At 46.6% G+C, this 140,736-nt stretch overlaps 9 protein-coding genes and 8 pseudogenes across 25 annotated transcripts; 14 read left to right on the plus strand and 3 right to left on the minus strand.

The window, feature by feature from the left end:
• Window positions 1–3,987: 3,987 nt before the first annotated feature.
• LOC136493303 (large ribosomal subunit protein eL14z-like) lies at window positions 3,988–7,472 on the plus strand. Its single transcript, XM_066489371.1, has 5 exons — window positions 3,988–4,115; window positions 4,223–4,324; window positions 6,819–6,948; window positions 7,026–7,138; window positions 7,220–7,472. The coding sequence occupies exons 1-5, from the start codon at window positions 4,113–4,115 to the stop codon at window positions 7,277–7,279; spliced, it is 408 nt and encodes a 135-aa protein (XP_066345468.1). The 5' UTR covers window positions 3,988–4,112; the 3' UTR covers window positions 7,280–7,472.
• A 2,267-nt stretch (window positions 7,473–9,739) lies between these two features.
• LOC136492106 (cysteine-rich receptor-like protein kinase 6) lies at window positions 9,740–11,302 on the minus strand (annotated as a pseudogene).
• A 298-nt stretch (window positions 11,303–11,600) lies between these two features.
• Window positions 11,601–13,833, plus strand: LOC136494290 (putative pentatricopeptide repeat-containing protein At3g23330). The gene has a single exon (XM_066490461.1). The coding sequence runs from the start codon at window positions 11,639–11,641 to the stop codon at window positions 13,568–13,570; it is 1,932 nt and encodes a 643-aa protein (XP_066346558.1). The 5' UTR covers window positions 11,601–11,638; the 3' UTR covers window positions 13,571–13,833.
• Window positions 13,834–15,448: 1,615 nt separating this feature from the next.
• On the plus strand, window positions 15,449–20,136 carry LOC136491084 (casein kinase 1-like). Of its 2 annotated transcripts, none has more exons than XM_066487294.1 (14): window positions 15,449–16,013; window positions 16,132–16,172; window positions 16,934–17,003; window positions 17,087–17,235; window positions 17,318–17,413; window positions 17,648–17,718; window positions 18,371–18,432; window positions 18,631–18,694; window positions 18,776–18,860; window positions 18,991–19,117; window positions 19,200–19,273; window positions 19,370–19,430; window positions 19,531–19,628; window positions 19,714–20,136. In XM_066487294.1, exons 1-14 carry the CDS (start codon window positions 15,938–15,940, stop codon window positions 20,005–20,007), a joined length of 1,368 nt encoding a protein of 455 aa, XP_066343391.1. In that variant the 5' UTR covers window positions 15,449–15,937; the 3' UTR covers window positions 20,008–20,136. The 2 variants fall into 2 exon arrangements, with proteins under 2 accessions (XP_066343391.1, XP_066343392.1); XM_066487295.1 differs by having other exon boundaries at window positions 15,450–16,013; window positions 19,531–19,625.
• Window positions 20,137–20,281: 145 nt separating this feature from the next.
• On the plus strand, window positions 20,282–23,865 carry LOC136491083 (disease resistance protein RPS2-like; annotated as a pseudogene).
• A 2,558-nt stretch (window positions 23,866–26,423) lies between these two features.
• LOC136491082 (disease resistance protein RPS2-like) lies at window positions 26,424–30,812 on the plus strand (annotated as a pseudogene).
• Window positions 30,813–32,327: 1,515 nt separating this feature from the next.
• Window positions 32,328–43,286, plus strand: LOC136491092 (pentatricopeptide repeat-containing protein At3g09040, mitochondrial-like). The gene is given in 7 exon segments (XM_066487312.1): window positions 32,328–33,180; window positions 33,183–33,545; window positions 37,187–39,193; window positions 39,480–39,611; window positions 40,057–41,686; window positions 41,846–41,895; window positions 42,171–43,286. Coding segments are annotated over 3 exon segments (3,045 nt in total). The 5' UTR covers window positions 32,328–32,426; the 3' UTR covers window positions 39,115–39,193; window positions 39,480–39,611; window positions 40,057–41,686; window positions 41,846–41,895; window positions 42,171–43,286.
• Window positions 41,705–48,187, minus strand: LOC136491091 (protein disulfide isomerase pTAC5, chloroplastic-like; annotated as a pseudogene).
• A 1,018-nt stretch (window positions 48,188–49,205) lies between these two features.
• Window positions 49,206–53,868, plus strand: LOC136491090 (beta-glucosidase 16-like). Its single transcript, XM_066487311.1, has 10 exons — window positions 49,206–49,337; window positions 50,105–50,166; window positions 50,264–50,339; window positions 50,454–50,528; window positions 50,725–50,812; window positions 50,923–51,291; window positions 51,385–51,637; window positions 51,799–51,901; window positions 53,101–53,203; window positions 53,446–53,868. Exons 2-10 carry the CDS (start codon window positions 50,116–50,118, stop codon window positions 53,657–53,659), a joined length of 1,332 nt encoding a protein of 443 aa, XP_066343408.1. The 5' UTR covers window positions 49,206–49,337; window positions 50,105–50,115; the 3' UTR covers window positions 53,660–53,868.
• A 2,161-nt stretch (window positions 53,869–56,029) lies between these two features.
• On the plus strand, window positions 56,030–57,682 carry LOC136494804 (probable small nuclear ribonucleoprotein F; annotated as a pseudogene).
• Window positions 57,683–59,118: 1,436 nt separating this feature from the next.
• LOC136491354 (uncharacterized) lies at window positions 59,119–60,448 on the plus strand. Its single transcript, XM_066487628.1, has 4 exons — window positions 59,119–59,221; window positions 59,291–59,392; window positions 59,593–59,908; window positions 59,996–60,448. The coding sequence occupies exons 1-4, from the start codon at window positions 59,171–59,173 to the stop codon at window positions 60,187–60,189; spliced, it is 663 nt and encodes a 220-aa protein (XP_066343725.1). The 5' UTR covers window positions 59,119–59,170; the 3' UTR covers window positions 60,190–60,448.
• Window positions 60,449–68,890: 8,442 nt separating this feature from the next.
• LOC136491085 (beta-glucosidase 18-like) lies at window positions 68,891–103,016 on the plus strand (annotated as a pseudogene).
• LOC136491086 (uncharacterized) lies at window positions 70,066–76,337 on the plus strand. 13 transcript variants are annotated; one of them, XM_066487303.1, is made up of 12 exons: window positions 70,066–70,135; window positions 70,265–70,323; window positions 70,554–70,625; window positions 70,821–73,529; window positions 74,226–74,268; window positions 74,472–74,566; window positions 74,719–74,794; window positions 74,862–75,007; window positions 75,092–75,178; window positions 75,261–75,344; window positions 75,423–75,643; window positions 75,750–76,337. In XM_066487303.1, exons 4-12 carry the CDS (start codon window positions 73,363–73,365, stop codon window positions 75,755–75,757), a joined length of 927 nt encoding a protein of 308 aa, XP_066343400.1. In that variant the 5' UTR covers window positions 70,066–70,135; window positions 70,265–70,323; window positions 70,554–70,625; window positions 70,821–73,362; the 3' UTR covers window positions 75,758–76,337. The 13 variants fall into 13 exon arrangements, with proteins under 13 accessions (XP_066343400.1, XP_066343395.1, XP_066343406.1 ...); XM_066487298.1 differs by having other exon boundaries at window positions 75,423–75,639; XM_066487309.1 differs by having other exon boundaries at window positions 75,540–75,639.
• Window positions 103,017–108,632: 5,616 nt separating the features above from the next.
• On the minus strand, window positions 108,633–111,385 carry LOC136492107 (uncharacterized; annotated as a pseudogene).
• A 1,450-nt stretch (window positions 111,386–112,835) lies between these two features.
• LOC136491088 (beta-glucosidase 16-like) lies at window positions 112,836–118,244 on the plus strand. Of its 2 annotated transcripts, none has more exons than XR_010767942.1 (11): window positions 112,836–113,098; window positions 113,278–113,344; window positions 114,544–114,605; window positions 114,703–114,778; window positions 114,893–114,967; window positions 115,159–115,246; window positions 115,357–115,725; window positions 115,819–116,071; window positions 116,233–117,478; window positions 117,532–117,634; window positions 117,877–117,911. XR_010767942.1 is itself a non-coding variant. In XM_066487310.1 (11 exons), exons 1-11 carry the CDS (start codon window positions 112,955–112,957, stop codon window positions 118,088–118,090), a joined length of 1,554 nt encoding a protein of 517 aa, XP_066343407.1. In that variant the 5' UTR covers window positions 112,836–112,954; the 3' UTR covers window positions 118,091–118,244. The 2 variants fall into 2 exon arrangements, 1 of the variants encoding a protein (XP_066343407.1); XM_066487310.1 differs by having other exon boundaries at window positions 116,233–116,335; window positions 117,877–118,244.
• Window positions 118,245–120,540: 2,296 nt separating this feature from the next.
• On the plus strand, window positions 120,541–121,925 carry LOC136494377 (probable small nuclear ribonucleoprotein F; annotated as a pseudogene).
• Window positions 121,926–133,289: 11,364 nt separating this feature from the next.
• LOC136491093 (probable inactive beta-glucosidase 14) lies at window positions 133,290–139,630 on the plus strand. Of its 3 annotated transcripts, none has more exons than XM_066487313.1 (12): window positions 133,290–133,567; window positions 134,409–134,475; window positions 134,605–134,663; window positions 134,860–134,935; window positions 135,045–135,119; window positions 135,916–136,003; window positions 136,082–136,334; window positions 136,473–136,588; window positions 136,698–136,953; window positions 137,225–137,327; window positions 138,876–138,984; window positions 139,096–139,630. In XM_066487313.1, exons 1-12 carry the CDS (start codon window positions 133,430–133,432, stop codon window positions 139,316–139,318), a joined length of 1,563 nt encoding a protein of 520 aa, XP_066343410.1. In that variant the 5' UTR covers window positions 133,290–133,429; the 3' UTR covers window positions 139,319–139,630. The 3 variants fall into 3 exon arrangements, with proteins under 3 accessions (XP_066343410.1, XP_066343411.1, XP_066343412.1); XM_066487314.1 differs by lacking the exon at window positions 135,916–136,003 and having other exon boundaries at window positions 133,291–133,567; window positions 136,082–136,106; window positions 136,184–136,334; XM_066487315.1 differs by lacking the exon at window positions 133,290–133,567 and having other exon boundaries at window positions 134,406–134,475; window positions 134,864–134,935.
• The last annotated feature ends 1,106 nt before the right edge of the window (window positions 139,631–140,736 follow it).

The following is a 140,736-nucleotide window of genomic DNA, read 5'->3' on the forward strand; positions in this document are numbered from 1 at the left end:
TTAGAGATGATCGAGTGCGTGTTCCTTGCTTGAATGCTCTGAAGTTCTTATAATGGAGGGTGCAAGAATGGTGAAACAGATGGAAGGACCTATGCTAGGCGAAGGGCTGCCCGAAGAGAAGCTATAGGAGCCCTACTACAATGGTGAAAGCTAGAGGATTCAGAATGTCTAGAGAGGGTGCCATGGCTGCCCTTATATAGAGTTCGGGGCTAAGGCACATACAAAGCAGGAGGTTCTCCTGACCGAAGGGTCAAGAACCTGAGGGAGGTCCTAGCTAACTTGGCTTGCAAGCTACGTCGTCTTTTGGTGCACGTCCGGTCATGGCTATCGTCATGGTCTTCTGGCCACGTTGTGGCAGGGTGTGACGTGGCAGTACTATGACAGTCGTGGTGGCACTATAGCCTCGATGGTGGTTCATCAATCGTCCTGTGCAACATGGTGTTTGTCGTGACCTTCGTCATCATCTCCTGGTTCCCAGGGGCATCGTACCCAAAGTAGGTAGCCGCCCCAGGTCGTTGTTCGCTTGGTTGTTTTGCGGGGCCAAGGGACTTGACCCTAATCTTTAGGGTCGGGCATTATGCCGGTCTAGATGGTCTTTTCATCGAGTCCCTTGTCATGGATCCTATCCCGTAGTGGATGGGATCTTACAAGCATCTAGTCAGTCTGTATTTGGACGGTGGGTATCGTACCCATTGCCACCGTGGTGCGGTGTTGTCTCGTTGGTGCGGTAGGGCACTAGGATGGTGTCTAACCAGACCAAGGTGACTGTTGTCCCCTCGGTTCTTATGGGATCAGTGCAACACGCTTGCTCTTGTCAGAATAGGCGCGCCTAGCTACGCTCGACCTCCCCCTATCCCTTCCGGGGGTCGTGACGGGGAGAGGTCGAGCGTCTTGCGAGTGCCATGTGGCCAAGGCAGGTGGAAGGGGTCGGGGACAACCCCGGCCTTGGCGCCTTGCCTGCTCCGCTCAACTCTCGTTGGGCCTTGGTCGTTCGGGCCTTTGTTAGCCATTGTGTTGCGAGCCGCGCGACCTGCTAACTAATCTGTACCTTAAGACACCCTAGGGTTACAACCCCGATAGCTCGGGTGCTCCGTTTCCCATAGGCATGGCTTGTAGTAGCATGGGGCCCACACAAGATGCATGCAGGCAGAGGTAGAGGCATGGGCGCAGAGACGGTGGAGGCGGGCGCGACTGCCATCGTCCATCTCCCTGAGCTCTGTTAGGTGCAGAGGTAGGCGTTGCGGAGAGGGTCGAGCGCGGGTGCGTTGAATGTAGAGGCGGAGGTGGCTGGAGAGGGAGCATCTCCCTGAGCTCCAGCCAAGATCCAACGATGATTCAGCTATAAGGGAGGGCCCACGAGTGACAATGGCTCAGTGACATGGGGGGACGTGAGCGCTCCGATAGTAGCCATAGAGGTGGGCGCGCAGTCGTCGGAGAGGGATGGCGTGGTGAGCTATAGATGCCAGGGAGAAGAAGACATTTCTAAGACAAGCTTAGCTAGCCAATAGAACCAAACAATAGTTGGTTGCATTGCTCAAACTAGGCTTCAGCTAATCTGGGTTAAAATTTAAGCCACGCTAGGCTAACCTATACAGCCAAATACACCCATATGCTCTAGCAGTGAGTCGACGCAAAGAGCGACTGGAGCGGCCCATGGCGACATGCTCACGTGGCCCTCCGCCGAGCCCCACGATGGCGGCAACTAGCTCTGCCTGCTTGGCCTACAACCAAGCCGCTCCTCCACGACTACTCCACCTACCTAACACTGGAACAAAGAGAATAAAATGTAAGTTCGAGAGGTTTTTGCTTAAACCAGTATGGACTCTTGAATCGAAATTGTACGCTCAAGATGGAGGGAAGTTCACGTCGTGACTTATCGTAGGAAAGTGATTGAATCAATCATTTGTGAACTCCGAATTTCAGGAGGGGCTCTTAAGGAGACACCACAAAAGTTATGCTGCCTATGTGCATTTTTTTAGTTTTAGAGCCAAGCTCTGGTCTTTTAACTTCACAAATGGCATACCATTCGAACCAGTTTAGCACCATAGTCTCCACACAACCTCAAAAACAACATAGACCCTTGACCAAGTAAAACAACAACCCTTGAGAAAGATTACACCAGGCCAAACTGACTATTTGCATTTGGTGCCAAAATTGCGATAAGGCATGTTCCACTTATTCATATTTCAAGATATGCCAAAGATTAACTCGACACATATTGTCGGTGCAGAAAGTGACCAACACATAAATATTTATAGTTTTGCCCTACGTTGTGATCTGATGTGGCCTAGCACTCAATGACATATGGTTTATACTGGTTCAGGCAACGTGTCCTACGTCCAGTTTGAGTCGATCGGTGACTTTATTTTCTAAGCCTAGGTGCTCAAAATTTACTGTGGGGTTACAAATGAGAGGGAGAAAGATGGAGGGTATAAGAGGTCTGGTCGGACTTCGGACCGAAGGGCTAAGAGTGACGAGAGCTCCTATGTGCGCTAAGTATTCGAGCGTGTGCTCTGTGTAGCTTTAGAGTGTCTAAAGCTAGCAGAGGGTGAATCAATCGTTAGTTGTTCGAATTATTCGAGTCCTCCCTTGGAGAGTTGTCGATGGATCGATTTTGGGGAGTTGTCCACTGATCCTCCTCGTTGGGAGAGAGCGCATCCCCTTTTATAGATAAAGGGGATGACCTTACAAGCGAGAGAGAGAGAGTACATATGCTACTATATCTTGTTGCCCACGCTGTCGGGTACGAGATGATGATAGACACCCACAATACTGTTTATGTCAGGTGCATGTGGGAGGTTTTTACCGCATTCACCATGTATGGCAAATGACGGTGCCCATAACACTGTTGATGCCCAGAGGCATGTGGGGGGTCTTATCGTGTTTGCCTAGTATGGAGATTGATGGCGCCCATAACACTGTAGGGCAAAACGTTGGCGCCCACAACACTGCTTGGGTTCTGACATGCCTGGAAAGTTGTAGGGCACCCTTCTAACATGTCCTGTCGGTACTGCAGGTGTACAGGGTACGGTCGTTGGTATTTGCGGTTGACTTGAGCGCCCTGCCTTACTTGCTCCGTCTGTTTCCTGGGTCCTTACCGAGCGGGCGTCCTCGGTCGGTTGGTCCCAGTCGGCTCCGACTGTTCCAGTTGGAAAAGAGTTGTAAGCAGAGGTTCGGTGCATCCCCGGTCGGAGAGACGGGTTAGAGTCGGAAGCGGCGTTTAGCCAGGCCTTCCAGTTGGAGAGGCGGGTCGAAGTCGGAAGCGAGCGACGTTCCTCCTTGGCCAGGCCTTCCGGTTAGAGAGGCAGGCCGGAGTCGAAAGCGAGCGCTGTTCCTTCTCGGTCAGGCCTTCCGGTCGGAGAGGCGGGCTAGAGCCAGAAAGCGGGTGTCGTTCCTCTTGGCCAGGCCTTCCGGTCGGACATTGGATCGCCCTTCTGGCCTGTCGTTAGGTATTTGGACCGGCCCAGGAGTTGCGCGTCATTCGCAACGTCGTCTGCTAGGCCGAGTTTTTGCTGGGAAGCTGGTCCATGAGGAACCCCGGGTTTATGAACCCAACACATATTTTATGAGCAAACCAAACATGCCATTCCAAGTCTTAACTGAATTATTAAGGCCTTAGGTCTTGTTTGGCTACGTATAAATTCACCCTAATCCACATGGTTTGGTTGGCATTGAGGTCACACAAATCCATCATAATCCACATGGTTTGTGAGGGATTGAGGTCTAATTTAGTTTAAGTTCCACCTCAATCCCTTCTAAACCACGTGGATTAGGGTGGATTTGTGTGCAGCCAAACAAAGCCTTAAAAGAAAAATGCTGACTCAACCGAAAATAGGAGATAAAGTTCAATCACAGGCCAGCCCGGCCCACACAATGAAGCCCAACAATGTTTACAAGTACTATCCAAAGCCAGCCCAAAATCATCAGCCTCAAAAGCCTCTAACTCATCTAACCTAGATCGGACGGCTACAATCCGTCTTCCCAAGATCCATCGTCTCACCCACATCCATTCCTCTCTATATACGTCTGCGGCATCAACAAAACCCCTCTTCCCCAGCCGCCCACCCCGCGCCGCCGCCCCGCCGCCGCTACCGTCTCCGCCCGCAGCCAAAATGGTAAGATGTCCTCGCGATATCTTCCCACGTCGAGGATTTTTGCTGCTTTTTTTCGTTGGTGTTGTTGGCTAATTTATGCGCACCTTGTTGATGTCGTGGTTCTGCAGCCGTTCAAGAGGTTCGTGGAGATCGGGCGAGTGGCCCTTGTGAACTACGGCAAGGAGTATGGCCGCCTCGTCGTCATCGTCGACGTCGTCGACCAGAACAGGGTGAGTCGGATCACCTCTCTCTCGTGGTCTCCATTGGTTTGCTTGGGCTGAGGTGTGGATACAGGCCAGGTGTTCGATGGTACTGTGGTTTTATGAACTTTTTTTTTTCTGTTGCGCGCGTTAGGTCGTTGATCATTACTGTTCCGGTGGTCGTGCGTCTCTGCATTAGAGAAGTAGCCTGCACAGTTGAATTGATCATTTTGATGTTCTGACTGTTATGCTTTGATCTGTGTAGAACAAGTTAGCAACGTCATTTATATCACAGTTGGTACAGTAAACTCTGGTTCTGTGGACTGTTATGCTTTGATCTGTGTAGTACAAGTTAGCAACATCACTAATATCACAGTTGGTATAGTAAACTCTGGTCACTAGTTGATGCTAATAATAGTCTCTTATGAAAATGGTCGATCCACCTTTTACCAGTTAATTCTGAATGTTTAGACAGCGAATTTCTTGGGAAATGCCCTTGCTTCACATATGGAACACCTTTGTTAGACCATTGCAATCGTTTTACTGAAATTAATTGCAATGTTCTGTCTATTTTGTATATATGCCCTTTGTAGTTAAAGTTGGCAAGCGAAGCACTTCTCTGGTTACAAAAACATGTTGTTTAGGGGTTAGGACACTATTTGGTCAAACTTTAATAAAAATGAGAAACATAAAAAAACTGTTACATTATTTAGTTTGAAAACATGTAAATTATATGTGTACTTTTGTATTTAAAATCTTTGCAAAATCTCTTTGAAGACACAATGAAGACCTTCTAAAGCCATGTGTCTGGTATTTTTTTACCAGACAAAGCATATATCACTGTATATAGCTGCTGAGTTTTTTGTGAGTGCACCTACAGAAATTTGTCTGCAATGTTGGTTCACTCGGTTTTATGTGGCATTATCATGTTCTATATATGATACAGCGATGCAGTTAGTGGTTTTTGAATTTGTTGACTGCAATGTGACCTGCTATGTTTTTTTTGCCCTTTTAGAAATGACATACTGACATGCTTACATTAAGCAAGGTACTGTATTGATCTGATGATCTCAATATATGGCATCAGTGTTATTAAGGCGTCGCTTAAGCGACGCTTAAGCGTCAGGGCGCTCCATGCTCGCTATAGGGGTAAGGCGGCGCCTTGTCGCCTTATGCGCATGGTGATGCCCCCCTCGATTCCGCCGTCTCCTCATCGGTTCTGATGCTGGGCCTCTCTATTCCGCCGTCTCCTCGTCGATTCTGCCATCTGCTCGATTCCGCCTTCTCCTCGCCGCTGTCTGCTCGATCTGGAAGGGGACGGCGGCGGCTGTAGATCTGGAAGGGGAGCAGCGATGGAGGGGAGCAGCGAGGGAGGGGAGCAGAGCAGCGCATCCGGAGAGGGGAGGAGCTGCGGAGGGAAGCGGACCGACGGAGAGACGAGCGGAGGCGGAATGAGTGGTAGAGAACGAGAGAGGAGCAGCGCTGGAGGGGATTGGGATAAGCCACGCCAGGAGGGGGAGGGGCACATGGGCCGCCAGGTGGGCTGGGCCAGCCCACTTCTTACTCCTCCTTTCTTTTTCTTTTTTTTCTTTTCTTTTTTCTTCATCATATACTACTCTAAGCTGTTGTTTTAAGTTTTTCTTAAATTCGTAAGGCGTCGCCTCGCCTCACGCCTTAGTCGCCTAAGCGTAAGGCGGTAGTCACTCGCCACGGCTCGCCTTACCGCCTTAATAACCATGTATGGCATTATTGAATTTTGATCGACAAATATGGACTAATCATTTCCTTGTAAATTTGGATTAGTCATTTCCTTGTAAATGAAATCAACTCCTGTCTATTCAAGTCTATTGATTTTCCGTGATTACAAAGATAATCCATTCATTAAATCATCATGTGAAATATGGGAAGTTCATGTGTACCTTGAGTATTAAAACATTTTCTACTGGTTTAAAGTTTATATTTGTGAAGGGCGGGCCTGGTGCAAGCGGTAGAGTCTTACCGCCTGTGACCGGAAGGTCCCAGGTTCGAGTCGCGGTCTCCTCGCATTGCACGGGCGAGGGTAAGGCTTGCCACTGACACCCTTCCCCAGACCCCGCACAGAGCGGGAGCTCTCTGCACTGGGTACGCCCTTTTTTAAAGTCTATATTTGTCTGCTATGGCAATTCTTTATTAGTTTTCTGATAATCATTAGGTAGGTCATTTGGGGAAGTTTGCCTACATGGCTGAACCCGTTGTGATCAGAGGCGCAGTCACTTAATATCGTTTCTATGCATTGCTGTGTGATTGAACATAGCGCTTGTAATTTCATTGCTTCTTGGTAATGAATTTTGGCTTTGCTGTTGTGTATAAAAAAATGACAATTCTTTATTATTTCTTGATAATTATATCAATGGGTTCTGCTTGGCCAATCAGCCCACTATGTACGAAATTGAAATTACTTACTAATAGCTATTTGATCGATGATAATCATCATTGATTTGCTTTCTGGTGATGATTGAAGTTTTAAGTGTCTGTCTGGTATTAGGCCCTTGTGGATGCCCCCGACATGGTCCGTTGCCAAATGAACTTCAAGCGGCTTTCCCTGACTGACATCAAAATTGACATTAAACGTGTCCCAAAGAAGACTACATTGATTAAGGCAATGGAGGAAGCTGGTGATTAACTGTCCCTGGAGTTAATTCTTTGATATCTACCTGATGTCTATAAACCACTGATTCTATCCTAATTGCAGATGTGAAAAGCAAGTGGGAGAATAGCTCATGGGGCAAGAAGCTGATTGTCCAGAAGAGGAGAGCATCGCTCAATGACTTTGACAGGTTCAAGGTCATGTTGGCGAAGATCAAGGTTTGACACATTCTCTGAGTAGTTTTATTGTATCTATTCTGCTTATGCCCTAATATACTGATATGGTTGTCATTTGAACAGAGGGGTGGTGCCATCAGGCAAGAGCTTGCTAAGCTTAAAAAGGTGGCTGCTGCTGCTTAGATTGCTTTGGTGGTTTTGATTTTGATCCTCTATGCTTTGATGTCTTGAAAATGTAATGCGCGAATCACTTCCAGTTAGCTTGTCAAGATGTCAATTTTAAACTGCCTTGTTTAGATATTTTGTCTAAAATGCTATTCTGAATCTGAGATAGTGTTATATTCTGATATCTATCAATTGTTGCATTCTTGTTCCATTCAATGTTGTTGCTGGCTGGCTTTCAGTTTCATGTAACCAATATTTGCCGTTTAGAATTTGAATGCCCTCTGAAGGGGATAAAGAGGTTGTGTTCAAATGATGAATTGGGTATTTACCCATCCAGTGTCTTAACTCTAAACCATATAAACGTAGTACTTCAAAAAAAAAAGGTAGTACTCTCTGCAATATAACAGATGTCAAATCATTACGAGTTTAGAGCAGATAATCCCATTCATGTGGGATAGTTTAGTTTGGGGGAGCTAGAACGCTCAAGGTTAACCTGGATATGCTACGTTTGGAAATTGGAGTAGACAATAGGACTATCTAAAAACAGGTATCTTCCACCTAAAACTTGTCCACCTAAAACATGTACCTGTCTTAATCGATTTATTGAGGCTGTCTTTGTTAATCGTTTTATTGAGGCGGATGGACTGACCGTCTTTGTAAATGGCGATTAACAGTGACGATTGGTTAGAGATGGACTGACTTGCACGTCTTTAAAAAGAAGAACGCTGTCTCTGAAAATTCTCCCTGTGGGTTCACTACGGTGAACCTCGACTGCTAGACAAATTTATATCCTACATGAGTGTACAACTATACTTATATGACACAAATAAATTGTAATAAATTGGACAATCATCGTGCATTGAGACTATATACGAGTACCACAGTGTTCACCCATGAATCACAGCTAGAGGCCTTAGCAGTTGCTAGCATAACTTACCACGAAACAACTAGTGTTTACCATATAGGATCTGTCTGGTCTGTGGCCTTTATCAAGATGTGAGGAAGCCATGCATTTTGGGGGATATAGGGTGGACTATTTAGACTCTTGGCTTGGCTAGAGCACCGGCCGCTCCCGCGTCTGGCTTCCTGGGAACACAGCGGCAGGGCATTCCCCGCTAGCCAGGCTTGGCTAACGCTCGCGCGCTCGCCCACTCACCTTCTCGTCCACTCACCACGACTGTCGCCGAGCCCTTGTCAGCGAGCTCCTCCGCCCTTGCGCGAGCATCGTCGGCCACCTTCCTCCACGCGAGCTTCGCCCCCGCCCCTCCCTGCACGCCGCCAGCCACCACGTGAGCTTCGTCGGGACCTCGTGTGCGCGTTGCTGCTCCCGCGCGAGGACAACGATGCTAGGAAGACGAAGACTTGTTGGCCGGCCAGGAAGAGGAAGGCAAGGCCGGGAAGGAGGTAGACTTGTCCGACGAATTTGAGGTCCAGGGGTGCCTCCGCGATGTGCTTCTCTGATTGTGGGCCACGACTCCAACCCCACCGTGCTCGCGCGCGATCGTGGGGCACAGCTCCACCCCCACTGGTCCACTTCTCCACCCACGTTGGACATGGACACAAGCTCGACGCAGCTACAGGTGATGCTCACCAAGTGTTCGATAGAATGTGCGATAGGGTAAACATACCGTGACAAAGATGAGATGATTTTATACAAGCCAAGCTATGCAATTGTACCCTTAAACGGTCCATGCAACCAAACAATTGCATTTTGCATAGCACTAGCAAGACTTTGACTACCCTATCTTAAAAAACTAGACAGACTAGAAATAGAACTAAACAGCCTAATAATTTTTGAAATAAAAGGAGTCCATAAATAAGAACAAATCCATTTGCAGGTACCAGCTAGACCAGGCCCGATGTCTTGCAGTCGTGATCGGCTGATGGCTGGTTCTTCTCCCGGCTATCCGTCGCACGTTCAAAATGTTATTCTAAACGGTAAACCGTCAGTCACTTACCGTTTAGCCATTATTTGGTCTAAATGGGCACTTAAGCGGGCAAAACGGCCGTTTAAAAACGGGCTAAGCAACTGATTAAATGAAAACAGTATACCACTGTGTAGTGTTTATACAGTGTGTAAACAGGCTAAACGACTGTTTAGACGAACAATGGGTATTTATAGACAGGTAATAATGATATAATTTCTGAAATAAAATGGAGTATTTTGTAGGGAGAATTGGTTTCACAGCACTGAAAGAACGCGAGATTCAGAAAATACCATAGAAAGTTTATCGTACCGTAAAATATCATTGAAAGTGAATATCCATTATGCAATCTAGCACTCCGTTACTTTCGCTGTTAACGTCGTTTGTTGGCATCCGTCCGTGGACTCCGCTTCACTAAAAAAACGACGTGTACGTCGCGTCAACCTGAGCAGGCCGCCTGCAATGGTGAGCCTCGTCCCACGGACGTCGGAGCTCAAGCCCGGCGCCTGTGCTTGCCTCGAACGCTACCGCCGAGCACTCCAGCGCCAACGCCCTACGTTGCCGGAACCGCGCTCACCCCGGCGTTGGCCCTACCGATGATCATGCACTCCCGGGTCCATGTACCCATTGTGGCGGCGAGCACCGTGGTGTGCGAGCCCCGGCCGTGGTCGACCAGCCTCGCCAGCCCGAAGTCGCCGAGCTTGGCGTGGAAGCAGGCGTCCAGCATCACGTTGCTGGGCTTGATGTCCCTGTGCACCACGCACTGCTCCCACTCCTCGTGCAGGTAGAGCAGCGCCGACCCCAGCCCCAGCACGATCTCGTGCGGGACTGGCCATGGAAGCAGAGCGTCGTCGCTGGCTCTGTACAGGTGTGTGTCGAGGCTGCCGTTGGGCATGAGCTCGTAGACGAGGAGCAGCTCGCTGCCGCCGTGGCACCAGCCGATGAGCCGCACTAGGTTGCGGTGCCTCAGCCGGCTGATGATCCTGACCTCAGCGGCGTACTCCTTCCTCCCCTGCTTCGAGCCCTTCGATACCCTCTTGACGGCGACGTGAAGGTCCATGTCCTTGAGGAATCCTCTATACACGGACCCAAACCCACCTTCTCCAAGCTTCTGCTTGTCCGAGAAGTTGTCGGTGGCAGTGGCGAGCTCGCCGTAGCGAAACCGCTTTGGCCCGGTCCCTTTCTCGAACTCGTCCTCCATCTCCAGCTCGTCGCCGCCCTCTTCCAGCTCCCGCTCCATCGTCTGCCGGGCGCGCTTCCGCCGTTGGTGCAGGAGGAACCAGATTCACAAGCATAGAACTATCAAGAAAGAGGCAGCACCGGCGGCAGACAAACCGACCACTAAACCCGTGGAGACCGACGGAGAATCCGTCGGCGGCGGTGGCGCCGTCCGGCGTGGCGGCAGGGTGACGTCGAAGGCGCCGATGATGTACCTGACGTAGCAGCTGTACCCTTGAGCGCGCCGCCGGTGTTGTTCGGGAACCTCCCCAGCAGCAGAGCGATATACGTGTTGAGGCACCAGCTGCATTCGATGCCCGTCAGGTCCCGCGTGCACTGAGCGAGCCCGTACACCGAGTCCGACGAGCCAGCGAGCGGAGCGCTCTCGTTCGCGACTAACAGCAGCGAGCCGGGGCCGTCCTGGCGAGCCGGTTCATCAGGCTGGAGCGCGCGTCCTCGAGCCTTGCCTGGTTGACGGTGCTGGGCCAGATGACGTAGAAGTAGTAGGCCTCGTCGCGGCTGGCCACGGAGAAGAAGTCGGTGTCCGAGTAGCGGAGCACGCACGCGTCGTACGCCGCGCTCACATTCCGGCTGCCCGGGCATAGCGAGGCACTCTAGGCACTGCGTCGCGTTGCGGTCGGCGTAGCACATGATGAGGCCGAACACCTGGTCACCCCCCGTCCCGGCGGTGTCGTTGTAGAACCACCCGTTGTCGCGCGGCCGCTGTGGGGAGCGCAGCCAGGAGCTGGTCCAGGTTCTTCTTGTACTGGCTGCCGTCGGTGTAGTTGCCGCTTGTCGAGCAGGAAGGCGCCAACGGCAGCACCGTCTTGACGCCCTGCCCAGCTACCGCGACGAATACCAAGGCCAAGGTGGCGAGGAGGAGAAGGCGGGGGGCCATAGCCGCTAGCCGGCCGGCAGCTCCATCGCCCAGGACCAGCTGTGCTAGACGGAGAGCCACTGGATTGGGAAAGAAAGGTTCCTGGACGGAGGGATTCACGGCGACAGCAGACAGCGTGACAGAATGCTATTAGACGGTAACGGACCATCCTTTCAGCGGTATTTTCTGTGATATTTTCCAAATGTCGTGATTTTTGATGCTATGGAACCAATTTTCCATATTTTGTAATAGATACTGCAATCAAACAGGGCCACTTCCCCGCCTCCCCACCCCCAGGCCCCAGCAGTGTGGGCTGTGGCAGCCACCACCTCCGCAGCCACAGCATCTTTCGCCGTCATGTCCGTTTCCGAGGTCGCCTATACACCATGGCCGCCCCCGCCCTCATGGGCGCACCAGATCCGCATGGCCGCCGCCCAGGGCCACTTCCGCGACGCTATCTCCCTCTTCCTCCGGATGCGCGCGTCCGCCGCGCCACGCTCGTCTGTCCCGGCCTCCCTCCCGGCCGCGCTCAAGTCCTGTGCCGTCCTAGGCCTCAGCGCCCTCGGCGCCTCCCTCCACGCGCTGGCCATCCGCTCCGGTGCATTCGCCGACCGCTTTACCGCCAACGCCCTCCTCAACCTCTACTGCAAGCTCTCGGATTCGTTTCTCCACTCCACTGGTGTGACCAGCGTTGGTGGCACCGGATCATCAGCCGCATTGGAGAGCGTGCGGAAGGTGTTCGACGAAATGCTCGAGAGGGACGTGGTGTCCTGGAACACTTTGGTGCTGGGCTGCGCGGAGGAAGGGAGGCATCATGAAGCGCTGGGCTTGGTCAGGAAGATGTGGAGGGAAGGGTTTAGGCCTGACTCGTTCACCTTATCCAGTGTGCTTCCAATCTTCGCAGAGTGTGCCAATGTCAAGAGAGGATTGGAGGTGCATGGTTTTGCAGTCAGGAATGGGTTTGGCAGCGATGTGTTTGTTGGCAGTAGCCTGATTGATATGTATGCGAATTGCACAAGGACGGATTACTCTGTCAAAGTGTTTGACAACCTCCCGGTACGAGACCCAATTCTGTGGAACTCCATGCTTGCAGGCTGTGCACAAAATGGTTCAGTTGAGGAGGCTCTTGGAATATTCCGTCGGATGCTGCAGGCTGGAGTTAGACCTGTGCCTGTGACTTTCTCGAGCCTCATACCTGTCTGTGGCAATTTGGCATCATTGCGCTTTGGGAAGCAGCTGCATGCCTATGTGATCTGTGGTGAGTTTGAAGATAATCTGTTTATATCTAGCTCCCTGATTGACATGTACTGCAAATGTGGGGAGATTAGCATTGCTCGTCGCATCTTTGACAGGATGTGTTCACCAGACGTTGTATCATGGACTGCGATGATCATGGGTTATGCATTGCATGGTCCAGCAAGAGAGGCACTTGTGCTGTTTGAGAGAATGGCAGGAAATGCAAAGCCTAATCATATCACCTTTCTTGCGGTTCTGACTGCATGTAGTCATGCTGGATTAGTGGATAAAGGCTGGAAATATTTCAAGAGTATGTCAGATCATTATGGAATTGTTCCTACTCTAGAGCATTGTGCAGCGCTTGCTGATATCCTTGGTCGTGCAGGAGAGTTAGATGAAGCATACAATTTTATATTGAAGATGCAAATAAAACCAACTGCGAGTGTCTGGTCCACATTGTTAAGGGCTTGCAGGGTCCATAAAAATACCATTTTAGCTGAGGAAGTAGCCAAGAAAATTATGGAGCTTGAACCTAGGAGCATTGGATCTCATGTAGTTTTGTCAAATATGTATTCAGCTTCTGGGAGATGGAATGAAGCAGCACACCTACGAAAATCTATGAGAAAAAAGGGTATGAAGAAGGATCCAGCTTGCAGTTGGATTGAAGTGAAGAACAAACTGCATGTCTTTGTAGCTCATGATAGGTCCCACCCTTGGTATGACAGGATTATTGATGCACTGAATGTTTTCTCAGAGCAGATGGCACGCGAAGGGCATGTACCCAATACAGAGGATGTTTTCCAGGATATTGAAGAAGAGCAGAAGGCATATGTGTTATGTGGTCACAGTGAGAAACTTGCTATAGTGTTTGGTATTATAAGCACACCTGCTGGAACAAGAATTGGTGTGATGAAGAATCTCCGAGTCTGTATTGATTGCCACACAGTAACTAAATTTATTTCAAAGTTAGCTGATAGGGAGATTGTTGTGCGTGATGCAAACCGTTTCCACCACTTTAAGGATGGAAATTGTTCCTGCGGGGACTTTTGGTGATTAGGTAACCGTTTGGGATTATCATGTGCTGAAATATAAAGCGAATTGTCTGCCTTCCCCATCAGCTTAAGCTTTTGAGTTGAACTAATCAATGCATGCAACTCAATATGGTATCGTACTAGAGGTCTCGAGTTCGAATCATGACTAACACAATTAAATAAAAAATAATTGTTGCGCGCTGTTATTCCACATCTGAGGCGCGAGTGGGAGTGTTGAGATATAAAGTGAACTGACCACCTCCACTATCAGCTAAAGGTTTTGAGTTGAACTGGTTAGTGCATACAACTCAATAATATGTTTGTGAAGGGAGTTTCTACTGCATGCGGTAGTAGCTCAATTATATGGCTATTTAGAACCATGATTTTAAAAAGTAGTAACATCATTGTACTCATTTCCCGTTTTGGGTTGAACTAGTTAGTACATGCAACTCAATAATATGTCTGTGAAGGAAGTTTCTACTGTATGTGGTAGTAACTCAATTATATGCAGCCTGTTCGCTTGCTCGTATCTGGCTTATCAGCCATGGCTTATCAGCCAATAAACATTATTTTTCTCTCACACCAAACCAACTAACAGTACTTTCAGCCATGGCTTATAAGCCAAACCAGCCCAAACAAAGAGGGCGATGGCTATTTAGAAGCATGTTCTTAAAAAGTAGTAACATGATTGTACTCATTTCCCTTTCATGCTTGCAGGGTACACCAAATGAGCAGCTCGTGGTGGATGCCCCATGATTCCAGGCAAGTGCAGCACACTCTGGATTGTGGAGACGGCCATTATTTTTCTTCAGCATGGAACCACCACAGCAATGTACTTGGTATACATTGGTTAACATGGCGGATAACAGGTATGATCCGCAGTGTAAATCTTGTGGCATCAGAGTCAGGTCTGAAAGGCATGCATAGATATTGGAACTACTGCGGTAATAATCCAAGGATCAGAAGTTGGAGCGCGACGCGTGTGTGAATTAGCATTCTTCCGGAGTACGTATGCTGTAGCCTGTAGCTGTACTCAGCACGACCATGTCATGAATGAGTTCATTGATTCCTTCATAAATCTGGGACCATCCAGCCAGCCACATACCCAGCCGGGACTACAGCTGGAGCTCGCATTAGTCCAAGATCCAGCTGAACAGGACTGCAGCTGAATGATGCGCCACAGCCTCTTTTTTTTGGCCCTAAAGTGTGAAATAGAATAGTACTAGAAGCCAAGGTTCATCAAATTTTTAGCTTGATCCCTTAATCATTTTCCTTGACGATGATGCTCCTTGATGCTACTTAAATAGTACTAGCACGTACCAGAAATGAGTGTGGTGGTGGTTTTGCACAGAGAAGCGGATACGGTAAAAGGGGTTGAGCTATACGTATGGCAGGAGTTCCGTGTTCATTTCTACTTACAGTACTCGCTACACCGTACACGTATACATACTTTTTATACATACGCAACGACCGCGAGCGACAAGGACGTGACAACCTATACGAAAAGACGGCCAAATCTGTGCAGCCAGTCAGGCAGACCAGAGCGGGTACTCCGTACACGTATACACAGCACGCGGCGGATAACCCGGCAGGAATCGCGACTCGGGCCTTGTTTAGATCACCTCCAAATTCCAGTTTTTTCGCTCTTTCTCCATCATATTAATTTTTAGCCGCTTATATGGGGCATTAAATGTAGGTAAAAAAAATAACTAATTGCACAGTTTAGTTGGAAATCACGAGATGAATCTTTTGAACTTAGTTGGTCCACGATTGGACAATATTTACCAAATAAGACGAAAGCGCTACTATTCATCGAGTTGCAATTTTTTGCAATCTAAACATGGCCTCGCAAAGAAAAAAAAAAAAAAGCACCCATATGGCCATATTCCCGCTCCCACCCTCGACTCCTGTCCTATCCGCTCGCCAGTCGGCACCTCCACTCCTCTCCTCCCGTCTTCCTCCTCCCTCCCGACACACCTCTTTAACTCGCCTCCGCTTCCAAAAAATGCTCCAGTTAATTTAATCCAGACGAGGAATCGCCCCGCCCCGCCCCGGATCTCTCGCCCGCGAATCCCCAGGCCCGCTTGCTCGCCGACAGGACCCCGCCATCGGCTCCGGCGGGAGGTTGACTCGCACTGCGGCGGGGCGGGGCGCGTCGCCGCCGCCGCAGCTCGGCACGGGGGCTCGTCGGGTCGGCAGTCGCTTTCGGGTCGGGCGCTGTCGAGGCCAGCGGTGCCGGGGCAATGCGGTCAGTTCGTGGAGCTGTTTGAGGCGCTTGGGCTGGGATCTGAGTGAGGGTGCCAGGTAGTAGAGGAAGCGAGCGAGCGAGCTTCTGTCGGTGGGGAGTTGGTGGTGGTTGTAGGCGTACGGCGCGCGTTGGGCTGCCGGGATGGAGCACGTAGTCGGGGGCAAGTTCAAGCTCGGCAAGAAGATCGGGAGCGGATCCTTTGGGGAGCTCTACCTCGGTGCGTCCCGGTGATGGGTCCTGCTTGATTTGTGGAGCTCACTTTCCCTTCTTTTTCTCCGGGCGTGCTTCGGTGTGTTCGTGCTTCTGACCGTGTGTTTGTTTTGATTTGTGTGCAGCCGTGAACGTGCAGAATGGCGAGGAGGTGGCTGTCAAACTGGTATGCCACGAACAGCTTCCGCATGATTCTAGTGTCCGCTATCCATGTTTGGTGAATAGTACTGTATAGTAGGAGTTGACTCTAGTTGGAGTAACTGGAATCTGTAGTTAGCCTAATCGGTTGCTACTCACCTTGCAAGCATTATTGCATATTAGGAGCTCGGCAATTACAGCACAAACGTCCCTGTACAGAAATGATGTTATCCAGCGCTGTCTATGCCTCTTGCGACAGAATTGTCAACAGTGGGACCATTTGGGTCCTGGAATAAGCTTCATCGGAGTGAAATGAATCATTTGTACAACACAATTTTATCCTGGAGAAACGTTTGCTCATTTGAGTCAGTGAACCTGTAGCACTTCATTTGAGTCAATGAACCTGTAACACTCCTCTGAAGTGAGGGTATCAATGCTAATCTCAAAGCAGCCATTAGAAACTAATCTCTTGTTTGTTCTGATTGGATTGTTCTTAAAGTTGGGTTTAGCTTCTTTGGAGTTATGTTTTCTCTATATATGCTAAATTAAATTAGTGTGTTAGACTGTTAGCTGATGGTGAGTGTTTCTCCAAGGCTGTAATGTCAACAGTGGCATATCAAAAAATATTTTAGCACAGATATGTTTAGTGCATCTTCATAATTGCTAAGTGATTGATCTATTTTAGAAGAACTTGATTCACGGTCATTGATATTGTTGGTCTTAGTTGCTATTAGGAATTTAGGACTGATTGCTCACCTTATTTTGTGTGTGTATATTTCTTCTTATTAGGAATCGGTCAAATCACGGCACCCACAGCTTCACTATGAATCAAAACTATACATGCTTTTGCAGGGTGGAAGTAAGTGCAACCAAAGTAGAATTTGGTTATCTCAATTACACTGGTATTTTACTGACCTGTTTCTGTTCTGCCCTGTTTTGTAGCTGGGATTCCACATCTTAAGTGGTTCGGGGTGGAGGGGGAGTACAATGTCATGGTGATTGATCTGCTTGGTCCAAGTCTGGAGGACTTATTTAACTACTGCAGCAGAAAGTTCTCCCTTAAAACAGTACTAATGCTTGCTGATCAGATGGTGAGTCTTTCTTATGGTTCCACTTTCCATTTCATCGGTCTTTGCAAACAAAAATAACATGCCTTCTTCATGTGGGATACAGATCAGTAGAGTAGAATATATGCACACGAAGGGGTTTCTACATCGTGATATCAAGCCCGATAATTTCCTCATGGGTTTAGGACGTAAAGCAAACCAGGTATGTGCTACTTCTGCTAAACCTCATTAACAGTCAGTTTTCCTATTGGAAGCATTTTGTCTACCAAATTGAACAATAGTGAATAAAAAGATTTTGAATATGAGACACTTTAAGAATCATATTATCTGATGTCTAATGATAACAGTGAAGTTGAACGACGTTTCTTATTATGAGAAATGACTATTAGCTTGCTGGCAAAGTTACCACCTGAAAACAGTTGTGCACACTCCACAGGTATTTGTTATCGACTATGGCCTTGCGAAAAAGTATCGAGATCTCCAAACTCATAAGCACATACCATACAGGTAAAGGAGAATCTATGCCTATAAAGTTATAAAGCTACTTCTAACTTAGCATCCTGAAAGTGGGAGATTGTTCAGGTGTACCATCCCAATTAGATCCTGTTGTTTTGTGTCTGTATTCCTGTTCACTCAATGTTTTTGATGCCATTGGCATTTTGACATAGTTCACGCATACCATAAACCTTTTTGTGGTTTACTATGCAACAGCTTATTACATGACTGAGTTCTTGGTTCTGAACCTACCTGAAAATTGAAATTTTGGATCAATTGTACCTTTTGTCTTGGGCTGAATTTGGTCATTCTTGAAAGGTAAACCTGGTACCTGGCATAATAGGAAGATGTTTTGCACTGGTTTTAACCATAATGGTCAAGTTGGTTCATATAAGCAGGCCAGGGACAGCCAACAATACTCAAACAACGTGTGTAGAAAATAATTATTATTAATAATGATGGGAAATATCAAAAGTTCAACATTGTAAAAACGCTGCTGTACTGATGAGTATTAACTTTTCATCTTTGACATGAAAATTCCTGTTGCAAATTTTTTTTCCTGGAGGTTCATTTTTTTGGTTCTAAGCTTCTAGCCAGAACTACTTTATGTGTGTTATCATTTAAAAAGCTAATACAATTTGTCCATTTCTTTGTCTTGCCACAGGGAAAACAAAAACCTCACAGGAACAGCACGATATGCCAGTGTAAATACCCATCTCGGAGTAGGTGAGTTTATGGCTTGTAAATACAGATATCTGTATCATCAGTATCTGAGTTAAATGAGAGTCTATAGGGCAAAGGGAAACAGGGAAGGCAAATATTTTGAACAAATTAAAACTCTTCAAAACCTGTAAGCTGTAACACTAACAAATCTGAATGCCTTGATAGATGAATTTGGGTTAACCTTTCTTCATTTCCTTCTAGAGCAAAGCAGAAGAGATGATCTGGAATCTCTTGGTTATGTGCTGATGTATTTCTTAAGAGGAAGGTACGACATAATTTTTCTTCACTAGGATTTCCTATATTCTTGTGCACCATAACATTTTCTTGTCATCTTGGAATCCTCCAGTCTTCCTTGGCAAGGCCTGAAAGCTGGCACAAAGAAGCAAAAGTATGATAGAATCAGTGAAAAGAAAATGCTGACACCAGTTGAGGTACTTGATTTTTTAGATCAAGGGACAGTGCATTGCAAAGTCCCCATGATCCCATCACTTAATGTGCTGTTCAAACAACATGTTATGGTATTGATTTTCTGTGATAATAACATGCCAAATTCCTAAACAGGTCCTCTGTAAATCGTATCCATCAGAGTTTACTGCATACTTTCATTACTGTAGATCACTACGATTTGAAGATAAACCGGATTACTCCTATTTGAAGAGACTCTTCCGTGACTTATTTATCCGTGAGGGTATGGTTAAACATTATAAATGTACAATTGATGTTCCTTGCACCTCTATTTTTTTTATGTGGCTTATTCTGGATACTTGCAGGGTACCAACTAGATTATGTATTTGACTGGACCATTATGAAGTATCCTCAGTTTAGAGATAAAAGCAAACTTCAGGTATGCACGCATGTTATTCATTTCCAGGTTCCAGCCCTTCATTAACCAATGTGATTTTCACTGGGCTGACATTTTGCATTTGCTCTTGGCAACTAGTCTAGTGGCAAGATTAGTGGGTTGGCAGGCCCTTCTGCAGAAAGGACTGATAGAACTGCAGGTCCGTAAATCTTTGAGCTAGGAAATAAATTGGTGAAATTTACCAAGTTTTTGTATCAACAAGGGGCACAACTACATCTCTGACAGATTATTTTCTGCAGCTGAAGCTTTGTTTAGAAGAACTAGATCTGGTTCTGGTCACAATCGAGAACACACCAAGCACAGAAGTCTTCTAGAGTCACTGATGCCATCCAAGGTGGTAAGATGTTTTGCTGTTCTGTACACCAGCTAATTGTTCTGCCGTGATTTCAGAAGATCTTACCACTACATATTGTTTTCTGTAGACTGTTGATTCGGATAAAACAAGGCCATCCTCATCATCGCGCAATGGAAGCACGTCAAGAAGAGCTGTCCTTTCATCAAGCAAACCAAGCTCTTCTGGAGATCCAAGTGACCCAAACCGCATGGGTCGCCTGGTCCCGAGTAGCAGCAGCCGCCCACCGACTGCCCAAAGGGCACATCCTTCAGGTGGAACTGAGATGAGATCATCGTCTTTGTCAAAAATCGGAAGGTCTTCACATGATGACGCTATCAGAAACTTAGAGCTCCTCTCACTTGGTGCTGACAGGAGAAAATAAGGAACTGACGAAATGGGCTATGGACTCTGGATGATGACGATGGAGTGCTGGGGGTATTATGAGCAGGCAGCTCCAGTATTTGTATGTTGAAAAATATTCTTTTCAAAATAAAAGAGATGATTTAACTTATTGTTTCCCTCCGGTCGACTAATACTTACTCTGTTCCGAAGGGAATACAATTCTAGCATACTATCAAGTCAAACCATTTGAATTTGACCTAGTTTATATAAAAAAGTATTATGATACCAAATAAGTGTCATCAGATTCACCATGGGGTTATAATATTGATACTCTTTTCTATAGACTTTGGTTAAACTTTAGATAGTTTGACTAAGGACACAACTAGAATTGTATCCTTTTTTCCTATAGAGGTTGTAACAGACTAAGAGTTAAGTATGAATACGTGGATCCGGCCGTACTAGAGAACAGAAGGTGAGACAACGAATAAAAGTTTGATGGTAGCTAAGTTTGTTGTTCTACATTCATCATTGCTTAGGGATTCATTCATCCATGTAGAAGAACAGAGAGGCAAACAGGGTTGACATCGCCATGGTACGAAAGCTCGTCGCTCATCAGCAATTTCATGGCGGTCTGTCATCTCGGACGCCAGGGGGTCTCTGACGAACTGTGCTCACCAAGTGTGCATAAGGCACAATTCCAGTTAGGCTACCCGCTCGCTGAGCCAAGTGATGCCTCTTCGACTTGGACCAGAAACGCAAGGGGAACGGAGGCCGGAGGGTACCGGTCGCCCTGGTCTGTTTGGCGATAGTGTTCGTGAAGGTTCGAGGAGTAACTTCCACGAGCTTGGTTGCTTGTTTCTTCCACTCGTGCACAATGTTTAGCAGGAGTCGCAGCAGCATGACAGCGCCACTGCCCACTAGCTTCAAAGTCAATACATCAAATTTTGCAATAGAAATTGAAAAACAAAAACTGTCACAAGCAACCCCCATTCAATTCTGACTAGATGCGGAGTACCCAGTGCAGACGGCTGTGAGAACTTGAGATGACATGTATCTGAGTCAGGCAGTACAATGGTGATGGTACATGAATGGATAGACGCTATGATGTGTACCTGAATCAGAACTGACTAGGTTAGCCTATGCTTGCCGGTAGCTTCTGAACTGCAAATACTGTGCATTGCTGCAACAAGAAACGCGTTCTAGAATCCCAGGCATGCTTACAAAGTAGAGCGAAATAATTAGCTAGGTATAATACCATCAGATAGAAAATCAACTTATTTAAGATGGAGATTTTTTTTCTGGTAACACTTGTTGTCTTACAAGTATGTTAATATAATCTTCGCCACAATGTCTTAATCCCAAAGTATCTGACTAGATCCACACGACTAAAACCTCCTGTAGAGGAAATGATGTTCAACGTAAAGTATTAGAAAATCCAATGCTCTGTCTACATTTGATCCCAACCGCCAATTTTTTAATCGAGTGCCATGTATGATGCGTGTACACCAGTTGTGCCTGATGCATATTTCTGTGAGTCAGACAATACCCTTAAGATCACGAACAATATTATGGTACATGAATGGATATAGATGTCTGGAACAAATTCCAACTAGAAGATGTTGGGATCCCTACCCCTGATTCTGAGAGCAAAAGCAAAGTAATTCTCACATCACGTTTTGTGGATGTGTGCTATCAAATGGGGGCTCAACAGAGCTTGATCAAGATGGAGTACCTAGAGAAGGAGGCAGCATGGGAGCTCTTCCGAAGCAATTTGAGCACTCAGGCAATTGCAGCCATTGATTCATCTGGCCCCAACAATGCTGTAAAAGAACATGCTAATGCAATTGTCCGAAGCTGCGGTGGTTTGCCACTAGCACTCAAGGTGATAGCGAGTGCTGTGGCAGGGCTGACAACACCAAGTGAATGGAGTTTGGCAATGCAAGCAACCAAGCATGACATCAAGGATATAGATGGAATCCCAGAAATGTTCCATAAACTGAAATATAGTTATGATTAGTTGACACAAACACAGCAGCAATGCTTCCTGTATTGCACCCTTTTCCCTGAATATGGTTCAATTAGCAAAGATCAGCTTGTGGAATACTGGATGGCAGAAGAATTGATACCTCAAGATCCCAACAGAGGTCATCGCATAATCAATCGCTTGCTCTCAGCATGCTTATTGGAGAGCTGTGGATCTGATTTAGAGGTAAAAATGCACCATATTATTCGTCATCTGGGATTGTCCCTTGCAGTGCAGCAAAAGATTGTTGTGAAGGCTGGAATGAACTTGGAAAAAGGCACCACCACACAGAGAGTGGCGAACAGCAAGAAGGATATCACTCATGTACAATGACATAAGAGACCTTGGTATCTCACCAGAATGCAAGGATCTTGTAACATTATTGGTCCAAAATAATCCTAACTTGGACAAGCTAAGTCCAACCTTCTTCCAGTCCATGTACTCTTTGAAGGTACTTGATCTATCACACACCAGAATTACAGCACTTCCTCTATGTAGCACATTGGCGAAGCTCAAGTTTCTCAATTTGTCTCACACATTCATTGAGAGACTTCCTGAAGATTTCTGGATGCTAAAAAAACTAAGACATCTAGATTTAAGTGTTACCAAGGCAATGAAAGAGACCTTAGATAACTGTTCCAAGCTATACAAGCTAAGGGTGCTAAACCTCTTCCGAAGCAATTATGGGATTCGCGACGTGAATGATCTGAACATTGATTCCTTAAGGGAACTGGAATTCCTTGGGATCACAATCTATGCTGAGGATGTCTTAAAGAAGATGACAAATACACATCCTCTAGCCAAGTCAACACAGCGTCTTAGCCTCAAGCACTGTGAACAGATGCAGTCAATCCAAATATCAGACTTCACACATATGGTGCAACTTCGAGAACTCTGTTGAATCATGTCTTGACTTGATACAACTTATTGCTGACCCTGACAAGGGAAAAGCTTCCTGCCTGCAAATTCTCACCCTTGCTAAACTGCCTTCCCTCCAAACTATTCTTGTTGGGTCTTCGCTTCATCACTTCCGCAATCTCCTAGAAATAACAATCTCTCACTGCCATAAATTGCATGACATCACCTGGGTTCTGAAGCTGGATGCACTTGAGAAACTTTCTATTTGCCATTGCAATGAACTGGAGCAAGTTGTTCAAGAAACAATCAACAAGGTGGACAACAGGAGAGGGGGGATTGAGCACAACATTGTTCAGATATCTGGGATAATAAATGGTTTCTCTGAAGAACAGGAGATACATTGCATGGTAGAAGATGCATATAATGAACATGTAAAAGGCTATCAGAACAAGACAGAGAATGAGCGGATCAAGGGTGTGCATCATGTGGGCTTCCCAAAACTGAGAGCAATGGTTCTGACAGACCTGCCAAAGCTGACGGCAATATGCAATCCAAGAGACTTTCCTTGCCTTGAGATTACTAGGGTGGAGCGTTGCCCACGTTTGACAGCACTTCCATTGGGTCAAATGTCTGACTGCCCAAAACTAAAGCAGATTTGTGGATCATATGACTGGGGGAAGAAGCTAGAGTGGAATGGCAAGGAGACAATAGAGAATAAGTATTTCATCCCAATCAAAGATGAAGACTAGCATTCTCATGAAAAACAAGCACAGGTACTGTGCGCATTACTGATAATTTTTCTGTTCAAGATCTAATTGCCCACCTGTAAACTTACTTATTCGATCCATATGTTCAAAGTCCTAAATAAGTGGCTTTTGTATATGCCTATTTGTATTATGTGATACAAACTGTATACATTTTGTACACAACCTGTAAATACTGTACATATTTTACATAGACACTGTACAGATTGTACATGTAGATGTAGTACAAATGTATATAATGTAAATCTGTTCAGATGTTGATGCACTTATCCCTCATATTCATGCAGGTTTTCTGGCAATTGAGCTGATTAACTATGTTGTAAATTTCGGATACATGATATTTTTAAAAAAAAAATACATAGCACATCTAGATCCAGTTATCCTCTAAAACTTCAAAAAGAGCAACCTAAAACAAGAATAACTATTATTGTATCCCATACCTCCTTAATTCCCTTGAGATGGTAATTGTTCCTGGACAGAAGTGGAGAACCAACTGCATATGTGGAAAGAGCACACAAATCTTCCTTAATGTTCTATAAAAAAGCATCCTAGCTAGAAATCAATGAAAGATCAGGTTCCACCTTATTGTTCGGAAATAACATATTTCACGACACATTCTGAAGATACAATATGGGTAGCAGCTTGACAGAGTGGGTTATCTATGGAATGTGTCATACCGTGATGATGTCCATGGACGCAGCATTCTCTATCTTGCATTGCATCTAGCAATGCACAAATTGTTCTCCACAGGACACTGTTCCCATCGTGTAATCACTTTCTCCGATCACCAACAACACTGCAGAAAATAAATCAAATGGAACAGGCGCTGCTGGCGTGGCAGTTTAGATTTTTTTTCGAAGCGAGCTCATTACCCCATTTCTATTGAAGACAACGAAAATACAAAGTTTGAAGAGCAATACAGATAGAGTCAGGGAGCAGAACGAGCGTAAGAACTGACTACCATTACAAAAGACCTTTGAAACGCCTGATTCAGGCAGCAACTAAGAGCAAAACCAGAAACATGGAGAGTTTCATCTCAATCCATCTAAGGAAGCCTAACGAGGATTATCACAGGTCATCAAAACCATTGTAGCAGAAGCGTAGAACCATCAAGAAAGATTCAGCTCAACACCACCATCAGTCATTCTGACTGCTCCCTTGGTCATCTTCTAGTAAGTGCTGCTTCCTCTTTGTCGACTTCTTGTTCAGCAACTTCAGAGCGATCTCCATCATCGTATCAACTCCGGCCACCAAAGCTTCCTTGTCTGCTTCTGGAAATAACCCTGCCCAGTAACACATGAGCGAACATGCAAAGCATATGATTGTAATTGGATTTGTTATTTTCTTGCCTTCAAAGCATATCTCATTCCTAGTTTTCCAAATGGCCCAGCAAATAGCCGCAATGCCCAAAGTATGAAATTTATGACCATTAGGCAACCACTTTTCACACCAATCCCAACACTGATGGATATTTCTAGGAATATTATCAGCACCAATAGCATAGGCAACAACAGCCCACACTACTTTAGCAGTACTACATTGAAATAAAAGATGAGAAATGCTCTCCTCATCATCACAGAAGTGACAAGTCGGGTCACCCAACCATTTCCTCTTAAGCAAATTGTCCTTAGTGAGAATAGCACTGTTCATGATTAGCCAAAGAAAGCTTTTAATTTTTGCCGGGATTCTTCCTTTCCAAATTTTCCTATGATAAGGACCAGCATCACTCGAAGATAAGGCATTATATACAGATTTCACAGTGAAAACACCTTTGTTTCCATATTTCCAGAGGACCGAGTCATCAGCAGTACTTAAGTTTATATCAGCAACATCAGTTAAGATATTGTCCCATTGGGTCCTGAGATCATCAACCAACCATCTAGTGAATGTGATTAGTGAAGGATTTGTTTTAACCGAATACAAAGAAATATCAGGTTGCTCACACAATTTGAACAAATCAGGATAGAGGGTGCTCAAGGGTTTATTATAGAGCCGGCAGTTTAGATGGAATATATATAGTGATTTGTAATTGATGAGAGAAGTCGTATTAGTGTTTGTCCCCACGCTGCTAACCTTGCAACCTTTAGTCGGATTCTCCCACGCCTCCACCGATGGAGACACCATAGATTACCACTTACCAGCAAGCAATTCATGAAATGTTGTGGACGAAGATAAGGGAGGAACATGCAAACATCAATTGAGATCACTAGACATGGAGGGGATAAACTTGCCGCGACGGGTCTCCGGCGGCACGGAGACCGGAGTCGACCCACGAAGTCAGCGATGGCCGTGGCCGTGCGCTTGGACGGCCCGGCACGCCCTCCGCCATCGCCGCCGCTGTCGCTGCCTCCGCCACCGCCGCCGCCGCCATGGTCACCGGGACGCAAACTGGCAGTGCCGCCATGCGCCATGGTCACCGGGAAGAAATTGGATGGACTTTTTCATAAAAAAAACATAAGAGATTCGTAGGCAAGCCAACCATAGACTGACACCTGTCGGGGTCGGGAGAAGACAGCTAACTTGTTCTGTTCTGTGACTGCCAACCGGGCCCGCACCTCGTCACCGCGGCCGTGCGGCGCCGCGAAGGAGCCACTAGCTTACCTCATCCCCATGGGCGACTCGGCGAGGTCGTCGTCGTGACGTCGTCTCCCATCTCAAAACCAGCTCGGCCCAGCGCTAGACTCTCTTGACCACGAAATTCCACGGTATTGTCAACGGAGCTGCTGGCATCTGCCGTGCGGCGGAAATGATTCTTCCTGTCAAGCATCTACTGCCGGATGCCAGTTCATCAAATCATCAGGCGTCCACAAACGGGCGCAACTTCGCGGCACGTACGGCTCGGCCTTGTGAGCGCGCGGGAGGAGTGGCGGCGCACGCAAGGTGTTTGACGGACTGCCTCTACCAGATCATCTCCACCGTGCCGCCTTAGACAGTCACATGCCCTTGTTGAATGAAGCCGGGCACCGCTCGTCGGCAACCGTTGCTTCCGCCTCTGGTATGCTCTTGCTCTTCACAAGAAACGACGAGGAAACTGGCTCGCCGTCGCCGGGAGTGATCTTGCCTCCTGCGTCCGGCCTCAGCCAGTGGATTATCCCAACCTGGGATTTTGCTCCCATTCGATGACTTTTCAAAGCACCCCCTCGCCCCCCCCCCCCCCCCCCCCCCCCACACACACACACACACACACCACCACACCCACCCACCCACCCACACCCACACCACACCCACACCGAACAACGTGCGCGCGGACCACCCACCCACCACCACCACACCCACACACACCGAACAACGGGCGCGCGGACGTTTTCTTCGTAAAGCCCCCCGAATCTTTCCAATCCAATCCTCATCAGGGCAACCGTGTTGCCCCATTCGTGCCGTGCACCGCGTGGCGTCTAGCCTCCGCATATGCTTTCCTTTATAAGCTTCAAAGAACTCTCCCTTTTTGCAGATTCCTCGTTCGCCTGCTGCGCGCTCACCATCACCGTCCCAGATGGCTGAAACCATCAGCGCGGCGGGCTCGTGCCTGGAGCCACTGTTCGGATGTCTGCTCGAGGCAGCGGGCCGGGAGGTGGCCGCGTTCCTTCGCATCAAGTCGAATTGGAGCGACCTCGAAAAGGCCCGGGACAGCCTGCGGGCCGTCGAGACGACGGTCAGGGCGGCAGTCACGGCGGAGGAGGACAAGCTGAACGTCTGTGATCCTCAGGTGGAGGTGTGGCTCAAGCGCGTCGATGAGCTTCGCCCGGACGCCATCGACGTGGATTACAGCAGTTTGTTGGGGTTCTCTTGCCTCTGCCAGTGCACCGTGCACGCTCGTCGCCGCGCCTCGATCGGCAAGCGTGTTGTGGACGCGCTGGAGGAGGTGAACAAACTGACCGAGGAAGGGAGGCAGTTCAGGACATTTGGGTTCAAGCCACCGCCGAGGGCCGTCAGTCGGTTATCCCAAAGCGAGACCGTTGGGTTGGAGCCCATGTTGGCTCGGGTCCATGATTTGCTTGAGAAGGGCGAGTCAAGCATAATTGGTGTGTGGGGTCAAGGAGGCATCGGCAAGACGACTCTCCTACACGCCTTCAACAATGATCTCGAAAAGAAAGATCACAACTATCAGGTACTATTTCGCTTCCTCCAAAGCTGCAATTTACTCATCAGAATATATGTGAATCTGCTTATTTGTCTTCCTCTTTCGAATTGCATATATAGGATTGCTTCAATGATGAATTTAATGGTGCTTACATTCGTAGTGTATTCAGAATGATATGCAGAACGAACATAAATTAAACTGCAAAAGTTTTGAGTTGCAGACTGCCAGTAATGGGAGGGAAATGCTGTTGTTCTTGTATAGCCAAACATTTCTGGCACATGTATAGTACAGCTAATATGTTGTTCACGAGTACTAGTTCAAACTGAAGATGTTGCAGCTTCAGATGTAAACTATGGATATTTTATATTTACATGAACTATGCACATTAGACAGGAAGAATAAAGTAGCACCATCGTTTTTTTACAGCATGAAATGGATGTGACTCTTTTGTGCTGTAACAAGTTTTTTTAAGGTTCCTCTAAAAACTATTTTGGAACAGATGCAATTGGAGAAAATATAATGACACTGTCTTATTCTCCAGAGATTTTAGCTAGCATTCATAATTCACCGACCTTATCGCGGGGGTGGGGTGGGGGGGGGGATCAAGATTTCTATTTTGTATTTCAATCGTATCAGCAGATTACTTTTGTACTGCAATTAATTTTTATATATATCCTTAAATTGGCTATTCCAGGTTGTTATCTTTATTGAAGTATCCAATTCAGAGACTCTGAACACAGTGGAGATGCAGCAGACTATCTGTGATAGGCTTAATTTGCCTTGGAATGAATCAGAGACAGTTGAGAAACGGGCCAAATTCCTGGTGAAGGCACTGGCCAGGAAAAGATTTCTGTTGCTACTTGATGACGTAAGGAAGAGATTCCGACTGGAGGATGTCGGTATCCCAACTCCAGACACAAAGAGCCAAAGCAAGCTGATCCTGACATCACGATTCCAAGAAGTATGCTTCCAGATGGGAGCACAGAGGAGCCGCATTGAAATGAAGGTTTTGGATGATGATGCTGCCTGGAACTTGTTCTTGAGCAAGCTGAGCAACGAGGCTTTTGCAGCAGTTGAGTCACCGAATTTCAACAAGGTTGTTCGGGACCAAGCCAGGAAAATATTCTTCAGTTGTGGAGGTCTGCCACTTGCACTCAATGTCATTGGAACTGCTGTGGCAGGGTTGGAAGGACCAAGAGAATGGATTTCTGCCGCTAATGACATTAATATGTTGAACAATGAAGATGTGGATGAAATGTTTTATCGGCTGAAATACAGTTATGACAGGCTGAAACCCACTCAACAACAGTGCTTTTTGTACTGCACCCTTTTCCCAGAATATGGATCTATTAGTAAGGAACCACTAGTTGATTATTGGCTGGCTGAAGGTTTGCTACTCAACTGATCGTCAAAAGGGTGATCAGATAATTCAGAGCCTTATTTCAGCAAGCTTGTTGCAGACCAGTAGCTCATTGTCATCAAAGGTAAAAATGCACCATGTAATCAGGCATATGGGGATTTGGTTGGTTAACAAGACAGGTCAAAAGTTTCTTGTTCAAGCAGGGATGGCTTTGTATAATGCTCCACCAGCAGAAGAGTGGAAGGAAGCTACAAGGATCTCCATCATGTCTAATGATATCAAAGAGCTTCCTTTCTCACCGGAATGTGAAAGCCTCACTACATTATTGATCCAGAATAACCCAAATTTGAACAAGCTCAGTTCAGGTTTTTTCAAGTTTATGCCCTCCTTGAAAGTGCTGGATCTTTCTCACACTGCAATAACATCGCTTCCAGAATGCGAGACATTGGTTGCATTACAGCATCTCAACTTGTCACACACACATATTAGGAAATTACCTGAGCGTCTCTGGTTATTGAAAGAGTTGAGGCATCTGGATCTCAGTGTCACTGCTGAACTCGAAGATACCTTGAACAACTGCTCAAAGTTGTTCAAGTTAAGAGTGCTTAATCTCTTTCGCAGTCACTATGGTATTAGTGATGTCAACGACCTGAATCTGGATTCCCTGAAGGCACTAATGTTCCTTGGAATCACTATTTATGCAGAGGACGTGTTAAAGAAACTGAACAAGACTAGTCCTTTGGCAAAGTCAACATATCGTCTGAATCTCAAGTACTGTAGAAAAATGCATTCGCTCAAAATCTCCGATCTCAACCACTTGGTGCACCTCGAGGAGCTGTATGTCGAGTCGTGCTATAATCTAAGCACGCTGGATGCTGATGCTGAGCTGACAACTTCAGGCCTGGAGCTCCTGACCCTCTCAGTTCTTCCTATGCTGGAGAACGTCATTGTTGCACCAACGCCCCACCATTTTCGGCACATCCGCAAATTGGCCATTTCGAGTTGCCCCAAGCTGAAGAACATCACATGGGTCCTCAAACTCGAAATGCTCGAGAGGCTTGTTATAACCAATTGTGATGGGTTGCTCAAGATCGTTGAAGAAGATAGCGGTGATGAGGCAGAGACAATGCTGGAAGATAAGTGTGTGGATGATGGTCAAAGTGCGTGCAATAGTGGTGACAACACGCATGCAGAGTTCCTGAACCTAAGGTCAATCGTGCTGACTGATGTCAAGATGCTGAGAAGTATCTGCAAGCCAAGAAATTTTCCCAGCCTTGAGACCATCCGGGTGGAGGATTGCCCGAATCTGAGAAGCATCCCACTGAGCAGCACGTACAATTGTGGGAAACTGAAGCAGGTGTGCGGTTCAGTTGAATGGTGGGAGAAACTGGAGTGGGAGGACAAGGAGGGCAAGGAGAGCAAGTTCTTCATTCCAATATGACAGAATCCCTTTCTCAGCGGTTGCTGTTGTGTCATTGGCAGGAAGCTTCGTTCAATTATGGCACGAATAAGCGGATCGGAATCTCTATATGCGACGAATTGTTTTTTACATGGCAGTCTGTGTATATTGCTTGTGTAGTTGTGTTCACAAACCTGTACATGATTTGATTCATTCATTCATTCATTCATTGCTGTAAATGCGATCAATAAAATTCCGTTTGTCTACTTGGATAAAAAGTAGTCCACTGTCCTATAATATAGTGCATTCTAGAGTTTTTAGAACAAATTAAGAGAGAACACAGAAGACACATGTGTCATCACTTTATTTCCTAATAAGATGCTATCATCAACACAATTAGTGATGATTGGTAGATAAATGAAAATTATTTAATGCAAAACTGGTTTCTTTCTTCTAAAATGCCTTATATTTGAGGACAAATTTTGAATGCTAGAATACGCTATATTACCGGACGGAGGGAGTACATCAACTGTTTGATGCTCATCGAATGGAAGTGAATTGAATTAAGGCCTTGTTTAGTTTCTTCCTCAAAAGTTTATACCTTATCTCATCAAATGTTTGGACATATGTATGGAGTATTAAATATAGACTAAAAAATAACTAATTGCACAGATTACGACTACTTTGCGATACGAATCTTTTAAGATTAATTAGTCCATGATTTGACAATAAAGTGCTACAGTACACACATGTGCTAATGCCGGATTAATTAGGCTTAATAAATTCGTTTCGCGGTTTACCGATGGATTCTGTAATTTTTTTTATTATCCGAACACCCCATGCGACACCCCATATGACACCCGATGTGACACCCTAAAACTTTACACCCTAAAACTAGAGTAAAGTGCACCAGCGGTCCATAAACTCATAAATCGACCGTTTAGGTCCTCAAACTTGTTCATCTGTGTCATCTCGGTCCCTAAACTTGTTCGGCTGTGTCATCCCAGTCCCTAAACTTGAAAATCGACCGTTTAGATCCTCAAACTTGTTCAGTTGTATCATCCCGGACCCTAAACTTGGTTTTGAGTCTCATCTGGGTCAAAACAGGGTGATCTAAAAACTTTATATTAAAAAATAATTCACAACTTTTTTTTATGAACTCGAATGAAGACAAACTTTATATCAAAATTGAAGCCCTCGACGCGATCTACGACTTTGTAGTTGATTTTTTTTTGAATTAAAACTGTTATGGTCCCAAAATATTATTATACGTTTATAGATTTTCAAATTTAAAATTTGAAATTAAATTTTGGAACAGTAAATGACTTCAAACAAAAAAACTTTTCAACTACAAAGTTGTAGATAGTATTGAGAACTATAACTTTTATATAGACCATATCAATATCCAAGATTGTTTGATAATTTTAAATTTTAAATTTCAAATTCCAAGATTTTGAATGTGCAAGATTGTTCAGTTAGGGCCTTGTTTAGTTGCCAAACTTTGGATGTGCAAAGTTGGCAAAATGTATTATAGCGTCACTGTAGCATTTTCGTTTGTATTTGGTAATAATTGTCCAACCGTTGACTAATTAGGCTCAAAATATCCGTCTCGTAAAGTACAACCAAACTATGCAATTAGTTTTTAATTTCGTCTACTTTTAGTATTCCATGCATGTAAAGCAAGTTTAATGTGACGGGAATCTTCTTTTTGCATAGTGTCAAAGTTGGGAGTTTAGGATGAACTAAACAAGGCCTAAATAAGGCCTCATCCAGATATTCTGTTCATCAGTGGTACTCTATGCAGTTAGGTCACTGACAGGCGGGCCTGATTGCAGCCATCTCCGCCTGCCTGTGACCCAACTGCAGAGGAACCACTCAAAGCCCTCGCTCGGCGCAAAAGCCTGCCCCGTCAGGCAGTCACCCACTCAAAACCGAACGAACGGCACATGCGGCGGCCGCGGCCGCGGCCGTGCGTACATGCATTCCCACCCCACGGCATCCGCGAAGGCGGCGAGTGAGCCCCACCCCACGGCCTACTACGCCACCCTCCTCGCCTCGCTCTCCCGGGAGTGCCGCCACGCCCATCACCCGTTCGACGCAGGTCCTCACCGAACCCATCAGGCGCGGGCATGCGGGGTCCTGCACGCACGGATCCTGCGCCTCGGCCTGCCCCTCCGGGGCCGCCTCGGCGACGCTCTCGTCGACCTGTACGGCAGGTCCGGCCGCGTGGGCTACGCCTGGCGCGCGCTGGGCTGCTGCACCGGGGCTCCAGCGTCAGGCGCGGCGGCGAGCTCGGTGTTGTCCTGCCACGCGCGGTCGGGGTCCCCTCGGGACGTTCTCGATGCGTTCCAGCGTATCAGGTGTTCCATTAGCGGCACTCCGGACCAGTTTGGCCTTGCGGTGGTTCTGTCCGCGTGTTCACGGCTGGGTGCTCTGCAGCACGGCAGGCAGGTGCATTGTGACGTGCTGAAGAGCGGGTTCTGCTCCAGTGCCTTCTGTCAGGCGGGGTTGGTGGACATGTATGCCAAATGCGGTGAGGTCAATGATGCAAGGAGGGTGTTTGATGGGATTGCTTGCCCGGACACAATATGCTGGGCAAGCATGATTGCTGGCTACCATCGGGTTGGACGCTACCAGCAAGCACTGGCTTTGTTTTGTAGAATGGAGAAGATGGGCTCTGTCCCAGACCAGGTAACGTGGGTTACCATCATTTCCACTCTTGCAAGCATGGGCTGGCTGACGCGAGAACTCTGCTGAAGAGGATACAAATGCCGAGCACGGTTGCTTGGAATGCTGTCATCTCAAGTTACTCGCAAAGTGGTCTTGAGAGTGAAGTGTTTGGCCTGTACAAGGATATGAAGAGACAGGGATTGATGCCAACTAGGTCCACTTTTGCGAGCATGCTAAGTGCAGCAGCCAACACGACAGCGTTTGATGAAGGTCAGCAGATGCATGCAGCGGCAGTAAAGCATGGTTTAGATGCAAATGTTTTTGTGGGCAGTTCACTGATCAACCTGTATGTGAAACATGGCTGCATCTCTGATGCAAAGAAAGTGTTTGACTTCTCCACTGAAAAGAACATTGTCATGTGGAATGCAATGTGTCGACGAAATATGGTCGGCAGTCCACCGAGGGGGGTGCCCGTGGTGGTAGATTATCGGTAGGATGCGTGTAATCAGGAACCAGACGGTGACACAAGGCGCAGAGACAGCGATTTAGACAGGTTCGGGCCGTCTGATCGACGTAATACCCTACGTCCTGTGTCTTTGGTGTATTGTATTGAGATGTATACTGTATGATCCCTCCCTGAGGGGGACCCCTGCCTCTCCTTATATACTCTGGAGGAGGAGGGTTACAAGTAAAGTATCCTATTTGGTACTATTACAATATCTAGTACAACTTGTAATCTTGCCATGTACGCCTTGATCTCACGGGCCGGGCCACCTCGGATGGTGCGGCCCATGTACCATCTTGTGGTACCCGGGGGTATATCCCCCACAGCTAGTCCCCGAGCGCCATGTATTCTGATGCGACACGCCGTTTTAACCTTCTCCAAACAGTGAGGCTTGAGTTCTTGACATCTCCGACCACCGTTGTCGCCGGAGAAGTAGGTTGTCCGAAGAATGTATGGTGCTCTTAAGAAGAAAGAAAAAGATTTCCGTCCTAGGAAGTGTGCCCACTTGTATTTCTGAAAAGAAATGTAAGTGCGTCTTGAAGCGTAGCGTCCTTGATCATCAGAGGCGTAGGAGTCGAAAAACAAACACATTCATCGTAAGGTGAAGTGTGCCCACTTAGTCACCGAGCCTGATAGTAGGTGACGTAGGCACGTGGTGCCAGGGTCTAAAAAGAATTCCCAGTTAAGTTGAGAAACGAATCGTCGTACAGGCGATACAAGATGCACCGGTAGGTGCATCGTACCGATGTAGTCCCCGAGCTTGCTGGAAGGCGAGGTATGAGCCTTGTAGCAAGGTCTAAATGAGAAAGAATATCCCCAACTGTATGCGAGTTGCCTGTCGCATGTAGTCTAGACGCAAAGTCCCCGAGCCGTGGTCGGAGAGTGGTCGAGGCAGTCCCCGAGCATAGGTCGAGGAGCGAGCGACGAAGTCCCCGAGCCGTGGTCGAGGCAGTCCCCAAGCACAGGTCAAGGAGCGAGCGACGGAGTCCCCGAGCCGTGGTCGAGGAGCGACCGACGAAGTCCCCGAGACGTGGTCGGAGCTCAGCGGAGCTGCTCGAGATGTGATCGACGTGGTCGGAGCTCGGAGTGGTCTGGCGAGAAGTCCCAGAGCACGGAGTGGTCTGGTGAGTCCCCGAGCACGAGCGTGGTCTGGCCAGAGTCCCCGAGCACGAGCGTGGTCTGGCCAGAGTCCTCGAGCACCGTAGTGGTCTTGGCGAACCCTGAAGCATGAGCTCGCTGACCGAACTGTGTTCCTGAAAAATAAACACGGAGAGCGGTAGTACATGATGGTGTACGAAATATATTGACCTCTCTATAGGAGGTGAAGTAAACACTTGGTGTTCGGTTGGCGATGAATTATACTTGGTGTAATATTCGAAAAATAACATTAGCTGTTTTTAGCCCTTTTGTTATGTAGAGGCGTAGCGCGATGTATTAACCTGTCCTGAAGAATGCGCCAGCCCTGGGCTGACCAACATCTCGTAGCGCGAGGTACGGAACGCTGCCGCGCGTAGAGTGCCAGTGTTACCAGGGAGCGACTGCCGACTACCCGTAGCGCAGAGGGCGGACTCTCATGCACGCGTGGGGTGGAGCCGGAGACAGTGCCGGCTCTGGGATTCTCAAGCAGGAAGGAAAACGTATCGGCGAACCGTTGTAAAAACTTATACATGTTTTGGACTGTATGTATGGAGAAAATTCGACGCGGAGCGCACCCTAAGGGTGGTCGGTGGAGGTGTACGATGATCGAAGAAATTTTCAATTAAAAATAATACTTAGCTTTATTGACGACCGTTGGGTGTAGTAGGTGTGTTGCGATGTTCGAGAGATGGCTTGACGTGTCGTTGGCGATGAAGTTGTCCAGTCCTCGATCTTTTCGACCTGTCGTCATGACTGTGGTCGCGATTGTCGTAGCGCCGTTCTTCGCAGCGATCATCATTGCGACGTAGTCTTGTGGTCGAGGTGGTCGAAGCTCGACGGAGCTGCTCGGGACGTGGTCGACGTGGTCGGAGCTCGGCGGAGCTGCTCGGGACGTGGTCGCGGTCGACGTGGTCGGAGCTTGGTGGAGCTGCTTGGGACGTGGTCGACGTGGTCGGAGCTCGGCGGAGCTGCCTCGAGACATGGTAGAATCAGCACGTCGTTGAAACCTGGGACTCGGCGCTTCGAGCCGGGTGCACGGCGCTAGTCCGTGACGGCGGGGAATCTCGCAAGCCTTTGTCTTGGGTTGAGTCCTGCAGCCTACTCAGCCACGGCCACTGCTCGGGGAGTCGGAGTCGAACTCGGTCGAGGTAGAGTCGGCAAGGAAAGGCGCCGCTGCAACATGGCAGTTCACCGAAGGATACAGACGAGGGTCCTAGTTGTCGCAGTCATTGTTGATATCATGCCGATGAAATCCGTGCGTAAGCAGCAAGGAATTTATTCCCGTATACACGCGTGGCGCTGTAGATCGGTTTTGTTTGCGACGTCTGCTCGTATGGCTCGATGTGGATCGTTTGATGGCTCGACGCGGCTCGCTCAGCGGCTCGACGTGGCTTGATGCGGCTCGCTGGTCGGCTAGACCGGTCTTGCTTGAAGGCTTTGAAGACGCTCAGCTCCGACCAGATAACATGCAAACCAATCAATTTTGTCGCAGCTTGCTTGATGTTGGTTGATGCAAAGGTACGTAATCACGTACGTATAAATCTCCCAACAACTAGCTTCTTGATGGCTGCGTCTGGGCACGATTCGGCTCTTCTCAGATGTCGAGCCGGGCATGTCGCCGATCGGCTGGTCTACGCGTATATGCACGCATGCATGAAGGCTAATTAATTAGCATGTGCATACATTGTAGATCATTTGTTCCTTCTGATTGATTGCTCGCTTGGCCTGGCATGACTCTATTGATGTCTTGTACGTCTAGTCCTCTCGGTTTGCCATTGGTCCTCAGTTCATGCATGCCGATCTGACCTGCCTGTGCACCTTGCGCGGGTGGCACAACGAGTCCGCTGTAGGGGCTGTAGGTCGTCGTGGGTCGTTGTTGGAGGATGTCGCCATAGCAGATTGTCCATCGCCCAGCACATGAAGCCGAGTTGTCGTTGGTATTGTTTGCTGAAGAAAATTGCCATCTGATTCACCGGAAGATCAGCACGCACAACCCCTAAAAGGGGACCCCTACCTGGCGCGCCACTGTCGACGAAATATGGTCGGCAGTCCACCGAGGGGGGTGCCCGTGGTGGTAGATTATCGGTAGGATGCGTGTAATCAGGAACCAGATGGTGACACAAGGCGTAGAGACAGCGATTTAGACAGGTTCGGGCCGTCTGATCGACGTAATACCCTACGTCCTGTGTCTTTGGTGTATTGTATTGAGATGTATACTGTATGATCCCTCCCTGAGGGGGACCCCTGCCTCTCCTTATATACTCTGGAGGAGGAGGGTTACAAGTAAAGTATCCTATTTGGTACTATTACAATATCTAGTACAACTTGTAATCTTGCCATGTACGCCTTGATCTCACGGGCCAGGCCACCTCGGATGGTGCGGCCCATGTACCATCTTGTGGTACCCGGGGGTATATCCCCCACACAATGCTTTATGGGTTTGTTCAAAATGAGCTCCAAGAAGAGACCATTCAAATGTTTCAGTATATGAGGAGGGCTGATCTTGAGCCTGATGATTTTACATTTGTGAGTGTCCTTGGTGCGTGCATTAACTTGGATTCCCTTGATTTAGGTAAGCAGGTACACTGTATAACAATCAAGAACCACATGGATGCAGACTTGTTTGTTGCTAATGCAATGCTAGATATGTACTCAAAACTTGGAGCAATTGATGTTGCGAAAGCACTGTTCAGTCTCATTCCAGGCAAGGATAGTGTATCCTGGAACGCTCTTATAGTTGGACTTGCACATAATGAAGAGGAGGAAGAAGCGGTCTATATGCTTAAAAGGATGAAGTTCTACGGTATAGCACCAGATGAGGTGTCTTTTGCAACTGCAATTAATGCCTGTTCCAACATTCGGGCTACTGAGACTGGAAAGCAGATTCATTGTGCATCTATCAAGTATAATGTCTGCTCAAATCATGCTGTTGGCAGTTCTCTGATTGACCTGTATTCAAAGTTTGGAGATGTAGAATCTTCTAGGAAGGTTTTGGCACATGTAGATGCAAGCAGCATAGTTCCAATAAATGCTCTAATTACAGGTCTTGTGCAGAACAATAGAGAAGATGAAGCCATAGAGTTATTTCAGAAAGTGCTAAAAGATGGTTTCAAGCCGTCTAACTATACATTTGCAAGCATTCTTTCTGGGTGTACTGGACCTGTCAGTTCAATTATTGGCAAACAAGTCCATTGTTACACACTGAAATCTGCTCTTTTGAATCAGGATACTTCACTTGGCATCTCTCTGGTTGGAATATATTTGAAGTGCAAATTGCTTGAGGATGCAAACAAACTCTTAGCAGAGGTGCCAGATCAAGATCACAAAAACCTGGTTGAGTGGACAGCTACTATTTCAGGGTATGCTCAAAATGGTTACAGTGATCAATCTTTGGTGATGTTTTGGAGAATGCGCAGTTACAATGTTCGTTCAGATGAGGCAACATTCGCTAGTGTTCTGAAAGCTTGTTCTGAGATAGCAGCTCTTACAGATGGAAAAGAGATACATGGCCTCATTATCAAATCTGGTTTTGTTTCTTATGAAACTGCAGCCAGTGCCCTCATGGACATTCACTCCAAGTGTGGCGATGTTGTTTCTTCCTTTGAAATCTTCAAGGAATTGAAAAACAAGCAAAATATAATGCCATGGAACTCCATGATTGTTGGTTTTGCGAAAAATGGTTATGCAAACGAGGCACTTCTTCTCTTCCAGAAGATGCAAGAATCACAACTAAAGCCTGATGAAGTCACACTCCTTGGTGTTCTCATTGCTTGTAGCCATGCTGGTTTAATTTCTGAAGGCCGGGATTTCTTTGATTCTATGAGCCAAGTTTATGGGATAGTGCCCAGAGTAGATCACTATGCATGTCTCATTGATCTACTTGGGCGCGGTGGTCATCTTCAAGAAGCTCTAGAAGTTATTGACCAGTTACCCTTCAGAGCTGATGGTGTGATCTGGGCTACATACCTTGCAGCATGTCAAATGCACAAGGATGAAGAAAGAGGGAAAGTTGCAGCAAAGAAACTTGTTGAGATGGAACCACAAAGCTCATCCACGTATGTGTTCCTTTCAAGCTTGCATGCTGCGGCTGGTAACTGGGTCGAAGCTATGGTAGCCAGAGAAGCAATGCGAGAAAAAGGGGTGATGAAATTTCCAGGGTGTAGTTGGATCACAGTGGGTAACAAAACAAGCTTATTTGTTGTACAGGACACACATCATCCGGACACTCTGAGCATCTACAAAATGCTTGATGATCTAACTGGAATGATGAATAAAGATGACAGAATTGAGGAATATGATCTGCGTAGCCTGTCTGGAATGCTTACTGGAGGGATAATGACCCTGTTTAACTAATATATCATGCTAAAGGATTAAGGGCCTAGATTGATCTTCTAACTCATCATGGACCTTAAGTAGATGTCTGGTTGTTTAGGTGAGGAATTTGGTACCCTTGCATAGTATATGTAATACATTCACTTATATAAATTAAGGATTTAGTCTTTGATCACTTAATGTTTATATGTTTTATCATCTGGGCTCCAAGCATTAAGATAACTACAAGGTTTATTGGTTTTGTTCAAGGTATCTTTATGAGTTTCTAGTGATGAAATTTGATTTGTGCAGGTTCATTTCTGGTTTTCTTCCCCCTCCATGAAGTTTTTTCTGCTTTAGTTATAAGCCTCTGTGTGCTCATAAGTCATAACTTTTTGTGTATATAGATATGACTGAGATTGTCTGTGAAGGGCATCAGAACGAATAATGCATACTGCCTCACTCTATATGATATGCAAATGGTCCAAGACTCCTAGTTTCTGTAGAAGAAAGAACAGCAGACTGCTATTTCTTATCTGGTAAGGGAAACTTCTATTCAAGTTAATTGGTCAGGGAAGCATCTATTCAAGTTACCTGTTTGACAAACATAGATCAAACAGTCATACTTGTTTTGTTTGATCTCATTACTCAATAATATAGTCAGCTAGTGAATAATTTTATCAAAAGACACGTGAAAAACAGTGGAGTCTGTCTGTTTCAGCGATATACCCTGTTAGTAAAAATCCCAGATCTAGAAAATCAACATATTTTCACATTTGTTGCTGGCCATGGTTCATTTAATTGACTGCAGACATACTAATTTTTCATGCACTGATTCTAGTTAAAGAATGGGTTGTTTGTACTTCATTTTAAGAACTAACTACAGTTAATCACAAAGATTTTTTTTTCAGAAGTACCATATTTCACAAATTCGTTCCATGATATAGTATTTGACGTTATCTAAAACAACATGTTGCCTTTCAGGATGTATGCTAGCAGTTCAAATTTTTGTACATGTATAAAAGAAATCATGTTTAAAGCACTATTCCAAAACATAGGTGGCAAATGGCTGCATGCTGTGAAATCGAAGTTGGTGTTAGTGTTACTGCTATCAACCTTAGTTCATATCGGGGATAGGGAGGATAACCATTGCCAAGAGGAAGGCCAGGCAAAGTCGGTGTGGAGGGAGACTAGAATATTTGGGGGAGACTAGATTGTTTGTTGTTCATTGCTTGATTCTCTCTCAGCCGGTTACAAGTTATAAATAGAAGTTCCTGAGTCCTAGCTCCTCGATTCTCTCCTAGCCATTAACTTCTTACTCAATAACCGGCAGCTTGCTTCCATTGATTGCATGCAGCTGGCTGTGCATGTGCCTCCCTGGGTTTTAATCCCTAACTGGCAGCTTAACTGCCATTGATTACAGCATGCACCTCCTGGATTACCGTTCTGGCTGCATCTTGAGCCCTGGGACGCCTTTGGTACTGGTGCCCCCACATCACATCTCTCCCTCCCTTGACGAGCAGCTCGTCCTCGAGCTGGAAGCTTGGATAGCGGTCGATGAAGCTGACGACGTCCTCCTGGATCCCATGGGAAGAGCCCAACAGCTAGCTTCAGCAGTACGCTGGGCCTGTCCAGCGACACTAAAACAGGTGACAGAACAGAGGAGACGGCTGGTGCTGGTGGCGGTGCCATATCCAACTCATCAAGCCTGGAGGATTTTGGTGAACATTTGCCGCTTGTTGGCCCAACCATACCCGTCGTGAGCGCCGGCTGGACAGTGTGTGTTGCGGCGACACCTAATGATGCGGTGGATGGGATCGTTGAAGGTGCAGGGTTGATCGCTGCCCGCATCTTCCTTGTGGTGTGCCTTACTAGGAATCCTCTCGCTGCCGCCTGTAGCCGCACCGCTGCTTGGAGTTCATGCTCTGACTTCTCCAAGTGAGCACGGTAGCGGTTGAACATCACGATGAAGCGATCCATCTCCTCTGCGAGACGGCGAGTCCCCTCAACGAGGGCAGTGATTGGCTCATCACTTGATGGTGATGGATGACCGACAGCAGAAGCCATAGGAAAGGATCCCTGACTCATGACATGGAGGCGGCAGAAGTCGTTGGTGAGGCTGGGGCGGATGGCGTGGTGGCTGCTGGGTTTGACGGCGGAGCAGAGGTGGAAGAGGAGCGCCTGGAAGCCGATACCAGATGCTATGAACCTTAGTTCATATCGGGGATAGGGAGGATAACCATTGCCAAGAGGAAGGCCGGGCAAAGTCGGCGTGGAGGGAGACTAGAATATTTGGGGGAGACTAGATTGTTTGTTGTTCATTGCTTGATTCTTTCTCAGCCGGTTACAAGATATAAATAAAAGTTCCTGAGTCCTAGCTCCTGGATTCTCTCCTAGCCATTAACTTCTTACTCCCTAACCGGCAGCTTACTACCATTGATTGCATGCAGCTGGCTGTGCATGCGTCTCCCTGGATTTTAACCCCTAACTGGCAGCTTAACTGCCATTGATTACAACATGCACCTCCTGGATTACCATTCTGGCTGCATCTTGAGCCCTGGGACACCTTTGGTACTGGCGCCCCCACATCACAGTTACAAGTCCAGGACTCCAGGTAGGAAAGAACACCAACATAGCTTTTGAGACAAATATTAATAGACATGTTAATTTTACTGGCCTTATTTGGGAGAATATCCCCTTTCTTAATATGTTTCCATCCCCTATTGTGTACCATAAAAGTATTACACTGTTGCTATGCCTCTGCTTTCTGCAGGACAGCAGTCCACTCAAAATTACCATCTGAACGCATTCTTCAATTCTGTGGTAAAACTGAATATTTTGCTAATATCTACACATGCTGCTATATATGTTCACAAACAAGGCAGATGTTGCTCTAAGTCTTACTTAACTTGCCATTACTTTCTTCCCATCACAAACATCACATAAAATGGAACCAAGTTCTTCACAGTATGGGCACTTTGTATCTTCACCAACCCACTCCAAGAACTGCATTTTGAGGAAAAGTTAATTTTGAATGCATTCATATAAGGAAGAGCAAAATTTAACTTAATTGATGGTATGATGCATTTGTGCAACAGGAGGCTACAGTACCTGCGGTTCAATGTTTGGCTCACCTGTTCCATCACATTCTGCAGGAAAGAAGAAACAAATTAGGACTAATGAAAAGTAACGCAATGATCCTGCTCACTTTTCAGTACATGGTTGAGAAAAATTAAGGTAAGCATGATAGTCAGCCATTGTTTCACATGTCATTTCTTACTTTACATCAGATATCAAATAGGGATTGAGATCACAATAAAAAGTGTGCCTGAAAACAGTTTCATTGCATTCAGTTTTGTTAGAATTCAGAATAGAGGAACTACAAACACTTGCTATGACAGGAAGGAACATCCTAGAAGGAGTAGTAATACTTCATGAAACTATTCATGAGCTGCATAGGAAGAAAATGAGTGGGGTAGTTCTTAAATTGGATTTCGAAAAGGCCTATGATAAAGTTAACTGGGTATTTGTACAACAGGCTCTTAGGATGAAGGGTTTCTCGCCAATGTGGTGTAAATGGATTGAAGAGGTAGTGAGTCGAGGAAACGTGGGGGTTAAAGTGAATGAGGAAATAGGCCATAACTTTCAGACTAGAAAAGGACTTAGGCAGGGAGATCCCCTCTCACCTATCCTTTTTAATCTGATAGCAGACATGTTGGCTATCCTAGTGTCGAGAGCAAAAAACTGCCGACAATTTAGGGGGTTAGTACCAAATCTAGTCGATGATGGGCTTTCCATTTTATAGTACGCTGATGATACGGTACTGTTTATGGAAGATGATTTGGATGAGGCAAAAAATTTAAAACTGGTGCTGATAGCTTTCGAAAAATTGTCGGGCTTAAAAATCAATTTCCATAAAAGTGAGTTGTTTTGTTTTGGGGCGGCAAATAACCATGGTTTGGAATATAAAAGAATTTTTGGCTGTGTAGAGGGAAGCTTTCCCTTTAGATACTTAGGAATTCCAATGCACTATCGAAAGCTTTCAAATAAACACTGGTGCTCAATTGAAGAGCGCTTCCAGAGAAAGCTAAGTAGTTGGAAAGGGAAACTTCTTTCTTCAGGTGGCAGACTTGTGTTGATCAACTCAGTTCTGTCAAGCCTGCCGATGTTCATGATGTCATTCTTTGCCGTTGAAAGCTCTAGTTTGGTTTTGGTTAATTGATGAAACCCTAAGTGCTAACCTAGTTGATCAAGATGATTACGATATAGGTAGCACTACTCCAAGTGATGAAGCAATGGCGAAGATCATGACAATGGTGATGGCATGGTGATGGTCAAATGCTTAAACTTGGAAAAGAAGAAAGAGAAAAATAAAAGGCTCAAGGCAAATGTATAAAATGTAGGAGCCATTTTGTTTTAGTGATCAAGACACTTAATGAGTGTGATCACATTTAGGATAGATAGCCGTACTATTAAGAGGAGTGTAACTCGTATCGAAATGCGGTTATCAAAGTGCCACTAGATGCTCTAACTCATTGCATATGCATTTAGGATCTAGTGGAGTGCTAACACCCTTGAAAATATTTGTGAAAATATGCTAACACATGTGCACAAGGTGTTTGCAGGGTTGAGATAGGTTTGGGTCCCTCTCTCCCTCCCGCCGAGCAAGCTCGGCGGGATTCGGCGCTTTTGGAAAAATGAAATGTCTATTTTCTATTGCGCCGGATGCAAAATTCTTGGTGGTTGGCACATTTGAGCAAGGGTGAAGAAGTTAGAGTTGAAATGGAGTTGGTCGAAATGATGCTGGCGTCGGTCTACTGACCGGACGCTGGGTCACTCAGCGACCGGGCGCTGAAAGGCTGCGTCGATCGAGCTGTCATACGGCACAGTGGGTAGGGTTGAGCACCGGACGCTGGTCTGCGTCCTGTCAAGGTGGACCGGACGCGTCCGATCGAAAAAACATGCCTCGGGGAGCTTACTGGAAACGACCGGAGTTTTGACCGGAGCGTCCGGTCAGCTTCGTAGCCGTTGAAATCTGACGAACAGCGTTTGAAGCTGGTGACGCGTGGCGTCCATCGGGCGACCGGACGCTGAGGGCCAGCGTCCGGTCAGTATGACCGGAGCGTCCGGTCAGAGCGCGTTTTGCCCAGTGAAAGGGTATAACGGCTCTATTTGATGGGGGCTCTATTTATAGCCCCATGGCCGGCTCAAGGGACAACTCTTGCATATTTTCATTGATATAACAACCTTGTGAGCTTAGCCAAAGCCCTCCTACTCATCTCCATCATTGATCCATCATTATTGTGAGATTGGGAGAGAATCCAAGTGCATTGCTTGAGTGATTGCATCTAGAGGCACTTGGTATTCGTGTTGCGCTGCGGATTTCGCTTGTTTCTCTTGGTGGTTGCCACCACCTAGACGGTTGGAGCAGCGGTGGAGGATCGGCACGAGTTGGTGATTGTTCGTGGCCGTCTCCGGTGATTGTGAGGGGAGTTGTACCTTCCCCGGCGGAGCGCCGAAAGGTAACTCTAGTAAATTACTCGTGTCATTGAGTTATCTCACTTGTGGGTCGGTTCTTGCGGTGTCCTATCGTGTGGACGAGGTTTGTGAAACACCTCTTAGCCGCCGAACCACCAAGTGTTGGTCGACACAACAGGGACGTAGCGTGTTGGCAAGTACGTGAACCTCGGGAGAAAATCGATTGTCTCTTGTCTTTGACATTTTCCCGGTGATTGGCTATATATTCATCTTGTGATTGGTTCATCTCCTACACGGCGGTATAATCACCCTACTCACTTATTTATATTCTTGCAAACTAGTTGATACAAGCTCTTTAGTGTAATTAGATTTGAGAGCTTACTTAATTATTTACATTCATCTAGTTGAGCTCTTTAGAATAGCAAGTTTGAGAGCTCTTAGTGAGTAGTTACATAGCAAATTTGTGTGCCTAAGTAATCATTGCAACTAGAATTGTTGGATAGGTGGCTTGCAACCCTTGTAGAGCTAGAGCAAGTTTGCATTACGCTATTTGTCATACTAATCAAATTGCTCTAGTGGATTTGTAGATTTTTAAATAGGCTATTCACCCTTCCTATAGCCATATTAGGACCTTTCAGTCGTCCCAAAAGGGGTAAGGAAAAGATTGGATTATTACCGATCCAGGGTTTTTTGGCAATGTGATGAACACAAAAGGAAGTACAGACTGGCTAAATGGAGTATCCTGTGTAAACCGAGATATATGGGGGGAATGGGGATTTTAGATCTGGAAACTCAGAATCATTGCTTACTTAGTAAATGGTTATTCAAGCTTTTTAATGAGGAGGGTCGGTGGCAGGATGTACTTAAAAGTAAGTATGTCAAGAACAAATGTCTTTCACAGTTAGAAAAACGTCCAGGGGACTCTCAGTTTTGGTCTGGGCTGATGGGGGTAAAAAATTTGCTATTACAACATGGTAGGTTCAAAGTTAACAATGGGCAACAAACAAGATTTTGGGAGGATGTGTGGATTGATCAACAACCGTTAAGACAAAGGTTTCCAGAACTGTACAGAATTGTAAGAAAAAAGGGGTATCAGTAGCTAGTGTTTTAAACTCAACACCGCTGAATGTCTCATTTAGGCAGGGATTAGGGGGTGACAGACTAAATGAGTGGCTAAAGCTAGTCTCTTTAGTTCTTATAGTAAAACTAAATAATGATAAGGACTGCTTCATTTGGCAAATAAAAAAGAATGGAGTTTTCTCCACACAGTCACTATATAGGGAGCTAATGAAAAGAGAGAGGATTTCAGAGAATAACGTGTTCTGGAAAGCTAAATTACCTTTGAAAATTAAAGTCTTCCTCTGGTATTTAAAGAAAGGGGTGATTTTAACAAAGGATAACTTGGTTAAGAGAAGATGGAAAGGAGATACTAAGTGTACCTTCTGTGGGTCAGAAGAAAATATCCAACATCTTTTCTTTGACTGCCGAATAGCTAGATCGGTTTGGAATACATTGTTCATCACCTTTAACTTGAAACCACCTAAAAGCATTACTCACATGTTCGGATCTTGGATAAGGAGATTTGCTCCTAGACTAAGAAATCAAATAATAGTGGGGATTGCAGCCATGTGTTGGGTTCTATGGTTGAATAGAAATGAGGCAGTATTCCAAAATCGAGTTACTAATTCTTGCTTGCAGGTACTTTTCAGGGAAACTTTTTGGATCAGACAATGGTCCATGTTGTCTAAAGAGGAAGAGGGAAGAAAGATGAAGGAGGGCTGCAGGTATTTAGAAGGCTTGTCACTGCAATTTTTTGGATCCAGTGGGTGGAGAAATCAAAAGAGAATAAAACTGTAATCCTCAGGGAGAGGTACTGGAAGATCACAGCTATCAAAAAAGGAAGATAGGAAAGCTATGAAGTTTGGATGCATGGAGTTGGAAATGATGGTTGCAAATCTTCAGAAGTTCTGTGTCTAAGCAACAAAACAGTTTAGAGAACTAGCTTCGTTTTTGCTGTATACTATCTGTGATTGGACACTTCGAGTGTTACCGGTTTAGCTACAGTTGGAGTTGGGGTTTAGCTGTTTACCAGTATGTGGTTTGGCTGCATCTTTTGGGTTGTGTTTAGTCAAGGCAAGGGTTGTTTGGTTATCAGTAGTTTGGAGTTGGGGTGAGGCTGCTTAGCAGTCTTATGGTCTTAGACCATGGTTTTGTAATGGTTCAGTTTGGTTGTACCCATTCGATTATGAATGTGGGAGACCGGAATACTTTTGTTCCTTTATCTAAAAAAAAGGTAGAAACTATCATAAATATACCATTGGGATTGCCTTAAACTCACTTTCATTTTCACATCTTCCCCCGTCTTCCCTGAGAATAGCCTCTCAAGTAGCTCCGACGTCATGACTCCGTTCTCTGAAGTTCCTACCGTTGCCTGAAAGAGAGTTTGTACCATCAACAGTGGGTAGCATATATAAATGTAATATAGCGTGAAGGAGTACAGTATTACTAACCTGCCATGTCTTGACAGCTCGCTCGGTGCCAGATGAGAAAGTAGAGTACTCCATGTCTTCCTCGCCCGAGTAAAAACCGAGCTTCAGCAAAGCTTCCTGCGTCACGCAAAAATGCAGTTAGTTTTTGTACTGACAATCATTCGTCTACTACTGGTAAACTATATAGTAGGATTCATGAGACGTTTTACAATTTAAAGCTAGCTGTTTGATTGCAAACGCTGCAAAATTTTCTACAGAAAAATCTGGCCGCGTAGAGAGAGCATTGCCACCTGTACTAGACCCTGGTAACAATCAGAGTCACAGACACAGGGGTGCCCCAACAGGAACAACACTGCTGGGCCGGGCCGTGGCACCTCACTACACACTACCTCAGCCGACGCACCCACCCAGACACACGCACGGCGTGCAACACGAATCCTAGCCAGAACGAGAGGCCTGTGACGACGCTCACCTGCATCGCGCGCACGTCCTCGCCCTCGGCCCCCGCCCTCAGCGTCCTCCTGCTCTTGCCGGCACCTGCGCCGCTCCCCGCCAAGGCGTTGGCCGCCACCGCCACCTTCTTCTCTTCGACCACCACCGCCTCCTTCCTCACCTCGACCTCGACCGCGGCCTCCTTGACGAGCACCGGCCTGAGCTGCGGCACGGGCACCGCGGCCGGGGGCGCGGGCGAGGCCACAGCGTCAACGGCGACCGCGAGGTGATCCGCAGGGTGAGTCCCCTCGAGCGCGCAGAGGCGGAGCCGCAGCGCGGCGACCTCGGCAAGGAGGGCGTCGAGCCAGCGCGACTCCTCGCGCTCCTCCCAGGACGAGGAGGGACCGGCGGCGCGGCGCGGGCAGCTGGGCCGGAGGCGCGGGCGGTGGAGACGAACGGGAAGGCGGTGGCCGCGCCTGCTGCTGCTGCGGCGATCATCGTCGGGGAGCTGTCGGTGGTGGGTCACCGAATCGAGCTTGGGCTGGTCAGATCAGATGGGCCGATTGGGGCTACTCTTGCTCAATTCTTTTTGTATGAGGCTGGGCCAAGCTGGAGCATAGCAGTAGCAGTAGCAGTAGCAGCAGCCCAGAAGAGAAACCGGAAAGCCATGACATTTTCGTGGAAAGAGGTCATGACCATGAAAGCGAATTTTCGAGGGAAAGAGGTGTTGAACTCATAATGTGACGTTTCAGAGTATTTGCCGAGTACTGCAGAAGGATGCCAAGATAAGACACGAACGGTGATCGATTGCTCATGAGTCACGTTAGGTGTACATGCATCAACATCATCCTGGAGAAAACATCTGACAGCCGAAAGCATACGCGCTGCGTTGGAGCTCCAAATCCAGATTCCCCTGCTACCCGGGGTTGGTGGCGGTAACTAGGCTGACACGGTGATGACAGTGAAACTAAAACGCAGCGCATGTGACACGGAACCTGGACCGATGCATTGGACGACGACGTAACCCGGGGTTGGTGGCGGTAGCTAGCCTGACACGGTGATGACAGTGAAACTAAAACCGTGCCCAGCCAGGCAGTTACCCACAGTCGCACACAGTACCCGTGCCGTGTTTGCCTGCATGCCCAAACCAGTGGCCAGCAGTCCTGCCGCCCGTGCCCCGTGGTCGTGGCTGGTTGCTTTCGATAGTTCCTTCTGCCAGCAGTGCAGTCCTCAGTCACAGGCCATGACTAGCGCGCCGGCGGAGACGGCAACGAAAGCTGGAGCTCGTCAAGGATAATCTGAGGTAGACTTTCTGTCCATGACCATGATCTTGGCGGGCCGCGATCTCCGTGCCGTCTTTGCGCCCTTGTGCTTCGAGAGATGACATTGCTTTCACGTGCTCCACGCAAGCGCAGCGGGGCGCTTTCGCTGTCGCCCCCAGTACCCACCGGCCTGGCCGGCGGGACTCGACCGACCTTCCTCACATGGTCGCGTGCGCGATCCATCCAAGCAACGAGTTGCCGAGCCGAGTCACACGCACGCACGTAGGACATCAGCCGCCCATCTGATTTCTTGTCCCAGGACGAGGCGAGCACCTTTAAATACGCGACGCGACACTGCGACAGCAACAAGAGGAGGCGTTCAGAGTCACGTCGGGGGCGGTGCCTTGCGGAGCCAGCGGCAGGGAGCTAGGGAAGGGGAAGCAACGACGACGTGCCCCGCGATGGCTACGGCGAGAGCCATTGCCGCAGCGGCGACGGCGCTGGCGGCCGTGCTGGTTGCGCTCCTCGCGCCGGCAGCGCGCGGGGTCGATCGCAGCGAGTTCCGCCGGGGTTCCTCTTCGGCGCCGCGACGTCGGCGTACCAGGTGAGTCACGAGCGCCCGGGGTGGGTTGCTAATTAACTTGCTGCCGGCAACCGGCTGTCTAGCTCCGGCCGGCAGCATCTCTTTTCTCCTTAACTTCCGTGTCCTGACTTAGAAGGTCTTCTGTTCTATTACGGGACATCGGGACGGAGGAAGTACATGACAGAGACGCACGCAGCCAATGACCTTTCGCCGGTGCAGGCATCCGTTCCACCAATGTTCAGAGGCGAACAAGAAAAAAAAGCATCAGCTTTTCACAGTTTAGCTTACAGACAAAACAAGCATCAGGTCTTTTCGGACATAGAGAAATCCGTATTATTCTCCAGTGATGATGTCTCACTGGGCACTACTACCTACTACTACCACACACTCCCTCCGAATTTCATATCGTCCGCAGCAAACCGCTTGGTTGCTTCGTTCGGAAATTGCTGATGCAACTGCTCTATCTTATCCTTCCCTTTTGGGTTTGGGTAGGCTTAGCCTGTCGAGCTGTCGTGTTCGTCATCCAGATACACTTACCGATCTGATCTAATTGCTGCAGCTTACCTAAGATTTTGGAGCGTCTCGATCGGTCCATACGTAGTTACGTACGTACTGTATGTATTATTTTTTCTCGAATATACGCAAAAGATTTTGCGCGTCATTATAACGAAGAAGAAGAGTTTAACCATACAAATGACGAACCCGCGCCTACCGATTGACCGTCCTAGTACTGTATGTATTATTAGCCATAACAGTTTATTCAAGGCCCTGCTTTCGCTCTTCTGTAGCTGGAGGGATCATGGACGGACGCACCGGGGACGTAGCTGACGACCACTACCATCGCTACATGGTAAAGATCACAGAAACTCTGACGCCTGGTTCATGTCGTGCATCCATGCGCACGTGATGGTGACGCTGCCACCTGTTTGTGAATTGCATGTGAGCAGGGAGATGTGGAGATCCTGCAATCGCTGGGCGTCAACGCCTACAGATTCTCCATCTCATGGGCGAGGATTCTACCAAGTATGTGCCAAGATCAATCGGATTGCTCATAATAAGTTAGCAAAGCTTTGCCTTGTCGGCTGCTCGATGATCGATCGGCTCCTTACTTTGATGTGGACAACGTGCTATTTGTAGGAGGCCGGCTTGGTGGCGTCAACGCAGGTGGGGTAGCCTTCTACAACCGCCTGATTGATGCGCTCCTGCAGAAAGGTAGGCTGTCCTTGTCCTCCGACAGCCCGCAGGCACAATCTCCCGCTACGGTTGTACTCGTATCCATCTCAATCTACTCCAAGTCTTCGACACAGGTGGTGGATACGAGTGCAGCTAAACAAGCACATACACTTAGATCTCAACCAGAGCAAGTTCACATGTTTGGTTTCTATATACTTATCAACTAATTAATCAGGGATCCAGCCATTCGTCACTCTGAACCACTTCGACGTGCCGCACGAGCTGGAGGTCCGATACGTCGGCTGGCTGGGCGCTGGGATCCGGTACAGTTTCCATCTTGGCTCTAGTAGTCCTTGTCCTTTTGCCATGTATATTTCCAGAGACTCGGCAGTTTCAGTCATGCATGAATAACAAATAACAAATACTTACGCAGGGAGGAGTACGCGTACTACGCGGACGTCTGCTTCGGGGCGTTCGGCGACCGGGTGAGGTTCTGGACGACGTTCAACGAGCCCAAACTGTTCACCAAGTTCCAGTACATGCTAGGCGTGTACCCTCCCAGCCACTGCTCGCCGCCGTTCGGCAGCTGCAACAGCGGCGACTCGCACAGGGAGCCGTACGCCGCGGCGCACAACATCATCATGTCCCACGCCGCCGCCGTCCGCAGCTACAAGGACAACTACCAGGCGAAGCAGGGCGGCTCCATCGGGATCGTGACCGCCATGAAATGGTACGAGCCGCTGACGAATGCCACGGAGGACATTCTGGCGGCGCGACGCGCGCAGTCTTTCGAGACCGAGTGGTACGTCGTCAGTCTTCACAAAGATGTCATATATATGCAAGAATTCTGTCGAGTGCATGCACATATGTATTGTTTTTTGTTTTGTTTTTTCAGGTTTTTGGACCCGATATTCTTCGGTGATTACCCCAGAGCGATGCGAGAGATCTTGCAATCAAACCTGCCAACCTTCACCGCCGAGGAGAAGAAGCTGCTGCTGCGATACAAGCCGGATTTCATCGGGCTGAATCATTACACGGCGATTTACGCAAAGGACTGCATCCATTCCCCGTGCAACCTTCAGACATACGAAGGGAACGCGTTTGTCTTGGCGACCGGGGAAAGAGACGGGGTGAAGATCGGGAGAGACGTAAGAACTATCACATGGCATATACGTATTAATCATCAGCGCAGTCCTTCATATATTGTTCATATATACAGTACTTCTTGTATATACTTGCTTCATTACTGTTCATATACGGTGAAATTTGCGGCGCGCTGTCTCTGATTTGTATTGTAAACCTCTCGCAGACTGCGCTGGTAGGTTTCTACGATGTCCCAGAAGCCATAGAGCCGGCTATCATGTATGTCAACGGGAGGTACAAGGACACGCCTGTGTATATCACTGAGAACGGTGAGCTACAGCTTTTGCTGACCGGGACTTAGGGATCGATGTCTTGGTCCAGAGTCATTTCCATGCATGCATGATCAATGGTCATATGTTCTGAGATATATATACTTTTTTTTGAGGGAAAACAGGAGGGGATGCCCCCTACTGCATTTTATTAACTTTATATACAAATACAAGTACAATCCTCGTCATGAGACAAAGAAAGAAACAAAGAAAATAAGAAGGATTACACAAAGTTGTCTAGCCATAATTGAATCTGTAAACGAAGATCATCTTTAGCTCTGAGTCTAGCTAATTCTTGTTTGAAGACTAGTTTACAAGCTTGTAAGGATGGTTGTTGATTTCTGAAGATGGCATCATTCTTGACAGACCAAATAGCCCAAAACATTGCAACATAATTTCCATGAAGAAAGGCCTGTGTATTTGGGCTTTGAACAAATCAAGACAATCAATAATATTCCCCTGAATTAGTTGTGCTAGCCCCAACAAATTCCAGCAGGACAAGGCAAAAAGGGCAATCCAAAAAGTGATGATGTAAGGATTCCTCTATGTCCAGATGATAAAGAACACAATTATAACTTTGCAATTCCATATTTCTCCTTTTCAAGATTTCCCTGGTGCTTATTCTATCTTTTAGAACAAGCCAAAAGAACACCTTCCTTTTTGGCAAACAACATGAATTCCACAGCCATTTATATACAGGTGGAACTGACACAGAACCCAACAGATGAGAATAAGCCTTATTTGAAGCAAAAAGAGAGAAGCCCCAAATATAACTCCAAATGCCCTTGCTTTGGGTAAGCTGAAAATCACCAAATTCAGAGTTCATCACTAAATATTGTTGATGTGCCTCCACTGAAAGAGGTAAATGAAAAAAGACAGACTTGTCTTCAGCAGCCATAATTTGTTGAACTAATGTGTGTTCCTCATGAGCAAAAGAGAATAGGTGTGGCCATTGTTCACTTAAAGGAGCACCATGCCAGACATGTGTCCAAAAGAGGCTAGTAGAACCATCACCAACCGTAACTGAAGCCATACCCTTATAAGAATCAAGCAATTTCAGAACATCTTTCCACCAAAATGAACCATTTCTATAATGTAAAGCAAAGCTTCCATTGTAATGAGAGTGCCAGACTAGCTGAACCCAAGGTATGTCACGCTTGTTGAAAAACTTATGAAGGTATATATATACTTGTTTTCAGGTTTCTCACAATGGAGTGATGCCAACAGGGAAGAGCTGATCAACGACGTGGCAAGAAAGAACTACCTGCAGGGCTACGTCACATGTCTATCCAAAGCAGTCAGGTGACATGAAGCTTACCAACAACAATCTAGAAGAATTGCTGTAACTTGTTTGCTTCCGTCTTATATGATATAGCAGTGCTCCTGCTAGTTCTTCCAAAAAAAAAACAATCTAGAAGAATTTAGTGTCTTTTTTCCATGGGTTCCGTTCACCTAGATCTCATGATGATAAACCAGAAGTAGAGAATCATCTAGCAATTTTTTCTCTGACGAAATTTCAACCTGTCGACACTGAATACATGCAGGAACGGAGCAAACGTGCGGGGCTACTTCGTGTGGACGCTCCTGGACAACTTCGAGTGGACGTTCGGTTACAGCCTGAGATACGGCCTCTACCACGTCGACTTCGACACCCAGGAGAGGACGCCCCGGATGTCTGCAAGGTGGTACAAGGGCTTCCTCACAGGCGACACCAGCCTGATGACCGACGAAGCGCAGGCACGGAGAGCAGACTCGTGATAGATGCCTTCCAGTTCCAGCGATCGAATGCATTGCTAGACAACCGCAGGCCTCAGGGAGTCAGGGCTACTCGTGCTCGTCTCCTTCCTCGCGATATTACAATGCGTGTGGTGTCCTAGTGTGTGTATATAGATAGATATCTCTTATTATCAAACGAGTTTACTTTGGCCAGCAACCAGGCGGTCCACGTCGTCCCGAAATCGTCTGTCCATCGGATTCTGCGATCCACGGTGCGTATTGCCTCCATCCGCCGCTACAGTCCCGTGCCCCCCCTACGAAACCCTCGCCCTCTCGCGCCGACCCCGACGACCTCCGCCTCTCCGCTCTCTCCCTCTCTCTCTCCCTCCATCCATCCATGCCACCATGGCAACGGCGCACGGACCGCACGGCCGGGACGGCGCTGCTACGGCCGCCCTCGTCCTCCCCCTCCCCCCCACCCCCCAAACCCCCACGGCGTGCCCTCCCCTCCCTCTCTCTCCTCTCCACTCACTACCTCTCTCTCCTAATGCGGCCAGGCCGACGGCGGGCCGCAGCCGCCGCCGGCACTTACGCGGGAGGCCTGGCCGCTAGCCTCTACTTGCCCGCCCGCTGCGGAGCTTAGGCTTCGCTCTCTCCCTTCCTCCCCCTCCCCTTCCCTCGCCGGCGCCGGGGACGGACATCGATGTAGGCTTATCAGGCTCGGTCTTCCTTGCTGGCGGAGGCCCAAACCGACGGATCTAGGCGGATCCGCTGCCTCCATGGCCGGATCCGTCTGTCCTCCTGTCCGATCTGTGCAGCCAAGAACCTTACGGACGCCATGGCCGTTGGTGCCATGGTGGAGGACCATGGCCCAACCACGGAGCTGCCCACTGCCCCCTTCCCTCCCGAGGCGGCGGTCGCGTCGTTCCTCTCCCCCATCCTCCGCACGGCCTCCTCAATGCCTCCTCCAGTCAGGGAGCGTGAGCTCCTTTGCTCGGCGAAACCCTAGGTACGGCCCAGACCCTAAACTGCAGCGTGCGCTCTCTCCCCTCCTCCCTCCCCTTTCCCTAAACTCCCTCTCCTCACTACGGGGATCGTCCCCCCCTCTTGGCTGTAGCGAGCAAGGTCGCCCAACGTCCATCGTCTCTTGTTGTCCTCCTATGCAGAACTGATATCCTTACCTGTACGTTGATGATTAATTGTTTCATTCATCTTATCTACTGAGGCTTGGGGATTGTGCAGTGATGATTCTTTAAAGACTGAGATAATGGAATTGTGCAGTCATGATTATATAATTATTCCGTTCTTACATGAATCTTGCTATTTTCGCTGCCTTTGTCGTGGCTGTGTCGTCATATTACTTGCACCTTTTTTCCATTTGTTAGTCGGTATACATCCATTGTCAATGATGTCTTTGCTTCATACGATTTATCGGTTGTTCTATTACTGAGCTAAACAAGCCCCTTGCCGATGATGTATACTTGGTGAACTGTAATATCTGTGCGCTGCGCCGCCTCTCAGGGTGGCTCCGACGGTTGTGACCATGGTGCCCCCTCTGTTGCATTCGTTTTGTGGCGTCTCCCAGGTGAGGCAAGACCATCCCTCTGCTCTGTACTGATCCCATTGTAGTCTCCTCTATGTGCCTCTTTCTGGATTATAAGTGTGTGACTAGGGTGCTGTTTTATTTATTTAAGTCTGAGCATATGCCATTGCTGATGATGTGATGATGACTGTGAGGTGCTTTTAATATACCTAAACATGTTTTTGTGCCTTTGCTATTTTGCGTTTTTGTTGGTTGAACATACGTCAATGCTGATGATGCTGCAAACAAATATCTTTATCTAAAATATACTGATGTGATTTTTGCTAACATGGACGGCCTGCAAGAGGCAGGTCATGATTATCACTCTTTTATGTTTTTTTCTTTGTCATTGCGAGTGAGGTATTTATATATGTCAAACCTGAAAATATTTACATGCCATTGCTATTTTGCAACTTTTTCCCGAACATGTCACCACCAATGTTGCTTGACACCAAATATCCTCTTCTCAGCTATACCGTTTGAGAATATGCAGCCATTATTATCACTGTTTGTGTTTTATGCTTTTTTTTCCCTGGGGCATCTTCGTATGTTTTCGTGGATATTGCTTTCTACACTTCGGCTGCGGTTGTCGTGAGCTCAGGGTGGCACAGTTCCAGCCACCAAGCAGGCTCTAAGCCTCCTAAGAGCACACATAGTCTTAAACATTTGATTTCATACATTCATGTCTTAATTCGATGAACCTCAAATTTGAATTGGTACTCAAATGGTACATGTTGCTATGTTCTGGCTTCAGAGATACAGGTACAACTACCCCTCAAGTTGTCTTTCTGTTTACAGGCTAGTGCCGAGACTATAAATCAGCATTTATCTAGATGTTTAAGTTGCTTTATAGAATAGTTTTCTCATTGATATATTTGTCTACAGATAGAGTACCTTTTATACCTCAGGTTTGTAGTAGGAAGGTACCATGCTCTTCTGCATTATGAAACAATTATATTAAATTTTATTAACAGTAATATGCTTGACTAGATAAATGGATGAGTGTCTCACTGTCCTCCTTCCAAGGTGACTTCGATAATGAGATTTAAAATGTTGATCTGTTTATACATTTTTGCCATGATGCTTAATATGTGCTTTATTATTGGTCTATTTTTTCAGTTAAATGTTGAGCCACTGGGTGCATCATGTCATGCATGCCATATTTTTGTGATATTCTTTACGCACCAGACTGTTGTAAATGCCTACCTTCCAATTAATGGCAGAAATCTATCATCTAGTTGACCAATGGCCTTAGTAATAATGAACTACGGAAATCCAAAGAATGAGAGTCTTGTTATTTATGTTTGCTAGCTATAATAAAGGAAGATCTTATGGTATACGTGCTCACTAATTAACTCTCGTTTTGTGCAGACTGTGCCAGTTAACCTAAAATCTTTCCTGAACAACTTGACAGGGAACCCTGTTAGTGTCAAACTCAAGTGGGGTATGGAGTACAGAGGTAATATCTCCTTTTTATATTAACATTTTATTTTCCAGATACTGCCCCTGCTCTTAATCAAATTGAAAAACTTTTATTATACATTCCCAGGTTATCTTGCTTCGGTAGGACTCCTATATGAATCTCCAGGTACTAATTTGACAGTTTGGCTGTCATACTATTAGAGTGGTCAGTCTATTGAATACTTTTTAGATGAATAGCTAATCATCAATTAGGGTCTAAATGACATACAAAATTCATTGCTACCTTTTTCCCCTACTGTATGCAGCTTGCCAACACTGAGGAGTACGTTGATGGGCAATTCTCTAGAAACCTAGGGAGAGATTCTAATCAAGGTAATGTTTCTTGTTCCTTTCTTTCTAGCTTATGTCAAGTAGTAGTGTTTTGTAATAAATCTAGATATAGAACTGGGAAAAGCTTGCATACATCCTGTCATCCTGCTGCCCTATTCCAACTTCCGATACTTGGAAAGTACTATGCTAGTGTTGATCAAGTTACATGTTAAGGAAGGCTAGGGCTTCTTCAAAACTTAAATTACTGTGAACTGGATCTTCGATCGATAGTATCTGATCAAACTAGGCCCTGTTGCATTGCATAATCATTTGGCCCCTGTATGATTCAGTTTTATGTTTCTACATCTACATACAGGTGCAACAGCGTTCTGTATCTCCTAGCCGTTCCAGAGGATGCTGAGATAGAGGATGCAGAGTGAGAAGATGCGATCCATGTTAGATTGATAAATGTAATATGATTCTGACATGTATGTTTGAATATGCCAGTGACAACTACACCTACCGGATCCGAGCTTATGATCTTTTGAGTGATGAAACATGATGACAGTAGGGCTTGAGGTGCTGTTCAAACTGCTTTCAGTTAGACAATGCTGTCATTCAACTGAATGTGCGGGGTATCAGATTTCTTGAACAACTCTTGCCTCATTGCCTACTACCACAGATTATCTGAATGTGAAGTATGATGAGGCTCAAGGTATGCTAATTATTGTGCTCCAATCTTTCATTTTTTGTACCTAACATATCTACATTTGACTCCTAATATTGTTTCCATACAAAGATTAAACATATTTTTCCCCTGCGCCTTAACCAGGTGATTTGCCGACGCGTGCAATGGCACGCGTGATGGACTAGTGGGCATAATTAGAAAAGGTAGTGCTGCATAGTGGATCATGCTGCACTGCTGCTGCTCGACGGCTTTCCGATTTGTACTAGATGCTGGCAGGTAGATGCTCTCGATCAGACGATCTGAATGTCTACCTGGTCACCGAATTTTTTACAATTTGACCCTTTTTTGAAAGTTTCTCACAAATAGATCCCTGGCGGAAAGAATTCAGGAAATGGACCCTTAGCTCGGCGCCATTGATGCTGGCGCCGAGCTCGGCGCCACCGTCACTGGCGCCGAGCTCTTGGACATGGGGCCATGACCTGCCAGGGGGCTCGGCGCCAGAGTGACTAGCGTTGAGCTCAGTGCCATAGATCTTGGCGCCGAGCTCCCTGCATTTAACCCTAGCCCAACCTTCTTGCCCGAGCGTTCTTCCTCTTCTTTCTCCTCCCTCTCGGGTTTTTCTCTCCCCACTTCACCCTACCTCACGAATCAACATATTGGACCTTGAAAACCTAGATTTGATCCGTAGATCTTTGAGAGCAAGGTATACTCGCTCACCTCCTTGTTTTTTTTGCATCGATTCGGTATATATTAGTCGGATTTTCGAACCTAAGAATCGTCATCACTTAGGGTTTCATTGTATCCCTCAATATATGTATTATACAACCGTAGGTTGATTCCAAGGCATGGAAAAAGCTAGCAAACCTAGCCGTATGTAGTTATGTTATGGGTTCATTGTTGTGGATCAAATGAGAAACCCTAGGTTTAGGGTATAATGTTAACTGCTTTCGGTTTTTAGAACGAAATTAGTTGTATTGTAGTTATGGTTCTCATTGATTTTTTTTGTGATGTTTTGATTTATGTTTGTTAAATTACATCCGTTTTGTTAGATGCAAGAAATGTTTTGGGAGGAGTTTTGGCGAAAACGGGGTCGTCCTTGAGAATTATACCCCGACGCGTCTAGCAAAGATGCCCCCGTCCCTCCTGACCTCCATGTCCCTAACTGTGACTGTGGTTTCCCGGCCCATGTTTTTCAATCGAAACATCCGAACATAGTCGCGCGTTGCTTCTACACATGTAGTCGGTTTAATGTAAGAAATTGTTTGTACTATCCTTTTTCTTTATTTGTTTAAGTATGGTACTAATATTTTGTTGGAATCTTGTTGTGTAGGACCATGAGAGGTGCTTTTTCTTTCAGTGGATCGATGGTGCAGGCAAGTTTGATCCTAGGTACCTCTTTTTCAACGATTGGTTTAGAGGGAGACATCCACGTGAGCACTTCAAGCGGTGGGTTCCACCCCCTAACCCTCCGGCAATGATGACTAAGGAGAAGCACCTAGCCACAGTTAGACGACTCGAGGAACCTCCTCTGTACGATTGCGGAGATCGAGCTATGATAAACCCTAAGAATACGTTGAAGTTTGTGTGTCCAAACAAGCATGAAGTAAGTGCAAAGTGTATGTGTTAAAATCTTGAGCTATATGTGTTCATGTACTAATGTCTCATTATTTAGGTGTATTCAATGGCGAAGTGTCGTTTCAAGGAGTGGTTGTATGGTCCTAAGAACCAATGGCCGGAAGAACCGCGGAGGGTTAAGGAAAAGAAGAAAGAAATGGTAATCTACAAAGCACCTCCTATCATGTGCGAATGTGGTGTAAAATCTAACTATGGCCTAGTCCCTTTGGAGCTTGGAATAGGCCATTATTGCGGCCATATGATTGAGTATGATGAGATTCGTTATTTTTCTAGTAAACATGAAATCGTATTTTGTTTGTTTTGCTAAGACATATATGATATAATATTTTTTTTGAACAGAGCACTAGGAAATGCAGTTGGGAATGTTATGATGGTCAAGCTAAGTTCTTGGATGAACTGAAAAAGAGGCAACTAATTGCACAGAAGAGGGGATATGGACCTGACTACGTCAACCTATTCGTTAAACATCACAAAGAAAAGATGCGTGAGTTTGCAGGACAGCGCGGTATTTGTAACCCTATCGATGTTGGGCTTAACAAATGGGGACTGGAGAGGCGGATGACGTTAGAGGAGGAGAGGGCAAGGAATGAGGCAAGGGAGGAGACAAGAGTACAGATGCAGGTCTTGAACGAGCATGTTGCTACATTATGTGCCAGTGAGTGCTTGAAAACCTTTTTTTTCGTTGCCTGGTTTTAAATATAATATAATCGCGTTGCTAACTGATTGCATTTTATACATGAAGGGATTGGTTGCAGTGGGGAACATGCCGTAGAGGTGGCTCGTGCAAGGTATGAGGAGAAGAAGTTAGATGGCCATAGATCACGAGCTGGTCGCTCTGTTCAACCACCGATTGTGTTGTGTGATGAGGGAGACGAGAATGAGGACGACACTGGCAGACTGAGTGAGCTCATTGCTCTAGCAGAGGCGGGCATATAGGCACAGGAGGCTGAGGATGACACTAGCAGACTGAGCGAGCTCATCGCTCTAGCAGAGGCGGGCATTCAAGCGCAGGAGGCTGACGACGACACTGGCAGACTGAGCGAGCTCATCGCTCTAGCAGAGGCGGGCTTACAGGCAGAGGAGGATGACGACGCGTTCTTCACTTAGGCCGCAGCGGCCGCAGATGAAGCGGAGGCCGCTTACTACAAGCGACCGGCAGGTCAGAGCAACGTAGTTGAGCCTAGCCACAACAATAGGGTTGTAGTAGAGGACTAGTACTCGGATAATGAGTTGCTTACTCAGGTTGTTTACCTATGTCTACTATCGGCACGTAGTTGTAGTATTAATATATTGTGTAATGTGGCATAGTATCGAACTTTTTATTATGTGGTTATGTGGTTGTTTTTATTATCTATGGTCTTAATATTCCACTTAATGATACAGACGTATTTAAATTTGAACACGTGCTGCAAAAAAACTTAACAACGTACGACATTATATAAATCAACACACGAAACATATTAAATGGCATATGACTACATGTACCGAACTTAGGTACAGAGTTTTCTTTGACTAAACCTAACATGCCTTAGGTAATTAAACCATACCTTAGGTAATTAAACCTAACATGCCTTAGGTAATTAAACCTGAGTACATGTGAAAAAGATAAAGTCATCCTAGTAGTGTGGCCACATAGCAAATTGTGTTGCACCTTCTCTATAGTAGCCTCCCGTTGTTGTTGTTGGTGGTGGCGGGGGTGACGGGGGAGGCCCTTGTTCTTGTGGTTAGGGCAGGTGCAATATGGATCATTGCAGAGTGCCTCCTGTGAATCGGCACCATTGTTGTTGTCGTCCTGTTCATCGTCCTTATAACCGCTGCTAACTTCTCTTTCTAGATCGAAGATACGGTCCTATAGGTAGTAGATGTACTCCGCATGCGGATAAATAGGTCGAGGATCGACCCACCTACTGAACCCATAGTTTTCTTCGGCCAAGGAAGACTACAATAAGTATGTCGTGTAAGTGATATACAAGACAAACATATTGAAGAAACAAATAGTAATAGCAATTACCCATGCTCGCGGGCATTTGAAGAAACGACGACCTCCATCTATTCCCTCGGTGAACATCTGCACTAGGCAGTCCTCACCATGCATGCATTTTGGCCACTCTTCTTTTCTTTCATCGTATCCTCTCAGTGGTGTCTCTTTGGTGAAATCACTTTTGCTCTCAACTAGGAATCTCTCATAAAGAGCTTTCTCAAAAAAATTGGGACCAAGAGGACCCTCCCCCCCTAGGTAGTTTCCTTCCCCTTTCCTCTCCCTCTGGACGACCCTCTAGACATTGGTACTACAACGAAAGCAAATGTTGAGGAGTGTTCTTCTTCCTTGTTGTTTGTGTGAATAAGAGGGAGTGAGTAGTTATTTATAGGTTGAGAGGAGGAATGGAGGCCTCTCAATGTGCCATGTCAGCGATCCATGCGCCTCTTCACCTCAGCCCTTGGATCAAACAGTCATAAGATGGATGGTAGAGATAGAGTGGAGTTGTGCTTCCTTGCATGCCAGTACTATATCAGTGATGTGATAATTAGATGCTGTCCGTGTATCTGAAAAGTCTATGTTTATTGTCTGAAAAGCATAGATTCGTTCACTGTTGATTGGTAATCCTAGATTCATGTACAAAGCGTATGTACAATATTTCCTGGATTATACACATTGTAATAAATTTATAGTTAACCTGTGTACTACATTTGTGCCTTTGTACAAGTGTAGTATGATTAAAGGTTCACGTAAAAAATTCGCAAGATACGGTCTTATATTAAGAGCATCCACAGTTACAAATAGAGACATCAATATATATTCCAAACATTTAATCATCCAACGAGCATAATGCAACCACAACGAATATCACAACCAACATAATATGTCATGCAAAGTCCAAATAGTCTACAATATCCATACAGTCCTGAATAGTTACAGAAAAGTAAATACAAAATTCATAATAGTTCATAGTAACACGTACCACATCCCTCACTGCCTCCTACTCTTGCCCTTACCCTTGTGACCCAGAGCGCTGGTGCCTGGAGTGTAAGGGTCAGGTGGACGGCATCGCCTAGTGCCTAGAGGCGGTGTAGGATGAGTCGATGGAGCATCATGGAGCTGAGAGGGGCCAAGCTCATCGTGCCTCTTGTCCACGTCATTGTCGTCGTCGTCTTCCTCGTCCCCTGTAGCTGCTTGACTAGAGCATCATAGAGGGGCCAAACGCGCTCGATCTCTTCAACTAAGCATTTCAGTGTATTGCCCTGCAACAAAGTTCTCAATAATAAGACTTCTGAACAGATAGCATTTAGTTTTATTTTCTTTTGTACAAGAATCTAACTTATTATAAGGGTTATATGGCTCGAAGGTTGCAATAACTACAATAGATAACTCCTAATGTCGGTCCAAGAACACCGAATGTATTGTTATGTAACTCAACGTAAAAAAATAAGGCGATTGATTTACCACTCTGTCCAAGATCGGTCCTGCCTCCACCTGCCTTCCTGCACGAGTCGACTGGTCGTACGCCGTGTCTTCATCGTCGGAGGACTCGATGTCGGCGTAGTCAGCTTTGGTCCACTGTAGCCTCAGCTGCACCGTGTCACATGCTGGTACCAAACTTGGTACCGCCTGAACTCACAGTTCGTGTGCGGCTCGTTGTTGTCGTGCATCTCCTCCCATTCCTCAATGTAGGACTGGTGGTGCCTCTCCCAGTCAAAAATCTTCTTGTTCCTCTGACGATCCAACCTGCACATATGTCATCGTTACATTAATCCACGTACGTGGCACCATATTATAAGAAATGGACCATCATCATGAGACATTTGAAATATCAAAACACTTACTTGTGTAAGTCAACACCAGTCGAGAAAAGAGGCATAGGCCAAAGCTGTCTCACTCTAAATTGGCGTGCAACCCTATCTGGCAGGTGGTACTCGACAGCATAGAAGCAGATTAGAGGGCACCTCATCCTATAGAAGTAGTCGTCGGCCCCACAGACGTTGCTCAGCTGAAAAGGAAGTGCGTCCTCTCCACCATATGGCTCCCACTCCATCTGTAACATGTCCAAATAAGATGTTAGATGGTATACTAATCCTTTTCAAAGCAGCATGGAAAATAAAATTTACTTACACTAGACGCTGTCAGCGTATCTAGCTCGTTCGTGTACTCAATGTATGCCCGGTCTATCCTCATGTGCGGAACCCTGACCTAGTCCCAAAGGTACGCCCATGTCGGCTGGCAACTTGGAGGCTGACCTTGGAACCACTCACGACGACCAACTAGAAAACGAGCCCACATCCACAGCTGTAACAGGTACATGCATCCACCAAGTGACGGGTTGGACGTAGATCGACGACACCCCTCGCACAGCTGCTAGTATAGAAAACACAAGACTGTAGAGCCCCAGCTGTACTGACCCGCCTGGTCCTAGTCACTGAGGCAGTGGATCCACATCCAGGACGCACTGTCACCCATGGCATCGAGAAAGAGAACGCAAGCAAAAAGGTGTAGGATCCACACCCGATAGTAGTACCCAACCATCTCCTCATCTGCCTCCTCGAGGCAGTGTGCGAACTCTACACGTAGCCATGAGATGGGAACTCTAGAAGTGCGAGCCCCTTGCTCACCAAGCTCACGCCCAAGGAAAGCCTCCACTCGTGCTCTCTAGCCCTCTGACCTACACTGCCTGGTGACTGGGTTCCCATGAATCCTTAGGCCTAGGATCTTCTGACAGTCCTGGAGCGAGACTGTCATCTCACCAAAAGGTAGGTGGAAGCTGTGAGTCTCCGGCCGCCACCTATATTTAAGACAAAGCAAGATTATTTATCAAAAAGTCAATCGCATGAACAAATGGCCATGAATGGAGGCAATGATTCACTTTAATACCTGTCTACCAACGCAATTATCACCGCTGAGTTGAACTTGGGCAACCCACGACGAACCTGAAAGGAGATAACATCTAGGCTAGCTCTTTACAGGAAAGGAGTGTACCTGTCGTCGTACCGAATATCCAAGAACCCACTGTGGGTCCTAGAACAAAGGTGCGGAAGGTCCTACATCGAATAAAACATAGTCACATGTTACTTCACGAACACATGTATGAATAAAACTTATAGATTATTACCTACCCCAGCGCAACGAGACGTCCTTGGTGGGTCTCCTCATACGTCAGGTCGAGCAGGTGGAATTGCTCCATCCTACAAAAAGTGAATGAATTAGAATTCCAATGTATAATGAAACATGAACTTATAAATGTATAAGTAATTGACATAAATACAAGCATAAATTGAGACATGCATAATTAAATATATGAATAAGACAAATATAAAATAATACTATAAACCAATAGTCCTACCTCACTAATATGCCAACGGCAACTTCGTGAGTTGTGGCCAAGTCTACTGCACTTGTCGCACTCGTACTGCTCGGGATCAGTAACAAATGGAGTTCCTCTCCCACGCCTAGTTCTTCCGGGTATCTGATCCATAACCATCCTGTGCCTCGTCCTCTGCCTTGATCCACGCTTGTCCCACGCTTGTTCCAACGGTAAGCTGGATCCGCAATGTACTTCGGCCCATCATATGGAGGCCACTCTCTAGGGTCCTGTAAAGGCACGAAGCGAGGGCTCCATGTGTTCATAAGCGTGTTGACACTGAACTCATGAGGTATCCTCCTCTTGATATTATAGTTGCGATGCCTAGCTGTTACCACCAAATGAGAACATACAAAGTGGTATTGCCTTGGTTTACCACAAGTGCACTTGAAATCTTGGAGGACAACCACATGTATCCTCGACTCTCGGACCTCATCGTCGGACATTGTACCGCCCCTATGCTCGACCTGATAAGTCCCTGTGGTGTGGTCAAAGCATGCAACCTCATGTGTGCTAGCCCTTTCTCTTGCCTTCTCTAGATGTGCCTTTGGTTTCAGAGCCCATATGTCTCCATCACTCCTCAACTGCAATGCATGGGCGTGTCTATCGTTGAACCAGGCAACAAGCTTATAGAAGGTAAATTGAACAATTGCATTCACGGACATACCATGTATCCCCAATAGCAACTTATTGAATGACTCTGCCATGTTGCTGCACTAAAACTCGTACCTTCAGCCATCGGCGTCGTGAGCTCTCGTCCATTTCTCCAAATCCCTCATCAAACCAGTGAGCCATTGTCTACCTTCTGCATTTGATGCAGTTCTGACCTACTCCAACTTTTCCTTAAAGTACTTGTCCTCAAGCTGTCGAGCAGCCTCCTGGAACAGATCAAAGTTACCCTTGACACCATCCTTCCAGAGTAGATTCTCGGTAAGGTGCCGAGTACACCAACGATGGTGCAACGGTGCATACCCCTCTATCTGCTCTCGCACGGCATTAAGTATGCCCTGATGCCTATCAGATATGATGCCAACCTCCCTGCTAGGCCCAACCACGTGTATCCAGACTAGCCTCAAGAACCATCCCCAACTGTTATTGTTCTCCTTCTCAACCAAGGCAAATGCCAAAGGAACCAACTTGTTGTTCGCGTTACAGGATATGGCTATAAGAAGTGTGCCCTGGTATTTGCTAATCAAGAACGTACCATCAATGGAGAAGATGGGACGACAGTGCCTAAAGGCCTCGACACACTGAGAGAAGCACTGAAGGCACGAAAGAATATCTGCCTCCCATCCTTCCATACATTAGGTTTTGGGATGTACTCATAATGCATGCCAGGATTCACCGCTTTGATTGCATTGAAAAGAACTGGCAGCTGCTCATACCCATCCTCCCAGTCCCCATATATCATCTTCCACGCTCGCTGCTTAGCCCTCCATGCTTTACCATAAGTTATCACATATCCTCCATACAACCCTTCAACGGTTCTGATAATTGTCCTCACCTTCATGTTGGGTTCTTCCTGCAAAATTCCCATCAACCGCTTGGCAATGAGGGTAGATGTCAACTGCCGATGCCTTAGTGTCAGCTCATGGTCAGCACAATTGTGTGGCCCGACAACTTTTGTGATCTTCCATTTTCCGGTTACCTGTTGCTTCCTTGCATAAACCCTCAATGGGCAGCGTTCCTTGTCACACACAACTATGTAACAGCGCTTCACATATGAATGCAATACCCTGTAAGGCCTCTTTCGTATCACTGCAAAAGCCTGCAACCACCTCTTCAAAGTAGGGAGGTCATTGAACACCCTCCCATTCTCAATTACCATGTTAGGACTGGCCTCAGGAGTTTCTAGGAGCTCATCATCATGTCCTTCTGCAAACGCCTGATCGGAATGAGCAAGATTGCTGAGCTCATGAACTCTAGGATCACGGCGATCGGGAAAGATACGCCTCATCATCTCAATATCACTCTCCGTCAGCTCTCCAACAGAGAGATCATCATCAGAATCAAGAGCCCTAGCCATCTCATAGGGCTCCGAATCATGCATAATTTCAACACTATTTGACCCACGGAATCCATCTCCAAACTACACTTGCGCAGCAATAGAGGGCACATCCACATTTTCAGGAATGTCTCCCGCAACATCATTACAGAAATGAGGAAAGAATAAAAGAAATAGATGTAAAGAAAGGGGTAAGCTCCCAAAAACCATGCGGTTAAGACATTTACTCGGATGATTCTGTGTCAAAGGGATCTCATAAGGAGGATCTGCCACAGAAAAATGAGTCTGACAACCATCTCCAAATACCGCATTTGGGGCAGATTGAGCATCGAGAACCGTAGGTGCAATCTGCACATGCAGGTAAGATTCCGGAACGAGAGGGTCGATGTATGCCTGATCATCCATTGTTGGGGTAAACCCATGAGGGATGGGATCAACTAACACCCGACGCACAACCACGTCCAAACATTGCAGCTAGCTCTTCATAGCCGATCTTACATAGTTCTCCCACTGATCCGCACAACCAATTGAGATCATTCGCCTGAAGATGTTCGGAGGATAACCTAGGTGCAGTACACCATCAACTTCAATGCCATCATCTCCAAGGCAATGCAGCTCCTCCCGAGCCCTTGCAACCATGTCACTAAATGAAGGCCTATCATTGAATAGCACAGGCACGCTTTGCATGTCAAGAAACTCAACATATCCATAGCGATCGCTTTCAACGGTGCCTCCATGATATATGGTCACTAGGTTATCCATCTATTTTAAACAAGTAACGAAACATATTTTCTTTAGTCCAAATTAGACGATAGATAGTACCTAACAAGTACTTTCTAACTACAAACTAAGTAATCAAGATAATAACTACGAATATATTTACAATGTACTCACTAAATAGCTAGATCATAGGTACATAACTAAAAATGTAACTACATATCTAAGTAGCTATCTAACTATATCTATGTGCCCATGTGTCTATGTTTCTATCTATCTACATATATATCTCACTAGATCACTAACTAAGTCAACTATCTGAGTCATCACATTAACTAATAAATAACAAATACCAACTTAGTAGTTACATTGCATATTCATAATTTTTACCTGTCCAGACCGGCGAACGATGGGCGTGGGTCAGGCCGAAGATAGACGCCGGCGGTGGCGCGGCAGACGACAGCGCGCGCGGCGAGCGCGGGATGCCCGGGGCTACGCGTGACAAGTCAGGCTCGACGGGCGCGGCCTAGGGCCGACGGTGGAGGGCAAGGCGCAGCCAACCACGGGAGACAGCGCGGCGAGGGGCACGCGCGGGGCGGGGGGCGGGGGGGGGGGGGGCTCAGCGCGGCACGGGAGGGGGGGCGCGGGCGCGGGAGGGCGCGGCCTCGGAGCGGCGAGGGGCGGCCTCGGCGCGGGCGAGGGAGGGGCGGCACGCGGCCGCGGGGCGCGGGAGCGGGCGTGGAAGAAGCGGCTCGGCGGCGAGGCGAAGGAGAGGGGGGGAGGAAGAGAGAGTAGGAGATGGCTAGGAGAGGGATAGTCGCGGAGAGGAGAGGGCGTAGAAAAGGCAGAGGGGTAGGCAAGCAGGGGTAGCGAGGGGAGGAGGGGGAGAAGAGAGGAGCGAGCAGTGGCACGGGCGCGGGCGCGGGCGGGGCCGGCGGTGGTGCGGCGCTGTGGCGCGGCGGCGCGGTGCGGTGGCCCGGTGGAGCGGCGGCGGTGGTGCGGAGGCGGCGGTGGCGCGGGCAAGGGCGGCGGCGTCGGAAGGGCTAGGGCGCGAAAGGAAGAAGAGAGCGGAGTGGCGTGGGCCATAGATATTTTCGAGCTCGGCGCCAGAGTGACTGGCGTCGAGCCCCCTGGCCGGTCATGGCCCCGTGTCCAGGAGCTCGGCGCCAGTGACGCTGGCGCCGAGCTCGGCGCCAGCCTCAACGACGCCGAGCTAAGGGTTCATTTTCTGAATTCTTTCTGTCAATGGTCTATTTGTAAGAAACTTTAAAAAAAAGGGCCAAAATATAAAAAATTCGGGCCTGATCATGGGTGTTGTAGTTCATAGACGGACTCCCAGCCCATTTCTGCTGCTGAGAAACGCATGTTCCATCTCTCTCAGCTCGACCCTCACTGTCGTCATTACGATCCAAGTATCCAAAGCATTACCGTTGGTCATAAGAAAACCGTGCGAGCGTGTACGACGAAAAGAAGATGACATGACGCGTGGCCGGACAGGGATTGGCCAGCTGAAACCGGGCGGGGTGGTGTGTGTGTGTGTGTGTGGGTGGGTGGGGGTGTTGTTCTTGCGTCAGCGTCAGGTCCCTTGCCAAATCGCATTCTCAGTGCCGGGCTGCCGGCCGTGACGTACCACGACAGCTACAGCCCACAGGATAGGCAAGTGCGCGCCCACGAAAGAAAGCTCGGGTTCTAATTTGAGAGAAACTGGGAGAGCTTCAGAGAGGAGAACTGAACAATAGCAGCGGCTGCGGGAGCGGCGATGGCGGCCGAGGTGGTGTGGCTCCTGCTCTTGCTCGCTCACGAGCTCCTGCCGTGCCCGTGCCCGTGCGCCTCGGCCCTCGACCGCGGCCAGTTCCCTGACAGCTTCCTGTTCGGGACATCCACCTCCGCATACCAGGTAATATACGATGATTACTCCTAGGCAGGTCGACACCCAGGCAGCCATCGCAGCCCTGAAGTTTCTGAGATCAAACGCGTGCAGGTAGCGCTGCTGCTGCCATGCAATCTTGCTTGAGCGTCAACCAAACGGCTCCAAGTCTTGTCAAATGTCAATGACTAGCAATTGGGTGCCTCGCTCTTTGTTTTCGCCTTGTTTTGTTAGATAGTAAGAGAATAGAGATGCTGCTGCGCGAGTAGCTCGGAAAAGTAGTTGGCTTGCGGTCTGCACATGGAGCTTTTAGAGGGAGCAGTGTTATCTGTCGTTCAGGCGACTTAACAAAGAAACATTTTTCCCCCTTCAATTACAACAGTTTTACCGACATAGAACATTTTTCTTGATTGAGAACAACTATATATTTGTAAGTGCAAAGAACTGAAAAGTTCAAAAAAAATTTTTAGAATTTGTGACGTGGTTGTAAAGCATCCGAGAAGGCGAGTGAGTTTTCATGTCTATATCTACACCCATTGGGCCATTGGTATGAAACCTGCACCCGCACGGGTAGGCTTGCCATCCCTAGCCGGCTAGGCCTGGAGCCATCGGGTAATTGCAACCAAGCGCACGAGGGCGTTGCAGAGCAAATTGAGTGCGTACTTCTGTTCTTCCTAATTGAATCACAGCGGCTAATGGTGTGCTCCCAACCCCATGCCAATAGATAGACGTTTTGTGTTGTACTCGGGGTGCTGGCTAAATTAGTGGTGGTGGCAAATCTTAAATTATTCCATTGTCCTATACTCCCATCTTGGATTATATATTGGTCTTTACGTTATATATATAACATTTAATATATTGATTAATTAAATCAGATTGAAGGCGCATATTCGGAGGGTAACAGAGGCCTTAGCAATTGGGATGTATTCTCCCATAAGATAGGTGAGGAATGATAATTTGCATCACCGTCCACTTTCATTCAGGGGATAACTCATTTCGTGTCAATAGTCCTTTCCCTTTCTTCCTCTGTGTTATCTTTTATGTTTCTTCAATCTTTAATACTGGGTTCAGGTACAATCGAGGATGGAAGCAACGGTGATACTACTGCTGATCACTATCATCATTACATGGTAAACTTTTTTTTTTTTCCTTTTTGGCTACATGCAAATTCTTCTCTCTCTCTCTCTCTCTCTCTCTCTCTCTCTCTCTCTCCCCAAAATACAAATAGTATCCATGGAGAATTTATTGAATAATTAGTGCACGAAATGAATTTCTATGCCAGTTATATTGTTCATTAGGTGAATCCTACCCATTCAACTACTACCTAAGATTGGAACCATGTTTTTTCTGCTCCAGGAAGACATTGAATTGATGCATTCCTTGGGTGCCAACTCATACCGATTCTCCATATCGTGGACAAGAATTCTACCAAGTGAGTTTAGAATACATAATATTAATAAGAATTCTAATCTTAATAAAAGGAAGGGTTCGAATAGCATCTACTAATATAATATTATATTACCGAAAACTTACTTAACTAATACATTACTTGCTTATGTAAGGAATTTATGGTTCACTTGGAAAGTCGATTGAACAAAATGATTTTATAATTAACTTTTTGTTGCAGGAGGCCAATTCGGACATGTTAATCTAGATGGCGTAGCATTCTACAATGACCTTATTGATGCACTTCTACAAAAAGGTATTCCTACAGAATTTGTGCAATGAAAACACAAGAGTGAAATGCACCATGGGTCCATAAACTTTTCATGGATTCTCACTTGGATCCTCGAGCTAAAAAAGTGATCATCTGGGTTCTCAATGTACTGTGGTTTCTCATGTAGATCCTCAAACTAAAAAAGGGACCATTTCGGTCCCTCAACTAATGCTACGTCTGAGCAAAAGGTCCAAATCCCACCACATCATCTCTATATGCCTGTGTGGTTGTGTCAGCGTGAAACTTATAGAAAAAACCCTCCCTCCCCCCTCTCCTCCCCGTCCATCAGAACAAGTTTACAATACAGAGAGCTTTGTGCACATTGAGCACGACTAGCAGGTACTACCTTTTTTCCATTTGGTCGCGGTCGCATTTCTCTATCTATTTTTTTCACTCTTTTGTTATAACTGAATTACCCTTATGCGCAAGTGAAATATAAAATGAACTATCTGATATTGGCCTAAGCATTTTGGTACAGGCCCCTTCAATATTGAAACATTTTTTTTTGTTACATCTTGGTATTATCAGTTTGGATCAGTTCCTCCTTTTTATTTGTCTAGTTTGGTACCTCTTGTCTGCACCACGTTTGGATATTTAGGTCTCATATTAACTTGGCACCTCGACATTTTCATATCTCCAAATTTAAATCATTCTGAGAAACTAGAAATATCTACCAATTTTTTTCATTTGTAAAATGGACAATGATGGAAATAGGAACTTTAAAAGAGCCAACATTTAAATCTTACAACCATATTTTATTCATATTAGTGTGTCTGTTCACTTTTGATGGATTACTACAACAGCACTATTCGGTGAATATAAAATCTAAAGGTCAGACGTGGCTCTCTTCATAACAACATGAGAGGGATAAGTTACAATAATTATTTTCAATTTGACACATAACAGTACACAAGTCAAATTGCTTCTCTAGGCAGTAATCTACATTTGAATGCCTATTTCTTCACTGAAAATAACTAGGTCCCTGCTCCACATTAGGTACTCTACTAAGACTCGATGCACAACGTTGGCTTCTTTTATTTCATGATCCCTTGCCATGTCGTGGGCGTGGACTATGAGATCGGCGTATGAGCATATTTTCAAGTAGTCAGGGCAGAAAGGGCAGGAAAATTCATTGTTTACACGTACTATATAGCCATCTGCACCATTGATTAGCCCTTGAGTAGTTTGATTCTTAAGGTGACGTATGTTTTCGTCACTTGCCACACCTTCAGCTGAAACAATCATGTCGTCTTCTTCCTCATATAGACTACTAATGAGCTCTAAAATAGCTTTTCCGTCAAATTTGTTGTCATGGGAAATGTCATCTCCAACTCTATATGTAAATATTAGAGCAAAGTAAATTATATTAGTTGTTAGAAAGAACATCTACTTGTAATAATAATCACATAGTATGACATAAAATTAAATATTCACTTGTCATACCTTTCTTTGCTCTTTCCCATGATTAAGCTAGCCTTGCAGAGCACAATACAACATATGTGTTGTGTTGGGGCTTCTAGGAATGGTGGTAGCCTATTATATAGTAAGTTTACTATTATTATTTTCTCTCTCTTTCTGACAGTAGAATCTATCGCGTGAACTATGCACCATTCTTGAGGTTCCTTTTTTCTTAATTATAATTTTGTGGTACATGCAGCAGTGGCATCCGTTCTCGATTTACTTGGCACTAACCTTCTATATGCTTTTCGTTCAAATATTCATTCACATGTTGCGTGTAACAAAAAGTTTTGCCTTTTGGTTAGTACTCGATACCCTCTGGTGAACCTATCTCTCCAATTCATTATTTGTTGATGCAGTTGACAAGACCGGCGCCGCTGCAGTGATTCCCTTAAAGTATTTTTACTTTCCGTCTCGTCGTCCTCATGGAAAAATGGAAGAAATGATGTTTTAGTAATCGGTACCTGTCTATACTGAATATCATTTTTTGTTATCTAATGAATTTTAATGAATGTACGAAGTACTATCATGAATGATAATAAAAAAAATTAAATAGAAAAATTGATTTAGAAAATGGTTACTGCTTGTACTAAATATCATTTTTTGTTATATTCTCAAATTTCTTTAATGCATTAGTATTACTATGTGATGTGTATCACCTTCTGTCCTATCAAGAGAATCTTAATTGGTGATGGTTCTAGTCAATAATTATGACTAAATAATTACATATTTTATAGACATTATCTATCATGCTCGTTCTAGTAACTAACTATTCCTATATCATAACTAATGATAATTTTAAAGTTCAGTAGTTCTAAAAATTACAAGTATTTTTGATGAATTTGTTTGAATTGAGAAGTGCTGATTGCACAAAAAATTTATGTCCTAATTAGATAAGATCAAAATGTAGGTTCCCTTCAAGCTAGTGACAGTGGTAATAAAAACAAATAGGTTGTTGAGATTTTACAGGAGTAATCATGTGTGCCTAGTACACATGTCACTGTTTTCATTGTACACTTTAAATGACATCACACTGTTCATGTTGCTTTCTGCGTCGGCTATCTCTGCCAAGGGAAAAGGGAGTGCGCCGCTCTTTGATGCTCTGCTCTGTGCCATGTCTATCTCGGACAAGACCGAAGACGTGGTGCACATTTACTTGGGGTACCAATCACCTACATGTTAGCACATTTACTTTTTTGCTGTGCTAAACAATCATGTCGTCTTCTTCCTCATGTAGACTACTAATGAACTCTAAAATAGCTTTTCCGTCAAATTTGTTGTCATGTGAAATATCATCTCCAACTCTATATGTAAATATTAGAACAGAGTAAATTATATTAGTTGTTAAAAGAACATCTACTTGTAATAATAATCACATAGTATGCCATTAAATTAAATATTCACTTGGCATACCTTTCTTTGCCCTTTCCCATGATTAAGCTAGCCTTGCAGAGCACAATACAGCATATGTGTTGTGTTGGGGCTTCCAGGAATGGTGGTAGCCTATTATATAGTAAGTTTACTATTTATTATTTTTTTCTCTCTTTCTCACAGTAGAATCTTTCACGTGAACTATGTACCATTCTTGAGGTTCCTTTTTTCCTCGTGATAATTTTGTGGTACATGCAGCAGTCGCATCGGATCTCGATTTACTTGGCCCTAACCTTCTATATATGCTTTCCGTTCAAATTTTCGTTCACATGTTTCGTGTACCAAATAGTTTTGTCTTTGGTTTATTACGATACCCTCTGGTGAACATATCTCTCTAGTTCATTATATGATGGTGCAGTTGACATGACCGGCGACGCTGCAGTGATTCCCTTAAAGTATTTTTACTTTCTGTCTCGTCCTCCTCAGGGAATCCTGCTCACATATTCGGCAGCGGCACCACACCCCTAAGGTTAGCTATCCATAGCTAGATGGCAGCCTGTTCTCATCGCCACTCCTCATTTATGCTATCAGCCTTCCCTTGGCCACTTCCTTGTCCATAGTTTATCTCTTTCTTTACCATGGACGCCGTTCTTAAGGTAAGCATCTTCATTATTCTATTATTTTTCGATAGCACATTTACATTCCTAATATGTACATATTTGTCATTCGCAGAAGTATTTTGGTTACAAGGGTGATGTTGTGGACGCAGTTACAAGGGGCCGTGACTGTTTAGTTGTCATTGCTACTGGTGGCGGCAAATCAATGTGGTATGTGAGAATTCCTTCACAAGTGCCCGCATCATGAACCACAGTAAAGCGTTCTTATTTATTATTTAGTAAATTAAAAAACTATTATGTATTTTTTGTTTAATATTGTACACTATAATCTCTCATTCGCACTCCCTTTTTATCACTTGCAGCTACCAGCTTCCCCCGTTATTAACAAAGAAGACTGCAATTGTGATTAGCCCATTATTGTCCTTAATGCAAGACCAGGTGGCCCATTTCTCTCTTTTTTTATTGCTATATTTTGTTTTGTTATTTTAACAATATATCATTACAGGTCATGAGCTTGGAGCAAAGAGGGGTGCGTTCTGACTATTTAGGAAGCACGCAAAAGAATCATGTTGTAGTAATGAACTACGCTCAAAGTGGTTTGTATGATGTGCTGTACTTGACACCGGAAAATGCAATTTCCCTTCCCGATAGGTATTATCATTAATATATATGCAAAGCATCGTTAAGATACTAATAAGTAACAATTACACACCATTATAATCGTGTTACTCTCAGTTTTTGGTCTAACATGATCCGTCGTGGGATTTGTCTGTTGGCCGTGGACGAAGCACATTGCATATCTGAGTGGGGGCCTGATTTCAGGTATTTCATTAATCCGGATTTCCTTGTCAAATTTTCATGTGCTTATTTCTTATTTTTTCTTTATATTATGCTGCAAATTTAGGATTGAGTACAAAATGCTCCATCGTTTAAGAGCTAAATTGTCTGGTATCCCATTTTTAGCATTGACTGCAACGGCTACTGATAGGTAATACCAGATTTATTATTGAACTATATTAATGTTTTTCCTGGAAAGAGATATCTATTTACATTATTTTTTTACCAGGGTCCGCGAAGATATTTGCAAATCACTTATCCTACGTGAACCATTCTTATTCATTGGGTCTTTTGATAGGCCTAACTTGTTTTATGGAGTAAAATTAATTAGATCTGGCACATGCAGTAACGAAGCAATTGCTGAGTTGATACGAGATGTTCCTCGTCGAGTATCAGCCCGTGAATCAACTATAATATATTGCATCACAATACGTGACACCGAGCAGGCTGGTTTATTTTTTGTTTATTTTTTTCTTTTATTTTTATTTGTATTTATTTTAATTATTATTTTCTCTCTTGGTGTTGATTCTATTAAATCTCTTGGTGTTGATACTAGGTACATGATGCTCTTAAATCTCTTGGCGTTGATGCAAAAATGTATCATGGACAGATTGATAGTGCTTTAAGAGAGCTGCACACAAGTTCGTTTTAGCCAAACGAAACGAGCCGCGTCTGAGGCTGCGGAGCCCGAAGAAACGGAGCCGACGGAGCGGAGCCGTGAGTCTTGCATGCACGGGTGTTCCAGCGCTGAAAAGTACACATGCAGCGCGGGACCCACGGGAAAAAGCCACCAACCAGACGATAGGAATAAGCTCCGCAGGCGCTCATACACAAAGTATTGCATTTCAGTTGATATTTGCCGCCGGAGCTACTACTGTGACTGCAATTCCACTCTGCAAAGTGTGTCGTCGCGCGCGCCCGGCCAAGCGGCCATGTACAACGGGCCGACCGAATCGAGCTTGGGCTGGTCAGATCAGATGGGCCGATTGGGGCTACTCTTGCTCAATTCTTTTTGTATGAGGCTGGGCCAAGCTGGAGCATAGCAGTAGCAGTAGCAGTAGCAGCAGCCCAGAAGAGAAACCGGAAAGCCATGACATTTTCGTGGAAAGAGGTCATGACCATGAAAGCGAATTTTCGAGGGAAAGAGGTGTTGAACTCATAATGTGACGTTTCGGAGTATTTGTCGAGTCGAGTACTGCAGAAGGATGACAAGATAAGACACGAACGGTGATCGATTGCTCATGAGGCCTGGTTCACTTTGCAAAATTTTTAAACCCGATAAATAGTACCACTTTCGTCTTATTTGGCAAATATTGTCCAATCGTGGACCAACTAGGCTCAAAAGATTCATCTCGTAATTTCCAACTAAACTGTGTAATTAGTTATTTTTTTACCTACATTTAATACTTCATGCAAACCACTAAAAATTAATGTAATGGAAAGAGAGTGAAAAAACTGAATGGCATCTAAACAAGGCCTGAGTCACGTTAGGTGTACATACATCAACATCATCCTGGAGAAAACATGGAGCACGCAGACAACGCCGAGACGTGTACTGTGCGCGTTAGTGGATCAAAACAAACGCAGGCATGTGAACATGCGCGGTTACAATCTTACAAACGTGCTCTGTTTGCGGATGATTGGATGAAGCTTTTCTTCTTGACTTGACGTGGAGAGGCAATCCAGTCGACGACCAGTCCGCATCATCCATCCGCGCTCATCAGTGGCTGCCGCTTTCATCGCACCCGTCACGCAGCACGTACGTACAAACACGGTACAGCGCCTGAGTTTTCTTTTCATCTTGACTCTGGGAGCCTCTCCTGGGGTGGGGTGAGGCTATCCACCTTCCAGTCTTCCACACTGAGCGATCGTCGTCGCGAGTTCGCAACACACGCGTCGCAGCAGGAGCAGGTGAGAAAACGGTGACAGAAAGAATCTGTGCTGCGCCCCTCCAAAGAAGACGACGATGGACAAGGGTTCATGAAAAACTCTCCGTCCTAAAATAGAGGTCGTTATCGATTCATAAGAAGTCATTTTTTAAACTTTGACTAATTATATATATATATAATATTAATATTTATAATGTATAATTAATATTATTAAATAGATCGTTGAATATACTTTCATAATACATTTATTTGAAGATATAAATGACACGTTTTCTACAAGCCCAGTTAAAGTGTAGAAAGTTTGACATGGACGTATCCATAACGACATTCTTTCTGGGACCACTAGTACAGAAATGACATTTCATCCGCTTCGATTTTAGGCTTTAGTCTCGGTATTTTTTTGCGTCCGAGAGTAAAGAAAGAATTAGTCCCGGTTGGAGCTACCAACAGGGACTAAAGGCCCCTGTCCTGACACGCTTTTGCAGCAGGCCACCTTTAGTCCCAGTTGGTGTTACCAACCCGGACTAAAGGTTCTTCAACCTTTAGTCCCGGCTGGTAATACCAACCGGGACTAAAGGATGACCTTTTAGTCCCGGTTGGTGTCACCAACCCGGATTAAAGGTCTCCCACCCGGGACTAAAGGTACCCCACAGGTCAATTCAAAAGGAGAGTGTCCAGGACCCTATCACATGTGGTGTACAACTAAATTGGTAAGGAGTTTATACGCGAGGAAAGAGGTCCTGGATTCGAATCTCACACATCGCAAGAGAGGTCTTCCTACAATTTCGTTTATTTTTCTCCTGAGGATGAACCTTTAGTCCCGGTTATGTGACCCGAGACTAAAGGCCAGGGCCTTTAATCCCAAATTCATAGCCCCGGTTGAGAAACCGAGACTAAAGTCAGTTCCCAACCGGAACTGCAACCCATTTCTCTACTGGACGTCAAGGAAGTACGTAGGATCGAGAAGCGGATAAGCTAGTGTACGTGCGGCTATCTCTAGAACGAGTACTATTCTTGATTGATCCAATTCATCTAGAGACCGTTTGTGTGCGCGCTCGGCTCGCTGTTCTTCTTCTCTTCCTCTAACGCGACGTCCAATACGTCAGAAAGTAAAATGTGCCTACATCCTACTGTGTCCCGGTTCGCCTTTTCCGCCACCCCGACCCGTGTGCATGCTGCATGCAGCATGAAGCAGCAGGTGCTGCCGGCCTCGCGTTCACGCTTTTACCTGTGTGGGCCGGATCACATCTCCTCCAACCTTTTTCTACGGATCGATCCCAACAAGGCAAGTACACAAGACAACAAGCCTGCAACGCTCTTGCTCCTTGCACCACGACCACCTCAGCCTATATATATCCAGCACCGAAAAAAAAAAGCGGATGGGGAAATCAGCGTGGCGAGGAGATCACATGAAAAGGTCGGACGACCCTACTTTATTTCTCCAGCAAACCCTTTCTGAGATCACCCATCACCTCGGCCAATAACGTCGTCATTATTCATAAGGATGAAAACGGTACAGAAATATCCCATACCGAACTGCATCGTCTTCTACATTTAATCTGATCGAATTCGTATTTTTGGATAAATTCGAATTTGGTTCAAAATTCGGAACACCAAATTCGAAATCGGAACGAAAACGGTTTTGACATTTTTTTCGACCATTTTCTACTTTTCTACTTTTAATTCGGAATATCCCGAATTCGAAATTCGGTTTAAACCAAATTTGGCCCACTACAAGTCCAACCTTAGAAAAATTATATCTTTTTCATACGATCTCGGATGAAGATGATTTTTATATAAAAATTGTAGCTCTCGACGAGATCTACAACTTTCTAGTTCTTAGTTTTTTCATTTGATGTCTTGAAGATGTTCAAAAAAATTAAACAAAGTCAACGATATATTAATCGCGTACAAGCGCTTGTTGCCTTAAAAAATCATATCTTCCTTATATCGTGTCGAATGGAGATACTTTTTAAGAAAGTTGTAGGACTTGTTAATTATTATGTACTTGTTAATTGTTATACACTTGGTCCTACGGGTCAATATTCCGTATTGATTTTTCGTATACCGACCGTGTTCGACATAATTCCGCTCGAATTAATTCGTTTTTGAAAATTTTGATATTCCGTAAGTTCGTGTTTGTTTTCGTGTCCGGCTTTACCGCTTTCGTTTTTGTTTTCGTATTCAAATGTAGAAGTAGAAAACGATTGAGAGGTTTTCCGACCGTTTTCGACCGTTTTCATCCCTAATTATTCAAGAAGCCAAGTAAACAGACAAGGGAAAGTATAGTGTGTGCATGCACGCCGGCATGGCGGCCGGTAGCTGGCCCAGGGCCAGTGCGTGGCGGCTCTTGCTCGCCGGCGCTTCGCTCCTGTGGCTGCTTGTTGATCTCCCGTGGGCCACGGCGGCGGTCCGCCGGAGCGACTTCCGGGCGTCTTTCCTCTTCGGCACCGCCACCTCCTCGTACCAGGTGATCCATCGACTCAATTTAGCTAGCTGCCTCTCCGCCTCTAATCATTTCATTTGTCTCCATCTCTGTTGCCGAGCGCATGCACACGCCCGCAGGCGGTTAGTTGGGCATTGGCCTCCGACTCCGATCCTGGGGTGTTCGCTGGTAAGGTTTTGTATGATTTCGGATGATTATTCTGTGAGAGACAATAAGTTCAAAAAAACTGAAAAAGCTGGAAGTAGTTCAGCCGAACAGGCAAGAAAAAACTTGCGGTTGGTTTTCACTGCTCGTTGTCTCTTCAGTTATTCAGATGAGAAATAAGTGCATAACATAGGAAGAATCGCATTCACATCGACCATATATACATACACATCGTTCTGTCTTCCTGTCACGAGAAAATGAGGCGGCTAACCTATTTGCAGGGCTGCGATGCTTGTTAATGCCCTATTGAGCTTCACCTGATTACAGGCCCAAGGACTTGCGTTGCCGCAGGATGTGCTTTGGTGCTTTTGGATGCCTTTCTTTAAATAAAGAAGAAACATTAGTCCAAACTAGTTACCTTATACACATATAATGTAGAATTTAACCGTATTTTAGGTTCATTCTTAATTGAAGTCAAAGACAGTAAACGAAAGACCATTTATTCAACATGAAGAGCTATAGCTGTATGACTGTCTTTTCACTTGTTTTTTTTAAGACATCACCGGAGGGGTGAGAGCCCCACCTGAATGGATTTTCCATTGATTCCGGCGAGCCGGTGGATGGAGGGTGCCAAGGCACCTACAGGGTCGAGGACCCGTAGTCATATTTAGATTACAAATGAGGAGGTAGGAGAGCTTAGTTCATTACAAACATTGCGCACCACTTGTCAACTATCCATCAATCTTCGACTTTTAGGCGGCAGCTCCAGAGGCGACATGCTTCCTTGGCAGTAGCAAGCAGGCGCCGAAGGCAAGGCTGTTGCTGACGGAAGACGACGTCGTGCCTATGGTTCCAAACTTGCCAGCAACAGAGGAGACTCATTGTAGAAAAGAGCTTTGATGGCACCTCAACCGGCCTGGGCAATTCCCAGAGCCTGTTGACAGGAGGGATAGGCAGGTCTCTCCATCCAAGGTGGTTCCAGAAAGATCTAGCGACCGTGCACTGGAAGATGAGATGGTCACATGTCTCAGCGGATTGGCCGCAGAGTTCGCAAATGTCGTCATCCAGGACATGCTTGTTGTGGAGGTTTGCTCGGCACTGAATTCTTTCATGGAGCAGCAACCAACCGAAGAACCGAACCCGGGGGGGAGCACGGCTTTTCCAGACGAAGTTGTCGATCATACTGACTTGTCCGGAGTGTGTCGAGACACGGTATATGCTGCCGGTGTCCAGCCTGTTCGCCGTGCAAGTAAACTTGCTGGAGTGTTCGTCTGGCTGTTGTTGTAGGTTGATGGAAGCGATGATAGCCTCGACCTCAGCCTTCTCGCTGCATGCCTGGGGAGAGAGTCGCGGCACCAGGATGGTCGCAAGGCCGCGAATGCATACTTCCCTGACTGAAACATTTGGCTGAGTGCAGTGACTGAGTAGGCAGGGAAATTTGAGTGCCAGCGTGGTGCCCTCTGTCCATGAATCCCACCAGAACGTCGTAGATGCACCATCTCCAATGACGACCTTGGTTATACATCTGTATGCTGGTAGTAGAGATTTCAGGCCATCCCAGTGGTTACCGTCATTGGCCCCCTCCAATGTTGATAGGTCTGTGTGTTGCCGTGCCCATGCTGCCCATGCTGACTCTTCTGGATGGTGTAGGCGGTGTAGCAGTTTAAGGAGGAGGCAGGCGTTCTGTGTAGCCAGATCGCGCACCCCCAATCCTCCTTCAACTTTTGGCTTCTGGGCAACCTCCCATCGTACTAGGCATTTGCTTCCTGAGGTCTTATCTGTTCCAACCCAGAGGAAGGCACGCCGTTTCTTGTCAATGGCCGCGATCACTCCCGGTGGGAGGGCCACAGCTTGCATCATATAGGTTGCAAGACCGTCAAGTGCCGAATTGATGAGGACAAGCCGCCCTTGGTGGTTCAGGAGGGCTGACTGCCACCCAGCAAGCTGACGGTCCACTTTGGAGATGAGCGGGGTGAAAGCGGCGAGATTCAACTTGACATTGGACAGAGGCAAACCTAGGTATACCTGTGGGAAGGACCCCTTTTGACACTGCAGGATACGCACAACGCGCTGAAGGCGGTTCTCAGGAACGTGCATGGGCACCAGAGTGCTTTTGGAGAAGTTGATCTTAAGTCCAGTGGCCAGTGCAAAGTCATCTAATGTTGTCTTTAGCCTCCTGACATCAGTCAGCTCTGCACGGACTAGCAGTAGCGTGTCGTCTGCATATTGTAAGACTGGGCATGGACCGTCAATGGAGGGGTGACGAATGCTCGAGTCTTGTTTGATCAGCTGCTGTAAGACATCAGCCACCAGAAGAAAGAGGTATGGGGACAGTGCATCACCTTGCCGCAGCCCCCTTCTGCACTTGATCCATCTTCCTGGACAGCCATTGATTAGGACCGAGGAATGAGAGGTGGTGAACAATTGGGTCATCCATTGAATCCACATTGGTGGGAACCCCCTGGCATGTAAAATTGCGAGCAAGCTGTCCCAACTAACAGAGTCAAAAGCCTTGGCGAAGTCTAATTTGAGTACCAAAGTGGGACACTTTTTGCGGTGGCAGTATTGGACGAGCTCTGTTGCATAAACAAAGTTCTCTGAAATTGATCTGCCTTTGATAAAACCGGTCTGGTCAATGTCAATCAACTGCTGAATGTGCCTTTGCAGCCTGGTGGTAAGAATCTTGGTGATAATCTTGACCGGGCAATTCTGGAGGGAGACTATGGGGGTATTAACCCCTATACCCTTACGGCTAGGCTTGGGCCAGCCCGGATCAGTGGGTTCGGTCCACCAAAAGACGACGCGCGGCTCGGCCAACCTGTTCGGAGTCCCGCGTAAGGAGTCAAGACAGATTTGGCGATCAAGCAAGATCCTGGTCGGTTAGAATAGAAATCCTTATCCGGCCACATATGGCAATTGTAACTGGCTAGGATTAGTTTCCAGATCTATAACCCTGCCCCCCGGACTATATAAGGCGGGCAGGGGACCCCTCTAAAAAACATCTCTCATTGACATACAGCAATACAAATCAGACGCAGGACGTAGGTATTACGCCTTCTTGGCGGCCGAACCTGGATAAAACCTCGTGTCTGTCTTGCGTCACTGTCTTGTTTGTGGCTTGCGCATCTGTCTACCGACAATCTACTACCTTGGGCATACCCCTAGGTAGACTGCTGACCATATTTTGTCGACAGTGGCGCGCCAGGTAGGGGGTGTGCGTACTGCTCTCCAAGCAAACAAGATGGTCATCATCTCCGGCTCCATGGCTACGCCGAACGGCCTCACGTTCACGGTTGGCCAGATCACCTGGACCACCGGCTCCAACGACTTCATCGCCATGACCCCGAAGGAGGCGTGGATTCAGTCTGCGTCGACCACTGCTTCACCTGCATCGGCTATGGCTCCGACCACGGCAGATACGGCTCCGACCACGGTGGATACGGCTCCGACCACGATGGATACGGCTCCGACCACGATGGATCTGGCTCTGACCACGGTACATCTGGCTCCGACCATGCCTACATCATCTTCAGCCACGCCGACAACTCGTCATCCGCTTCCCCGCTATAAAGGGAAGCAGATCGACAACACTGACCTGCTCGACTCCATCGATCGGGTCGGCACCAAACTCGCTGAAACCCTAGCTCTGGTAAGTACGATTCAAAGTCAACCTAATGAGCAGGTAACTGCTCCCCACAATAGATCTACCCGACCAGCTCGGACCAGTCGTCCTGCACGACTCGGTACAGATCTCGTGGTCACATCTACTCCTGAAGGGCGCTCCGCTCGTCGCCGGCCAGCCTTCGCGACGGGTCTCCGACTCTCTGAGTATGAAGCCTCGATGGAGAACCACCAGGTCCAGCCCTACGACCTGCGAAATGCTGCCTCCAGCTACACGTACAACCTACAACGCCGCTTGGATCTGTGTTTTATGCACCGACCTCGCCCGAAGCCACGCAACTTCGTCAACATGATCCGGGTTGAAGATTATCAAGAAGGATCCGTCCACACAGTCCAAGAGGGTGACTCCAGCTCCTCATCTGGCATCGCATCTAATGCATCAGTCCACACCGAGCTTCAGCATCACGAAGATGAAGGCGTCAAGTACGATCTGGATATCCCAAACCATGCCCCGGGGTTCTCACAATTCCCGTCTTTCCCACCAAGACGAGGGGATTTGATCCATGTTGTCAGTAATGACGAACCGCCAGCAGTTGGTGAAACAGAACAAGAAAGGACTGCACGCAAAGCACGTAATATTGACCGGTTTAATCGCTGACAAATCGAAGCTGAAGCAGACCAGGAGGCACGACGCATAAGGGTCCAGCCACGTGACCTCAACGATGCTTTCGACAGGGTGGGGGACAAACAGGTCTTCAGGACTCTAAGCGCCAACGTAGCCGTCGCCATGGCGACAATGCAACGGCTACCCAACACCCCGGAAACCCAAGCAGTTCGCGATGAAATACAAGCCTATCTAATGGCTGCTATGGCCCAGACCGCAGAGATTGTAAACCAAGCCCGGGCTCTATCCGTCTTAGTCGAGTCAAGCCACAGCCGCTAGCACCCAAGTCGCTCACAGCCACTCAACCAACGTGGCTCACACAACAACAACCCGTCAGACAACCGTCAAGGCGGAAACGGTGGCCATGATGGTGGCCAGGATAACAACCGTCGTCGGGACGACAACCACCGCGACGTCCGGGACGATAACCGCCGAGACAACCACGACAATCGCCGCGATAACCATGGTTGCAGGGCTAATCTAGATGGCAATCGAGATCGCCGTGATGGCAATAACGATCTCCGCCATTACCTCGGTGGACGCGATCTGCGCGCTCGCATCAACTAGAGAGCCAACAATCAAGCATCCCACGAAAGTTATCGCCGTATGGAATACGACACTGCCCATGGCCTGCCGGGTTTGAAGCAGTTTACTCCACACCTTCGCCAAGTCATATGGCCCAAGAATTTCAAGCTCGAGAAACTTCAGAAGTACGATAGCAAGGAAAACCCTGAATTATGGGTCATGCTCTACGAAACTGCGTGTAGATCAGCCATGGTTGATGAGCACGTCATGTCTAACTACTTCCCAGTCGCTGTTGGCCACGCAGGTCACCAATGGCTGGTCAGCTTGTCGGCGAACTACTTTGACTCTTGGCAGGAGCTCAAGCAAGCCTTCATCGACAACTTCATTGCTACTTGTGAACAACCAGGCAACAAATACGATCTGCAACGGATTCGAGATCGAAAAGATGAGCCACTGCGCGAGTACGTCCGGCGTTTCTCGGAGATGCGCATCAAGGTCCCATCAATCTCCGACAACGAGGCAATCGAGGCTTTCATCACTGGCCTCCGCTTCCAAGACGCCCTAAGGGACAAGCTCCTCCGCAAGAGACCTGAATCGGTCACAGCGCTCCTAGCCACCGCTAAGAAATATGCGGACGCCGACGATGCTAAAAAGATAATTATTGAAGAAGCAGCAAGGGTTCCACGCTCCGACCACCCCCCACACCACGACGACTACCGCAGCAACCGTGGTCAGAACGACAATTTTGACCGCCGCAACCAGCGCAACGACTCCTGCGACCACCGTGACCAACGTAATCAGCGGCGTAACCGCCGTGATGATTATAGGAGCAAGCGTGCTCGGGAAGACGACGGCGAGGTCAACACCGTTAAAAAGGGTGGCAGATGTCGTAACTATGAAGACGACTACGCCAAAGCATTGAAAGGGCCCTGCCAGCTCCATCCTAAGTCAAACCATACCATGGAGAATTACCGCGTTCTCAAGTCTATCTACACGCGTCAACAGGCTCCGGATACATCCGATAAGCCTAACGACATAGGGGAACAGCGCAACGAGGATAACGACGATGACGATGTAGACCCTCATCACAAGTACGTCAAGCCAACCGATCGCGTACACACCATCATCGGAGGCAAAGTGTCCATTGAGATCAAACGAGAACACAAGCTGCTCGCCCGCGCTTGCTTGAACGTGGCCAACACCGACAACCTCCTCACCGATCCGTGGCTCCCTCCGTGGTCTCACCACGAAATCCCCTTCAGCAGAAAGGACCAATGGGCCGCAATACCTGAGCTAGGGCATTTTCCCCTGGTCCTCGATCCCTGTATCAACAAGGTTCAGTTCAACAGAGTACTAATCGACGGCGGCAGCTCCATCGATATACTATTCAAGAACAGTCTGCCCGCCCTAAAGATAGCTCAGGCGGACCTCAAGCCATACGAGGAACAGTTCTAGGGTGTTCTCCCTGGACAGAGCTCTACACCTCTCGGGCAGATCACGCTACCTGTGCAGTTTGGGACCCCGGACCACTTCCGCACCGACTACGTCAACTTCGTGGTCGCTGACTTCGATGGCACCTACCATGCTATTCTTGGTCGACCGTCGCTCACCAAGTTCATGGCCATACCTCATTACAGGTATCTAGTGCTCAAGATGCCTACCGAGAAAGGAGTTCTAACCCTCCGAGGCAACGTGTACGCAGCTTATACCTGCGAAGACAATAGTTTCAAAATAGCAGAGGCTCACGACCTCTCTATTCGCATGGCTGAGACCATGCTCGACGCCAAGAAGACCTCGACCGACCACCTGGAGATCCCGGAGCTCGAGGCTTCACGCAAGAACATCAAGTCCAAGGAGCACAAGGTGATCCAGCTGGTTGACGGTGATCCCAGCAAAACGGTCCTTATCGGGGCCAACCTGGATCCCAAATAGGAAGACGCGCTCGTCAGGTTCTTGAGGAGCAACGTGGATGTGTTCGCATGGAAACCTGCTGACATGCCTGGTGTACCTTGGAACTTAATCGAGCACTCCTTGAATGTCAACAGCAAGGCCAAACCTATCAAGCAGAAGCTACGACGGTTCGCTCGTGACAAAAAGAAGGCGATTAGGGTAGAAGTTACACGGCTTTTGGTAGCCGGATTTATCAAAGAAGTGTATCATCCAGAGTGGTTAGCCAACCCGGTTCTTGTACGCAAAAAGAATAATGAATGGAGAATGTGTGTTGATTACACTAATCTCAACAAACACTGCCCTAAGGACCCCTTCGGCCTACCTCGCATAGACGAGGTCGTAGATTCAACCGCCGGTTGCGAGCTGCTTTCCTTTCTCGATTGCTACTCTGGTTATCACCAGATCGCTCTCAAAAAAGATGACCAGATCAAGACATCTTTTATCATGCCCTTCGGCGCCTATTGCTACACGACCATGTCGTTCGGGCTCAAGAACACCGAGGCTACCTACCAACGCGCTATACAAGCTTGCCTCAAAGACGAGATAAAAGACGACCTCGTCGAGGCTTATGTTGATGACATAGTTGTCAAAACCAAGGAAGCACATACCCTTGTTGACAACCTAGAACACACCTTTGTAGCCCTTAACACATTCCAGTGGAAGTTAAACCCAAAGAAGTGCATCTTTGGTGTTTCTTCTGGCATACTACTCGGCAACGTCGTCAGTCACGATGGCATACGCCCTAACCCAGAGAAAGTCAAAGCTGTCTTGGACATGAAGCCACCCAAAAAGGTGAAGGATGTTCAGAAGCTTACTGGATGCATGGCCGCCCTCAGCCGTTTCATATCAAGATTAGGCGAAAAATGATTACCATTCTTTAAACTACTCAAAGCATCCGAAAAGTTTGAGTGGTCGAAGGAAGCAGACGCTGCCTTCACACAGCTGAAACAATACCTTACGTCACCTCCGGTCCTCACTGCTCCAAGAGAAGATGAAACACTCCTGCTTTACAGTGCGGCTACTAATCGAGTGGTCTCCACGGCCATGGTGGTCGAGCGAGATGAGCCCGGCCACGTCTACAAGGTATAGCGACCAATCTATTTCATTAGTGAGATACTCAATGAGTCTAAGACTAGGTACCCATAGATTCAGAAGTTGATCTACGCCATACTGATAACATCCCGAAAGTTGAAACACTACTTCGACGGATATCATGTGGTGGTCATGATTGAGTACCCTCTGCGAGACATCATCAGCAACAAGGATGCGAATGGGTGCATCGTCAAATGGGCAATGGAGCTATGCCCCTTTTCCTTGGAGTTTGCAAGCCGCACTACAATCAAGTCTCAGGCACTCATCGATTTCATCGTCGAGTGGACAGACTTAAGCACGCCTGCCTCTCCCGGATCCGATGAGTATTGGACAATGTACTTCGACGGCTCTCTCAACATTGACGGTGCAGGAGCAGGAGTCCTTTTCGTGTCACCATCCAAGGAGCAGCTCCGGTACGTCCTCAGGATTTATTTCCCAGCATCTAATAATGCCGCCGAGTACGAAGCATGCCTACATGGTTTGCGCATTGCGGTTGAGCTTGGCGTTAAACGTCTCTACGTCTACGGAGACTCTGCTTTGGTCATCAACCAACTCAACAAGGACTGGGACACGACCAATGAAAAGATGGATGCATACTGTAAATCGATCAGAAAACTGGAAGGCAGGTTCTATGGCATCGAATACATACACGTGGTCCGGGGACAAAAATCGAGCAGCGGATGCGCTGTCAAAGTTAGGATCATCTCGAGCCAGAATCCCACATGGCGTATTCGTCCAAGACCCGCTCACATGGCGCTGGTCTGGAGTCTATAGTCTCTGCGACCACTATGGCTTTCCCACGAGCCATAGCATCGACCAGCGTGCTCTGTGCCAACTCCAGCTGCTGCTCCTCGGCTTGGTCTGGTCCCCTTGGCGCCGAAGTGTCCCCCTCAGCAGGGTTAGTGCTCGGAGCACTTGTACTTGGCTCGGCTCTCTTCTCGACCAGTTGCTTGGGGACTATTGTCTGGCCGCTCGTCTGCTGAGGTGCCGGTGGGTTCTCTTCCATAGGTTCCTCTACGGCTGGCTGCTGGGCAGTTTTTTCCGCCATTACTGCCGAAGTTGTGCCGTACCCGGCTAGCTGGTCGGGATATTCGGTGGACGCCGACCTAACGTATCAGAGAAAAGTTCAGAAGACAGTATTATTCAATACAAATTATAAGCTTACATCAAGGTTACAAATACTTATAGCTTGGAAGCACGGAATGACATGGCGAAGGAGCGTCTCTTCGACCGCGCCTGCTCCACGTGCTCGGCGGGTTCCACCGGGTCTTTTTCCACGACTATGACTGGCGCCGGGGTCTGGTGCTCGACCCTTTCTCTGCTTGTCCTCTGTGTTGCAGTGGTCGGTGATGCGATCCCTGCTGGCACAGAGGAGCCACCCTGCTCCGTCGGCTCCATTTGTCTTCTCCTCTTTCGGGGGACGAGTCGGAAGATGTCCGCATCCTCTGTTTCGTCGTCTGAAAGGGGGAAGATGGCCTGACGACGTTTGTTGGCCACCGGCCGCTTGGCAGCAGCCCTTGCCGTTGCCTCCTCTCCAACACTGAGTACGACCCAGTCAATGTCTTCAGCCCTGGCACTGGTCTGGACGGTTGGGCCGGCAACTTGTGGCCAATCCACGCCAGGGGGTGGAGACACAAACACTGCTGCCCTGTCACGACCATTACTCTAGGAAATATAAAGACGACAACACAGTCGGTTTTTTGTTACAACATAACTCTACAGGTACAAGGAAGCATCATTTACCTTTGGGGGCGGTCGGGCCAGCTTGAAGGCGTGCTCGATGTCGCTTAACCTGACATAATTGGGATCGGCTAGGTTGAATAGCTCCCTAATCCTGGCCTTGATTTCGGTCTTGTCAAGCGCCTCTTTTCTAGTCCTCGTTGGATCTGTGCTCCCCTAGTATTCGAAGCCAGGATGTACCCTATTCTGGTAGGGCTGGATCCTTCGGCTGATGAAGTTCCCAACCACGCTTGGACCGTCCAGCTTCCCCCACGGGATCATCCCGAGCAGTTCTGCGATCTGTTCCAAGTGCTCGGGCTTCTCCGACCAGCTGTTCTTCTTCTCCGAAATCAACCCCACGTCGCACAGGGTGGTCCTGTTCGGCTCTTCGCGGATGTAGAATCACTTCTTGTACCATTCGTCCAGTGAGGTGTTCCAGGGGCAGTGCAAGTACTGGGCCTTCATACCGTCATGAAGATTGAGGTATACGCCTCCGGCTATCTTCGAGCCGCCGCTCCCCTTCTTCCGCAAACAGAACAGATGGTGAAAGAGGTCGAAATGGGGCTGGAAGCCACCATAGGCTTCGCAAAGATGGATGAAGGTGGAGACAAGAAGAATCGAGTTAGGATGCAGATTGCAAATCCCAATCTCGTAATACAAGCAGAGCCCCTGAAGGAAAGGGTGCACTGGAACCCCAAAACCCCGCTTGAAGAAATCCTCGAAAACCACAATCTCACCTAGTTGTGGATCGGGGAAGCTTTCTCCTTCCGGCACACGCCATCCCGCGAGTGCCTTGTTGTGGAGCACTCCCATGGTGACGAGGTCTTCGATGGTCTGCTCATTGCTCCTTGACTTCCACCACTCCTTCGCCATGACTCCGCCTTTCTTCTGGGCGTCTCTCTTCACCATTAATCTGCCCTTGCTAAAGGGGTGGATGCGGTGGAGGGGGGATTGGTGATGATTTTCGGAGGAATAGGGTTCGGCAAGAGGAAGAAGAAGGTTGCGGCGGCGAATGACAATGGGGATCGGTAAAAAGTAACTTACCAGTTCTATACTATAAATAACCAAGAGCTCCGTCGTTTCATCCGCCCGAGATTCTTGGGAGACGTGCGCACGCGCCGCAGACGGTTGTTTTCACAACCTCAAGATCTACACCAATAAACGCGCCCCTTTGTTACCAGTGTACGTGCCTCATCGTTGGTAGTGTGAGAGGGCCCACACTGACGCACCTCCATACAGGTGCCAAGCGACTGTTTGCAAGAAAGAGCAAGAAGACAGAGTGACGTGCTATACCCGTCTGCTTTTTTGACCAGACGTGTCAGATTGGACTTGATAGAGTAAAGAGATAAATAAATACACCAAATAATAATACAAGCGGCGTTCGTTTTTTCACTGCATGTCTTGTGCTCAAGGATGGACCAGACCACTGCCATGATCGAAGAATGCCCTAACCACTACAATGCTCGGGGACTGCCCAGACCACTACCGTGCTCAGGGAATGCTCTGACCACTGCTGTGCTCGGGGACTGCTCTGACTACTAATGTGCTCGGGGACTGTCCCGACCACTGCTCGGAGATCGTTCTCCTCGGCTACATGTGATTTGTACTCACATACAGTTGAGAGACATTTATTTAGACCTTGCTACAAGGCTCATACTTCGCCTTCTAGCAAGCTCGGGGACTACATCGGTACGATGCACCTGCCGGTGCATCTCGTATCGCCTGCACGACGATTGGATTCTTAACTTTAGTAAAAATTCTTTTTTAGACCCTGGCACCACGTGCCTGCGTCACCTACCACCAGGCTCGGGGACTAAGTGGGCATACTTCACCTTGCGGTGAATGTGTTTATTTAATCGACCCCTATGCTTTGATAGATTTTAAGGATTACTATTGTGCTCGGGGACTGTCCCGACCAGTGCTCGAAGATCGTTTTCCTCGGCTACATGTGATTTGTACTCACATATAGTTGAGACATTTATTTAGACCTTGCTACAAGGCTCATACTTCGTCTTCCAGCAAGCTCGGGGACTATATCGGTACGATGCACCTGCCGGTGCATCTCGTATTGCCTGTATGGCAATTGGGTTCTCAACTTAACTGGGAATTTCTTTTTTAGACCCTGACACCACGTGCCTGCGTCACCTACTACCAGGCTCGGGGACTAAGTGGGCACACTTCACCTTGCGATGAATGTATTTGTTTTTCGACCCCTACGCCTCTGATGATTAAGGACGCAAGGCTTCAAGACGCACTTACATTTCTTTTCAAAAATACAAGTGGGCACACTTCTCAGGACGGAAATCTTTTTCTTTCTTCTTAAGAGCACCATACATTCTTCGGACAACCTACTTCTCCGGCGACAACGGTGGTCAGAGATGTCAAGGACTCAAGCCTTACTTGTCGGAGAAGGTTAAAATGGCGTGTCGCAGCATAATACATGGTGCTCGGGGACTAGCTGTGGGGGTATTAACCCCTATACCCTTACGGCTAGGCTTGGGCCGGCCCGGATCAGTGGGTTCGGTCCACCAAAAGACGACGCGCGGCCCAGCCAACCTGTTCGGAGTCCCGCGTAAGGAGTCAAGATAGATTTGGCGATCAAGCAAGATCCTGATCGGTTAGAATAGAAATCCTTATCCAGCCACATATGGCAATTGTAACTGGCTAGGATTAGTTTCCAGATCTGTAACCCTGCCCCCCGGACTATATAAGGCGGGTAGGGGACCCCTCTAAAAAACATCTCTCATTGACATACAGCAATACAAATCAGACGCAGGACGTAGGTATTACGCCTTCTTGGCGGCCGAACCTGGATAAAACCTCGTGTCTGTCTTGCGTCACCGTCTTGTTTGTGGCTTGCGCATCTGTCTGCCGACAATCTACTACCTTGGACATACCCCTAGGTAGACTACCGACCATATTTTGTCGACAGAGACCGGCCTAAAATCTTTTGGAGCTATGGCCCCTTGACATTTGGGCAGCAGAACAATGTATGCCCGATTGATGCAGTCTAGATCCACCGTGCCGTTGTAAAAGCTTAAGAGGAAGCTGAGGATGTCGTCTTTGATGGCAGTCCAAGCAGTCACATACCAGGCTGGGCCGAATCCATCGGGTCCAGGGGCGCTGTTGATGTTCATTGATTTAACTGCATTGAGAGCTTCACCTTCAGAGAAAGGAGCCACCAGGTCGGCCAGAGCAGCAGCATGCGTCACAGGGTAGAGTGTTGCCACATCAAAATTCCATCTCGTGTCATCAGCCACACCAAGGATGCTGGTGTAGTAATTGGTCATGGCCTCAGACTTCGCCGCATGATTGACCAGAACTGTGCCATCCACAGTTATTGCCGCAATCCGGTTCATTCTTTAGCGGCAAGATGCACGAGCGTGGAAGAATTTGGTGTTGGCGTCACCTTCCTTGAGGCTTTTCATTTTTCCCTGCTGCTTCCAGTAAGCCACTTTCTGGCTGAGGAATAGCTACAACCGGTTTGAGCACTGGTCCCTGAGACAATGTTCACCTAGAGAGAGTGATCTGAATTCTTCCAAGTAGTCAAATAAGCAAATGAGGAAGTAGCAATTATGGTATATGAATGGGGGGAGCGATGCTTACGCAGCCAAACCTTTGATGCTAGCCGAGCTGCCTTGACCTGTGCAACCATGACACGAGCAGCATCCCCAGTGCGAGAGACAGACTGCCAAGAAGGGAGAACAGAGTGTAGGAAGGAGGGGTCCAGGAGCCAAGACCTCTCCAGTCTAAAAATGTTGGGCTTAGGAATATTAGTTTGGATGGAGGCAAGGATTGGAGTATGATCAGAGGTTGGACGGTGGCCGGAGGTGAGAGTGGAGCTAGGAAAGACGTTTCCGAACTCTGTGGTAAAGAAAGCACGATCCAGTCTAGCGAGTGTTGGCTCAGCCCTTTTGTTTGTCTAGGTGAACAGTCGGTCTAAGAGCGACAGCTCGATCAGCTGCAGGTCATCAATCATTTGGTTGAACCTGGAGGCTAAGCTAGAGTTAAATGAAGTCGTATTCTTATCCGATGGTGCCCGAGTGAGGTTGAAATCCCCAATAATTATCCAGGGGTCGTTAATGGTGCTGGCAACGTTGCTCAAGTCGCTAAGGAACTGATCGGTGAAAGCATGGTCTGCAGGGCCATACACGTTAGTCAGGGCAAGGCGAAGGTCAAAAGTGGTTGACTGTAGGACCACAGTTATAGTGTACGCCGAGAAGTCATGGTGAACCCGGGTGAAGAGGCTGGAGCACCAGGCAGTAACCAGCCCACCACGAGTATCATTGGCCGGTTTAGCACGGAAGGCATCGAGGTTGGGGGGCATGAACGAGCGAAAGCAGAAACTGTCTACGACGTTAAGCTTGGTTTCCTGGAGGCAGACAAGCTGTGGGTGGTTCTTGTCGATGTTGTCTTTGACAACCACGCGTTTGTCAGACTGGCCGAGGCCACGCACATTCTAGGAGAGCACCACAAAGTTGCGATACGAACGATTCATGGATTCAGACTGAAACAACCAATGCCCGCTGAAGGCAGCAACGAGTTCCTGAGAGACAAAATAGACGGCGAGAGGACATTGCACGAACGAACAGAAACTAACACATCAAGGTTCAAAGGCCTAAGAAAAAAGGACGGCGACGGAGAACCGCGATGACCGGTAAAGGCAGTGGCAATGCCAACCAGCTGAGCCGCAGGCGCAGCGTCGATCATGGGTAGCGACCGGTGGCCGCCGCCACCGCAACAGCACGCCTGCTGGGGCCGTCAAGACACGCGGCCTTGGCCAGATAGGAGAGGTCGAGCGCCATCAGAGGATTCTTCTTCTTGAGGATGCGGCAGGCAGAGACCTGCACCTTGAGCTCAGAAGAGCAGAGTACAAGGTTCTCCCGAAGAGCCTTCCTGTTGACCGCCTTTGTGGTCATGTCGATGAAGGAGCCAGACTCCCGAGCAGCAAGCCTGGAGCTAGCACGCTGAGGTTGGCGCCCAGCAGGAGCACGACCGCGGCGAGGCTGCGGCAGGCGATCAGGAGCAACCGGTAGGCCCGAGGAGGCTTCAGGGGCACCAGAAGGACCCGGGCGCCCGACCGGGCGACGACAGCGGCGCGGCTGGAGGTGCTGGACCGCCGGGGACGGCGGCGGCGCGGGCGTAGTGTTGTCGACGTCGTGCCAGGGGAGAGCGAGGAGCAGATAGGAGCAGAGAGCCATGGAGGGCACCGGGTCCCACGGCTCCAGCACCGTCGACGGGAGGATGACCGGGAGGCGCGGCAGCGGTGCAAGCGGGAAAGGGCGCACCAGGCCGTAGAAGAACGAGTCGAAGCTCGGGAAGCCAGGGATGAGCCGCAGGTTGCCGAAGGGGCGGGGCAGGTCCCGGGCAGGGGGACGCACAGGGCCGAACCACGGGAGAGGGGTGTCCGGCGCACTCGCGGGCTCGCGGGGAGGCGGTGCCGTGGGTGGTAACAGGGGTGCTGGTGGGTTGGCGCTAGAGGAGGCTACACGGTTGATGGGGTGAACGGTGGGGGACTGGAGGACCGAGGAGGAGGGAGGCGGCGACGCGGGGCGAGAGGGAACATACAGGACGACAGGGACATGCCTCGCCACCCCGTGCGAAGCAGGAAGCGGCGACCCGGGGTTGCGCGGGGAGCGTTTGACCGCCCAACGCAGGCGCGCCGAGCGCGGAGTTCTGCAGTTGCGAACCATGTGGCCGTAACCACCACAGCGCCGACACCGGACAGGGTCACGGTAGTCCTTGACGTGATGGTCGACGGCGAGGCAGCGGTAACAAGCGTTGGGGCTAGCACGGAAGCGTCTAGGCGCTGTGATGGGAGTAGGTTGAGGCGGCTTTAACACCGCCTGGAGGAAGGAGGCCGGCTGGACGGGCCTCGGTGCGCCGCACAGTGCAAGGTTGTTGGCACGGTAAATGCAGGGGTCGCCATTGTCAGCCGCGCCGCCTGACGTGGCGTGCATCGGGAGAGGGAGCAAAGGGGGGGAGAGAAGGGGAGCCGGGCGTGCACAGCTTAAGCAGGTAAGGGCGCCGCGACGACTCGTTTTGGGCTGCCCTGGCATGAATGCTCTGTCCCCCAGACTTAGCCAGCGAAGCAACCGGATGTGAGAGGGTTACAGTGGGGGACCGTTGGGGCGCATTGAAGGCGGGCCCAGCCAAACGATCGGCCGCGGCCGCCGCACGCGCTTCGTCGCCATGGACGTCGACCTCCATGGATCCCAAACGAAGGTGACCACGCAGCGCAATGAAACGAGCGACATTCTCGGACGCGACTAACACGTGGAACAAGAACGGGCGAATGGATCGTGCTTTCAAGACCACTGGAGGGGACGTCAAGCAGAAGGAGAGAATATTGGAGACCTGGTTGGAGTTGAGGGTGGTGGGGGCGGAGGAGAAGGAGGGTGTAAGCCAGAGAGTACCTGGCTTGGGGAGAGGGACTCCCAGCAACAATGGCGCTGCCGTGGAGTAGAAGTCGCGGAGAAGCAGCTCCTGGAAGCGGTGGCCCGGCCTCCCGGCGGGAGCCTGAGCGGCAGACTTGAACGCAGCACGGGGAGGGACGACGTCAGGTTGCACAGGACAAGGCGACGGGGGCACCTCAGGCAATGACGGCGTAGCTGGGGTGGTGGAAGAGAGGGGGTTGGGCTCAGAGGGTGAAGGTGGCGGAGGGGTCTGGGCAGACGGCGGCGGCGGCGGCGGCGGCTGCGCGAGGGGCGTCGCCGCTGAGTCGCCCGGGTCGAGAGCTTCGGCCCAGAGGCACTCCATCCTCCCTTTAGTCTTTTCACTTGTAGATCGAAGGTGCGTACCTCGAGGGCAACAAGAGCTTAAGCAACTGGGATGTCTTCACTCATACACCAGGTAAATCATCAAGTACACATTCTTAAAGTGAGAGCAGAACTACTACCACTCTGTTAAGCTGAAAACTACCGTTGTACACTCTGTTAATTGAAATACTTCCACATACATGTGACGCAGTGGTAGTAATGTGTTTCAGGAAGAATCAAAGATGGAAGCACCGGATATATTGCGGATGATCACTATCATCGTTACGAGGTCAAGTGTTATTACAAATATGAAATTTCCCCCAACCATTGTAAAAAAATTCAATATCATACTAAAAGTTAACTTTTCTTTTTGGATAAACCTGAACTGCCCCCAATCTTTGATTCATTCATCACAGGATGACATTGAGCTCATGCACTCCCTCGGCACGAACGCCTCCTGATTCTCGATATCATGGGCCAGAATTCTTCCAAGCGAGTTATTAATCTAGCTAGTTCTATGCTTCAAAACTTGGAATCTTTGCATGACCTTCTCAGCCCCCGAAAAATGTTTCACCTCCCGAGTGTAGAAGGAAGATTCGGCAAAGTCAACCCAGCAGGCATCGCGTTCTACAACAGACTCATCGATTCTCTTCTGCTCAAAGGTATCGCCCCTATGTACGTAATTCAGCAGCCATGTACTTTCTCGTCGCAGAGGACTGGATCCCAACGTTACATGTTTGTTTTTTGCTGCTGGGTCCATGGAGCACGTACAGGAATGGAGCCATTCGTGATGCTGACCCACTACGACATCCCGCAAGAGCTGGTGGACAGGTACGGCGCGTGGCTCAGCGCCGAGGTGCGGCTCGACTTCGGCTACGGCTGGCGGACGTGTGCTTCGCGGCGTTCGGCGACCGCGTCAAGCACTGGGCCACCTTCAACGAGCCCAACGTCGCCGTGACCAAGGGCTACATGCTCGGCACCTACCCGCCGGGGCGCTGCTCGCCGTCGTTCGGCAACTGCGCCCAGGGAAACTCCGACGCCGAGCCCTACGTCGCCACGCACAACGTCGTCCTGGCCCACGCCACCGCCGTCGAGATCTACAAGAGGAAGTACCAGGTATCTATTTGATTAGCCAGACATATGATGATCGCCACAACTTTACAACGTACTCAACCTCCCTGTTTTTTTGGTTGAACCCTGCCGCAGAGAAGGCAGAAGGGCATGATTGGCATTGTGATGGCCGCCTTCTGGTTCGTTCCACTGACGGACACACCAGTGGACCGGATGGCGACTGAACGGGCACTGGCCTTCAGCGTTCCATGGTAAATAACAGTCTATAGATCAGATCACCCAATGCAAAACACAAGCTTGATTATTATGTTGCTACAGGTTTCTTGATCCGATAATCTACGGCGACTACCCTCCGGAGATGCGACTGCTCCTGGGCTCCAAGCTGCCGACCTTCTCGCCGGAGGAGAGGAGGAAGCTGGGTTACAAGTGTTATGAACGACGTATAGGAATATGAAGTAAAGAATCAAGCCACAGAGGAGACACACGATTTAACGTGGAAAACCCTTCCGATGTGAAGGGGAAAAACCACGGGCACCAGCCAGCAACAATCTCACTATCTCAAGAGTTTTGGGTTATACGCCTATAGCGGCTTACAAGAGAATCATATCTCCATGAAACCCTAGCAATGGTGTATATACCGTACCGTACCGCGAGGGGGCTCCGCCCCCCGCACCCCCCGAGCATAGGGGCGAGGGGCCTCCGCTTCGCTCCGTCTGAAGCCCGGCTTATATCCTGGAGTGAATATGGAACAACTCCAACAAACTCCACCTTGAGACAAATTTATCTTGTATCATAAATCAACCCTTCATCCTGAACATAACAAAGATAGAAAACCACTGGTGCCAACAATAGTCTCTTGACTATCCAATTAAACCAACTAAGCTTGAGCATAGCTCAAACTTAGCAACATGAACATGCTTTGTCATCATATCAGCAGGATTATCATGAGTACTAATCTTGCATACCTTCAGCTTACCTTCTTCAATCACATCACGCACAAAATGATACTTGATATCTATGTGCTTAGTTCTCTCATGGAACATCTGATCTTTAGTGAAGTAAATTGCACTTTGACTGTCACAGTGCAAACTTATGTAAGATTCAACTCTACAAAGCTCAGCGTACAAACCTTTCAGCCAAATTAGTTCTTTGCACGCTTCACAAATAGCCATATATTCTGCTTCAGTAGTAGACAAAGCAACAACTGACTGTAAAGTAGCCCTCCAACTCACAGCACAACTGCCAACAGTAAACACATAACCTGTAAGTGATCTTCGCCTGTCCAGATCAGCAGCATAATCAGAATCCACATAGCCAATAAGACCCTTATCAGTTCTTCCAAACTTTAAACAGGAATCTACTGTGCCTCTGATGTACCTGAAAATCCACTAAACTGCCCTCCAATGTTCTTTGCCAGGATTAGACATATATCTACTAACAAGACTCATAGCATATGACAAATCTGGACGAGAGCAAACCATGGCATACATCAAAGACCCAACAGCACTAGAATAAGGAACCCTTGACATGTATTCAATCTCTGCATCTGTAGTAGGACACTGAGCAGCTGACAACTTAAAGTGAGGTGCAATAGGGGTACTAACAGCCTTAGTATTTTGCATATTGAAACGCTGAAGAACTTTCTTGATATAATTTTGTTGACTAAGAAATAGCAAACTAGATTTTCTGTCTCTACTAATTTCCATACCAAGAATTTTCTTAGCACTACCAAGATCTTTCATATCAAAACCACTACTCAATAGCTTCTTTAACTTAGTGATTTCAATCTTACTCTTGGCAGCAATCAGCATATCATCAACATATAACAACAAATATATAGGTGATCCATTAACATGCTTGATGTAAACACAGCTATCATACTTAGATCTTTTAAAACTGTGTGCTAACATAAATGAATCAAACCTCTTGTTCCACTGACGAGGGGACTGTTTCAAACCATACAAGGATCTCTTCAACTTGCACATATATTTTTCCTTGCCAGGCACTATGAACCCTTCTGGTTGGTCCATGTATATGTCATCCTCAAGCTCTCCATGCAAAAACGCAGTCTTCACATCTAACTGCTCAAGCTCAAGATCATGTGAAGCAACAATACTAAGGAAAGTACGATTTGAACTGTGTTTTACCACTGGAGAGAACACATCATTGTAGTCAACACCCGGAATTTGACTGTAGCCTTTAGCAACTAACCTTGCCTTATACTTTGGAGGCTCGCTTGGAGATAAACCCTCCTTTCTCTTGAAGATCCATTTGCAGCTGATGGTCTTCTTATTCTTAGGCAAAGGTACAATCTCCCAAGTACTGTTCTTCTCAAGAGACTGCATCTCCTCATGCATAGCAGAAATCCAATTCTCAGTATCACCACAACGAATAGCTTCTTTATAGGTTGCTGGCTCATGAACATTCTCCACCTGTTCAGCACAACTCAAAGCATAGTAAGACAAATTACACTCTTCAATAAGACGCTTAGGAGGTGCAATTGTCCTTTTTGACTTGCGTTGAGCAATAGGTAAATCCTCCTCTAACTGTAAAATAGGAGGAGTTTGTTGAACATCATCATGAGCATCATCCTCAGCAACATCATTATCATGGTCACCATGCTCATCAACAGGCTCCACCTACACACCTGTATCATCATCAACATGCTCCACCTGCATGCGCATACGTTGTAGCTCTTTTTCTAGAACATGATCTGAGGGCAAACTGTCAGTAAACATCACAGATTCATTGAAAACAACACTCCTGCTCATAAAAGTCTTTCCTATTTCAGGATTCCACAATTTATAGTCTTTGACTCTCGAACTATAACCAAGGAAAAGACACTTAACAGCTCTATGCTCTAATTTTCCATTATCAACATGAGCATAAGCAGTGCATCCAAAAACTTTCAACTGTGAATAATCAGCAGGCGTACCAGACCATACCTCAATGGGAGTTTTTTTATTTAGTGGAATAGAAGGCGACCTTTATCAAGTAACATGCAGTATTAGCAGCTTCAGCCCAAAAATGCTTGCTCATCCTGGCATTAGACAGCATGCAACAGGCCTTGGACATGATGGTTCTGTTCATGCGTTCGGCCACACTATTCTGTTGTGGAGTATGGGGTATGGTGTGATGCCTAACAATGCCTTCCGATCCGCAACAATCATTAAATTCACGCGAACAAAATTCTCCATCATTATCAGTATGAAGCAATTTTACCTTCCTTTCAGTTTGCCTTTCTATCATTACTTTCCAGTCCTTAAAAGCAGCAAAAGTATCATCTTTCTGTTTCAGAAAATAAGGCTAAACCCTTCTAGAGTAATCATCAATAATTGTAAGCATGTAACGAGCACCACCAAGTGAGGACTTACAGGAAGGACCCCATAAATCAGCATGAACATAATCAAGAGTACCTTTAGTGGTGTGAACAGAAGTGTTGAAATGTACCCTTTTATGCTTTCCGAAAATACAATGCTCATAAAACTTTATTTTACTCGAAGTGCAGCCATCCAACAGGTTTCTCTTCATCAATTCTGCCATACCATGGTGACTCATATGTCCCAAACGCATATGCCAAAGGTTAGTTTTACTAGGTTCATCATTAGTAACAGCAGCAACAGCGGAATCAGAACCAGGTAAAGTACACCCTCTAAGGACATATAACTTTGCAGAATTAAGATCACCTTTCAAGCAAACAAGAGAATCTTTTGATACCTTCAGAACGCCATCTGAACCGGAATATTTGTAACCTTCTGCATCAAGCGTGCTCAATGAGATAAGATTTCTGGACATCCCTGGTATATACCTGACGTTTTTTAGCGTGCGTGTCATGCCATCATCAGTCTTGATCTGAACTGATCCAATCCCCACAATGTCACACGGGTTATCATCTCCCATCCGCACAACATCCCCTTTCTGCACAGGCTTATACGAGCTAAACCAATTTCTGTTAGTGCAAATATGAAATGAACATGCGGAATCGAGAATCCATTCATCATGACCAGCAACACAACCAGCAAATACTACCAGACAATCTCCAGGATCATCATCAGACGCGGCAGCAGCAACAGAGACCTTACCAGCCGACTTGTTTTTCCTCTTCTTCTTATTCTGTACTTTTCTGCAATCCTCAACATTATGATTTGTCAGCTTGCAATAAACACAGAACTTTTTATTACCATGCGGCTTGGACTTTGAACGGCCTCTCCTTTCGTAGTTCTTTCTACCATCGTTGCCATCATTGGAGGATCTGTTTTCAGTTCTGTCTCTCACATGCAAAGCATCACCCTTGGAGGACGACGTCCCGTCATTCTGCACCATGCCTCTCATCTTCTCCCTAGACTGGAGAGCCTCATAAACTTCCTTTAGGGTTAGTTCATCACGGCTCAAAAGTATGGTGTCACGAAAATTTGCATACGAATTTGGCAAAGAACATAGCAGTAAAAGACCTAAGTCCTCATCATCATACTTCACCTCCATCGACACTAGGTCGGCGACGATCTTCTTGAATTCAGCGATGTGGCTCATCACTGAATCCTCCTCCTTCATCTTCAGGGTGAACAGCTTCATCTTCATCTGCATCTTACTGGTTAGATCCTTGGACATACAGATCGATTCCAGTTTCAGCCATAGTTCTGCAGCAGTTTTCTCTTTCAGACACTCCTGCAAAATATCATTATGAAGATGCAACTGAATTAGGGCGAGCGCCTTCTGATCCTTGCGGATCTCTTCTGGAGTCCACTTGGCCTTCCTCTTTCCGAAACTATCCAGCGCCTCATCATAGTCATGAGTCTACGCCAGAATCCCCCACATCTTGACTTGCCATAGCGAGAACCGCGTGTCGTAGTTCAGCAGCGGGAGATCGAACTTCATCGACGTCGTCATGAACTCTAACAGCAACCAAAGCTCTGATACCACTTGTTATGAACGACGTATATGAATATGAAGTAAAGAATCAAGTCACAGAGGAGACATACGATTTAACGTGGAAAACCCCTCCGATGTGAAGGGGAAAACCCCTCCGGCGACGGGCCTCCGCTTCGCTCCGTCAGAAGCCCGGCCTATATCCTGGAGTGAATTTGCAACAACTCTAACAACAAGCTGGACTTCATCAGGATCAACCACTACACAGCTCTGTACATGAAGGACTGCATGTTCATGTCAGGCTGCCCATCGGGCCAGGATATCCAATATGCGCTGGCGGCCTACACCGGAGAAAGAAATGGAGTTCCCATCGGACCTCCAGTAATAAGCAGCAGATTGATGTCGATACGATATTTATGCTTACTTCAAGTCGATCGAGGTTCTGACTGACTCACGTTGCGTTTTGTGCAGACAGCGATGCCACTGTTCTTCGATGTTCCTGACGGGATAGAGAAGATGGTCACCTACATCATGAAGAGATACAACAATCTTCCCATGTTCATAACCGAAAACGGTGCACCTATTAATTCAGCTTGCAGTGCTTTCATGTTCCGAATTTTCCCTGACGACGTTCAGAGTTGCAAAGTACAATAATATCTCAAAAAATTAATTTATTCAGGTTATGCACAAGGTGGAGATGGTTACAACCATGTTGAAGATTGGCTTGACGACCAGGGTAGGATACAGTACCTCGATGGTTACCTCACAAAACTTGCCAAAGTTATCAGGTCAGTTGCATTTTCAATTCAAAGTTCACAGCTTGATTAATTGCATCCATGCGTGGGCGGTGGACGAACTGTTTCCCTGCTAGCTAACGTATCTGAGTGAAATTGATAGGGACGGCGCCGATGTTCGAGGTTACTTCATCCGGTCTCTCATTGACAATTTTGAGTGGACATACGGATACACCCTCCGCTTTGGACTTCACTATATTGACTACCAAACACAGGAAAGAAAGCCCAAGTCATCCGCGCTGTGGTACAAACGGTTCCTCCAAAGTTTACATGAAGCTCAATAGAGGGTGCAGTGTTTAAATATATAAGCGTGTGAGGCGTGGCGATTGAACATGCTGATTCTTCAATTCAGAAACTGAAGGACGTGATCTTCTTTGTATAAGGCCAGTCTCAGTGAGAGTTTCATATTCCAATTTTCAATGCACCCATATTTGAAAATGGTGCAGAAGAGTTTCATTATCTCTAGTCCCATGAAAACTTTTATCACCTCTCTCTTCATCAATACAATGCTATGTCAGCGTATTTAAATGTATATGAAACTCTCATGAAGCCCCATTAAGATTGGCCTAATGGGTGCTGTAGTTGTCATCTCTGATCCCAAGAACAAAGCGTTTTCTTCCTTAGGCACAACATATCTAAAAAAATCGTAAATTTACAAACCTGTACCATTAATTTCTCTTAAAATATATTATCATCGGTTACAAATTCAACATTGTATTAGAAGTAGGATTTTTAATTTCGCTATTAGAATTTTTTCGGCCACCCCTGAAATTACCAAAATTCATAAAATTTGACTGATTTGTTTTAGATACTTAAACATGAAGTGTGGTTTTTGTAAAAAAATTTAATCTAAGCAAAATATTAGAATGATTTGTGATTGAACATCTATTGATTTGAAGAGTGCAACATAAACAATAGAAAATATGATTCTAGAATAATATAGCACATATATTTGTGGAATGCAAAATTTTATATTTCTTTCAGTCACCCCAAAATTACCGAAATTTGTGAGATTTTGGTGAAATTTCGCCAATATAATTTTGAACCCTATCTAGAATATGTGTAACATGAATCTTTTGAACATAAAACATGCATGTACACTGACTGTTGTTGGTAAAAAAATAGAGTTTAATTATTTAAAATCACAATAAACTCTTACAAATAAAAGGACAGTACTAGCAAATATTTTTATTGCCTTTTTATGGAAATGGTGGAGGAGTAGTAATTACTGGGCTTATTTGGCTCCACTTCAATCTAGATAGGAAATGGACTAGTTTTTCATCTCAATCCCTCCTAAGCCATATGAATTAGGTTGGATTAGAGTGCAGTCAAACAAACCCTAGGAGTACGTCACATGTGCGACTTGAAAGTCATTTTGTCGCATAGCTCAAACAGTTTGTTTTGCGTATATTTTTGTTTTTCTTTTGGTTGAACATGAGAAGAAAGAAAATGTTCCAATCAGGGAAATAATGTCCCACCGAGAAGGGAAAGGGGAGAGTACTATAATAGAAGAAAAATGTTTTTAAGACAAAGTGTTACACTGGGGAAGAAAGATTGCACCATTAGGCTGGGAAAAAGGTTTGGAGCTCATCATGGATTCATGGGGTTTGTAAGATGACTTCCTTACAATATGGCAAAGTTGGATATGTTCTCTACCTGAGTCCAGAACTCCACTTGGTGTACAACTTGAGCAAGAGAAAATTTCCTATTTGACACTAGAAAAAGTACAACTTTCTTATTTGGCATCCAAACTCAAATTCTTTCCTATATGTCCTCGTCTCAAGTTTTTCATTTCTATTTGACACTTCCGTTAGTTTGGAGTTATAACGGTGTTAAGTGCTAGAGAAAAAGACCATTTTACCTCTGGCGTTTTTCTTCCCGGTTATTAACATGCTGGTTATTGCTATCTTATTTGGACGTTTTTACTTTCAAATGTTATGTTTTCCTTTTTCAATTGCTTCTATAAAATAAAGGAAGGAGCGTAATCTTATAATTACTTTTAAATATGTTGAGTTCAATATCAATCATTTAGGTACATTATACATAACAATAAAATAGAACTATCTTAGCACATTTTTTAGTTTAGTTACATATCGCATGCGTGATAGCTAGCTTCTTCCAGCCTGTTCGTTTGGTCGTAAACGATCGTAAATTTCCAGTCAGAACAGTATTTTTCTCTCACACCAAACCAACCAGCAGTAATAATCCACGATCATATACGATCGTTTCAGCCCCAGCCGAACAGGCTGTTCATTTATTTTCTGATTCTTGACGACGACACGTGAGCCTGCACGCGCGTCTCCACTAGCTCATGTACACACGCTAACTTTTCTCTTCTTCTTCGTGTGATCAAACCATCGAGGCAACAATGTATGGACACGCATCTTCAAGTAACTGGCTCGCTTACTTTCTTTTAGCATGCACAGGCTAACAGCAGCTTCACAGCAGCCTTGGCTGTGCCGGGCTTGGCCACAGCACTAGTACAGAAAACATTTTTAGAGACGGTCAAAAGTGATACTCAGAGACGGTTTTAAAACCGCTACTATGCTAGCGATTGTAAAAATAAGTGATTTTCAGAGGCGGTTCTCTTAAGACAATCGCCTCTGAAAATTGATTTTCGAAGGCTGCTGACTTAAGTCAATAGTCGCTAAAAATAATTTTCAATTTTTTTTAATAATCATTTAGAGTCTAATAAAAATAAGAAAAAAATATTTCTAATGGAGCCCGAAAGGGATCGGCACAACTCATAGGATTTATTTTTCACTTGTTTTGAATATAAGTGCCAACACCTAGGATTCGAACCCACAACCTCTCCCTCGCGCGATCCCTCCCCTACCACTACACCACATAATCACTTGTGTCTAGTTCTACGATGCTGTCTATTGGTACTAATATGTACGAATCTTGTAATCAATATTTTAACTCATAAACAATCTTAAATGAGAAAACTTTCAACTACAAAGTTTTAAATCTCGTCGAGCGCTACAACTTTGATATAGAATATTTCTCCATCAAGGTCATTTGAAAAATTTAAAAATTTAAAATTCAAAATCTGAGACTTAATTTATATATTTGGAACCATAAATGATCTCAAACAAAAATTTTATCATCTACAAAGATTTAGATCTCGTCGAGCTCTATAATTTTGATATAAAGTTTGTCTTCATCTGACTTCATGTAAAAAAGAAATGAATTTATTTGTGCTGCAACTATTTTTAAGGACGGTTGACTTAGTAACCGCCTCTGAAAATCACTCATTTTCAGAGACAACCGTCCTTGAAAATAGCATTTTTAGAAGCGGTTTTCTTAACAGAACCGCCTCTGAAAATGGATTCATTTTTAGAGGCGGATTTTTAATGGAACCGCCTCTAAAAATTGATTTCTAGCAACGGTTGTATAGCTACAGTGCCTCCCGCGAAGATTAGTGATGGCGTGGTAAGACAACCGCTTCTGTTAGAAAAGGGAGGCGCCTCTAAAAAATCATTTCTATACTAGTGCAGCAGCCCTGCTGGCTCGGACCTGGGCACGTTGGCCCTGGCCGCTCCCAGCCTCAGAGCCCGTGCTGGCTGCCCATTCCCTTTGCTTAAAGGGTATTTCAGTCTTTTCCCATTGCCTCACTAGGAGATTTAACGGTGTTTCCTCACAGAATTAATGGAAGTGTCAAATAAGAAAGAAAAACTTGAGACGGGGACAAATTAAGAAGAATTTGAGTTTAAGTGTCAAATAAGAAAACTATACTTTTTCTGATGTCAAATAGGAATTTTTCTCCTTGAGCAAACAGTACTACAATAGCGAGGTGAACGAGTTTCATGTTGCTTGACCGAAGCTGCGTGCGTCCACTCGCGCGCTGAAGTTGTATATCGCTCGACGCGGCAGGCACAATTTAAAGTTTACCCGCGTTTTGAGATCCCAAACGATACGATACGATACGACTGCAAAATGGTTATTCATGTGCAAGTGCGAAGCACATGCAAAACTTTATCCATGTGCAAAGCATGTGGGTTTTGTCAAGCGCGGCGAGTAAAGATCAAGAGGAATCCCAATTAATTAGCCTGGGACTGGGAGGATCAACCATCCGTGTAATCTAATGTTTGCACTGATATTATTCTGACAGCCGAAAGCATACGCGCTGCGTTGGAGCTCCAAATCCAGATTCCCCTGCTACCCACACCCACGTGCAGCAGAGAGGGACTAGGGAGCCATCGCGTGCAGCAGAGAGATGACATTGCTTTCACGTGCGCCACGCGAGCGCAGCGGGGCGCTTTAGCTGTCGCCCCCAGTACCCACGGCCTGGCGTGCGCGATCCCTAAATTTTTACTATTGGACCTTTTTTTCGAACAAAATTTACATTTGATCCCTGGGATACTTAAACTCATCTTTAGACCCTGGGGTCGGCGCCATTAGTACTGGCGCCGAGGTAACACGTCTCAGCGCCACAGATCTTGGTGCCGATATGCCTGGCCGTCCACAGCATGGCAGCCAAGGTGGCATTCACGTGGCGGACAACTCGGCGCCATAACACATGGCGCCGAGGTCGGCGCCATAGATCTAGGCGCCGAGCTCGGCGCCACAGATCTTGACGCCGAGCTCGGCGCCTAGATACTTGGCGCCGAGCATGGATTTACACCCCGAGGCCAAGCTTCTTGCCGACGCTGCTCTCATTTCTTCCTCCCCCTCTCGGTTTCTTCCTCTCTCTAACCCGCCCAATCTATTGAATCGAAGAATTTGACCTTGGATACTTGAATTTGATCCATACATCTTCGCGAGCAAGGTATCTTCTATCCCCTTATCTAATTTTACGCATTGATTTGGTATATATTACGTCTATTTTGCAACCCTAGATACATTACCTAATGTTTGAAGTGATTTTTTTATATTTTGTATTATGTAACGGTAGGATGCCAAGACATGGTAAAGCTAGTAAGCAAAGGTAATCTCTTCTCAACGTTTTATATTATGTTTTCATTTATGTGCAACAAATAGAAAAACCCTAGGTTTAGGGTTTAATGTTCATTGCTTTCGGTTCTTAGAACAAATTTGTTTTAATTGTAGTTATGGCCGGATGACCGGAAATGCCTTCGACCAGTTGCCTATGCCTAGTGGTGTTCCAGTTCCCATGTGCTTTTGCGGCGATCCTTGCAAGGTAGCCAAGTCCGATGAAGAGGACACGTATAGGCAGAGATATTGGATGTGTGCCAATTTTGCGTTTGAGCCTACACTTCATCAGCGCCGCATTAACAAGATGGTGAGAAATTAATGTTGTTTAATATTTATTTTGTGTCAAATGAAGTCTTGCATGATTTATTTGTTTTGTAACATTTGCATTTGTTGCAGACCCCTCCACCGCTATGCGATTTTGAGCAGTGGATCGACACTGAAATCAAGCCGGAAGACAAGGAATGGATGCAGAAACTGTTACGATGGGAGGCAGAGGACAAGGAGATGATGGAGAAGAGACGCAGAGAGGAGGTTCTAGAAAAGGAGCACAAGGAAGAGGAGGAAAGGAGGCGTGTTGCTTCGCACAGGGAGGAGAGGGAGAGGAAGCTTGAGCGTGCGCAGCGAGCGAAGGCAGCGATGGAGGACAATCCCGATGCCCAGAGGAAGAGAAAGTGGCCTCGTTGCACTCAGTAGTCTTCATAACTTGCTAGATGTATGGTATATTCACGAACAATGTTGTTTAACCTTGTACTTTGTATTGTGTTGTCATGTAATGCACTTTTAGTTTGTCGTCATGTACTTCAAATGTTGTTATGTTAATTAGTGTGCTCTATTACTGGACCTTTCATAGTATTCGTTGGTTTAATTATTTGTTGTCATAATATTGAGTTTAATATTGCATAGGTAGTGAAATGAGCTCAGGTACTGCAAATAAAACGCAACGAAGTAGTGGATTACCTAATTCAACACACACAATACATGAAATGGCATGTGCCTCGCCTTGTTCTACCAGAAACCTGGTCCATGACCATCTTGTGCCTCGTCCTCTTCCGGGTTCCACGTTTGTCCCAACGGGTACCTGGATTCGCAATGTATTTCGGCCCAGTGTAAGCTGGCCACTGACCCTCGTCCAGGAAAGGCTCGAAACGGGGAGACCAAGTCTGTACAAGGCTGTGAACACTGAACTCCGACGGTATCTGGGTCTCGTAGGCAAAGTTGCGATGCTGAGATGCTGCAACATAATGAGAATAAGGGAAGTGGTACTGCCTAGTCTTCCCACATCGGCATGAGAAATTACGAAGTACCAAAATATAACTCTTTGATGGCCGGACCTCACCATCAGACGTTGTACCACCCCTTTCTATGACCTGGTACTTGCCGGTGCTGCGGTCAAAGCAATCGACGTCATGTGTGAAAGCCCTTTCCTTTGCCTTGTCGAGATGCTTATTAGGTTTAGGTGCCCATTTCTGATTATTACTCTGTAGTGCCATTGCTTGAGCGTGTCTATCGTTAAACCATGCAACAAGCCTATAAAAGGTGAATGATACAATGGCATTGACGGGCATGGCACGTATACCCTTCAGTACACTATTAAATGACTCCGCCATGTTGCTAGTCTGAAACTCGTACCTCCATCCACCATCATCGTAGGCTCTTGTCCATTTCTCAGGTTCTCTCATCAATCCTGTCAGCCACTGCCTACCTTCTGCGTTTGTTGCCATTTTTAGCTGCTCCAACTTCTGCTCGAAGAACGGCACCTCAAGCATGCGAGCAACCTCCTCGAATAGAGGAAAGTTGTCCTTCGTACCATCCTTCCGAAGTAAATTCTCGGCAAGGTGTCGAGTGCACCAACGGTGGTGCAAAGGTGCATACCCCAGAATCTGCTCCTGTACGGCACTGAGTATGCCTTGGTGTCTATCAGATATGACACCTACCTCCCTATGAGGGCCAACCACATGGATCCTAACAAGCCGCAAGAACCATCCCCAGCTATCTTTGTTCTCCCTCTCCACCAAAGCGAAAGCCAAAGGAACCAATGTGTTGTCTGCGTCACAGGAAATGGCTACCAAAAGTGTACCCATGTACTTGCCAAACAGGAAAGTACCATCAATGGATAACACTGGACGACAATGCCTGAAGGCCTCGACGCACTGGGGAAAGCACCAGAATGCACGAAAGAATATTTGCCTCCCGTCCTTCCATTCATTCGGCTTCGGGATATACTCGTAATGCATGCCTGGATTTGCTGCTTTCATTGCATTGAACAATGAAGGCAACTGCTCGTACCCCTCCTCCCAGTCCCCATATATCATCTTCCAGGCCCGTTGCTTTGCCCTCCATGCTTTCCCATACTTTATGTCATACTTAAATATCTCCTTACTCATCTCCATAATTGTCCTAACCTTCAAGTTGGGATGACCCTTCAAAGTTGTGTATAACTTTCTAGCAATGAGGGTAGAGGTCAACTGTCTATGCTTCTGTTTTAGATCTGTCTAGGCGCAAGTGTGTGGACCTACAATTTTGGTGATCTTGAATTTCCCTGTGGCCTTCTGTTTGCGAGCACAGACCCTCCAATTGCAATCTGCCATCTCGCACACCACCGTGTAACGGCGCTCCACATGGGAGTGCCTCACCTTGAATGGTCTCTTACGTCTCACAGAATATTCCTGTAGCCACCTTCTTAAGGTGGGCAAGTCCATGAACACCATGCCCAACTGAATTTCCACGCTGCCATCGGCCTCTGGAGCCTCTAGCAGTTCGTCATCTCTTCCTTCTCCATAAGCATGTTGAGAATGACTAAGGTCGCTGAATTCATGAACCAGTGGATCACGATCAGGACACAAACGTCTGATGAGCTCCATTTCTTGTTAGCTCAAAGCTGCAACTGGACGGTCATCATCCGAATCAATGGCCCTTGCTGTGCCATAAGACTCCTCATCATCCGCAATATCAACATCTACATTGTTAGAGGCCATAAACCCTGGGTCCACATTGGTTGGAGGAATAGGAGCACAACCATCATTTTCAGGATTGTCTCCTGTAATTAAAGCACAAATATGGATACCACTGAGATAAAGTAATGGAACGAACAAAGAATAAGGAGAGCCAAAGTGTTACTAAATCACTTACTAGGATGATTCTGGGTCAAAGGGATCTCCTGAGGGGCACCTACAATATCATCAGTCCCACATTCTGCACGGACACTAGGACATACACCAACCTCATCGGGGGTGGATTGAGCATCGGACACCACAACCGCATCTTCCACATCCACCTCACGGTTGGGTAACAGAGGCTCATAGGGTGCCGGATTCTCTGGTGGTGGTGACAACCCATGAGGGGGTGAATGCACATTAGGGAGTGAATACCCATGAGGGGTGGGATCATTGGACAACTTCCGCACAACCAAATCCAAACATTGAAACTCATTCTTCATGACAGTTTTGACATATTTGTCCCATTGTGCCTCTGATACAATTGGGACCAACCGCCTCAAAAATGTCCCTGACCTACCATGGTGAAGTACTCCCTCAACTAAGATGGCATCTTCATTTGAATTGCATTTAAGCTCATCACGGGCCCTACTAAACAACTCACAAAACAATGGCCGATCATCGAATATCACTGGCACCCTTTGCATTCCAACAAAACTGACATTACCAAACTCATCTTCCTCCACACTTTCTCCATGATATAGGGTGACTACGTTGTCCATCTAGTTGGTATACACATCAACCAAGTTATTACGGGTATATTATTATAAGATAACTAACCATAATATCTAACTACATTTGCTAACTAAATTACCTAACTATCGACCTAAACAAATAAGTATCTAACTGTCTAACTATCTCTATAACAAGATAAGAGATTTGGTAACTACACTTACTAACTAGCTAACTAAATCAATAGGTAACTAACTCCCTAATTATATTCCTAAGTATATAATATAACTAAAAAAATAAGCATCTAACTTGCTAACTATGTAATTAAATTTGCTAACTTGATTTGCTAAATATTCTAAAACAAGAAATTTAAGTTAATTACTAAATTATCTATATTCCTAACTAGATTTGCTAAATTTGCTAACCTGCAACCTATGCAATTTAAGTTAATTGCAACCTATGTAATTACTAGATTTGTTATATTTAAGTTAAACTAGCTAACTAAATTATCTAAAGTAAATTAACTAATTTAAGTTAACTAACAAATTACTAACTACTGTCACTTTACCTGGATGGCCGGCTCGCGAACGGCCCGGAGGAGCAGGGGGCCGCAGCTACACGGAGGGGGAGGGGCCGCAGGGGCCGGAGCCCAGCCTGCCGCCGGGAGCACCGGCGAGCGGTGGCGGGCCGCCCTCGCCGCCGGACACGGATGAGGAGGACGGAAGGGGCGACAAGGGCGGCCGGGCTTCGCACGGAGACGGGGGCGCGGCGGCGGCCTGCTGCGGCGCTTGCGCGGAAAGGGAGGGGGCGCAGGGAGGAGGCTCGGCCGCCGGTGAGTCGACGGCGGTGCAGGAGGCTCTGCGGGCGACGGCGGCGCAGGAGGCAGAGAGACAGAGCGAGAGAGAGAGAGAGAGAGAGCTGCGGCCAGGGTTTTGAATCAATACTCGGCGCCAAGATCTGTGACGCCGAGCTCGCCGCCAAGATATGTGGCGCCACGGTATCCGCCACGTATTCATCTCGGTGCCAAGATCTGTGACGCCGATCTCGGCGCCAAGATATATGGCGCCGACATGCCAGCCACGTGAACGCCACCTAGGATGGATTGCTGTGCTCGGCCAGGCACCTCGGCGCCAAGATATGTGGCGCCTAGACGTGTTACATCGGCGCCATGATTCCTGGCGCGAGTTTAAGTCTCCCAGGAGGCCAAACGTAAAATTTGTTCAAAAAAGGGTCAAATTGTAAAAAATTAGGTGCGCGATCCATTCAAGAACCGAGTTGCCGAGCTGAGTCACACGCACGCACGCAGGACAGCTGCCCATCTGCGTCCGGTTCGTTTGGGTTCAGTTTGGCTGATAAGCCATGACTGAAAATACTATTAGCTAATTTAATGTAAAAGAAAAATATTATTTATTGACTAAAAAAGTATAACTTATAAACTAAACAAACCCAAACGAACGGTGGTGATTTCTTGTCCCAGGACGAGTCGAGCACCTTTAAATACGCGACGCGATACTGCGACAGCAACAAGAGGAGGCGTTCAGAGTCACGTCGGGGGCGGTGCCTTGCGGAGCCAGCGGCAGGGAGCTAGGGAAGGGGAAGCAACGACGACGTCCCCCGCGATGGCTACGGCGAGAGCCATTGCCGCAGCGGCGACGGCGCTGGCGGCCGTGCTGGTGGCGCTCCTCGCGCCGGCAGCGCGCGGGGTCGATCGCAGCGAGTTCCCACAGGGGTTCCTCTTCGGCGCCGCGACGTCGGCGTACCAGGTGAGTCACGAGCGCCCGGGGTGGGTTGCTAATTAACTTGCTGCCGGCAACCGGCCGGCAGCATCTCTTTCGCTCCTGCACACACGCCGTTCCCTTGAATTGAGGGCGGACGGACAATCGGTGGGTGCCGCCCGTCTGACAAGTGACAAGTGTATGGCTTCTTCCGCCGCCTCTGCCAGATTGAAGGCGCGTACCTGGAGGACGGCAAGGGCCTCTGCAACTGGGATGTCTTCACCCACACACACAGTGAGTCATTTCTTAGCTCACCTCTGCTCGAATGCTCTCTTGCTCATTCATAGTGTGCCATGGCCATTAACGCTTCGAAAATAACTGAAAGTGAGAGTTTTCGTCCCTGCTCGGTGTCTGCGAAACGCCGATAACATCAGTCCATCTCTCCCTTTCATCACATATTCACAGTTGTTACTGAAAGCTCCCTTAAGAAAAATCCTTGCTTCTCCTTTTTTTTTCCAAAATAAAAGAACAAACTTTCGCCCACCAAACAAATGTTAGTAGTAAGCAAGATTCGTCCTTGTGTTCTAATCATCTGGATGATTAGTACTACTTGCTGCGTAAATTCTGTACTCCCTCCGTTCCATAATAGAAGACTTCATAGTATTCAAATTTTATTCTAAAATACTTGTCCTTCTCACTTCCGAATTCATTTTTCTTCTTCCCAATACAACTTTCTTATTTACCAATAATATACCTCTATCTCTATTTCTCTCAATCTCTCACCTTCTAATTTCTATGTACGGTACTTCTCTTTTCTCCTTAACTTCCACTTAGCCCTGTTCGTTCCGGCTGATTTGTTGTGAGAGAAAAATACCGTTTCAACTGAAAAAACAAACTGAAAAGGACGGATTATAAGAAGCGAACAAGTGCTTAGAAAATGACCTTTCGCCGGTGCAGGCATCCAAGCATCAGCTTTCTCACAGTTTAGCTTACAGACAAAACAAGCATCAGGTCTTTTCGGACATAGAGAAATCCGTATTATTCTCCAGTGATGATGTCTCACTGGGCACTACTACCTACCACTACCACACACTCCCTCCGAATTTCATATCGTCCGCAGCAAACCGCTTGGTTGCTTCGTTCGGAAATTGCTGATGCAACTGCTCTATCTTATCCTTCCCTTTTGGGTTTGGGTAGGCTTAGCCTGTCGAGCTGTCGTGTTCGTCATCCAGATACACTTACCGATCTGATCTAATTGCTGCAGCTTACCTAAGATTTTGGAGCGTCTCGATCGGTCCATACGTAGTTACGTACGTACTGTATGCATTATTTTTTCTCGAATATACGCAAAAGATTTTGCACGTCATTATAATAAAGAAGAAGAGTTTAACCATACAAATGACGAACCCGTGCCTACCGATTGACCGTCCTAGTACTGTATGTATTATTAGCCATAACAGTTTATTCAAGGCCCTGCTTTCTCTCTTCTGTAGCTGGAGGGATCATGGACGGACGCACCGGGGACGTAGCTGACGACCACTACCATCGCTACATGGTAAAGATCACAGAAACTCTGACGCCTGGTTCATGTCGTGCATCCATGCGTATGTGATGGTGACGCTGCCACCTGTTTGTGAATTGCATGTGAGCAGGGAGATGTGGAGATCCTGCAATCGCTGGGCGTCAACGCCTACAGATTCTCCATCTCATGGGCGAGGATTCTACCAAGTATGTGCCAAGATCGATCGGATTGCTCATAATAAGTTAGCAAAGCTTTGCCTTGTCGGCTGCTCGATGATCGATCGGTTCCTTACTTTGATGTGGACAACGTGCTATTTGTAGGAGGCCGGCTTGGTGGCGTCAACGCAGGTGGGATAGCCTTCTACAACCGCCTGATTGATGCGCTCCTGCAGAAAGGTAGGCTGTCCTTGTCCTCCGACAGCCCGCAGGCACAATCTCCCGCTACGGTTGTACTCGTATCCATCTCAATCTACTCCTTCGACACAGGTGGTGGATACGAGTGCAGCTAAACAAGCACATACACTTAGATCTCAATCAGAGCAAGTTCACATGTTTGGTTTCTATATACTTATCTACTAATTAATCAGGGATCCAGCCATTCGTCACTCTGAACCACTTCGACGTGCCGCACGAGCTGGAGGTCCGATACGTCGGCTGGCTGGGCGCTGGGATCCGGTACAGTTTCCATCTTGGCTCTAGTAGTCCTTGTCCTTTTGCCATGTATATTTCCAGAGACTCGGCAGTTTCAGTCATGCATGAATAACAAATAACAAATACTTACGCAGGGAGGAGTACGCGTACTACGCTGACGTCTGCTTCGGGGCGTTCGGCGACCGGGTGAGGTTCTGGACGACGTTCAACGAGCCCAACCTGTTCACCAAGTTCCAGTACATGCTAGGCGTGTACCCTCCCAGCCACTGCTCGCCGCCGTTCGGCAGCTGCAACAGCGGCGACTCGCACAGGGAGCCGTACGCCGCGGCGCACAACATCATCATGTCCCACGCCGCCGCCGTCCGCAACTACAAGGACAACTACCAGGCGAAGCAGGGCGGCTCCATCGGGATCGTGACCGCCATGAAATGGTACGAGCCGCTGACGAATGCCACGGAGGACATTCTGGCGGCGCGACGCGCGCAGTCTTTCGAGACCGAGTGGTACGTCGTCAGTCTTCACAAAGATGTCATATATATGCAAGAATTCTGTCGAGTGCATGCACATATGTATTGTTTTTTGTTTTGTTTTTTCAGGTTTTTGGACCCGATATTCTTCGGTGATTACCCCAGAGCGATGCGAGAGATCTTGCAATCAAACCTGCCAACCTTCACCGCCGAGGAGAAGAAGCTGCTGCTGCGATACAAGCCGGATTTCATCGGGCTGAATCATTACACGGCGATTTACGCAAAGGACTGCATCCATTCCCCGTGCAACCTTCAGACATACGAAGGGAACGCGTTTGTCTCGGCGACCGGGGAAAGAGACGGGGTGAAGATCGGGAGAGACGTAAGAACTAGCACATGGCATATACGTACTAATCATCAGCGCAGTCCTTCATATATTGTTCATATACACAGTACTTCTTGTATATACTTGCTTCATTACTGTTCATATACGGTGAAATTTGCGGCGCGCTGTCTCTGATTTGTATTGTAAACCTCTCGCAGACTGCGCTGGTAGGTTTCTACGATGTCCCAGAAGCCATAGAGCCGGCTATCATGTATGTCAACGGGAGGTACAAGGACACGCCTGTGTATATCACTGAGAACGGTGAGCTACAGCTTTTGCTGGCCGGGACCTAGGGATCGATGTCTTGGTCCAGAGTCATTTCCATGCATGCATGATCAATGGTCATATGTTCTGAGATATATATACTTTTTTTTGAGGGAAAACAGGAGGGGATGCCCCCTACTGCATTTTATTAACTTTATATACAAATACAAGTACAATCCTCGTCATGAGACAAAGAAAGAAACAAAGAAAATAAGAAGGATTACACAAAGTTGTCTAGCCATAATTGAATCTGTAAACGAAGATCATCTTTAGCTCTGAGTCTAGCTAATTCTTGTTTGAAGACTAGTTTGCAAGCTTGTAAGGATGGTTGTTGATTTCTGAAGATGGCATCATTCCTAACAGACCAAATAGCCTAAAACATTGCAACATAATTTCCATGAAGAAAGGCCTGTGTATTTGGGCTTTGAACAAATCAAGACAATCAATAATATTCCCCTGAATTAGTTGTGCTAGCCCCAACAAATTCCAGCAGGAAGGTAAAAGGGCAATCCAAAAAGAGATGATGTAAGGATTCCTCTATGTCCAGATGATAAAGAACACAATTATAACTTTGCAATTCCATATTTCTCCTTTTCAAGATTTCCCTGGTGCTTATTCTATCTTTTAGAACAAGCCAAAAGAACACCTTCCTTTTTGGCAAACAACATGAATTCCACAGCCATTTATATACAGGTGGAACTGACACAGAACCCAACAGATGAGAATAAGCCTTATTTGAAGCAAAAAGAGAGAAGCCCCAAATATAACTCCAAATGTCCTTGCTTTGGGTAAGCTGAAAATCACCAAATTCAAAGTTCATCAGTAAATATTGTTGATGTGCCTCCACTGAAAGAGGTAAATGAAAAAAGACAGACTTGTCTTCAGCAGCCATAATTTGTTGAACTAATGTGTGTTCCTCATGAGCAAAAGAGAATAGGTGTGGCCATTGTTCACTTAAAGGAGCACCATGCCAGACATCTGTCCAAAAGAGGCTAGTAGAACCATCACCAACCGTAACTGAAGCCATGCCCTTATAAGAATCAAGCAATTTCAGAACATCTTTCCACCAAAATGAACCATTTCTATAATGTAAAGCAAAGCTTCCATTGTAATGAGAGTGCCAGACTAGCTGAACCCAAGGTATGTCACACTTGTTGAAAAACTTATGAAGGTATATATATACTTGTTTTCAGGTTTCTCACAATGGAGTGATGCCAACAGGGAAGAGCTGATCAACGACGTGGCAAGAAAGAACTACCTGCAGGGCTACGTCACATGTCTATCCAAAGCAGTCAGGTGACATGAAGCTTACCAACAACAATCTAGAAGAATTGCTGTAACTTGTTTGCTTCCGTCTTATATGATATAGCAGTGCTCCTGCTAGTTCTTCCAAAAAAAAAACAATCTAGAAGAATTTAGTGTCTTTTTTCCATGGGTTCCGTTCACCTAGATCTCATGATGATAAACCAGAAGTAGAGAATCATTTAGCGATTTTTTCTCTGACTAAATTTCAACCTGTCGACACTGAATACATGCAGGAACGGAGCAAACGTGCGGGGCTACTTCGTGTGGACGCTCCTGGACAACTTCGAGTGGACGTTCGGTTACAGCCTGAGATACGGCCTCTACCACGTCGACTTCGACACCCAGGAGAGGACGCCCCGGATGTCTGCGAGGTGGTACAAGGGCTTCCTCACAGGCGACACCAGCCTGATGACCGACCAAGCGCAGGCACGGAGAGCAGACTCGTGATAGATGCCTTCCAGTTCCAGCGATCGAATGCATTGCTAGACAACCGCAGGCCTCAGGGAGTCAGGGCTACTCGTGCTCGTCTCCTTCCTCGCGATATTACAATGCGTGTGGTGTCCTAGTGTGTGTATATAGATAGATATCTCTTATTATCAAACGAGTTTACTTTGGCCAGCAACTAGGCGGTCCACGTCGCCCCGAAATCGTTTGTCCGTCGGATTCTGCGATCCACGGTGCGTATTGCCTCCATCCGCCGCTACAGTCCCATGCCCCCCTACGAAACCCTCGCCCTCTCGCGCTGACCCCGACGACCTCCGCCTCTCTGCTCTCTCCCTCTCTCTCCCTCCCTCCATCCATGCCACCATGGCGACGGCGCACGGACCGCACGGCCGGGACGGCGCTGCTACGGCCGCCCTCGTCCTCCCCCTCCCCCCCACCCCCAAACCCCCACGGCGTGCCCTCCCCTCCCTCTCTCTCCTCTCCACTCACTACCTCTCTCTCCCGATGCGGCCAGGGCGACGGCGGGCCGCAGCCGCCGCCGGCACTTACGCGGGAGGCCTGGCCGCTAGCCTCTACTGCCCGCCCGCTACGGAGCTTAGGCTTCGCTCTCTCCCTTCCTCCCCCTCCCCTTCCCTCGCCGGCGCCGGGGACGGACATCGATGTAGGCTTATCGGCTCGGTCTTCCTTGTTGGCGGAGGCCCAAACCGGCGGATCTGGCGGATCCGCTGCCTCCATGGCCAGATCCGTCTGTCCTCCCGTCCGATCTGTGCAGCCAAGAACCTTACGGACGCCATGGCTGTTGGTGCCATGGTGGAGGACCGTGGCCCAACCACGGAGCTGCCCACTGCCCCCCTTCCCTCCCGAGGCGGCGGTCGCGTCGTTCCTCTCCCCCATCCTCTGCACGGCCTCCTCAATGCCTCCTCCAGTCGGGGAGCGTGAGCTCCTTTGCTCGGCGAAACCCTAGGTACGGCCCAGACCCTAAACTGCAGCGTGCGCTCTCTCCCCTCCTCCCTCCCCTTCCCTAAACTCCCTCTCCTCACTACGGGGATCGTCCCCCCCTCTTGGCTGTAGCGAGCAAGGTCGCCCAGCGTCCATCGTCTCCTGTTGTCCTCCTATGCAGAACTGATATCCTTACCTGTACGTTGATGATTAATTGTTTCGTTCATCTCATCTACTGAGGCTTGGGGATTGTGCAGTGATGATTCTTTAAAGACTGAGATAATGGAATTGTGCAGTCATGATTATATAATTATTCCGTTCTTACATGAATCTTGCTATTTTCGCTGCCTTTGTCGTGGCTGTGTCGTCATATTACTTGCACCTTTTTTCCATTTGTTAGTCGGTATACAGCCATTGTCAATGATGTCTTTGCTTCATACGATTTATCGGTTGTTCTATTACTGAGTAAACAGCCCCTTGCCGATGATGTATACTTGGTGAACTACAATATCTATGCGCTGCGCTGCCTCTCAGGGTGGTTCCGACGGTTGTGACCATGGTGCCCCCTCTGTTGCATTCGTTTTGTGGCGTCTCCCAGGTGAGGCAATACCATCCCTCTGCTCTGTACTGATCCCATTGCAGTCTCCTCTATGTGCCTCTTTCTGGATTATAAGTGTGTGACTAGGGTGTTGTTTTATTTATTTAAGTCTGAGCATATGCCATTGCTGATGATGTGATGATGACTGTGAGGTGCTTTTAATATACCTGAACATGTTTTGTGCCTTTGCTATTTTGCGTTTTTGTTGGTTGAACATACGTCAATGCTGATGATGCTGCAAACAAATATCTTTATCTAAAATATACGATGTGATTTTTGCTAACATGGACGGCCTGCAAGAGGCGGTCATGATTATCACTCTTTTATGTTTTTTTCTTTGTCATTGCGAGTGAGGTATTTATATATGTCAAACCTGAAAATATTTACATGCCATTGCTATTTTGCAACTTTTTCCCGAACATGTCAGTGCCAATGTTGCTTGACACCAAATATCCTCTTCTCAGCTATACCGTTTGAGAATATGCAGCCATTATTATCATTGTTTGTGTTTTATGCTTTTTTTCCCTGGGGCATCTTCGTATGTTTTCGTGGATATTGCTTTCTACACTTCGGCTGCGGTTGTCGTGAGCTCAGGGTGGCACAGTTCCAGCCGCCAAGCAGGCTCTAAGCCTCCTAAGAGCACACATAGTCTTAAACATTTGATTTGATACATTCATGTCTTAATTCGATGAACCTCAAATTTGAATTGGTACTCAAATGGTACATGTTGCTATGTTCTGGCTTCAGAGATACAGGTACAACTACCCCTCAAGTTGTCTTTCTGTTTACGGCTGTGCCAAGACTATAAATCAGCATTTATCTAGATGTTTAAGTTGCTTTATAGAATAGTTTTCTCATTGATATATTTGTCTACAGATAGAGTAACTTTTATACCTCAGGTTTGTAGTAGGAAGGTACCATGCTCTTCTGCATTATGAAACAATTATATTAAATTTTATTAACAGTAATATGCTTGACTAGATAAATGGATGAGTGTCTCACTGTCTCCTTCCAAGGTGACTTCGATAATGAGATTTAAAATGTTGACCTGTTTATACATTTTTGCCATGATGCTTAATATGTGCTTTATTATTGGTCTATTTTTTCAGTTAAATGTTGAGCCACTGGGTGCATCATGTCATGCATGCCATATTTTTGTGATATTCTTTACGCACCAGACTGTTGTAAATGCCTACCTTCCAATTAATGGCAGAAATCTATCATCTAGTTGACCAATGGCCTTAGTAATAATGAACTACGGAAATCCAAAGAATGAGAGTCTTGTTATTTATGTTTGCTAGCTATAATAAAGGAAGATCTTATGGTATACGTGCTCACTAATTAACTCTCATTTTGTGCAGACTGTGCCAGTTAACCCAAAATCTTTCCTGAACAACTTGACAGGGAACCCTGTTAGTGTCAAACTCAAGTGGGGTATGGAGTACAGAGGTAATATCTCCTTTTTATATTAACATTTTATTTTCCAGATACTGCCCCTGCTCTTAATCATATTGAAAAACTTTTATTATACATTCCCAGGTTATGTTGCTTCGGTGGACTCCTATATGAATCTCCAGGTACTAATTTGACAGTTTGGCTATCATACTATTAGAGTGGTCGTCTATTGAATACTTTTTAGATGAATAGCTAATCATTAATTGGGTCTAAATGACATACAAAATTCATTGCTGCCTTTTTTCCCCTACTGTATGCAGCTTGCCAACACTGAGGAGTACGTTGATGGGCAATTCTCTAGAAACCTAGGAGAGATTCTAATCAGGTAATGTTTCTTGTTCCTTTCTTTCTAGCTTATGTCAAGTAGTAGTGTTTTGTAATAAATCTAGATATAGAACTGGGAAAAGCTTGCATACATCCTGTCATCCTGCTGCCCTATTCCAACTTCCGATACTTGGAAAGTACTATGCTAGTGTTGATCAAGTTACATGTTAAGGAAGGCTAGGGCTTCTTCAAAACTTAAATTGCTGTGAACTGGATCTTCGATCGATAGTATCTGATCAAACTAGGCCCTGTTGCATTGCATAATCATTTGGCCCCTGTATGATTCAGTTTTATGTTTCTACATCTACATACAGGTGCAACAACATTCTGTATCTCCTAGCCATTCCAGAGGATGCTGAGATAGAGGATGCAGAGTGAGAAGATGCGATCCATGTTAGATTGATAAATGTAATATGATTCTGACATGTATGTTTGAATATGCCAGTGACAACTACACCTACCGGATCCGAGCTTATGATCTTTTGAGTGATGAAACATGATGACAGTAGGGCTTGAGGTGCTGTTCAAACTGCTTTCAGTTAGACAATGCTGTCATTCAACTGAATGTGCGGGGTATCAGATTTCTTGAACAACTCTTGCCTCATTGCCTACTACCACAGATTATCTGAATGTGAAGTATGATGAGGCTCAAGGTATGCTAATTATTGTGCTCCAATCTTTCATTTTTTGTACCTAACATATCTACATTTGACTCCTAATATTGTTTCCATGCAAAGATTAAACATATTTTTCCCCTGCGCCTTAACCAGGTGATTTGCCGGCGCATGCAATGGCACGCGTGATGGACTAGTGGGCATAATTAGAAAAGGTAGTGCTGCATAGTGGATCATGCTGCACTGCTGCTGCTCGACGGCTTTCCGATTTGTACTAGATGCTGGCAGGTAGATGCTCTCGATCAGACGATCTGAATGTCTGCCTGATCACCGAATTTTTTACAATTTGACCCTTTTTTTGCAAGTTTCTCACAAATAGATCCCTGGCGGAAAGAATTTAGGAAATGGACCCTTAGCTCGGCGCCATTGATGCTGGCGCCGAGCTCGGCGCCACCGTCACTGGCGCCGAGCTCTTGGACACGGGGCCATGACCTGCCAGGGGGCTCGGCGCCAGAGTGACTAGCGTCGAGCTCAGTGCCATAGATCTTGGCGCCGAGCTCCCTACATTTAACCCTAGCCCAACCTTCTTGCCCGAGCGTTCTTCCTCTTCTTTCTCCTCCCTCTCGGGTTTTTCTCTCCCCACTTCACCCTACCTCACGAATCGACATATTGGACCTTGAAAACCTAGATTTGATCCGTAGATCTTTGAGAGCAAGGTATACTTGCTCACCTCCTTGTTTTTTTTCGCATCGATTCGGTATATATTAGTCGGATTTTCAAACCTAAGAATCGTCATCACTTAGGGTTTCATTGTATCCCTCAATATATGTATTATACAACCGTAGGTTGATTCCAAGGCATGGAAAAAGCTAGCAAACCTAGCCGTATGTAGTTATGTTATGGGTTCATTGTTGTGGATCAAATGAGAAACCCTAGGTTTAGGGTATAATGTTAACTGCTTTCGGTTTTTAGAACGAAATTAGTTGTATTGTAGTTATGGTTCTCATTGATTTTTTTTGTGATGTTTTGATTTATGTTTGTTAAATTACATCTATTTTGTTAGATGCAAGAAATGTTTCGGGAGGAGTTTTGGTGAAAACGGGGTCGTCCTTGAGAATTATACCCCGACGCGTCTAGCAAAGATGCCCCCGTCCCTCCTGACCTCCATGTCCCTAACTGTGACTGTGGTTTCCCGGCCCATGTTTTTCAATCGAAACATCCGAACATAGTCGCGCGTTGCTTCTACACATGTAGTCGGTTTAATGTAAGAAATTATTTGTACTATCCTTTTTCTTTATTTGTTTAAGTATGGTACTAATATTTTGTTGGAATCTCGTTGTGTAGGACCATGAGAGGTGCTTTTTCTTTCAGTGGATCGATGGTGTAGACAAGTTTGATCCTAGGTACCTCTTTTTCAACGATTGGTTTAGAGGGAGACATCCACGTGAGCACTTCAAGCGGTGGGTTCCACCCCCTAACCCTCCGGCAATGATGACTAAGGAGAAGCACCTAGCCACAGTTAGACGACTCGAGGAACCTTCTCTGTATGATTGTGGAGATCGAGCTGTGATAAACCCTAAGAATACGTTGGAGTTTGTGTGTCCAAACAAGCATGAAGTAAGTGCAAAGTGTATGTGTTAAAATCTTGAGCTATATGTGTTCATGTACTAATGTCTCATTATTTAGGTGTATTCAATGGCGAAGTGTCGTTTCAAGGAGTGATTGTATGGTCCTAAGAACCAATGGCCAGAAGAACCGCGGAGGGTTAAGGAAAAGAAGAAAGAAATGGTAATCTACAAAGCACCTCCTGTCATGTGCGAATGTGGTGTAAAATCTAACTATGGCCTAGTCCCTCTGGAGCTTGGAATAGGCCATTATTGTGGCCATATGATTGAGTATGATGAGATTCGTTATTTTTCTAGTAAACATAAAATCGTATTTTGTTTGTTTTGCTAAGACATATATGATATAATATTTCTTTTGAACAGAGCACTAGGAAATGCAGTTGGGAATGTTATGATGGTCAAGCTAAGTTCTTGGATGAACTGAAAAAGAGGCAACTAATTGCACAGAAGAGGGGATATGGACCTGACTACGTCAATCTATTCGTTAAACATCACAAAGAAAAGATGCGTGAGTTTGCAGGACAGCGCGGTATTTGTAACCCTATCGATGTTGGGCTTAACAAATGGGGACTGGAGAGGCGGATGACGTTAGAGGAGGAGAGGACAAGGAATGAGGCAAGGGAGGAGACAAGAGTACAGATGCAGGTCTTAAACGAGCATGTTGCTACATTATGTGCCAGTGAGTGCTTGAAAACCTTTTTTTTCGTTGCCTGGTTTTAAATGTAATATAATCGCGTTGCTAACTGATTGCATTTTATACATGAAGGGATTGGTTGCAGTGGGGAACATGCCGTAGAGGTGGCTCGTGCAAGGTATGAGGAGAAGAAGTTAGATGGCCATAGATCATGAGCTGGTCACTCTATTCAATCACCGATTGTGTTATGTGATGAGGGAGACGAGGATGAGGACGACACTGGCAGACTGAGTGAGCTCATTGCTCTAGCAGAGGTGGGCATATAGGCACAGGAGGCTGAGGACGACACTAGCAGACTAAGCGAGCTCATCGCTCTAGCAGAGGTAGGCATTCAGGCGCAGGAGGCTGACGACGACACTGGTAGACTGAGCGAGCTCATCGCTCTAGCAGAGGCGGGCTTACAGGTAGAGGAGGATGACGACGCGTTCTTCACTCAGGCCACAGCGACCGCAGATGAAGCGGAGGCCGCTTACTACAAGCGACAGGCAGGTCAGAGCAACGTAGTTGAGCCTAGCCACAACAATAGGGTTGTAGTAGAGGACTAGTACTCGGATGATGAGTTGCTTACTCAGTACGTTTAGACTGAGAATTTGAAAGTGCATTTATCCCTATGTCTACTGTCGGCACGTAGTTGTAGTATTAATATATTGTGTAATGTGGCATAGTATTGAACTTTTCATTATGTGGTTGTTTTCATTATCTATGGTCTTAATATTTCACTTAATGATACAGACGTATTTAAATTTGAACATGTGCTGCAAAAAAACTTAACGACGTACGACATTATATAAATCAACACACGAAACATATTAAATGGCATGTGACTACATGTACCGAACTTAGGTACAGAGTTTTCTTTGACTAAACCTAACATGCCTTAGGTAATTAAATCATGCCTTAGGTAATTAAACCTAACATGCCTTAGGTAATTAAACCTGAGTACATGTGAAAAAGATAAAGTCATCCTAGTAGTGTGGCCACATAGCAAATTGTGTTGCACCTTCTCTATAGTAGCCTCCTGTTGTTGTTGTTGGTGGTGGCGGGGGTGACGGGGGAGGCCCTTGTTCTTGTGGTTAGGGTAGGTGCAATATGGATCATTGCAGAGTGCCTCCTGTGAATCGACACCATTGTTGTTGTCGTCCTGTTCATCGTCCTTATAACCGCTGCTAACTTCTCTTTCTAGATCGAAGATACGGTCCTATAGGTAGTAGATGTACTCCGCATATGGATAAATAGGTCGAGGATTGACCCACCTACTGAACCCATAGTTTTCTTCGGCCAAGGAAGACTACAATAAGTATGTCGTGTAAGTGATATACAAGACAAACATATTGAAGAAACAAATAGTAATAGCAATTACCCATGCTCGCGGGCATTTGAAGAAACGACGACCTCCATCTATTCCCTCGATGAACATCTGCACTAGGCAGTCCTCACCATGCATGTATTTTGGCCACTCTTCTTTTCTTTCATCGTATCCTCTCAGTGGTGTCTCTTTGGTGAAATCACTTTTGCTCTCAACTAGGAATCTCTCATAAAGAGCTTCCTCAAAGAAATTGGGACCTAAGAGGACCCTCCCCCCCTAGGTAGTTTCCTTCCCCTTTCCTCTCCCTCTGGACGACCCTCTAGACATTGGTACTACAACGAAAGCAAATGTTGAGGAGTGTTCTTCTTCCTTGTTGTTTGTGTGAATGAGAGTGAGTGAGTAGTTATTTATAGGTTGAGAGGAGGAATGGAGGCCTCTCAATGTGCCATGTCAGCGATCCATGCGCCTCTTCACCTCAGCCCTTGGATCAAACAGTCATAAGATGGATGGTGGAGATAGAGTGGAGTTGTGCTTCCTTGCATGCCAGTACTATATCAGTGATGTGATAATTCGATGCTGTCCGTGTATCTGAAAAGTCTATGTTTATTGTCTGAAAAGCATAGATTCGTTCACTGTTGATTGGTAATCCTAGATTCATGTACAAAGCGTATGTACAATATTTCCTGGATTATACACGTTGTAATAAATTTATAGTTAACCTGTGTACTACATTTGTGCCTTTGTACAAGTGTAGTATGATTAAAGGTTCACGTAAAAAATTCGCAAGATACGGTCTTGTATTAGGAGCATCCATAGTTACAAACAGAGACATCAATATATATTCCAAACATTTAATCATCCAATGAGCATAATGCAACCACAACGAATATCACAACCAACATAATATGTCATGCAAAGTCCAAATAGTCTTCCTCATCCCCTGTAGCTGCTTGACTAGAGGAACCCAAACCTCCTCTTCCTGCGGAAGGAACGTACACGTCTTGCGTCGTGTCTATCCTGCAACCACAACGACCAGCCGCACGGCGTAGACGACATGACAGCCTCTGTTGTACAAAACTATGTTAACTGAAAGAATATAACGTATTAATGATATGTTTGAAAGAATATTTTAAATCTTACATCTAGGAAGCCAAGTATGTAGTCATCATTGACTCTCGGCCGAACGCGCTCGATCTCTTCAACTGAGCATTTCAGTGTATTGCCCTGCAACAAAGTTCTCAATAATAAGACTTCTGAACAGATAGCATTTAGTTTTATTTTCTTTTATACAAGAATCTAACTTATTATAAGGATTATATGGCTCGAAGGTTGCAATAACTACAATAGATAACTCCTAATGTCGGTCCAAGAACACCGAATGTATTGTTATGTAACTCAACGTAAAAAAATAAGGCAATTGACTTACCACTCTGTCCAAGATCGGTCCTGCCTCCACCTGCCTTCCTGCACGAGTCGACTGGTCGTACGCCATGTCTTCATCGTCGGAGGACTCGATGTCGACGTAGTCAGCTTCGGTCCACTGTAGCCTTAGCTGCACCGTGTCACATGCTGGTACCAAACTTGGTACCGCCTGAACTCACGATTCGTGTGCGGCTCGTTGTTGTCGTCCATGTTGTCGTGCATCTCCTCCCATTCCTCAATGTAGGACTGGTGGTGCCTCTCCCAGTCAAAAATCTTCTTGTTCCTCTGATGATCCAACCTGCACGTATGTCATCGTTACATTAATCCATGTACGTGGCACCATATTATAAGAAATGGACCATCATCATGAGACATTTGAAATATCAAAACACTTACTTGTGTAAGTCAACACCAGTCGAGAAAAGAGGCATAGGCCAAAGCTGTCTCACTCCAAATTGGTGTGCAACCCTATCTGGCAGGTGGTACTCGACAGCATAGAAGCAGATTAGAGGGCACCTCATCCTATAGAAGTAGTCGTCAGCCCCACAGACGTTGCTCAGCTGAAAAGGAAGTGCGTCCTCTCCACCATATGGCTCCCACTCCATCTGCAACATGTCCAAATAAGATGTTAAATGGTATACTAATCCTTTTCAAAGCAGCATGGAAAATAAAATTTACTTACACTAGACGCCGTCAGCGTATCTAGCTCGTTCGTGTACTCAATGTATGCCCGGTCTATCCTCATGTGCGGAACCCTGACCTAGTCCCAAAGGTACGCCCACGTCGGCTGGCAACTTGGAGGCTGACCTTGGAACCACTCACGACAAGCCAGAACCTCTGGACGACCAACTAGAAAATGAGCCCACATCCACAGCTGTAACAGGTACATGCATCCACCAAGTGATGGGTTGGACGTAGACCGACGACACCCCTCGCACAGCTGCCAGTATAGAAAACACAAGACTGCAGAGCCCCAGCTGTACTGACCCGCCTGGTCCTAGTCACTGAGATAGTGGATCCACATCCAGGACGCACTGTCACCCGTGGCGTCGGGAAAGAGAACGCAAGCAAAAAGGTGTAGGATCCACACCCGATAGTAGTACCCAACCATCTCCTCATCTGCCTCCTCGAGGCAGTGTGCGAACTCTACACGTAGCCATGAGATGGGAACTCTAGAAGTGCGAGCCCCTTGTTCACCAAGCTCACGCCCAAGGAAGGCCTCCACTCGTGCTCTCTAGCCCTCTGACCTACACTGCCTGGTGACTGGGTTCCCATAAATCCTTAGGCCTAGCATCTTCTGACAGTCCTAGAGTGAGACTGCCATCTCACCAAAAGGTAGGTGGAAGCTGTGAGTCTCTGGCCGCCACCTATATTTAAGACAAAGCAAGATTATTTGTAAAAAAGTCAATCGTATGAACAAATGGCCATGAATGGAGGCAATGATTCACTTTAATACCTGTCTACCAACGCAATTATCACCGCTGAGTTGAACTTGGGCAACCCACGACGAACCTGAAAGGAGATAACATCCAGGCCAGCTCTTTATAGGAAAGGAGTGTACCTGTCGTCGTACCGAATATCCAAGAACCCACTATGGGTCCTAGAACAAAGGTGCAGAAGGTCCTGCATCGAATAAAACATAGTCACATGTTACTTCACGAACACATGTACGAATAAAACTTATAGATTATTACCTACCCCAGCGCAACGAGACGTCCTCGGTGGGTCTCCTCATACGTCAGGTCGAGCAGGTGGAATTGCTCCATCCTACAAAAAGTGAATGAATTAGAATTCCAATATATAATGAAACATGAACTTATAAATGTATAAGTAATTGACATAAATACAAGCATAAATTGAGACATGCATAATTAAATATATGAATAAGACAAATATAAAATAATACTATAAACCAATAGTCCTACCTCACTAATATGCCAACGGCAACTTCGTGAGTTGTGGCCAAGTCTACCGCACTTGCCGCACTCGTACTGCTCGGGATCAGTAACAAATGGAGTTCCTCTCCCACGCCTAGTTCTTCCGGGTATCTGATCCATAACCATCCTGTGCCTCGTCCTCTACTTTGATCCACGCTTGTTCCAATGGTAAGCTGGATCCGCAATGTACTTCGGCCCATCATATGGAGGCCACTCTCTAGGGTCCTGTAAAGGCACGAAGCGAGGGCTCCATGTGTTCACAAGCGTGTTGACACTGAACTCATGAGGTATCCTCCTCTTGATATTATAGTTGCGATGCCTAGCTGTTACCACCAAATAAGAACATACAAAGTGGTATTGCCTTGGTTTACCACAAGTGCACTTGAAATCTTGGAGGACAACCACATGTATCCTCGACTCTCGGACCTCATCGTCGGACGTTGTACCGCCCCTATGCTCGACCTGATAAGTCCCTGTGGTGTGGTCAAAGCATGCAACCTCATGTGTGCTAGCCCTTTCTCTTGCCTTCTCTAGATGTGCCTTTGGTTTCAGAGCCTATATGTCTCCATCACTCCTCAACTGCAATGCATGGGCGTGTCTATCATTGAACCAGGCAACAAGCTTATAGAAGGTGAATTGAACAATTGCATTCACGGACATACCACGTATCCCCAATAGCAACTTATTGAATGACTCTGCCATGTTGCTGCACTAAAACTCGTACCTTCAGCCATCGGCGTCGTGAGCTCTCGTCCATTTCTCCAAATCCCTCATCAAACCAGTGAGCCATTGTCTACCTTTTGCATTTGATGCGGTTCTGACCTGCTCCAACTTTTCCTTAAAGTACTTGTCCTCAAGCTGTCGAGCAGCCTCCTGGAACAGATCAAAGTTACCCTTGACACCATCCTTCCAGAGTAGATTCTCGGCAAGGTGCCGAGTACACCAACGATGGTGCAACGGTGCATACCCCTCTATCTGCTCTCGCATGACATTAAGTATGCCCTGATGCCTATCAGATATGATGCCAACCTCCCTGCTAAGCCCAACCACGTGTATCTGGACTAGCCTCAAGAACCATCCCCAACTGTCATTGTTCTCCTTCTCAACCAAGGCAAATGCCAAAGGAACCAACTTGTTGTTCGCGTTATAGGATATGGCTATAAGAAGTGTGTCCTGGTATTTGCTAATCAAGAACGTACCATCAATGGAGAAGACAGGACGATAGTGCCTAAAGGCCTCAACACACTGAGAGAAGCACTGAAGGCACAGAAGAATATCTGCCTCCCATCCTTCCATGCATTAGGTTTTGGGATGTACTCATAATGCATGCCAGGATTCACCGCTTTGATTGCATTGAAAAGAACTGGCAGCTGCTCATACCCATCCTCCTAGTCCCCATATATCATCTTCCACGCTCGCTGCTTAGCCCTCCATGCTTTACCATAAGTTATCACATATCCTCCATACAACGCTTCAACGGTCCTGATAATTGTCATCACCTTCATGTTGGGTTCTCCCTGCAAAATTCCCATCAACCGCTTGGCAATGAGGGTAGATGTCAACTGCCGATGCCTTAGTGTCAGCTCATGGTCAGCACAATTGTGTGGCCCGACAACTTTTGTGATCTTCCATTTTTCGGTTACCTGTTGCTTCCTTGCACAAACCCTCAATGGGCAGCGTTCTTTGTCACACACAACTATGTAACAGCGCTTCACATATGAATGCAATACCCTGTAAGGCCTCTTTCGTATCACTGCAAAAGCCTGCAACCACCTCTTCAAAGTAGGGAGGTCATTGAACACCCTCCCATTCTCAATTACCATGTTAGGACTGGCCTCAGGAGTTTCTAGGAGCTCATCATCATGTCCTTCTGCAAACGCCTGATCGGAATGAGCAAGATCGCTGAGCTCATGAACTCTAGGATCACGGCAATCAGGAAAGATACGCCTCATCATCTCAATGTCACTCTCCGTCAGCTCTCCAATAGAGAGATCATCAGAATTAAGAGCCCTAGCCATCTCATAGGGCTCCGAATCATGCATAATTTCAACACTATTTGACCCACGGAATCCATCTCCAAACTGCACTTGCGCAGCAATAGGGGGCACATCCACATTTTCAGGAATGTCTCCTGCAACATCATTACAGAAATGAGGAAAGAATAAAAGAAATAGATGTAAAGAAAGGGGTAAGCTCCCAAAAACCATGCGGTTAAGACATTTACTCGGATGATTCTGTGTCAAAGGGATCTCATAAGGAGGATCTGCCACGGAAAAATGAGTCTGACAACCATCTCCAAATATCGCATTTGGGGCAGATTGAGCATCGGGAACCGTAGGTGCAATCTGCACATGCAGGTAAGATTCCGGAACGAGAGTGTCGATGTATGCCTGATCATCCATTGTTGGGGTAAACCCATGAGGGATGGGATCAACTAACACCCGACGCACAACCACGTCCAAATATTGCAGCTAGCTCTTCATAGCCGATCTTACATAGTTCTCCCACTGATCCGCACAACCAATTGAGATCATTCGCCTAAAGATGTTCGGAGAATAACCTAGGTGCAGTACACCATCAACTTCAATGCCATCATCTCCAAGGCAATGCAGCTCCTCCCGAGCCCTTGCAACCATGTCACTAAATGAAGGCCTATCATTGAATAGCACAGGCACGCTTTGCATGTCAAGAAACTCAACATATCCATAGCGATCGCTTTCAACGGTGCCTCCATGATATATGGTCACTAGGTTATCCATCTATTTCAAACAAGTAACGAAACATATTTTTTTTAGTCCAAATTAGACGATAGATAGTACCTAACAAGTACTTTCTAACTACAAACAAAGTAATCAAGATAATAACTACGAATATATTTACAATGTACTCACTAAATAGCTAGATCATAGGTACATAACTAAAAATGTAACTACATATCTAAGTAGCTATCTAACTATATCTATGTGCCCATGTGTCTATGTTTCTATCTATCTACATATATATCTCACTAGATCACTAACTAAGTCAACTATCTGAGTCATCACATTAACTAATAAATAACAAATACCAACTTAGTAGTTACATTGCATATTCATAATTTTTACCTATCCAGACCGGCGAACGATGGGCGTAGGTCAGGCCGAAGATAGACGCCGGCGGTGGCGCGGCAGACGACAGCGCGCGCGGCGAGCGCGGGATACCCGGGGCTACGCGCGACGAGTCTGGCTCGACGGGCGCGGCCTAGGGCCGACGGTGGAGGGCAAGGCGCAGCCAACCACGGGAGACAGCGCGGCGAGGGGGCACGGCGCGGGGCGGGGGGGGGGGCCTCAGCATGGCACGGGACAGGGGGGCGCGGGCGCGGCCTCGGAGCGGCGAGGGGCGGCCTCGGCGCGGCGAGGGGCACGGCACAGGCCGCGGGGGCGCGGGAGCGGCGTGGAAGAAGCCGGCTCGGCGGCGAGGCGCGGGCGCGGGGCGGCAGCGCGTAGTCGGCGCTGGCTAGGCGCGGGCTCGGCGCGCGGCGGCGGCGCGGGGTCGGCACGCGGGGTCGGCGCGGGGCGGCGGCGCAGCGCGGCGCCGAGCAGTGGCACGGGCGCGGCGCGGGCAGGCGGCGGTGGTGCGGCGCTGTGGCGCGGCGGCGCTGTGCGGTGGCCCGGTGGAGCGGCGGCGCGGGCGCGGAGGCGGCGGTGGCGCGGGCAAGGGCGGCGGCGTCGGCAGGGCTAGGGCGCGAAAGGAAGAAGAGAGCGGAGCGGCGTGGGCCATAGATATTTCCGAGCTCGGCGCCAGAGTGACTGGCGCCGAGCCCCCTGGCCGGTCATGGCCCCGTGTCCAGGAGTTCGGCGCCAGCGCTGGCGCCGAGCTCGGCGCCAGCCTCAATGACGCCGAGCTAAAGGTTCATTTTCTGAATTCTTTCCGTCAATGGTCTATTTGTGAGAAACTTTAAAAAAAAAGGGCCAAAATATAAAAAATTCGGGCATGATCATGGGTGTTGTAGTTCATAGACGGACTCCCAGCCCATTTCTGCTGCTGAGAAACGCATGTTCCATCTCTCTCAGCTCGACCCTCACTGTCGTCATTACGATCCAAGTATCCAAAGCATTACCGTTGGTCATAAGAAAACCGTGCGAGCGTGTACGACGAAAAGAAGATGACATGACGCGTGGCCGGACAGGGATTGGCCAGCTGAAACCGGGCGGGGTGGTGTGTGTGTGTGTGTGGGTGGGTGGGGGTGTTGTTCTTGCGTCAGCGTCAGGTCCCTTGCCAAATCGCATTCTCAGTGCCGGGCTGCCGGCCGTGACGTACCACGACAGCTACAGCCCACAGGATAGGCAAGTGCGCGCCCACGAAAGAAAGCTCGGGTTCTAATTTGAGAGAAACTGGGAGAGCTTCAGAGAGGAGAACTGAACAATAGCAGCGGCTGCGGGAGCGGCGATGGCGGCCGAGGTGGTGTGGCTCCTGCTCTTGCTCGCTCACGAGCTCCTGCCGTGCCCGTGCCCGTGCGCCTCGGCCCTCGACCGCGGCCAGTTCCCTGACAGCTTCCTGTTCGGGACATCCACCTCCGCATACCAGGTAATATACGATGATTACTCCTAGGCAGGTCGACACCCAGGCAGCCATCGCAGCCCTGAAGTTTCTGAGATCAAACGCGTGCAGGTAGCGCTGCTGCTGCCATGCAATCTTGCTTGAGCGTCAACCAAACGGCTCCAAGTCTTGTCAAATGTCAATGACTAGCAATTGGGTGCCTCGCTCTTTGTTTTCGCCTTGTTTTGTTAGATAGTAAGAGAATAGAGATGCTGCTGCGCGAGTAGCTCGGAAAAGTAGTTGGCTTGCGGTCTGCACATGGAGCTTTTAGAGGGAGCAGTGTTATCTGTCGTTCAGGCGACTTAACAAAGAAACATTTTTCCCCCTTCAATTACAACAGTTTTACCGACATAGAACATTTTTCTTGATTGAGAACAACTATATATTTGTAAGTGCAAAGAACTGAAAAGTTCAAAAAAAATTTTTAGAATTTGTGACGTGGTTGTAAAGCATCCGAGAAGGCGAGTGAGTTTTCATGTCTATATCTACACCCATTGGGCCATTGGTATGAAACCTGCACCCGCACGGGTAGGCTTGCCATCCCTAGCCGGCTAGGCCTGGAGCCATCGGGTAATTGCAACCAAGCGCACGAGGGCGTTGCAGAGCAAATTGAGTGCTGCATTCTGTTCTTCCTAATTGAATCACAGCGGCTAATGGTGTGCTCCCAACCCCATGCCAATAGATAGACGTTTTGTGTTGTACTCGGGGTGCTGGCTAAATTAGTGGTGGTGGCAAATCTTAAATTATTCCATTGTCCTATACTCCCATCTTGGATTATTGGTCTTTACGTTATATATATAACATTTAATATATTGATTAATTAAATCAGATTGAAGGCGCATATTCGGAGGGTAACAGAGGCCTTAGCAATTGGGATGTATTCTCCCATAAGATAGGTGAGGAATGATAATTTGCATCACCGTCCACTTTCATTCAGGGGATAACTCCTTTCGTGTCAATAGTCCTTTCCCTTTCTTCCTCTGTGTTATCTTTTATGTTTCTTCAATCTTTAATACTGGGTTCAGGTACAATCGAGGATGGAAGCAACGGTGATACTACTGCTGATCACTATCATCATTACATGGTAAACTCTTTTTTTTCCTTTTTGGCTACATGCAAATTCTTTTCTCTCTCTCTCCAAAATGCAAATAGTATCCATGGAGAATTTATTGAATAATTAGTGCACGAAATGAATTTCTATGCCAGTTATATTGTTCATTAGGTGAATCCTACCCATTTAACTACTACCTAAGATTGGAACCATGTTTTTTCTGCTCCAGGAAGACATTGAATTGATGCATTCCTTGGGTGTCAACTCATACCGATTCTCCATATCGTGGACAAGAATTCTACCAAGTGAGTTTAGAATACTTAACTAATACATTACTTGCTTATGTAAGGAATTTATGGTTCACCTGGAAAGTCGATTGAACAAAATGATTTTATAATTAACTTTTTGTTTCAGGAGGCCAATTCGGACATGTTAATCTAGATGGCGTAGCATTCTACAATGACCTTATTGATGCACTTCTACAAAAAGGTATTCCTACAGAATTTGTGCAATGAAAACATAAGAGTGAAATGCACCATTGGTCCATAAACTTTTCATGGATTCTCACTTGGATCCTCGAGCTAAAAAAGTGATCATCTAGGTTCTCAATGTACTGTGGTTTCTCATCTAGATCCTCAAACTAAAAAAGGGACCATTTCGGTCTCTCAACTAATGCTACGTCTGAGCAAAAGGTCCAAATCCCACCACATCATCTCTATATGCCTGTGTGGTTGTGTCAGTGTGAAACTTATAGAAAAAAACCCTCCCTCCCCCCTCTCCTCCCCGTCCACTCCCTCCTTTGTCCCATCGATCCCATTCGCCCCCCTCGTGGTTGCGCCCACGTGCTCTCCTATGTTGCCCACCAGCTGGTTGCACCCATGTGCTCGCCTGTGCTACCTGCCGGCTTTGCGGCTATGCCTGCACTCCGGAGGCACACACTCAGTGGCCATAGAATAGACAATGAGAGGTGGACTGCAAGATAAAGGGGGACTACAAGGGGAAAGAAGTGGAGAGGGAGTTTTTTTTTGCAACTTTAACCAGCACGGCCATATAGGCAGTTGGCGGTGGCATGGTGGGTTTTGGACCTTTAGTCGAGCGCAATAGTAGACTAGGGACCCGGATGGTCACTTTTTTAGTTTGAGGACCAAAGTTAAAATTAGCAATAGATTGAGGATTAGAGGACCCAACTGAGAGTCTATGGAAAGTTTAAAGTTCTAGGGTACATTTTACTCAAAACATAATTTTGAAGACATGAGTATGAGTTATTAATTGCATTTATAAATAGGCATACAACCGTTTGTAACAATATCACATTACGACATTCCACAAGAACTGGAAACACGATATGGTGGATGGTTGAGCCCAGAAATTCAGTATGCCTGTTTCTATGTCATAAAGGTGTATTATATTTTCTGATTATTTGATTTATCTGACTTCTAAATACCTTCCAGGAAGGACTTTGGCTACTTTGCACAAGTATGCTTCATGATGTTTGGTGATCGAGTAAAATTTTGGATGACATTTAATCAGCCAAATCTGTTCTTGAAGTTCAGTTATATGGATGGATGGTACCCACCCGGTCGCTGCTCTCACCCATTTGGTAATTGTGCCTTTGGGAATTCCACAACAGAGCCATACATAGCAGGACACAATATGATATTGTCGCATGCAAATGCAGTCAGTATTTACGGAAAAAGATATCAGGTACACACAGTAGTCCTCTTGGACTTATGATATTCTTATCCTTGTCTCGGTGCTAATCCTAAAAAACAGCATCATTGAAGCTTTCAAATTAAATATTTGTAAAAGAAATATACCCTTGATATCTTTGCCATTCTGTAGGAGAAGCAAGGTGGTCGTATTGGAATTTCTATTTGCGCAAGATGGTACGAACCATTCCGGAATACCACAGTAGACATCTTAGCAGTTGAACGTGCTTTATCTTTTGGTGGTCCATGGTACTATTCTTTCCCTTAGGATGGTAATTGACACTTAGTAACCTAATCATAAATCCTAGATTGTAATATAATTATTTGATGGCCTCATTTGTTTAATTATATATGCTAGGTTTTTGGATCCTATATTTCTTGGTGATTATCCCATAGAAATGCGCAAGATCTTAGGTTCAAACTTACCTGAATTCACATCCGAACAGAAGAAGAAATTAAAGGCCACAAGATTGGATTTCATTGGACTAAATCATTATACGACATTATATTTGAAGGACTGCATCTTCTCACCATGTGAAGTAGATCCTGTTGATGGGGATGCTCGAGTTTTTAGTTCATCAGTAAACGATGATGGAGTACTTATTGGTGAAGCGGTAAATATATACATAACTGCTGAATATCAATTTATTTGAGCTCGAAATATGTCATCGTCCTGGTGGTGGTGAGGAGGTTCCTAAATTCCTTCCCCACTTGTGTTCGAGTCATAGGAAGTGAGGAACAACTAAACTGACCATCTCCTTCTTTAGTGAGTGCAAAGTTTCAATTGATTTTGGAATTGACAAAATGGAAAACTAATTCGTTTGAAACCCCTGCTTGAAGAGAATAATCAAGTGGTAATTGTTGTGGTTGCAATCATTCATGCAGACAGGAGCGCCGTTCTACTATTCTGTTCCAGATGGGATGGAACAAGTGGTCATGTATTACAAAGAAAGATACAATAACATACCAACCTATGTTACAGAAAATGGTATGGCTTCTTTCTGTTAGTTTATTTTATAAGCTGAAATTGTTGTTATTTAATATTTGTTGAAATAATGTTATATGCTTTTTATCTCACTAATTTGAATAGGACACTGCCCAAGCACACAATCCACTCTGTGTGATGCTGCTGCATTGCCAAGACACTGACACTTTGGTTTGATATTATAGATAAAGATGCCACTTTCCACAAAAAGAAAGAGAAACAAAAGAAAAAGGAAGATTTATTTAAATATGGATATAGATAGTTTGGTGTAATATTTCTGCTCTCCTTGCAGATTTTTTCCCTAATAAAGGCCTATCATTTCCCTCCAATGAGATCAGAACAGAAACAAATAAAATGAAACAGAGAATTATTCCTGTATTTTTATTAGGGATGACAATGGGTCGTGTAAGGCGCGGGTGGAGTTAAAACCTGTCCTCGACAATGCTAACAATATTTGGCTACATCTGCCCTCAATGAGACATGCGGGTGCAATGTGACACTCGCACCTGCACCCTTGGGTGACTCGTGGGTCTCGGGTCGCCCGCGGGTGTGTTAATAAAAAGCTAAAATATAACTGAAAGATTATAAAATTTAAGGAAAAAATTACACATAAATTAACAGTTTATCATTGCCAATGAATTGAAAGTTCACAACAACTTAAATTTAGTCTAGTACATACTATGTAGACAACATAGTCCATACAAATCATTCTAAGTTGTACTTGTACTTGTGCCAAGCATTAGTTTTATACCTCTAATTGGAGTGCGAAAAAATAGAAAAACATAGTTTTCAGGCCCTGTGGGTCACCAGTGGGTGAAATATGACACCGCATCCAACCCGACATCTTTGCAAGCCTCGACCCAAAGACACCTGCGAGTCCGATGTTGCACCCGTACCCGTGGGTGTGATTGCCATCCCTAATTTTTATCCTAGTTTTAGTTGATCGACTGTAGTGAAGATTAATCTGGATCACTCTCTTGAAAGCCTGAATCGATACTATGTTACGATGAAATACTACAACTCCACCACTGCATCAAAGCCTGCCTTCCTATTATGAAAACTAAGAAAGTTAGTCTAGCTCAACTCAAAATTTGGGTATTATTTCTTATACCTAATGAAATTTCATCCGGTTCCTCATAGGTCGGATCTCCCTGTCCTTTGTATAAGAGTATGTTTGGTACAACTTTTGCACTAGCTTCACAAAGCCGTTTTTTAGCTTCTCCTGAAACAACTTCTCCCTAAAAACTGTTTTTTAGCTTCCCTCACAGGCACAGTTCCCTAGGTGAAGTTGGTGAAGCTGATAATACTAGCTTTTCCTAGCTTTCTCTCTCCATTATCTTCCCTAAGAAGCTGTTTTACCAAACATTTTTTTTTTAAAAAATAGCTTTAACTTCACTGGTGAAGCTGCTTTATAGAATAAATTGCAAAGTTTCAAGCAGACATGCTTTCTCACTAAGTTAAGCCAGTTATTGCTGGATCCTGGATTGTTGTCACAACAGTACAACACGATACAATGTATGCGATATCTAGCATGTGTTCATGTTTTTCCAGGTTATGCTCAAGCAAGCAATAACAGCATGAGTGCCAAGGATTTTACCAACGATACTCCAAGAGTCAATTATATTCGTGACTACCTGACCTTTTTAGCCTCAGCCATAAGGTATGCACTTGCTCAACTCTTACCAGTTCAACGTAAGTTTTAGCTCGAAGCTATACGTTAGTCCTTTCTCCTTGATGAATGCTAAAATATTATGTCTCTAACTTTGTGAAGAAATGGCGCCGACGTGCGCGGTTACTTCATATGGTCTTTGCTGGATTGCTTTGAGTGGACGTCCGGGCACACGCTAAGGTTGGGGCTCTATCATGTCGACTTCAACACGCTGCAGCGGACTCCAAAATTTTCGGCCAAGTGGTTCAGGAAGTTTCTCAAGGGATCACTTGTTGGGACAAGGCTCCGGGACAAAAGTTCCCGGCTGCAGCACTACACTACATAATGATCCATGATCGTTCTCCTCGTCGGATTGCCGTGTGAACAAGTTAAGTATGCATGTTTGATTATTGCGTTGAATAAAATGGAGCGAAGCCCCTCTTGTTCAACTGTCACTCTTGAAAATGCAATCAAATCCTCCATCGAGTGTACGACACACATTGTGTTTCGAGGGGTTGTGGTTTCATTTTGAAGGATACCGTGTATTGAGTTTGGGCAGAACACTGGGCAGAACGTCGTTAGTGGATTTCGTCAGCGGTGCAATGTATGTATGTATGATTTATAAAATATTAAATAATATTTACTGCCATATGCTTATACACACAAATCGAAGTCGCCCTCAATCGCCGGTGATTTGGCCCCGCTGCCGGTCGTCTCCACCATTTTTCCTCCGTTGCCTCGCTCATCGCCCCTCGACCCACCACTACCTTGGGCTAGCAGCCACCTTTTCCACTGCCCTGACCACAGTGACCTCACCGCTGGGCGCTCTGTCGATCGCCTGCCCGCCCCACTCCTCACTTCTGGTGGTGCCCTCTCAGTTCTAGCTGTGGCGTCCTCATGCGTGATCGATAACCATTATGTTAGCGTGAATGCTTTACTGCCCATGAGGACACTGTATGAAGCCTGAAGGAGAATAGAATTGGTGTAATTAGATGAATGTACTACATTGAGTCCTTGGGCAGTTTATATAGAGTAGAAGACTTGGAAGGCAAGGCAACCCACGAATACATATGACAGTCTACGATACACAATATTTAAACTACCTAATATACTCTAACATCACCCCACAGTCATAGCGGGAGCATCGCAGATGGTCAGATTAAAGAAGAGAATCCAAAGGTTAACAGCACCCCTGACAGTCGTAGCGACGTTGCAATGCGACTGGAATAGAAACGAACAAGTAGCTCATGCGGATGATAGCCCTTTTGTGCCGATGTGGAGGTAGGGTGCAATAGCCATGGCTGAAGAAGCCATGCTAGGGGTAGCCAAGGTCGACTTAGTTGTGGTTGAGCTGCCGATGTTGACACGATCGCACATATGAAGCTGCAGGCACACAAGTGGAGCCATGGCGAGGACTGAGATGTGTCAAGCTCACCACTACACCCTGTTCGTCATAGCCGATTTGTAACGTACCCCCCATTGCCGACGATTATGGTCCTCGGCGGTGAATTGTCGATGGGTTCACAACTGGTTGTGATAGTTTGCTAACACCACTGCGTTGATTTATGATCACTACTACAGATTGATTTATCATTGTCGCCACTTTCATTGCTGTAGCGATAGAAGCGACGGTGTGATACTTGCACAGTCGGTTGGAACGATAGTGAGGCCTCCTAGGACTAAAACCGACAGTTCAGACTTCTACCACCGACGGGTTAACGATAGATGTGGCTGTGGTATTGGGGTTAACGATAGATCCGGACT

The sequence above is a fragment of the Miscanthus floridulus genome, chromosome 11 (genome assembly GCF_019320115.1).
Source record: "Miscanthus floridulus cultivar M001 chromosome 11, ASM1932011v1, whole genome shotgun sequence".
Taxonomy (NCBI): domain Eukaryota; kingdom Viridiplantae; phylum Streptophyta; class Magnoliopsida; order Poales; family Poaceae; genus Miscanthus; species Miscanthus floridulus.

What these genes read in the sequence shown, in the direction of transcription:
- LOC136491084 (XM_066487294.1), top strand. Translation starts at nt 15,938, where the DNA reads ATGGAGCACGTAGTCGGGGGCAAGTTCAAGCTCGGCAAGAAGATCGGG. An exon ending in TAATGCTTGCTGATCAGATG is followed by an intron (nt 17,236 to 17,317) that starts GTGAGTCTTTCT and finishes TGTGGGATACAG; the next exon opens with ATCAGTAGAGTAGAATATAT. An exon ending in ATGTATTTCTTAAGAGGAAG is followed by an intron (nt 18,695 to 18,775) that starts GTACGACATAAT and finishes GGAATCCTCCAG; the next exon opens with TCTTCCTTGGCAAGGCCTGA.
- LOC136494290 (XM_066490461.1), top strand. Translation starts at nt 11,639, where the DNA reads ATGTCCGTTTCCGAGGTCGCCTATACACCATGGCCGCCCCCGCCCTCA.
- LOC136491090 (XM_066487311.1), top strand. Translation starts at nt 50,116, where the DNA reads ATGGACGGACGCACCGGGGACGTAGCTGACGACCACTACCATCGCTAC. An exon ending in ACCACTACCATCGCTACATG is followed by an intron (nt 50,167 to 50,263) that starts GTAAAGATCACA and finishes GCATGTGAGCAG; the next exon opens with GGAGATGTGGAGATCCTGCA. An exon ending in GGGTGAAGATCGGGAGAGAC is followed by an intron (nt 51,638 to 51,798) that starts GTAAGAACTATC and finishes AACCTCTCGCAG; the next exon opens with ACTGCGCTGGTAGGTTTCTA.
- LOC136491093 (XM_066487313.1), top strand. Translation starts at nt 133,430, where the DNA reads ATGGCGGCCGAGGTGGTGTGGCTCCTGCTCTTGCTCGCTCACGAGCTC. An exon ending in TGATGCACTTCTACAAAAAG is followed by an intron (nt 135,120 to 135,915) that starts GTATTCCTACAG and finishes ATTTATAAATAG; the next exon opens with GCATACAACCGTTTGTAACA. An exon ending in TTATCTTTTGGTGGTCCATG is followed by an intron (nt 136,589 to 136,697) that starts GTACTATTCTTT and finishes TATATATGCTAG; the next exon opens with GTTTTTGGATCCTATATTTC.
- LOC136493303 (XM_066489371.1), top strand. An exon ending in ACGTCGTCGACCAGAACAGG is followed by an intron (nt 4,325 to 6,818) that starts GTGAGTCGGATC and finishes GTCTGGTATTAG; the next exon opens with GCCCTTGTGGATGCCCCCGA. An exon ending in TAAGGCAATGGAGGAAGCTG is followed by an intron (nt 6,949 to 7,025) that starts GTGATTAACTGT and finishes TCCTAATTGCAG; the next exon opens with ATGTGAAAAGCAAGTGGGAG.
- LOC136491086 (XM_066487296.1), top strand. Translation starts at nt 73,363, where the DNA reads ATGTCACTGTTTTCATTGTACACTTTAAATGACATCACACTGTTCATG. An exon ending in GGTGGCGGCAAATCAATGTG is followed by an intron (nt 74,567 to 74,718) that starts GTATGTGAGAAT and finishes TATCACTTGCAG; the next exon opens with CTACCAGCTTCCCCCGTTAT. An exon ending in TGTCCTTAATGCAAGACCAG is followed by an intron (nt 74,795 to 74,861) that starts GTGGCCCATTTC and finishes ATATCATTACAG; the next exon opens with GTCATGAGCTTGGAGCAAAG.
- LOC136491354 (XM_066487628.1), top strand. Translation starts at nt 59,171, where the DNA reads ATGATAAACCCTAAGAATACGTTGAAGTTTGTGTGTCCAAACAAGCAT. An exon ending in TGTGTCCAAACAAGCATGAA is followed by an intron (nt 59,222 to 59,290) that starts GTAAGTGCAAAG and finishes CTCATTATTTAG; the next exon opens with GTGTATTCAATGGCGAAGTG. An exon ending in TGTTGCTACATTATGTGCCA is followed by an intron (nt 59,909 to 59,995) that starts GTGAGTGCTTGA and finishes TTATACATGAAG; the next exon opens with GGATTGGTTGCAGTGGGGAA.
- LOC136491088 (XM_066487310.1), top strand. Translation starts at nt 112,955, where the DNA reads ATGGCTACGGCGAGAGCCATTGCCGCAGCGGCGACGGCGCTGGCGGCC. An exon ending in TGTCTTCACCCACACACACA is followed by an intron (nt 113,345 to 114,543) that starts GTGAGTCATTTC and finishes TCTCTTCTGTAG; the next exon opens with CTGGAGGGATCATGGACGGA. An exon ending in ACCACTACCATCGCTACATG is followed by an intron (nt 114,606 to 114,702) that starts GTAAAGATCACA and finishes GCATGTGAGCAG; the next exon opens with GGAGATGTGGAGATCCTGCA.